This window comes from Magnolia sinica, chromosome 10 (assembly GCF_029962835.1).
Source record: "Magnolia sinica isolate HGM2019 chromosome 10, MsV1, whole genome shotgun sequence".
In the NCBI taxonomy this organism is placed as follows: Eukaryota; Viridiplantae; Streptophyta; class Magnoliopsida; order Magnoliales; family Magnoliaceae; genus Magnolia; species Magnolia sinica.
The window spans coordinates 65721228-65865406 of record NC_080582.1 but is presented as its reverse complement, the minus strand read 5'-3'; the positions used below and the strand labels follow the sequence as shown (position 1 = coordinate 65865406).

Below are 144179 nucleotides of genomic sequence, written 5' to 3'. Positions count from 1 at the left end.
CTCTCTCTCTCTCTCTCTCTCTCTCTCTCTCTCTATGGTGGTGATGATGTGTGTGGCCCACTTGATGTGATCAATAAATCTAGGCTGTCCAGATTTTCTAGACGTCCAGTTAACGAAACCCACCTTGCTTCCCATTTTCAGGCCAGCCTGGAAGAAGGAAAAATACAAATACCAACTTGATCCAAACTCTAGTGGGCCACGTACACATGGGACCCACCAAATGCAAAGGTTTTATCCAGGCCGTCCGTCCAGGGCTTAGATGTGAGGCCGCTTGGATGATGTGTTTCATCCAGGCCGTCTGTCCGCTGGACGTCTAGCAGGCCTGGGCGAAGTGAAAAACACAAATATCAACTTAATACAAGCTGGTAGGCCACACGTGTGGACCCACCAGATGTATGCGTTTCATCCATCCCATCCACCGTCCAACCATGGATGGTGGAGTCTACCTTGATGTATATGTGTATATCCACACCGTCCAGTCCTTGGACGGTGGGAACCCACCACGATGTAAGTGTTCTATTCACACCGTCCATCCATGGACCCCACGTGATATACATGCTTTATCCAAGCCGTCTAGTCCAGCTGGGACGTGGACCCCACCGTGATTTATGTATTACATCCACATCGTCCAGCTTGCTGGACGGTGGGACCCAACTCAATGTATGTATTCTATAGCCACGATGTTCGTCCGTTTACTGGACGTGGGACCCACCCTACACGTGCCGCATGTGTGGGGGTGGGGCCCACCTTGAGGTATGTGTTGTATCTACACCGTCCATCCTTGGACAATGCGACCCACTTGATGACTGTGTTGTATATCCTCGTCGTCAAATCCCTGGACGGTGGGATCCACCATGATGTATGCATTGTACATCCATGTTGTTCATCTAGTGGGGCCCATTTACAAGGTGTAGGCCCACCTGTAACATGTGCGGGGCCATCTGGAATGTGCCTGCCCACCTGCTGGATGTGCAGGGCCCACTTTGCTACATGTATTCCATCCACACTGTCCATTTGTAGGGGCTCATCTACACTGTTCAGGCCCACCTTAATGTGTGTTGTAAACATACTATACATCTGTTTTTTCTAGACTATAAGGCTGGTCTGTGAGGCCCACCTTGATGTATATGTTACACATGTTGCCCATCCATTTTTACTAAATCATGGGCTACCCCATAAGGCCCACTATGATGTATGTGTTACACACACCATCCTCCCATTGTGCCTAGATCATGGGCTGTTTCTTGAGGCCCAATGTGATGTATGTGAGGCCCATGTAATGAGGACCAATATAACGTATGTGAGGCCCATGTGATGAGGCCCAATGTGATATATATCAGGCCCTTATGTGAGGCCCAATGTGATGTATGTGAGGCCCAATATGATGTATGTGAGGCCCATGTGATGAGGTCCAATATGATGTATGTGAGGCCCTAGTGTGAGGCCCATTGTGATGTGTGTGAGGCCCATTGTGATGTACATGAGGCCCTTGTGTGAGTCCTAATATGATGTATGTGAGGCCCATGTGATGAGGCCCAATGTGATGCATGTGAGGCCCTTGTGTGAGGCCCAATTGTGATTTGTGATTCCACCATGATGTATGTGATGATGTTCATGATATCCGTCCATTTTCCTAGTTAGTATAAGGACCATAGACCCCATTATAGGATAGGTTCTAATAGGCCACACTTTGGGAGCAGTGATGGTTAAATGTCCACATTGTAATCCTCCCTAAGGCCCATTGTTAGGCCCATTCTCATCTCCTCTTAGTGGGCTAACCCAAACCGTTGGGCCCCCATTGATGCTAGTAGTACTATCCAACCTTGAAGCCCACCTTGAGTGCTTACCGGGCCTCCATGGGGAAGCCCAATTCATGACATAATAGAATGAATGAGGAAGCTTATCCCTTGTTCTTAGGCACATACTTGATATGAGTTGGCCATCTAGGCCCATCCTTGTTATGAGGAGAGTACATCGTCATCGTATAACATGTTTAGTATGACTTCATGAATCATGCCCATGCGCATCATATGTATGCTTGATATGAAGAGTGATTGATCATAGCATATGCCATTAGGCAGATTGTTTATGGGACTCCTTGATAGACGAAGTTGCCCCACATGAGTGCGCGGTACACATAGGATTGATGCATGACTAGATAGTGTGACTGTAACGACCTTGGAATTTCTGTGCTAATCTTTCCTTAAGTAGTTATTTTGGGGTAATTAGCGCTTTACTCGATTGCTTGTGAAATCTGCATCAATCACTTTAAATTGTATCTGCATGGCTCTAAACGTGTAGATTAGTGAGCGCTACGTTACTCTGAAATCTGGGATCCATCGCTAAATCCAGTTGTTCTGGGGAATTTCTGGAAGATCTGGATCGGATCTGGACCGCGCGTCGAAAGTCCGATAGCGATGATCTTAGGCTATTGCGGTCACCGAGTTGGGCTTGATCTTCACCTCGAAAATCAAGTCGATCTGATGTTCTGGGTCGATTTGGTTGAGCTCGGAGTGAAGAGTGTGAGAACGGTTGGAATTTAATAAGCTTTTATTGAAATCTGAGTCGTGTCGCTTGCGCGACGATTTTAAGCATTCTGACCGTTGGATTCTGACCCAATTTCACCCTCTGATCAGGATAGTTGGCCCAGGCATATCCTAGTGCTTGTGGACCTGATCGAGTTTCCGTGACCGTTGAATTGAGTGTGGTCCGCCACGGCTGATCTGAAGAGCCGGTCGGTATGAAATCTCAGCTTGACCTAGATCCATGGTCAAGGAGCTTAAGTCCGACCTTTCGTGGTTATAGGCCCACCAGAAGTGCTTCGTTGGATCGAGAAATGTGTGCTTTGGTTATAACCTAAGTATACCTTGACCCTGGGGTTATTTCCATCATTTTAAGGCCTATATATAGTCCTTAAACCCTAGCTCTCATTTCCATACGATTTTTCTCTAACCCTAGCTTGGAAAGAGAGTGGAAAAGAGAGAGTTAGTGAGAGAGATTGGTTGGTGATTCATCTTGATTCTTCCTTGTTCTTCTTCACCTTTGAACCTTTACTTTGAATTGTTCCTCTGACGATTCTCAGTTCTTTTGGGGTAAGTTAACCTAACCCTAACCTATGTTAGAGCTTAGATTAGACTTGGTGTTGTTGTATCTCATTTCTATCCTTATTTTAGGGTATTCTAGCGCCGTTGACGAAGACAACTCGTCTAAATCAGCTCGGCGGTTCTTTCTTCGCTTAAGGTGCGGACTTTAAGTGTATAGGTTATGGTTTTCAAGGCTTTCAATCCCAGTTAGTGATTTATTCTTGTTATGGATGAGATTTCACATGTCAAATGTTGTGTTTACATTGCTGTCCTGATATGCATGTGTTATATTGAGATTTGTGTATTCCAAGTGTATTTATAAAGTACCGTATACGTATAAAATACGCACTTGTGTTTGCCATGATTATTTGTCATGTATGTATGCTAGATGCATGTATGACAACTCCTTGGTAAAAGGAATTGTCTAAGTGCATGTATTCCAACATACGTCATGTATGTTGTTCCATGTATGCTAAGTGTTTGTAAAAATGCATGAATGATCTAAGTGTAACTTATTACACTTGTTGCGGGCGTTGAGAAGTGATTCTCAATACTCCTATGGATGTGCATGATTTCCTTTATGCAGTTACATTCCAAGTTATTTAAATTCAAGCATCTCCTATGCTTACATTTATGTTAAGTTGATATTCTTCAGATGTGTATGTAACATGATTTGAGTTATTGATCCATTACTGTTTTACATTCCATATGAGTATCTGTCGTAGTGTAGGATATTTGGGACTATGCCTTAGTCCAGGAGATCGGTAATTGACCCTATATTCGTGGTTGAGATTGCTTTCGCCACGTAGGACGTATTAGACGAACCCGAGCCGTATTAGAGTTGGCGGCAGTGGTTTGGCCACGCGGAGTGTTTGAGCACTCTATGTCGTTCAATTCAACGTGCGCTCGTGCTAGTCGAGTTCGTCAAGTAACCCGATTGTCCGATGTATGTTAACCATGTATGGACGCTACTGCTTGAATCTAGGGTACCGAACTTACCAGTGAAATCCTAATAACCATGGTACCTGATCCACTAAGACTCATGAGCCGGACATGGTGGTATGGGACACCGTGGTCGAGCTGTCGGCCTACGCTGGGGTGACGAGCCTCCCCGTAGTGACCAGTGAGCAACTTAACTCGTGAGCCGATTATGGTGGTATGGGACACTATATTCGTGCTGTCGGCCTACATTGATTGGTGACGAGCCCTTTGTAGTGACCTCGAGCATACCTGGATACCGCAAGGAGGTGACGAGCCGATCTGTGGTAGTAAGGGCATGAAAGGCGTGCATTGATTAGTGACGAGCCCTTTGCTACGACCTTAAATATAAAATCGTATGAGATGTCTAGGATTGACGACCCTAGTATGGATCACTGTTTGGATGGTGACATGAGGAAGGTATCTTAATTTTCCAATCCTGTTGTGTGAAATGGACTAATAACAACTTGGTAATCATATCCATGCACCGCATTTGCATGTGCTTTGTAGATGTGGTGCACTTTGAGGCGATGTCATGCGTAACGTAAGATGAAGACGCTGAGGGTGTACGCGTGAGGGCACGCATCATACCGCATTCATACTTGCATTAATAAGAGTACTTAGGATTTATTTAATTGTCCTGCTTTATCATTACTGTTTGATTGAACGATAACATGTTAACCTAGTGCCTTATTGTTCCACCGAGTTGATCACTCACTCCCACGTTCGGGCGGTGTTACACACCCACCGGACTCGTCTTAGGCCCCGATGTTGCAGATGTGGATGCGACGCCCGAGGCAGAGCAGAGCCGGATGACGACGAGGCTGCTTCTCCTATATGCAGTTTTGAGACGGGTTCTAGCGAGCCTCGGTCGGATGCGCGGTTTTCCTATATATTTTTGGGACTGAAATGATGTAATTTGATACTTATAATTTTGTTAAATAACACTTTTACACGATCTGGTTGTATATGTAATTCAGGGATTTACACTTGTACACATATTTTACTATAAGTCTTCTGCTTGCTTTATTCACTTATCCCTGAATCATATCTGTGTTTTGGCTTAATCTATTCCATGTTTTATGCACTAATACAGTCAACATACATTCATCATTAAATATGTTGCATAAGTGATGTTTTGGAACTCGGGAGCTGAGTTATGCTCGACCCCCGAATTTCAGGGCGTTACAGTGACACATACATCTTGCATTGTGTGTGACATGATTACTGTATGCCCTAGCGATCTTAGGGTTGTGGCCTCCACAGGCATAACGCGGATGACAGGATTAGATACCAGAAATACTTGGTTCTAGCACTGTGGGCACTATGGATGTCCTTAGGTGAAAGTCTCAGAACCCTTATAATACTAGGAGGATGCTCCAACGTCTAGACTGGGTGGATACTTGAGCGTACGAGGGCCATATACTAGTAGGCCGCATCTCTCACTGTGTCGTGGTCGGTTAGAATGGGGTGTGGCCTTATCCACCAGAGTGAGGGGGCTGTAAGCTAGGCTGAGTTTGACCAGCTCGTAAATGGGTCCATTATTGATGAGTCGGGCCCGGTATTGGCAGGCGGATAGTGAGGTCCCTTCTACTTACCCAGTTACATGCTTAGATGGGTCGACAAGCTGGTGTTGAGTGTACTAAACCCCAGTGATATTCTAGAGATGAGTTGTATTGTTATGTGGATTCAGATGAGGACTGACATGCTTACATTACATCTCGCAAATGATATTTGGCTATATAGGCCTCGCATCGCATGGCCTTGGCCTAGTCGATAGCATTCATGCCTTGCATCACATGGCCTTGGTATAACCGATGGCATTCATGCCTTACATCGCATAGCCTTGGTACGACTGATAGCATTCATGGATTTATCAGCATGTTTCTACATTACTCTGATATTGTATTCTTGGCATATACATTGTGCACACACTTACACCACCCTCTAAGCTTTCTATAAGCTTATGCACGATCGTTGCGTGCAGGTGACGCTCGGACACCGCAGCAGCATTGAGATTGGAGCGTGCAGCTATCTTCTGGGGCTTTTGATATTGATATTGTATTTCTCTTATGCGTTGTACTTAAAGTTTTTTTATCATAGTGGATCTTATGATGGTATTTTTGTTATTGTTCATGGGTTATGCTTATGGTTATGCTTCTTATAAAACACATTTATGTTAAAAATTCTCTTTGTAGGATCCCAGGATCGAAACCTGGTATATAAGTGTCAGGAGCCAAGAATGGGGTACTACAGAGGCTGTCGGCGCCGGATTCGGCGATCGAAAATTTTGTGAGCCCGATTTCCGAGTTTGGGGCGTGACACTAGAACTAACAAACTCCCAACATGCTACAAAATAGGGTACATGGCAAGCCAAACAAACCACTTAGGGTATGTAACATGACAAGCATGATTTCATTGTCTACATCTTTTCATCCTAGATAACAGGGTATGTAAGATCATTCAGTTACCGTCATTGACAATTGGATCATCTTACTTCTACTTACATTCGTTTGGATGATTGTCTTTGCTTGCTGTTTAAAATTCCACCTGATTTAGAGAAGCGGTAGGGGTTTGAATCAAATTGGACAATCACTTTAGGAACTCATTCCAAACACAACAATACGACTCTATTTTTTTTTCTTTAATATACCAAATTGTGAAAGGGATTTCTTTGTTATGTGAAACATGGGTTAACTTTTTTAAGCAAAAGCTATTTAGGTTCTACTACTTTGTACAAATTTATACAACAAGCCCATAGTAACTTTTTTATAAAAAAAAAAAAAAAAAGGAGAAAGGGATGTCAATATTTCTTTTCTTTACAAGTATTTCATCAAACACTAAGTAGGCAGCATCAAAATCAAGATACACGGGTAGTTTTATCGTGTAATGTTTTTTCTTTTTAGTGACTTGTTTCATATCCATACCTTCCTCGCCACCAATTGTTCACAACCTCAAGTGTAGGGTCGCGATGTAGTAATAATCTCGGTAAGACAGAGGTCGAATCCATAGGGATTGAACCTTGTATGTATTCTAAAAGTAACTAGAACTAGAACTAGAACTAGAAGATGTAATCTAAATCAAGAAAATTTAAGAGAATAATCATAAATTATGTAATTAAAACTTGTAAAATTCAACGGTGGGAAACTAGGGTTTCCAAGGATCCATTTGTAGAGATCAAGGAGATCTATACTTGATTCACAAACACAATTGGATTTAGAGTCCCATCTTCATCCAGTTAGAAGATATAACCTTAAAAGTCAAATCTGAACTTCCTTTGATCCAGTTTTCAATAGATGAGAGGTATGAGAATTAGAATTGATTCCATCATAACACCATGCCCATAAGACAAAGTAAACAACATAATTTAACCAATCCACATCCAATCTAAGAAAGTTATGAACCTAGGGAAGGATTCTATCATCCAACCATGTCCAGGAGACGATGGTGAGCAATGGGATTTCCTAACTTCACAATCTCAATAATGAAAAGAATACACTTAAAGCTATCACAAATCCATTGTAATTTAAGTCATAACAAACCATTAAAAACTGAAAGTATTTCTATAAACAAACTTAAATCAAAGACAGTTCAATAATATGAATCAAAGCAATCGAAAAACACCCATCACGCTACAAGCTTCACCTCTTAGCCCTAGCTAAGAGGTTTAGCCTATCATCGACATGATGACGCTAAAATCTCAAAAAAACATTAAAGGAAAGAAGAAACTAAAGAAGGAAGAAGGAGACTCGATGCCAGCCACGATCTCTCTCTCTCCCCCCCCCCCCCTCTCTCTCTCTCTCTCTCTTCCTTTTTATAGGCATAGGAGAGTCAGTGTTGTGGCTGCTGGAGTCGTGCATAAGAGGCTAGAGTCAATGGAGAAACTCCTTACGTAGCTCTTTACGCAGAGTGCGTGGTGAAAAATGCAACCGACTTACATTTGGATGGTGTTTGTGGCGGATGCATGGCCTGTCTTTGGGATCCGACGTCATGGTTAGGGTCAGCCCTAGCCTCTGGAGCTTGTGGATGGTTCAGATCAGGCATCCGATCACGGACGGTAGAAACCCTTTGATCTTGCATTCAGGACGACTTTCAGGCCCCTTTAACTTCAATCACTTGATTTTCTCTGATCTTGGGCATGTAAATTCTTCGATCTCGGTCTCCTAGGATCTGTCGCTTGCCTTGGTGATTTGTGAGCATTAAATCCATGCCTTTAGCACCCTTTTTCAGTCCAAGCTCCTAAATTCACCTTACGACACAAACATGATTCAAATAGGATGTTAAACATTATCATGTACATAAAACCAAGTAATAACTGGGGTCTAATATGCAATATTTGACCCTCAACACAATCCCCGACCAGCATTTTGCTAGTCCCGAGCAAAGTATGCGAAAAATATGTTAAGAATTATAGAATAATTTCTATAAACTTGAGTGGTTTTTAAAAAATAATCTAATTAATAGAATTCTAAGATTCATGAATGTTGGGCATTACTTTCTCCTAGACTCAAGAGCATGGTAAACTTCATAGTCAAGTTCAAAGTATTAATCCATCAATTAGAACACTTCTAAACATTGAGTTCCATGGGTGCATAGTGAAACCTAAACTTATCACAATCAAAGGTTCAATTGTCTATTTCATGATACCATTGATAATCAAAAGAACATTCAGGATAACCATAACCTAAACCAAAACTTGCCTTACAGTTCATCTTTTCATTCTTCCAGCTTTTGATTTTTCCATCAATGGCTTTCATGCTATGTTCAATCTTTTCAATGATCTTCAATAGGTAGCCCGTTTTGACGACAACTGTTTTTTTAGCTAGGTATTCCCTTTTTTTGTGAACATGATGGACAAATTCCCCAGGTTGGCTCCTTCCATGCTTAGTGATTACCAAGTTAAAAATTCAATATCGAACTAAAGCTTTAATGTGAAAGCTAGGTGTGACATGTGAAATCATGACTCAATCAATGTTTAAAACTTTTAATCATTGATTAATAATTCGAACTTCACGGTGAAATCTAACAATCAACTGAATCCAAGAGTCATAAATCTCCAACATTACGTATCTTATACTTCTTAAATCAAAACTATCCTTCAAAATCACTCGAATTCACAAGAATTTTCAGAAAATTTTCAAAAATTTTCACAATTTTTGCTCAAGACTGAGAAAACTAATTAGGTAACCTAATCTCCCATCCCCAACCTAAAATTTACATTGTCCTCAATGTAAAAGATATAAGCAGGCAATGCATATGAGACAACGAAAGTAAAGGAGAAGTGATGGAAAGATAGTACCTAACGAGGAAATTGAACGGCTTTTTAGAAACAGATCTCAGTGTAAAGGTGGCTTAGCACAAGAGTTAAACCAAGAAAAGCAAACTATCCTAACGGCATAAAGCCAACTATTTTAAAACGATATAAAGCAAACTACCATACTCCTATGAAAGCAGTAAACCTACTTATACCTCCATCAGACTAGGAGATCAATCCCAGTAAACAAGATCATTCAAAGGTATGGACATGTCTTCTGAATCAAATTTCTTGACAAATGGCTTTAATCGATGTCCATTCACTTTAAACTCATTGTCATTATCTAGATTTCGAATCTCGATAGCCCCATAAGGATAAACATTGATAACAATGAAAGGGTCGGTCCAACGAGATCGAAGCTTACCCAGAAAGAGATGTAATCAAGAATTATACAAAAAGACTTTCTGACCTAGCATGAATGATTTTCATAGAATACGTTGGTTATGAAACGCTTTCATCCCGTCCTTGTAAATTCTCGAATTCTCATACGCATCGTTCCGGATTTCTTCAAGTTCATTTAACTGAAGTTTGTACAGCGAGCCAGCATTGTCCAGATTGAAGTTCAAATTTTTGATCGCCCAGTATGCTCTATGTTCCAACTCCACAGGCAAGTGGCAAGCCTTCCCATAGACAAGTCTAAAGGGAGACATTCTGTAATATTTTGAAAAATTTCGTGCAAAGACCCGAGCACCACCTCAATCAGGTTTCTCTTAGGACTCAATCCTTTAGAAGTTAAATGTGAAGTAACTAGCGCTAAACTCGATTACCTGTGAAATTGGTACCAATCACTTTAAAATCGATCTGTAAGACCCAAAACCTATAGAATCATTAGCGCTACGTTACCCTGAAATCTAGGATTCAACACTAAATCCAGTTGCTCTCGAGAGTACTTGGAAACTTTGTATCGGACCTGGACTGCGCGTCGAAAGTCCGATAGCGATGATCTTAAACAATTATGATCATCTTGTTGGGCTTGACAATCACCTCAAAAATCAAGTCCAGATGATGTCCTGAGACGATTTTCTTGAGTCCGGAGTAAAGAGTGTGAGAAAGGTGAAATTGTTTAGAAATTAAATATGAATTTAAGAAATCTGAGTCGTGTCGCTTGCGCGCCAATTTTAAGCATTATGACCGTTGGATTCTGACCCAAATTTACCTTCAAATCAAGGAAGATGGCACACACATGTCAAAGTGTTTGTGGCCCTGATCGAGTTTCGGTGACCATTGAATTGAAATTGGTCCGCCATGAGCGATCTAGAAACCCGATCGGACTGAAAATTTAACTTGCTTAAGATCCAATATTAGTGAGCTTAAGTCCGACCACACTCAGAAAAAGGACCTCCAGAAATGCTCCAATGGATCGAAATAGACCCGATTTGGTTATAACCTAAGTATACCTTGGTCCTGGGGCTATTTCCATCAATTTTAAGCCTATATAAAGACCTTAAACCCTCACTCTCAAACTCCATACGAATTTTCTAAACCCTAAGTAAGAAAGAGAGAGAAAGAGAGAGAAGTTGGTGAATCATCTTGGCATTCTTTCCAGTTACTTGGCATACTTAACCATTACATCTGAATCGTTATTCTAACGATTCTAATCCCATTATTGGGTAAGTCAATCAAACCCTAATCTGTTTTGGAGCTTAGAATAGTCTAAGTGTTGATGTAGCTAATTTAATTCATGCCTTAGGTTGTCTAGTCGCCGTTGACGAAGGCTTATCGTCTAAATTAGATCTGTTGCACACTTTCTGGTTTAAGGTGCGAACTATATTCGTATAGGTTATGGTTTTCAAGGCTTTCAAAGTCGGTTGATGGTTTATTATTGTTGTGGGTGAAATTTCACATGCCAAATGCGATGTTTATATTGTGTCTCTGATATATATGAACTATATTGAGATTTGTGTATTCCATGTATAGGTAAAAAGTATCGTATACGTATAAAATACGAGCATGTGTTTGCCATGATTAATTATCGTGTGTTCGTGCTAGTTGTATGTGTATCAACTCCTTGGCGAAAGGAATTGTCCAAATGTGTGTTATCACCAACATATGTCATGTATGTTGGAATATATAGTCTAAGTGTTTGTAGAAATGTCTGAATGATCAAGTGTGTAATATATTATCCTATTTATGGGCGTTGAGAAGAGATTCTCAACTATCTTATTGATGTGTATGATTTTCTAAATGCAATTTACATTCTTTGTTTGTTTAAATTCAGGCACTACTTAGGTGTGAATTCATGTTAAGTTGAAATCCATCAAATGCTCACATGCTTGTATGATTGGAATTGTTGTTCTTTTACTGTTCTGAATTGATGGTATGAATATCTGTTATAATTGAAGGTGTTTGGGACTATGAAATAGTCCAAGAAATCGGTAACGAGCTTTGAGTTCGTGGCTGAGGTTGTTTTCACCACGTAAGACGTGTTTGACGAACCCGAGTCGTATTAGGATTGTCGGCAGTGGTTTGGCCACACAGAGTGTTTGCGCACTTCATGTCGTTCAACTCGACATGCGCTCGTGCTAGTCGAGCTCGTCAAGTAACCCGATTGTCCCGGTGGATGTTCACCATGTATGGACGCTACTGATTAAATCTAGGGTACCAAACTTACCGGTGCAATCCCGTTAACCATTGTACCTTGATCCACTAAGACTCATGAGCCGGGCATGGTGGTATGGGACACCGTGGTCGAGCTGTCGGCCTACGCTGGAGCAACGAGCCTCCCCGTAGTGACCAGTGAGCAATTCAGACTCGTGAGCCAATTATGGTGGTATGGGACACTATATTCGTGCAATCGACCTACATTGATTAGTGACGAGCCCTTTGTAGTGACCTCGAGCATACCTTGATACTGCATTGAGGCGACGAGCCTTATTGTAGTAACTAAGGTATGATTAGACATGCATTAATTAGTAACGAGTCCTTTACAGTGATCTAGAACCATAATATCGTATGAGATTGTCTAGGACTGACGACCCTAGAATGGATCACTATTTGGGAACCGATATAAGGAAGGTACCTTAGCTTCCCAATCCTGCTGTATGAAAAGGACTAATAACAACTTAGTAATCATATTCATACACCGCATTGCATGTGCCTTGGCGTCGTGGAGCACTGCGGGAAGTTGTCATGCGTACCGTAAGATGAAGACGCTGAGGGAGTGCAGGCGAGGGCATGCATCATTTCTACATACATCCTTGTATTAACAAGAGTAATTAGGACATGTTTGATTGTATTGCCTTATCATTACTTCTTGATTGAATTGATAATATGTTAACTTTTACTGTATAGTTCCACTAAGTTGATCACTCACTCCCACATTCTGGGATGGTGTTCGACACCAACCAGACTCCGTCTTAGATGCAGATGATGATGCGACCCCCGAGGCAGAGCAAGAGTATGAGGATGATGAGGAGGCGTTCTCCTCTATGCAGTTCTCAGGCGGGTTCATGTGAGCCGTGTCTTGATCTACGGGGATTCAGGGCTTATTTTGTAATGGTTTATTTCATTCTGATACTTGTATTTTGAAACAAACACTTGTAATTACGACCTGGCAGAGCATACATATCTCAGGGACTTATATATATACACATATATTTCTTCAGTCTTCCGCTTGCGTCTTTCACCTATCCCTGGATTATGTTTGCAGTTTGGCTTAATCTACTTCATGTTTTATGCACTATTACAGACAACATATATCCATCATTACATATGTTGTATAAGTGATGTTTTGAAACTCGGGAGCTGAGTTATGCTCGACCTTCGAATTTCAGGGCGTTACACATTCCAATAGGGGTTTTTAATGCAATACGGTAAGCCTATAAAATATTGGTTAATCAAATTGACCAATCCTTACGGTCAGGATTAACCGTCTTTTCCATAATGTGTTTAATTTTCCTATTGGAAATCTCGGCTTACCCACTTGTTTGTGGGTGGTATGGAGTGCTCACCTTATGAGAGATACCATATTTCTTCATTAAATTCTTGAATGGCCTATTACAAAAATGTGAGCCTCCATCACTAATGATGACTAAAGGAGTATCAAACCGGGAATGCATGTTCTCTTTTAAGAATTTAATGACCGTTCGATGGTCATTGTTTTGGCACGGAATCGCTTCGACCCATTTAGTGACATATTATACAGTGAGTAAAATATATAGATTTTCAAAGGATTTGGGGAATGGTCACATGAAATCGATGGCTCAGCAATCAAATGCTTCTATGATAAGGATAGGCTTCAAGGGCATCATATTTTGACGGGACAATGCTCCCAATTTCTGACAACACTCACAAGCTTTGCAAAACTCATGAGTGTCCCTGACACATAGTAGGCCAGTAAAAGGCACACTGCAGAATCTTGGCCGTGGTCTTTTTAGCAGAAAAGTGACCACCACAGGCCTGAGAGTGACAGAAGGAGATGACACTCGGATGTTCATCGTCTGGCACACATCTCCTTAAGATTTGTTCTGGGCAATATTTAAACAAATACGGATCATCCCAGAAGAATTTGTGCACCTTGGTGAAAATTTTCTTCTTATCTTGCCCAGTCCAATGTGTCGGTATGAAACCTGTGGCAAGATAATTGGCAATATCAGCGAACCAAGGTAAATGGGAGACTTTGAACAATTATTCGTTAGGGAACATGTCATTAATATGTGTCGTCTCAAGGGAATCAGAGGAATTAAGACGAGAAAGATGGTCACCCGCTGTGTTCTCTACTCCCTTTTTATCCTTTATTTCTACATCAAATTCTTAGAGTTGGAGGATCCATCTTATTAGGCGGGGCTTAACATCGTTCTTAGAAAGAAGATACTTGAGCGTCGCATGATCTGTGTAAACGATGATCTTGGATCCAATCAAGTAGGACCTAAATTTGTCTAAAGCGAACACTATGGCCAAGAGTTTTTTTTCCGTAGTCAAGTAGTTTACTTGGGCAAAATTTAGAGTTCTACTTATATAATGGATAATGTAGGGCTTCTTTTCTTTTCTCTAGCCTAAAACTGCCTCAAGAACATAATCAGACGCATCGTACATAAGTTCAAATGGAAGGCTCCAGTCGGGTGGTTGCATAATAGGTGCAGTGGTAAACATGCCCTTAAGCTTAGTGAAAGCTTCCCGGCATTGCCCAGTCCACTCGTATGGTGCATCCTTTTGAAGTAGATTATATAAAGGACGAGAGAGGAGACTAGAGTCTTTTATGAATCTTCTGTAAAAACCGGCGTGTCCTAAGAAGGATCGCACGTCACGTATGTTCTTGGGTGGAGGTAGGTTAGAGATAAGATCGATTTTTGCCTTATCTACCTCAATTCCCTTGGACGAGATGATATGTCTAGGGACAATTTCCTTGCGAACCATGAAATGACACTTTTCTCAATGGAGTACCAAATTCTTTTCTTCACATCTTTTCAGCACACATTTAAGATTCTTTAAGTAATCACTGAAAGATAGATCGAAGATAGAGAAGTCATCTATGAAGACCTCTAGATATTACCCCACCATATCAGAAAAAATACTCATCATACATCGCTGAAAGGTGGAAGGAGCATTACATAGTCTGCATTGCATCTTTCGGTAAGCAAAGGTGTCATAGGGACATGTAAACGTGATCTTTTCCTAATCTTTAGGAGCTATCTCTATCTGGTTCTAGCCCGAATACCCGTCAAGGAAACAGTAATAGGAATGACCAGCTAGCCTTTCTAAAATTTGATCGATGAAGGGCAAAGGAAAGTGGTCCTTCCTCATGATGGTATTCAACTTCCTTAGTCAATACACATTCTTCAACCAGTAATAACTCTAGTTAGCACGAGTTCATTATCGGCATTTGCTACGATGGTGATTCCAGACTTCTTAGGAACCACTTGAGTTGGACTCACCCATTAACTATCGGATATAGGGTATATGATACTCATATCCAATAGTTTAAGAACCTCAGCTTTAACCACTTCCTTCATGTTTGGATTTAATTTACGTTGTGATTGCCGAGAGATCTTTGCATTATCCTCAAGATAAATGCAGTGAGTACAAATCGAAGGGTCAATTCCTTTGAGGTCCATAATCGTCCATCCAAGGACTCCCTTATGCTCAATGAGAGTAGATATGAGCATACTCTCCTGTTTTTGCTCAAGGTGGGAAAAAATCACCACTAGGTATGTCTCATCTTGACCTAAGTAGACATATTTCAAATTAGAGGGCAACGGTTTTAGGTCAAGCTTCGGTGCCTTGAGACTAGACGGTAGAAGCACTACATCAATTTGGGGCAATCCTTCAAATTGTGGCCTCCACCAGTTAACTTTAAATACCGGCACAGTGTCAAGCATAACAACTATCTCCCTAATCATCTCATCATCAAAATCATGGGAGTGGGCCAGGCACGTCTCTAGAGGGTCAGAGGATAAGGTCAAATGTGTTCTATCTTCTACGAAAGAATCGATCATGTTAATGTCATGAAAATCGTCGTCATCTTCTAATCGTCTACCTGTGTTGAAAAATATGTTTAACTCCAATGTCATATTCCCGAAGGACATGCTTATTACACCATTCCTGCAATTAATGATTGTGTTTGAAGTGGCAAGGAATGGGCGACCAAGAATAATGGGAATCTGAGTGTTCATGTTATTAATGGGTTCGGTATCCAGGATGATAAAATCTAGAGGGTAGTAGAATCTGTCAACTTGGACCAACACATCCTCAATTATCCCTCTCGGTACACAAACAAAGTGGTCAACAAGTTGTAATGTGGTTAAGGTGGGTTTTAATTCACTTAAACCTAACTGTTTGTACACCGAGTAGGGAATTAGATTTACGCTCGCTCCTAAGTCAAGAAGTGCGTGCTCAATTCGGTAGTTCCCGATTACACAAGGTATAGTTGGGCTGCTGAGATCTTTGAATTTCTGTGGCACATCTTTCTTTAGGATAACACTCACTTTCTCAGTCAAGAAGATTTTCTTTTAAATATTTTACCGTCTTTTGGTCGTACACAAGTCTTTCAGGAATTTGGCATATAAAGGTATTTATTTTACAGTATCAAGTAGAGGAATATTGACATTCACTTGTTTCAACACCTCTAGAATATCCTGAGAGTTGGAGAGAGGTTTTGGTGCAACTAACCATTGGGGAAATGGAGCAACCGGCTTACCTTGAAGTTCCGGTTTCAATTCTTGTGAAGCAGTATTAAGTCTATTATCGTTGTCCTCTTCCCAGTCCTTAAGCTTTTCAGCCCTTACTGGAATAGATTTGTCAATTATCTTCCCACTCCTAAGAGTGGTGGTAGATTTAGCTTGCTCCATTTGATTTGAAGAGCTTGGATCACTTATTTCGTATTATGATTTAGAATTGGGGAAAGGTTGGGCTGGAAGAATCCCTTTTTCCCTAACTTAATTTTTTGTCTCACGCCCTTGTATGGCCTTTGAAATGTCTTAAAGGGTTTGAAATATTCCCTGAGTGATAGGCTCTTGGTTTTGAATATGTTTTAGAACTGGATCCTCTTGAGGTTTTACTTGATTTGAAATTTGATTAAAGTAACCTTGAGGAGTAGTAGTTTGTCCATTCCTCCAACTGAGATTTAGATGATTTCTCCAATTAGGATTGTTTGCATTGGAGGTAGGTCCATTGAAATGTCTTTGGTAATTGTTCACGGCATTAGATTCCTCATTCAGCACCCCTCGAAAGGCAGGTATTGTTGGATAATTTTCAACTGTGTGAATGTTGCAATCACAAATACCGCAAACAGTTTCATTAACCTTATCCTTCTTTAATTTCATGGCCTCGAATTTCCATATGAGATTAGTCACTTTAGAATTGATATCATCGTCTTCTTTCAGGAGATACATTCCACCCCTCTCCTTAGATTGAGTCGGCCTAAACATGGTGCTTGATTTTGGTTATGTGTCCCATGATTGTGCATTTTCAGCAAGTCTATCCAAGTAGTCCTGCACATCATCGATATTTTTATTCATGAATTCCCCATTGCACATTGTCTCAACCAATTGGCGCATGGAAGATATCAGTCCATCATAGAAAAAGTGTGTAATGCGCCACATTTCAAAACCGTGTTGTGGGTATGAACGACAAGATCCTTAAACCACTCCCAATATTGGAAGAATGTTTCATCCTCCATTTGGGTGAAGTTCATGATTGACTTTCTAAGGGTGTTTGTTTTATAATGTGAAAAAAATTTTCTTTATGAACTCCTTTATCATGTCATTCCATGTGCCAATAGATCTAGAACGTAGTGAATGCAACCACGTCTTAGCTTTCTCTTTCAAGGAAAAGGGAAAGAGTTTTAGCCTGACTATGTCCTCAGACACGTTTGGAAAATATAAAGTGGTTATGATCTCATCAAACTCTTTTAAGTGTAAATGTGAATTTTCAGATTCAAGACCTCCCTAGCTTGATATTCATGTGTCCCGTATTCTCTGGAAAAATCATGCATGAGGGCGTGCGCACCCCACCGGTTGTAAATAATCTCGTAAAGTATGAGGCAGGGGTGCTTGATGCACCTCATTCTCATCCTGGATTTCCTCAACCCTAGGTCGAGGTAGTCCTTCAGGTTGATTAGTCAATTGATTTGCAGTCATAACCTCAATTAACTCTGGGGATCTCAAGCGGTGTCTAGCCCTGCAATGAATAGTTAACCCCTCAACCAATCCTCCTTTAGTCAAGAGACATCACGGGTTGTCACGGACCCACTTTGGCATGAAACAGTCGCAACCCTCAATCTCAGATTCTAACCTAAACCTAAATAAGAAAAGAAATAGAAATCTAGAAATAAGGAGAAAGAAGTGTTGGAAAGAGGTTACCAAATCAGAAGTTCATAAATTAAGATCTTGCAAAACAAAACAAAACAAGTCAGTTTCTAAAAATAGAAAGTCTAAAATTAGAAAGTTCCTAAAAAATAGAAAGTAAACTAGTTTCTAAAAAGAAAAAAATTCCTAAAAAAAGAAACTAGAAAGTTTCTAAAAACAAATTAGGAAAGTTCTAAACCTATATTACAAAGTTAGTTTCTAAAAATAAAAGAGATCCTAAAAATAGAAAATAAAACCCTAAGCCTGAAAATAGAAAAATTAGAAAGAGATTACCAATTTAAAAATCCTATATCTGGGTCCTACAGAACAGGAAAGTTCGGTTAGTTTCTAGAAATCAAATAGAAAAACCTAAACCTAGAATTAAAAATTAGAAAAACCATAATCTTAACATAATTCTAAAACTAGTTAATATCAGTAAAACGTAACCGTCAATCCCCAACAACAACGCCAAAAACTTGTTCACAACCTCAAGTGTAGGGTCACGATGTAGTAATAATCCCGGTAAGACCAAGGTCGAATCCACATGGATTGAACCTTGTACGTATTTTAAAAGTAACTAGAACTAGAACTAGAAGAAGATGTAATCTAAATCAAGAAAATTTAAGAGAATAATCATAAACTATGTAATCAAAACTTATAAATTTTAAAGGTGGGAAACTAGGGTTTCCAAGGATCCACTTGTAGAGATTAGGGAGATCTATGCTTAATTCATGAACACAACTGGATTTAGAGTCTAATCTTCATCCAGTTGGAAGATATAATCTTAAAAATCAAATCTGAACTTCCTTTGATCCAGTTTTCAAGAGATAAAAGGTATGAGAATTAGAATTGATTCCATCATAACACTATGCCCATGAGACAAAGTAAACAATAAAATTTAACCAATCCACATCCAATCTGAGAGAGTTATGAACGTAGAGAAGGATTCCATCATCCAACCATGTCCAGGAGACGATGGTGAACAACAGAATTTCCTAACTTCATAATCTCAATAATGAAAAGAATATACTTAAAGCTACCGCAGATCCATTGTAATTTAAGTCACAACAAACCATTAAAAATTAAAAGTATTTCTATAATCAAACTTAAATCGAAGAGAGTTCAATAATATGAATAAAAGCAATCGAAAAACACCCATTACGCTACAAGCTTCACCTCTTAGCCCTAACTAAGAGATTTGGCCTATCATTGACATGATGACGCTAAAATCTCAGCAAAACATTAAAGGAAAGAAGAAACCAAAGAAGGAAGAAGGAGACTCGATGTCGGCCACGATCTCTCTCTCTCTCTCTCTCTCTTCACTTTTATAGGCATAAGAGAGTCAGTGTTGTGGCTGCTGGAGTCGTGCATAAGAGGCTGGAGTCGGTGGAGAAACTCCTTACGCAGCGTGCGAAGTGAAAAACGCAACCAACTTGCGTTTGGATGGTGTTTGCGATGGATGCATGGCCCGTCTTTCGGATCTGACGTCCTGGCTAGGGTCAGCCCTAGCCTCTGGAGCTTGTGGATGGTTCAGATCAGGCATCCGATCACAGACGGTGGGAACCCTTTGATCTTGCATCAGGACGACTTTTAGGCCCCTTTAACTTCAATCACTTGATTTTCTCTGATCTTAGGCGTGTAAATTCTTCGATCTCGATCTCTTAGGATTTGTCCCTTGCCTTGGTAATTTGTGAGCATCAAATCTATGCCTTTAGCACCCTTTTTCAGTCCAAGCTCCTAAATTCACTTTGCAACACAAACATGATTAAATAGCACGTTAAACATTATCATATACGTAAAACCAAGTAATAACTATGGTCTAATATGCAATATTTGACCCTCAACACCAATCGATCCCGCAAAGAATGTATTCACCTGAAACAACACTTCGTTGAGTCATTTTTTCAAACACTTGGTGAGCAACATCAATATCAAAATAACCGAGTCATTGAACTGGTTCGATTCGAGTTGAGGTTCGATCCAAGTCGATTCGAGCTTGGACAAGCTTGAACTTGGCTCGAAAATTTTTCGAGCTCCAAAAATCAGCTTAACTTGGCTCGAACTCAATTTCGAATCGAGCTTTTTTGAGTCGAGTCGAGTGAGTTAACCGAGCTAACTCGGTTCGTGTATAGCTCTAGCCAACGAGTAGCCATTTCATTTCCTTTTCAAGCAATTTTTCTGTTTGTATTTCATTTTATTCAAACCTTCTCTAATCAATCATGCCATCACCCATAGCCAAAACCTCCTTCTTGTCCTCTGGTAGTTCAAGAACAAGTAGAGCTTTGTGAACTCCTTATGCGTTTACAAATTAGCTATTGCACATATGTTGTGACAGATGATTCGGCAATATCCAAGCCACCACCGCGTAGATGTTGTTCCTTTCCATATAGGAAGGTGGTATGTTCAGGATGATGTTCCTACCTAAAGATTTTCATTGTTTTGCACCACAATACCACAAATAATGCATTGAGATGTCTTCAAACAGATAATCTAAGTAATGAATCATTGATGCAACATGCTAATTTCAATTCATTAGAGATGGGTGAAGAATCTTTTCAAACCATGAACATAATGTGTATGAAAAAAATATTTTGCAAAATCAAGCAATGGGGGTTTTACATCTGTATAGGATGTTGCGCACCAAATAATCAAAAGATCCATCTAATGGCCCTCAATATTCTATTTCAATAGTACTCCATTCCCTTGTGCATGATTTTTTTAAACTTTTGGACATACATAAAAACAAAAACGAAAAAAAAAAAGAAAGAAAGGAAAAAAGTCCTCCAAGATGGACAGTTCCACATGCAGGGTCCATTCACATGGGTTGATGACCATCCCAAATAATTTCAACATTTAAAGTATGGATGGCTTAATAGTGGCCTAGCTCTAAGGAGCCATCTCAATTGGTCCGTGCCCATCCACATTTCATTTTATTTTTTTCCTTTCAAATTAAGATCTATGATTCATTGATCCCTAATTCTTTAGAATTAGGTAACCCTAGTTAAATTATGGAATAATCCCTAATTGTTAAATTCTAATCAGATCTGTTAATTGACAATCTCATTCCAGTTTTCTTCTTCTTCTTCTTCTTCAAATTTAGGAATCCTAAATAAAGAAAACTCTAATATCGGAATCCCCCTTAATTCCTTGAAACTAACCAAATGGAATCATATATATTTTTTCTAGATTTAGGAATAAGAAATCCCAAATAAAAACCTAATCTTGGAATAACAAATTTGAGATTGGGGATTATACAACCTGATTAGGGTTTCCACCATTGAGGGATAATGGTGCATGTTTCCTTCAAGTAGGAGCTTCATGGCTGCTGCGATGGAGGGGTTCAAGTATAGAGATGACATGAGAGATAGAAGACATGGTGGGGATCTGTTGGAGAGAGGGAGAGATGTTGATGAGAGAGATGGAGCAGGTGAGCTGGAAAGAGGGAGAGAGATTGAGAGAGGGATGCGAGTGAGAAAGATAGAGGTGCACAAGAAACAGAGAGAGCTTGAGAGAGATTGAGAGGCATTCAGATGAGGGGGTGTGTGAGTGAGAGCTAGTGTAGAGAGGGACTTTGCGCATTGGGAGAGAGAGAGAGAGAGAGAGAGAGAGAGAGAGAGTTTTCTAGTGGGTTTGAGAAGTTAGAGTTAAGAGAGGAGTTTTCAGTTTTTTTAGGGATACAAAGAGCGAGGGAGTGCATAGGGGGGAGAGAGAGAGAGAGTTGGGGAAAGGGTGTGTACGAGTGGGAGAGCGTTTCTCTCTATTGGAAGTGCGGATGACGAAAACTCTCTCTCTCAAACTCGCACCTCATCGTGCCTTCATCTAGGCCATCCATCATGGAAGTGAATTGATGGTGTACCACACACCAACGACCTGGCTAGTATGTTGAGGTCACCAAGTTCTGTAGATATAAACCTAGCAAAAGTGCATGCATCTTCATTTAAATTTATATTCATTTTATACATAAATAATCAGAGTAATGCATTTTGACCTGGTGAAACCAAAGTGAGGTAGAAATAACCAAATCCAAAAAATGTAGGGCTATCACCCAAAAGCTACAGTTCCAAAAGTGGTGACCACTCATATGAGAATTATACTAATCACAATGATTGCAAAAGAAATAGAAGAACAACTACCCAACAGAAAAAAGCTAGAGATCTACTAGGCGCCCTGAGCGCATCACCGACTGGTCCCATTCTTGAGTTATCTGTATATGTCAAATAGGAAACGTCGAACGCTAATATAGTGAAGAAATATCTCCAAGATTGTTACTTGGTATATTTTAGTAAATATCAGGTTCACAATGAATACATATTCATACATGTAGTGCACTTAAGCATGTTACACATGTTATCAACACAACCGAGCATAAGTAATGATGACATAACAAACAAATAGTTTTCTAATCTAGTTGGTAAGTATATTAATGACATGATGAAATGTTGCATACTCCATACAATCCACCACTCTCTCACAAGTGACTTCCATGCCTATTTCGCAAATACCAACACTCCCTCACAAGCGACTCCAATGCTAGATCACAACTTATCCTAGGATATGAATGATTAGCTAAGTGATTATTAGTCCTAGTTCATATAGAAGGTTGGTGAAGCTAGGATACCATCGTTATATCACGAGTCATTATCTGGATCACGTGGCTTTTTGCGGCACGTGGCGGCTCTTCGCTAATGTCCTTTGATCCAAATTAAGAAATCAACACGGTATGAGTCGTCACCCGACACCGAGTATGAACCATCAATTCAGAGGTACAGGATTGTCACACAAAACTAAATCAATATAAATGAAAGGACTCATCACACAATTCCATTCATGCTCGGTCATTCGAACGGTACTTTAGCACGAAACTATCCACGGGGTAATTTGATGGGGGCTGTTTGAACAATATTCTATCACTTCTATTAGTGCTCACTGGTCACTATGGGGAGGCTCGTCAACTTAACATAGGCCGACAGCTCGAATATGGTGTCCCACACCACCATGTTCGGCTTATGAATATTTGTGGGATTATAACGCACTAATGGTTATGAGTAGACTAAATCAATGGTAGTGATGGTATCCCAAATTCTATTGAATGTTATACAATCACCAAGCATAAGAATGATCGAGTCTGCATTAGACTAATGTCATCAACTACGGAGGACCCCAAGCAAACCGACATTAGGTGTAAAGCATCCTGTGTAGCTTTAACTACTCCCAATCATCCGTGTTCACTTCAGTCGGCCATATAAGCCTAGAATAGCCTCCATAAATCGGACTATTCATGTATTTAAATAATTTGTAGAGCTTGATACACCACAACAAGCAACACAATTCAATCATATTAACATTTTTTAGCATTTGACATTAAATAATTATAATATTAAGAGTTTCATGTCATTCAAGCATTTCATTGATCATATTATCAACCGAATAGCAAACAGACACGTTTAGTTATTTTAAAATGCCAGGTAGAAGCTTGAGGTTAGATTTTCACCTTAGAGTTAAAATCTTCGACTTGGATATGGCCCTAGCGTCGGAAATTTGGAAAAAACACTCCAAACCTAAATAAAAGTATATGAGTATCATTAATGATGTGGATTTAAGCCTAATTAAACGTTAAATAACGAATTATGACTTAACTAACTCAATTGAAATGATCCCTCAATTCAATTCGACGAATCGAAACCCGAAATTGACGTACAACCGAAACCCAAATGGAGTCGAGCCCGATTATGGCTCTACAAGAGCATGGATTGCTCCAATCAATAATTTAGACTCAAAACCCTAACATCAAGGTTTGCGAGAAACGATGGAAACGAAAAGGGGTTTCTAATCCCAATGGCTCAAAATGTATGAAATGAAAGAAAGAGATGGAAAGACGACCAGGAAACGTCTTACCTAACAAGGTGTGAATCATCTAATCCGAAATCTTTGGATTTCGGTTGAGGAAGGCGTGAAAATGAGCGTAGAGGTGAGATCTTGCAATATTTAGCAAGCATGAGAATCGGATGGCGATGACCCATGACCGGGCCCACTTTTCTCTCATCCCTCTCTTCTCTCTTTCTCTGGGGCAAAATCGGATGAGAGCAAGGCTTGCCCCTAAAAGCCCTATTTATAGTATCGAAAATGGTGCAAATGACCATAAGGGCAAGGTTTTCATTATACTAGCCCTATGGGAGGGTGTTTCTAACCTTTAGGGTCCACTATGGGGGTGTAAGGGTTGATATACATCATGGGATAGTTGACTCTAGTGATGATCTACATATAGATATGATCTGCTCTCCACTTAGATACGCCGATCATCGAGTATGATTCGAAGTTAGTTTGATGGTCAACAATGGTTGATTGGGGCCACGACTATACAAATATATGCATGGTATTAAATTAGTTTATTGCCCTAAATTCGATCACGATCTAATGGTCCAAAAGCCATAACTTTGGCAAAGACCGGAAACAGATAATTAACTTAAGTTCTTGATTAATTTCAGTAATATTCACATATTTCATGCAATGACATTATGATTCCAAGCTGAGCTTATCGAGACGTGATCTTGACTCGATGTCCTGCGATGGACGTTAAGCTCGTTAAGACGAATGTTTTTCTATATTTTTGTGTTTAGTGGCACACTAATGAGTGGTTTAGAGCTTGTTCGAAAAATTGGCGCATCTTTTGAATTGATTGGATAACGATATTTCTTATGTGCGATGATTAGGGTGGGAATTAGCTAAATTTATAGTGTGCCTTATTTGCAAATAACGAAAATGGTGATTCGGTCCCAATCACTTTAAACCGTTGGTTCTTAGGCCAAAAGAGTAACTGAGTCAGTTTGGTTTGATCTAACCCCTAATTGTCTCGGCTTTTGGCACGTTTTTATTTAGTTACGGTTGTCTTGATTAATTAGTGATAGGTTGACTAAATTTGGGTCCTACATGAATAAATCACGTGGATAAACTCAAGGTTAAAGTAATTTAGCGGATTCATTGGCTTCCTATGATTGATTAATTAGATTTGTGTGGTTCTTTACTGGTACCGCCATGTATAGGTTCACCTTGAGTGTTAAGGATTTGTGAGTGACAACGTAAGCTAATTATATTGAAAAATTTGAAGAGTTTTTAAAAATTGAAATAACGAAAACTTGAGATGCTATATATCCCAACCGTCCTTTCATTTTGTGAGATTGTCATAAGGCTTAAGCCAAAAAATAAGACAAATCCAAAGATCAAGTGGACCACACCACAAAAAGCAATGGGGAGGATTGAATGTCCATCATTGAAACCCTTTTAGGGTCACAGAAGTCTTTGATTAATATGATATTTGCTTTACCTCTTCATATAGGTCTGTGTGACCATATGAATAGATTGGATGGAAAATAAACATTATGGGGGGCCCTATGAATGTTTTAACAGTGAGAATCATTGTCCCACTGCTATTTGTGGTGTGGTCCACTTAAGCTTTGGATATGAATCATTTTTGGGTTCATGCTTTAAAATGATCTCTTAAAATTGATGAACGATGTGTGTATAATAAGTATATCATTTGGGGCCATGTAACTTTGATATCCTTTGAACCATTTGTACAACTCGGAGCTCGAGGAGTGGTAGTGCTCCTCTTCGCAAAGACATGTACTCACACTAGCTAGATTGCAAAATGATGTGCAAAGGATGTGCAGTTGAACTTTCCCCTCTCCCTCTATATATATATATATGTAGAGAGAGAGAGAGAGATTTTGATCGAAGTGGCCTCTAGGTGTTACGAAATGCTTCAAAATTTGAAATGTTAAAAAAAAATCCAAGTGGTAGCCCCGTAACAACTTTTTCAATTTTTTTTTTTGACGAGGGAAGAAGCTACTTTGCACTCATCCCAAGGTACTTGTCATTGGACCCATTTGAAGATGAATCTAATCCGTTCATTTTCTTTGTAACCACTCATTTATATTTAAATTATGATAATCTCATGTTAATCCAATATATATATGGCCTATAAAACCCAATAACTCATAATGATATCTGTTCACTAATAACTATTTTCGTAGTACGTGGTCCATATAATTCATGGATGTTGATCGTGCTTCCAATCACTCAGAGGTTAGGATTGTCCGACCAACCTCAATTTTTGGAAGGAAACTTATTACCGACATTTGGTTACACAATTCAGTATGTGTCATTTGATTTGATTTAATACATGCTTCTTAGTGCTTGCGTATCAAGCGTCATTCGCAGCCGGAGCATCAAACAACCCCACTTTGACGTTCCTCCTGGACGCGGATTGCGTCCTACCGTCGCCGTCTCTAGCCCCGAACAGGCAGTTCAGTGGGTGGGCCCAACGTGATGTGTCTGTACACCCAAGACGTCCTTCCATTTTCTCATATCATTTTAATGCATTATCATAAAAGTGAGGCAGATCCAACACTTAAATGGGCCACACCACAGATAACTCTTGCATTTAATGTTCCGTGCATTTAATGCAACCAAGCTTATTATTTGGTGTGGTCCACTTGAGGGTTGGATTTACTTTATTTTTGTGTCCATGTCTTAAAATGATCTGAGAAAAAGGGTTTGACGGCTTGGATGTACAGATAAATCACGGTGGGCCCGCCCACAGAACTGCCCGTTCGTGGCTAGAGACGGGCGGGGTAGGAGGCAATCCGCGTCCGTTCCTCCTAATCCCTTAATGGAAGAGAACGTTGCAGAAGCTTCTACTACTGAAAACAGCAATCCCTCCAAAACCTCTGTCCAAACCCTCTCTTGCAAAACCCTGAATTCATCCCCAAAACCAAAACATTCACGAAATCCCACTAATTCTCTCCTTCCTCCAATCCAATGGTAAAAATCTCTCTCTATCTACTCACACACGCACACCGAGAATGAAAGAATTGATATTTTCGCTCATCTTTTTTTTTTTAAAAAAAAAAATTAAAATTTCATGCACCCATTTCCTCTTTTTTTGGAACTGAAATTGTTCAAAAGCATACCTTTATTATCTCAGAAAAAAAGAAGTGTACCTTTTCAGTCTCAAATATAATGAAATGGGTGCATCAAGTAAGAGATGTGGGTGTGGGTGTGAAGAAAACCTTTTAATCCCTTTCTTTTTGTTGTTTTTGTATATTGCAGGACCTATCATCATTATCATCACCATCATCATCATCATCACCATCACCATCACCATCGTCATCATCAGCAGCAGCACCACTACCACTACCTTCATCTTCATTGGGTCCGGGCTTAGAAGCTTGTTTGAATCTGCTTAAAGGCGAAAGGGACGAGCAACGTCTTGCTGGCCTCCTCTTAGCGACTAAACTCTGCCAAAGCAATGACACTGCTTCTGTCCTAAAGATATATGATGCTGTCGGGACCCGCTTCCTTGACCGTCTTCTCATGACTGGTAATTCTCTAGTTTCTCCCATTCCTCGACTCCCTTCTAATGGCTAAGGTATTGCACATGAGGCACGTGGGTTACTTAAATTAAAGGGTCCAAGCTGTCGGCCCTGATTTTGATGGCTTCTAAGATGGGTTAAGAACTTAAGATCATTCTATCAATCTGGGTTACGGATGGTGATCTACTGTCAGTGGGTTCTGCATTTTTGATGGTTTAATTTGAGTTTGTGTATGCCACCTTTACAGCGTCTTGTGTCTGCATATCAACCATCACACTCTGCTAGAGTATCAAATAACTCCCCTTATAATTTCACATCTACCTTTAGAAATACATGCCCTTTTCTCCTTTTGTCAATGCAACAACATAATAGTATAAGCAAACAAGAAGAAATGGTATGCATCTATCAAAATGGTAGTGTGAATAGCGGATCCCGATGCTTGGTTTCTTGACTGCATTCTAATTACCAGTAATTTCTTAATTTCCTTGCTTTTGTGATAATCTTCTAGTTGGTGGTGATTTCATCACTTTGTTGATTTTTGCTTCTAAATGCTGGGTAATTTTGTGATGGGAGCTGATATCTACAGTTCTACACCCACCCCGTTTGATGAATATATCGAGGTAATCAATAACGGCAATGGTGGCTGTAACCGCCAGCTTTGTGGCCATTATAATACGGGCTGTAATGGTCAAATTTTTTTCTTAGAGCAAGAAAATGCATTGGATTCGGCCCCATGCTGGATTGTTACGGGTCAGTAACGACTTTTTTTTATAAAAAAAAGGTAACAACAGTGTTTTAAATATCGACGATATCAGCCGATATATCCCATGATATTTCTTGTATCCCACCTGTGCGATACGAAACGCACAAGTAGTGCAATATATCCCACATGTTTGATCCAGTGAGCGTTTTCAATTTTCGACCCTTTCTTTTTCTTCTGTAAATCATGTTAAATTAGTCTCAAATTGTTACAAATCCATGATTTTTTATGTTTTTGAATTGGGAGCTTCAATTTCGAGATTTGGAGGAGATGGGCCGGGTTGCAGAAAATTGAAAAAAAATAATCAATTTCTCATAAATCAGTTGCAATCTATGTCCAAACATAAAATCAAACATGTATCTAACTTGATCTAGTGATTCTTCTTTTGCTTTTGAATGTATTTCTCGTGTTCCCACACTTCTTACATTTATAAATTATATGAATAGACTTTGAATATGCTTGCATAAATTTAGTTAGACAACGCATAGATTAGTACCCCATTCAAAGAAAACCTATTATATGCACTTATTTTTTGTAATGTTTTGATATATAAGTGTGTATTGATGTCTTTTTTAACAATCACTGAAATTTTATTGAAAAATTCGACCAATTTCCCAATGTCTCCCCATGTTTCCAACAACAATGATACATTACACGATTAAACCGATATATCCCGTGTGATAACCGATATGTATTGGTGTGATATGCAACGCGATACCGATATTTCGAACACTGGGTAACAATAATTTTATTGAAAAGAAAGTGTCAAGATGGCGCAAAAGCTACAACCCAAGATATCAGCTCCCATCACAAAATTACCTAGCATTTAGAAGCAAAAATCAACAAAGTGATGAAATCACCACCAACTAGAAGATTATCACAAAAGTAAGGACATTAAGAAATTACTGGTAATTAGAATGCATTTAAGAAACCAAGCATTGGGATTTGCTATTCACACTGCCATTTTGATAGATGCATACCATTTCTTCTTGTTTTGCTTATACTATTGTGTTGTTGCATTGACAAAAGTAGATCCAAGCAAGTAGCTTATCAACGCTTTCTACTCCCATCCAATCAAGTTCAAACCTAAAAGGTTTCGGGCCCAAATCATTGTCGCAAACCTCCAAGCTTATCGGGCAGTGATCTAAGACTGTTCTTGGATGTCCTTTCTCATGCAGTAGCGGAAACTTTTCTAACCAGTCACCAGAACCAAGAAATTTGTCTAGACGTGCTACCACAGCCTGATCTTGCCTGTTTGACCATGTAAGTTTGGCACCTTCCAATGGAAGGTCCACAAGCTCACTCCTACTGACCCAACAAGCAAAGTCACGCATATTGCGTGACACCCTCCCTCTTGGCTATTTTTCGTGCGTGAACCGAATGACATTGAAGTCACCCTTGAAATAGTAAGGGAAGCCCCACTCCATGTTAGGCCATAAAAGACCTTCAACTGAGATTGGCATTAACCAAGACATATTGAAGGCTCCTTAGAAGGCCATGCCACAATTGCCGCACAAATGGGTAGTGAACAAAAAGATAATCGAATGATTCAACACTCATCATGCAGATGAGAGACGTTAGGAATAACCATTGATTGTTTTTTAAGATTTTCAATTGACTATTTTTTAAGATTTTCATCGGTTAAGACCCTTTCCCTTCCTACTAACCACCCAATGGGTGCGACCTTTGGGAGGCCACCATAATTCCACACATGCCATTGCCCTTTCACACCACTTTGCATCTCAAGTCAGATAACGGGAGCAAACTGAGAAGCATCCTGACTTACCTATCTGCCAGACAATTCTATTCTGGTCAAGGTGTCCTGTATTGGTATCGGTTGGCGTAAGGGTGACCTCCAAAACCGATACGGATACGGGGCGTAACGGCGATACAGGGGCATAACGGCCCGTAAAGGCGCAAATTTTTTTTTTTTTGCCAAAAAAATATGAAAAAATATGGATTAAATCCGGAATATTCTAAGCATTCCAAATATGCATTCATTTATAAATTGGAACATGTTTATGGTGGTGTAACGGTCCACTCTTTGGTGAGAAGTTGTATCGGATCGTCTGATGAATTTATGAACCAGATAACCTGAATTTGACTACAAAATTCATATATTTAATTTTCTAACTATCTACTATCAATGATAGATATATTAGAATGAATGATAGATATAAATAGGAACATGTTTATGGTGGTGTAACGGTCCACTCTTTGGTGAGAAGTTGTATCGGACTGTCTGATGAATTTATGAACCAGATAACCTGAATTTGATTACAAAATTTATATATTTAATTTTCTAACTATATACTATCAATGATAAATATTTTAGAATGAATGTAATATGAAAATATCTTACATTAGGTGTTTGCAATTATTTTTGAGGAATTTCTCGAACATACCTGTGCACGTGACTGTGATTCCTGTCTATGACCTGTCATCCTCAAGTCAAGAATATTAAAAAAAATAAAATTAGTAGTGTCTGATATACTCCCCTGCTACTTGATTAAGGATTACTTGATTGGTTGTCAGGGGAGCTATTTTAAATACAAGTTCGGCAGTGTCAAGTGTGTGCATGGCTTCTTGCAATAATACTGCTGTGAGCTGTCTGCTGCAAATACTTACATTAATACAAATATATACTCACAATCACAAGTCACCACCAAAATGAAAATCTGCTTTTTTGTGGTTGCTCGACCTCCACATCATCGTCATCGTCACCATCAGGCTGAGGCTGTCCAATAGGTGTAGGTGCTGCATATCCATAATATCCAGTGCCAGAAGGAAATACTAGATCAACGAAACCAGAGGATGACTGATCCTGACTAGGCAACAACTCTGACCCCGAGTAAGGATATCCACTAGTGCTCGTCGAATAGCCATACTGGTGCCCATACTTAGGCTGTTGAGAATCTTGAGATTGAGAGTGCGTCTGCTGTGATAAGTAACTTGGATTTGGATCTGGATATCTATAATCATATGGATATTGATCGGGAGGGCTACTCCAACATGAATGTGATGGAATAGTCTTAGTATAACCATCATAATCATAATCCAATTAACTATAAGAATATTCATCATAATAACCAAGACCATAAGCCTGCTGATGTTCCGAACCTCCCGGACCCGGTGCACCACTAGATGTACCCTCATCCTGCTGGCTGTATCGTGACTCGGTACACTCATAAGTCTGACCTCGTGTACCACCTCGTCTATGTTCATTGGCATCGTGATCTGTAGATGGCTGTATAGGGCGCTGAGCAACACCGGAAGTGCCATCACCAGGGGCAGGGGGGTCATCGTCACCATTATCCGACATGGTCACGCTACCACTGCTCGTACTCTTTTGTTGATCTTGAGCCGTACCTGTACTTGGCATAAACGTTGCCCCTCTTACTGGGTCCAACACATCTGCACGACTCTCTTGTTGCGCTCTACGTATTTCTGGGTCATCAATTTCCCATTCTTCACTATCCTCTTTAATTTGCTTTTCCATTGTTTCCAACCAAGGTAGAAGTGGGTCATCCTCATCATAAATATTGTCTAAGTTTATTGGACAGTAGTCTCCGTCATCGACAGCTGTAATGCTCCTATGATGTCGTCGCATTCTTAGTTTTATATTGTAGTGCATGAAGACAAGTCTATCTAATGTTCTAGTCTGCAATCTATTCTTATTCTTTGAATGAATAAGCGCAAAACAACTTCAATTCCTTTCGCAGCTAGATGAAGATGTTGTCTGGCTTAAAACTTTTACTGCAATTTTTTGGAGAGTCTTCGTACTCTCTTCGAAATTAATCCACCATTCGGCCGGTTGCAACTTAGATACTGCATGTTGTGCAAGAACATCTCCAAAGCTACCAAGGCGATTTCCAAATGTATCTAATTTATTCAACGCCTTTATTTGCAGATCTATGTTAGGCTCTAATCTCTTTATCACATTTTTTAGCCCGACACGAACTTCATCATCCTCAACAAATGATTGAGCATATCTATACCTAGGATTTAGATAGTAACCTGCTGCATGAAGATCATGATGGAGTTGTTTTGTCCATCTCTTGTCGATCATCCTCCAATAAGACTCCCATCTTCTACAATCATGTTGAATTGCCAACTTTGCCTTATCCATGACATCGTATAGGAAGCCCATGGTAGGTGCTTCGTCGGTTTCAGTAAGATGGAGTACCCTCATTAGTGGCTCCATCACCTTTAGGATTGACTTGACCTTCTTCCAATATTTGTTGTCCCATATGGTGTTCACAACTTCAACCGGTGTCTCTGATGTCTTGTTCCCATGTTTTGTGTTGAGTCATTCTCGGGAAGCGAACATCTCACTCAACTCTCCCCTATGCTGGAATAAACTCTCTAATGCTATAAAGTTTGTTGCGAATCTAGTCGCCGCAGGCCTCAACAACTCTCGTTCTTTCGTGAACTTTCTCATTATTGCGACTACTTGATTATGGTTGTAAATAAACGTCATCACTTCTCTTGCCCTTTCGACTATTTCCTTAACATTCTTCTTCTTCTCAATATCTTCCAATATAAGATCAATACAATGGGCAGCACATGGTGACCAAAAAAGATGTTTTCTCTTATCCATCAACATATGTCCTGCAAGCTTATATGATGTTTCATTATCTGTCAGAATCTGTACTATATTCTCCTCTCCAATCTCTTCTACAACTTTATCCATTAGTTTAGTAATATAATTAGTATCTTTTGTTACTTCTGAGGCATCAATTGACTTGTGGTATATAATTCCTAAGTGGCAGTACACTATGAAGTTGATCATACGTTTGCTTGGGCCAGTCCAACCATCACATATGATCGTGCATCCTCTGGTTTGCCATACAGATTTAAAGGTAGCCACGTATGCTTTCACATCCGCATACTCTGCATCTGTCCATTTCCCCCTAATCTACTTAGCCGTGGGAGCTTTTATTCCTTCACCTGCTTCTGCTGCTGCATCAATTACCACCTGCCAATATAGAGAATTGGCCGCGTTAGGAGGCATGTTGGCATGTATAAATAACTTTGCTGCTGCTCTACCTAATTTCTCAATGAAAGTTCTACTCCACATTTGTTTTATCTTTTTTTGTTTAGTTGATTCTTTCCTAAACAGGATTGGATCAATAGAGGGTCTCCTAGGCTCATTTACTTCTTCATCCAAATGTATAGGGGCATTACGTGAAGATGTCTGTCGTCGGTTCCAAACACACGTTGTAACCCACCAAACCTATCCCCCCACCTGCAGAAGCAGTTGCACTTCCAGTTGCACTCCCACTTCCACTGCCCCCCTGTATCACGCACTGACTCATGCGTGCCAAACATGCGGTGACGTTCTTCCTCTTTACGAGCTAGACGCAAGCTCTCTCTCCTAACTATAGTTACTTTCCAATCTGAATCTTTATCAGAATCAATAATATCTTCATCACGAACGCCCATATATTTAGGACCAAACACCCCCTGTCGAGCTGCATCCAAAACATTATTTTTCTTCTTTTGTACAACAGCACGTTTACCCTTCGACTCATCGAGATTAGCTTGCATTAAATGCATTATCTCTTTTGGTACTCTAGTACATGTCGCAATTGACCCTTTCGATGTGCCAAATGTTGTTTGAGACGGGTAATTCCACCAGTCACTATTCTATCACAATACTTGCACCTCATTTGGTGCCTAGTACCACCAACCCTCTCATAATGTTGCCATCTAATAGCCTCACTTACTTGTTGTTGGCTAGACCCAGACATTTCTTTAGGTTTAGGTAGATACTAGATAATTAAATATAGATTAGAGTATGAGTGTATGACCTATGTCAATAAAGATGATTTTATGCTTTAACTAAACTGTAAGAAGCTCCAAAACCTGTCCAATATAAGCAAATAAAAACATAAAGTCACTAATGCGTAAATAGAAAAAAATATAAAAAATATAAAATGACACCCCAAATCTGTAAAATGCACATTAACATGTTCTACTATGATTAACACATCATATGGCATAATTAAAACAGCAAAACAATCATTAAAAATTGATTTTTCGAATTTTTAAAAAAAGAGCCAAAATTAATGCGTAAATAAAAAAAATAAATAAAAAATATAAAATGGCACCCCAAATCTGTAAAATGCACATTAACATATTCTACTATGATTAACACATCATATGACATGAAGAAAACAGCAAAACAATCATTAAAAATTGATTTTTCGAATTTAAAAAAAAAGGCCAAAATTAATGCGTAAATAGAAAAATAATATAAAAAAATATAAAATGGCACCCCAAATCTGTAAAATGCACATTAACATGTTCTACCATGATTAACACATCATTTGGCATAATTAAAACAACAAAACAATTATTAAAAATTGATTTTTCGAATTTTTTAAAAAAGGGCCAAAATTAATGCATAAATAGAAAAAAATATAAAATGGCACTCCAAATCTGTAAAATGCACATTAACATGTTCTACTATGATTAGCACATCATATGATATGATTAAAACAACAAAACAATCATTAAAAATTGATTTTTCGAATTTAAAAAAAAAAGGGCCAAAATTAATGCGTAAATAGAAAAAAATAAATAAAAAAATATAAAATGACACCCCAAATCTGTAAAATGCACATTAACATGTTCTACTATGATTAACACATCATATGGCATGATTAAAACAACAAAACAATCATTAAAAATTGATTTTTCGAATTTTAAAAAAAGGGCCAAAATTAATGCGTAAATTGAAAAAAATATAAAAAAATATAAAATGGCACCCCAAATCTGTAAAATGCACATTAATATATTCTACTATGATTAATACATCATATGGCATAATTAAAATAGCAAAACATATTAAAAAAATATAAATACCTATTTTTGACGAATTTCTGAAAATGGCCCACCGAGCTTCGATTCAAGAAAATCCGTAATATAATGTGTTTTTATCTCAAATACCAAGCCAAGATTGGTCGAAATTAGTAGTATAAGGATTGAGTGAGAGTTTGGAAGCAAATGGTTTCAAAAAAAAAAAAAGAAAAAAAGAAAAAACGGAGCTTAAAAAGGCAAAAAAAAAGTTACCGTTATATGATCGTTACGGGCTAGCCGTTACGGGTCAGTAACGGCCATTACTCCCGTAACGGGCCCTTAACGGCCGTTACGGGTACAAAAATGGACATCGGCCGATACGACCCCGAAATGCGTAATGGTTCCCATCGTTACCGATACGTATCGGCCGTTATGGCCGATACGTATCCGATCTGGGATACCTTGATTCTGGCACACTCACCAGACATCATAATTGGAGATGATCTAATTGGGAGATATACTCCTCCAGCTCATCATCTAGGAGGAATATTCTCCATAGGGCAACCATACTACTGCATCTCCACACAAGGAGACATAATTAACAATTAGAATACTATGATGCAGAGAGAGTCATGCTATTCTCAAAAACCTGATTTGCAAGGAGGTTCCCCCGAGCTAAACATCTTCCTAAAATCTGATCTTCTCCCCATTACCCAGAGAGAAACCAGTGCCTTTCATGAACTTCGACTTTGTGAAGTTGACCCCTTACCAAATTACAAATTCCCTATAAGAGGATGAGTCCCTAGTCTGCTAACCCCCATCTTGGCACTCGTACTTGCTAGCTATTATTTCTCTCTACAAGGCACCCTCCGACCAAAATCTCCAAAGCCACTTTACCAACAATGTGAGGTTCATAGACTCTAGTTCTTGATATGTGCTCCTCCCTCTTCAGAAGATTTCCACGCCTCGCCCCATTCCAATAGGTGGAATTTCTTGTTATCTTTCGACCACTGTTTGAAGAAGTCTGCCTTGGCCTCTCTAATTTAACTAGCATTGAATACAACCATCTAAATAAAGACATGAAGTATAGGGGCAAATTTGACAATACTGCTTTGATTTGAGTGACCCAACTGTCAAGAGACAACTACTGGCTCTTCCACCTTGATAGCTTCCTTTAAAAAAAATCTTTCCACCACTTTGTCCTACAAGTGTTTAACCGACTTCAAAATGCAAAGGAGCAATCTAAGGTATGTTGAGAGAATGAGCTTGCCACCCACCCAAAGATCCTTGCCAACTGCTCCGCGTTACACATAGGCATAAGAACTCCAAACATCTCCCTCTTGATGATGTTGACTTTCAGACCCGACAACACTTTAAAGCACCTGATAAGCATTTTCAACTTGTCCACCATAACTACATTGGCCTTGCAAGAAGCATCATGTCGTCATCGAACTAGATGTGGGATATTGGGGGAGTCAACCCTCCCACATTAAAACCATGGAAAATGCCCACCTCCTACCCTCTATTCAACATTTTTCTCAACACTTCTGCCACCACCATGAAGAGAAAGGGGAAAAGTGGATCACCTGTTCTTAAGCCTCTCAAACTTTTGAAGAAGCCTTGAGGGAGTCATTGACTAGAATCGAGAACCTACTTGAGCTGATGCACTCCCTAATCCATCCTCTCCATTTCCTTCCACACTCAATCCAACCCAACATATAGTCCAAAAAGCTCTAGTCAACATGGTCATAAGCCTTTTCTATGTCCAGCTTGTAGACAACTCATTTTAGACTCTCTTTGTATCTCGAGTTAATGCACTCATGAAGGTACTCATCAATGCACTATCCAAAATTTTCCGCCCAACAATGAAGGCACTTTGGTTGTTGGAGATGACGCTTGCTAGAATTGAAAGATATCTAGAAGCCAGGACTTTGGCAGGAATCTTATGTAGGCCTCCTATCAAGCTAATTGGTATGAAGTTCCTTAAACTTTCCACACTTGTAGTGATAAAGGATGCCTTGATCTCTTCTGTAAGATGCCCCCTTTTGAAGAATTTTGTCATGAAGCTGATAATATCACCTTCAATGACTTCCCAAAACACTTGGAAGAACGCCATTGGGAACCCATCAGGACCCGGGGCTCTGCCTCTTCCCAGGGAGACCACAACAACCTTCACTTCATCCTCAGTGAAGGGTCCCTTGAATGAGTCAGCTTCCTCCCTTAAAAAACCGCTGCAATTTAAATCGTCCAAACTTAGTCTCATCCACCCTTCCCCTAACAACAACTCTTTATAAAACTGGACCACTGCACCACACACTAGATCTTTCTCCTTAAGTCATTCACCTTCCACAACAATGCTACTGATCTTATTGCTTTTAGTCAAGCACTTGCATCACTGTGAAAAAACCTTGTGTTTCTATCACTCTCCTTATGCCACATGGCTCTCGATCGTTGCCTCCACTTATCTCCTCCTCTAGATGACTCGAGTAGTCTTGAGCTAGCTTCACCTGTAGGGGTCTTCTCATCCTTTGACAAATCGGTCTCTTGCCACTCAATTTTTCAAGGGAAAATCTAGTGATGTTAAAATCAACCCAATGCACCAAGGGCAATTGACCTTTTCGTGAACCAAACCTAGCTCTCCAAAATTCTTCTTCCCCTTTTGTTGCTAAATTTGGCCCATATACTACTGTGAGCGTTTAAAGGAAACCTGATGAGACATTATTAAACCCCCCCCCCCCCCCCCCCCCCCCCCCAAAAAAAAAAAAAAAGAAAAAAAAGAAAAAAAAAGAAGAAAACACACACATACACACGCAAGAACTCCCTTAGCCCACAAATTAGAGTCCTACATGACCACAGCTCCCCTTGCACGACCAATAACGTCAATGGCTACCCAATCTTTAACATTGACGGTGACATCCACAAAGAGTCCACCAATTTCCTAGCTCACAACAAACCACTAGGGCTTTCGATCTTTTGCAAACTTTAATTTGCCTCCCTACACCCTTCCAGCTCATTGTCTTTAGTTGGGCACCGATATTCCCCTTTGACCCTTCCTCATCCCCATTGACACAACATTAGAGTCATAATTGACTTTTGAGGCAAGACATACCAATTCTCTGCTTCTTTTAAGAGGTCGCTGTATCTTCCTTTGTGAGGCAGTTTGCTGCTTCGGACTACCATGATCCTCGACGAATTGGAATAGTGTGGTCATCTTCATTGCAATCCCCAAATGTGACACTTATCAGCCTTCACACGTGATTCAAGGCTTCCCTAATACAACATTTCCCCCTAACCACTGCCACTTGATTAGCCCTCCCATCATCCACCTTCCCAAATGATTGCTCTTGCAATTTGTGGATGAATTTCACACCTTCCCCATCAACAGCTGCCGCCTGTAGCCATTATGGTCCTTTTTTTTTTATTTTTTTTTATTTTTATAGGAATTGCTATTATAGCCTTGTATTGCGTAACAACTCCCATTATTACCTTTGCGTAACCATTTTTTTATACCATGCTTTATTCGGAAGATCAACATAGATTTTATTACTTCCAAAAGGCCAAAGGCCCAAAAATTACAAGGAGTAGGGCTCAAAAGAATCTTAAAAGAGACTTGTAGGAGGGCCTCCCACATCCCGGGCCAAGAGAAAAGAAAAGGAAAAGAAAAAAACAATGGGAGCCTGCATCTTGGTCCAAGAAAAAAAACCAAAAAAGCCCACATCCTAGGTCTGGAAGCAAAAAGGAAAAATGCCCACTCCCAAATGAAGAAACAAAAGTAGCCAAGCCTACCCACTAATGATCGAGGCAATCTCCATACTTGATAAGAGCCGGGCATCCAAGGAGAGAGGGGAGAGGTTGCGGAGCTTAGAGATGGTCCTCCGATGCCTAGATGAGATAATAACAATGTCGGCATTGACATGAGAGACCATGGCATATATAGATCTGGCAAAGAGGTGCATAGTCAAAGATGAAGAAAGTGGATCCTTAACAACCAATACAAATTGGCTATTGTGAACCTCCAGCACAAACTCCATAAGATTTTCCCTACAAAACTCGGATAGACCAATGAGAGCAAGCTTAAGGCATCTATCAGGCGGGTTCAAAATAGGATCATTAAGAATATAGCTCCAACATGCATAATGACAATTTGGAGGGAAGCAAAGTAGCCCTAGCATGGAGTTAGTTATTTGAGCACAAGCAATGCTCCACCTCCCCAATGACAGAAAAGGGGTGGGGGATTGGAGGAAGGGCGTCAACTACCAACAATGTTGGAAAGTCCCAACGGACAGAGAAACTACTAGGTGCTTCCACAAGGAGCGAGGGTCCCAAATAAAAAATGGCCGTAGAGCGCATGCTATCAAGAATAGAGCAAAGGATGCCTTCTTTAGGGGAGGTCCTAGCTGTAAAGATTCTAGAGTTCCTTTCCTTCCAAATATGCCAAGCAAGCGCAGGAAACAAAAGCCGGGCAAGTAGGCTGCAAACTGGAGAGTCAGGCACGGAGCTCACAGGATGCATAACCGACTCCATCAGGGGCATAACAGGCGGAGAGCCAATCTCAAATTTGGTACACAGCTAGGCCCAAATCCGTAAAACAAAGGACCATTGTAAGAATCGGTGCTCAACAGATTCATAGCTATTATTGCAAAGAGCACAAGAGGTATCCAAGGGAATTCTAGCTATTTTTAATAACATGTTGGTAATGCAATTGCACAAATTTTTGCACTATTGTATCACCTTAAGTATTTAAAAAAGTATCTACCAATAAGGATGGGTGTAGGTTGCTCTCCCTTGTAGTTTGCTAGGCTTTTTGATTTCCCTCTTGTGGCCGGTAAATTTCGTAATTTCAATTTTCAATTGCCTTCTAACGATTGGTTATTTATGCCGATAAAAAAAGATGGGGTTTTTTTTTTTTCCTTTGTGATTTCTTCGGTTTCTTGATTGTTTCCTAAGGACTGGTTTTTTCGTAATTCCTTCAGTTTCTCAACTGGCTTCTAACAACTGGTAATTTTGCAATTTCCTGACAAAAGTTGGTAGTTTCTTTTGATAACTTTATGGTTATTTTGTTAGGGATGGGTAAAGGAACGGTTGGTGCTAAGGACGGGGATGACCGGGAAGTGTATTTGCGGCTCTCGGTTACAGTTCTTGCTGCATTCTGCCGGGTCCCGGAGATTGCGTCGTCGAAGGAGATGGTAAAGAAGATCCCAGCTATACTGGAAGTGATGTTGAAAAGGTAAGGCTTTTTGAGTGAGTGTGGATATATTACCAAATTGGAACTGCAATTACTTGTAATGACCAAATTGTAATTTCCGTGGTATTCATCAACAGGCTGGACTCCAAATTGCAATAAAATTACTTTCAAGTTGGACTTGAACGAAATGTAGCTGTAATTTGTGGGCCACTTCCCTGTTATAAATACTAGGAAACATCATTTAATTTTCTGTTTTGCTCTTGATTCAATTGAATGTTTTCAATTCATTCACTAGTTTGTCCAAACACATCCTTGATGTCATTTTGGGGGAGAGTAAACCAATGAATTTCATGGATTTTCATGCTTTATATAGAAATTTGAGGGGAATCATACCATATTCATGGCCTTTTAAAAAAAGAAAAAAAGAAAAAAGAAAAAAGGAACATATTCGTGCACTCCTCCACCTTACTTGTGGCATATCACGTGCATGTTAATCCTGATTGTCGGTGGCTTGAAAATTACAAGTGGGTAGTTCTCGGATTCTAATCTGTCACTATACAATGGATGGTTGAAGAGATGCTCAATGGTCCAAATTTGATTGGAAAAAATTAGCGATCACATCATCCGATCATTTTGCTTTTTGAATCAGGGCCAAACCATAGTGAGCCCCACAATTTTATGGTCTAGATTGACATAAATTTATGCAACATGTACAGTGGATGAGTGCATCACTATGATCCTCAGTACTCCGCCATGTTGTGGTATAATTCTTCTTATTTTCTGTTGCATTGTTTATGCATCGTGTAATGCCCTATACAAAACTGTTGAGTTGAGCTGTTGAATTGAGCAGGTTACTGATATAACTTTCTGCAATCACCCATCATGCCACTGTATAAATGTTTGATTGAACCCTTGTAGAGAATTGAAAATGAGTGCTATTTCCTCACACGTCGAAGTTTTATCTGAAAAGCAACTTGGATTTTATTAAAGAAAAGCAAAACAGGCATACAGCATGGGCTAAGAGGTCTGATGCTGAGTAATGATCGCCCTTGCTACAAAGAAAGCTTACCTTCCCAAAATTCTACGATGTAATCATGGCAAAACCCCATAAAAGCTTATTGTTCCCCTGCCCTGCTACCCTATCTCCCGCTGGCCTTTTAGGAAGTATCAATGAAAGTTTTTACTTAATTGTAGAGCATCATATTGTTGTGTACCTTTGAAATCGACCAAAACTTATAAAGCATGGCTGGGCATCATAGGATTTCATGCCATATCTTAATCGTCCCCCTACCAATGCGATATCTGGACAAAAGCCTCAATTGTTGCTTGCATCAACATCCCAAAATTTTCAAGGAGCCTATTCCAAACTGCCCTTGAATTCACAGTGCATAAGCAGATGATCCCATGGTTCCCACTTTGAAGACAGAATACAAAATATTTCCACACATTTGGATTGGAATGAACTATTCCAAAGTGTTTCTTGTTGAAGTTCAGAAATAAGGTTTCCAACTTCATTATTGTGTTGATAGGTATGTTGATAGGTATGCTGGGCTCGAACCTAGACCTTAATGTAAATGCACTGCCCCTTTAATCTCAGATATTACTTTTCATGATTGTGTCTCCACCTTTTCCTAGCATCATGTGGGACTATCAATTTCTTGTACTATTCAAGGCTAAATTTCTGGTACATGGAGTTGCTGTTAATTTTTTAGGTTGAATTGTCAATCCAGAATGTGAAATTGTGTTGGACAAAAGTACAGTTATAGGCGGCATGGTTGTTTCTTTTGATTGGTTCATAAAACGCAGCTCACTTGTATGAGGAAAAATTGTCCAAACACAGCTTACCTATTATTATTATTATTATTATTTTAAAAGGAAAAAAAGAGAGGGTCAATTGTCTTTCATATACTGCCTATCAGAATGCTCTTTGTGAAACAGGCATGCATTGCCACACCTGCTTCAAGGTAACTACTATCTTTTGTTTCATTGTAGGTTTGGTAGAAGCCCCTTGTGTAAGGCACAGTTTGCTTGCTGTATGCCTTTGCTACTTTGTAGCTTGTTCAATTAAATGAAAGTTACATTGTCTAGCGTACCCGTTGGGGGTATTACCCATATTGTGCCACCTTGTTGGTATCAAAATATAGAAACAAGGAAATGCTTATGACTCTCTCAATTGTTTGTTTATGTGGTTCATGCTTTTATATTTGGATTTGCATTAATTGGTTTCTATTGCTTGACATGACTTTCTGGTCAGTGAAACTTGTTGCTTGATGTCTCCTCTTTGAAGTACATATAATGTAGGGGCATTTTCACACCGGGCTCGAGTGGGGTTGCCTGTGGGATGCAGGGGCACACTTGGGGTGAGCGGCCCGTGTGAGGCCGTACCCATGTGATTTGGGGCCCACGAGGGGGGTTCGGTCGAGGTCCTAACCCATGAGATGTGGGGCCTGGGCTATGAGATAAAGGGATTGATTCGCCATACTCTAATAGTTCAAGCTTTTAGAGTAAGTGGTTAATTGTCCTGCATCAAAGTGGTATTAGAGCGGGAGGTCTCGTGTTTGAGACTCTTCACCGGGGGTGATTAATACATGGACATTTTCACACCGGGCTCGAGTGGGGTTGCCTATGGGATGTAGGGGCACACTCGGGGTGGGCGGCCCGTGTGAGGCAGGCCCCACCCGTGTGAGGCAGGTGGCTCGTGTGAGGCCGTACCCATATGATTTGGGGCCCATGAGGGGGGTTCGGCCGAGGTCCTAACACATGAGATGTGGGGCTTGGGCTATGAGATAAAGGGATTAATTCGCCATGCTCTAAGAGTTCGAGCTTTTAGAGCAAGTGGTTAATTGTCTTGCATCAACATAACTTCCAGTTTCTGGTCAATGCGATTTATTGCTTGATGTGCTCCTCTTTGTTGAAGTGATATTCAGTGTCTTACTTGTGACTATTTCTATATTAATTGCTTGTGTTGATATGAAGCTTCCTTGCTCAAATCTCGGTTTTTTAATAACATCATCAGCAGCCTTCATGCCTGATTTTAATTCACTGGGAGCTCAAATCTTGATTCTTAATGAAATTATGTGATTCTATTGTAGATAATATATAGAATGGATTCACTAATATTTTTCAGGTACATTTTTGAAAGATGTTTATTTGATTGTACGTTTAGTGACTACTCTTATTTATATGCACGTACACAGATCAGGTCCGTCTATTTCCGAAGAGTGCTATGAATTTTTGTTGTTGGTGGCTACTGCTTCCGAAGATGGACTTACAACATTGTATGAGTCTGGAGCGATGAATGTGCTCACTGCTTGCATTTCCACTCTGCCTGATGGTATTTATGTAACTTGATCAGAAAATGTCTGATGATTATTATTATTATTATTATTATTATTTGCAGTTTAGTTGTGCCATATTCATGTCCAAGTCATTATCATTTCATTTAGATGAACTGCTTTTAATGTTTACTTCTGATGTTTTTCTTTGGCAGGTAAGCTAGGCTCAAAACTGAGACCTCGATAGTTACTTGTGATTTTATTCTCAAGATGAATAAATTTTAATTGTTCACTTGCATTTTAAGTGAGTTATGCTGAAATATAGGCCCGGATAAAGAAGGGTTGGGTCAGGATGGCAGTTGGCTGGAAACTTTTGCCACAATTTTTATCACAACTCCTAACAATGGTACATTACACATGTAGCTGAACCCAATTAGCTGGGATGAGGCTTAGATGACGATGATAATGACGACGAGACTGGACTATAAGTTCATTCATATTTTGTGACATGTTAATTTGTGGTGCTTCAAAGTAGGCGCCAACTGTTCTCAAGGCCCTATCCTCAGTAAGTGAAGGCTGCATATCTTCTCATCATCTCGAGCCAAATCCTTTTGGGTCTTCCTCTCATCTTCTTTCCCAGCCTGAACTCTAAGCAAGGTTCCCCTTCTTACCAAGCTATCTCCTCATTAGAACCAAACCGCAGAGATACAATATTAATAATAGTGATTGCTTGATTATGAGATTGAGTTTGTTACTCTTAGAATTCAAGATGGGTGGAAGAAGTGGACATGTGCCTCTAGAGTTTTGTGTGACTGTCGCGTATCAATTAACTAAAGGGGAAATTTTGTAGGATAGCTATACGACCAGCCATGCTTTATGGGACAGAATGTTGGGCAGTTAAAGAACATGTTCATAGGTGGAGTTAGTGTTTTTAGTATCAGTATTGACACATGTATTACACCCTTAGGATTCAGAAACATATTGGGTATCACATGGGAAATATCGCATGTATTGCAGTTTTTGAGAAATATTGGGAAATTGGTCGAAACTGTAGGGGATGCTAAAAAAGACATCTTTATACACTTGGTACTCAAAAGATCACAAAAAAAGTACAGATAATAAGTTACCTCTGTATAGGGTCCTAAACTATGCGTTGTCAGACAAAAATGATGCAATTGTATTAAAAATTCCAAAAAGTACCATCAATTTTTAGATCAGCCTCCAACCACTCTTAACACCACTTTTCCACACTCTAATTGCAAGTTGAATGGGTGAAATTAGGGAATTTTAGATTTTTTCAATTTCCTTTATTTTCCCCAAATTCGCAAATCAGAGGTCGAAATCCACGATTGAACATGCAAAATCATGGATTATCATCTTTGTAAAAGCAGCTGTTCAAATTCAATAAAAACTTACCGAGTTCATTTCCCGCCCACCCACTCTTTGATCTCAATTTCTTCACTCAAATTCTTTTTCTCTTTAGACAATTGAAAATGAGCATTTGAAATCAGCCTAGGAAGGTAATGAAAGCAAAAAAATCAGAGAAATAGCAATTTTATAGGATTTTTGGCGATGTTCTTTTTTTTTTTTTCTTCTGATTTTCCAAGAGAGGCTAACGACTAGTATCTACTGTATTATTGATGCTTTGTAATTTATAATTGCAATATTTTGAAAGCATTGTATATGTATCAATACATTGTAATATTTTACAAAACATTGCATGATATTGGGAAATATTATAACTTCTGGGATGTTTCGTATCGGGGAGCTGTGATTCTGATAGTATCGGCTGATAATGTCAATACTACAATCAATGGGAGGAGTGTAGCTGAAATGAGGATGTTGAGATGGATGAGACCCAAGGCAAGGAAGGATAGAATTACAAATGAATGCATTAGAGAAAACTTAGGAGTAATGCCAATAGGTAATAAGATGAGGGAAAGTAGACTTAGATGCAAAGTGTGCCGAAACGATTACATAATGGCTTGACCCATTATGTGTTAAGCGGTCATAATGGCTCCCCTGAAAAAAAGAATCGTGACAAAGCCATGTAAGCCATTATAGACCCGTAATGGTCTATTATTAAGGGGCAGCAAAGGCAAATCATAATTCTCTCTTGTTCTTATGGCTTAATGCCCATTTTTGAACTATTTTGGAAATCACTATTTTGCATTTATGCATTGGAGCTTATGAATGCAGTTTTTGTGAAGGTTCTCCATCGTTGGAGCACATTGTAAGACTTCTGCAGTTGATGCTGAGTAAACTGCCCTTGGACATCTTGAATACCGAATATCCAACAGAGTTGTCATGCTTGGCAAGTGTAGTGTTTTTTTTTTTTGCTCTTAATGTGTGTGACCCTTTTTTATCCATTATATATTGCATATAATTTCTTCATTAGCCATACTTGGTGATTTGGTCTTTATTTAACCGTTTCATATCATTTCAGGTGGCCACAATAGCTAGACAGTTCGCCATGCTGCACAATGCCCTCAAATTTGATGCATTTCACCTACTAACTGCCGTTCTCTCCTCAAAATATGCTGTACGTGAACTTCCTTTATCATTGTTCAGACTAACAATTTTGTCATAATGCAAAATTGCATAGTGACTACTGAGAACATATTGGCATTTTCTTCAAAATGTAATAATTTGTCTTTCAATTTCCTTAGAGATTGGATGATTAGAACTTGGAAAATGCAACCATTTCTCTCTTGGTATTGAAATTATTGGTTTGAGTTCTTTAGAACTAAAATTCCTTCACAGGATATGAAGAGTTGTATACTGGAAATTGCATTAGCATTCGATCAAAACAAGTTATTGTTTCTCTTTCCATTTTGGGAAGATATCACTAGAATGGTTGGTGTAACTCATTATTTAGGCTTAAATTGTAGCAATCATCTACTTTTGGTCCCACTCCAATGTTGGAATTTCACTGTTCCCGGGCACTTTGAGTTCTAAAATAGCTTACTTTCTACTTTTTCAAGACGGTTCTGTTTCAGCACAAGCTCCTTATGATACCAGGATTCTTCAAAATCACATAGGGAACCCTTGTCGGACACAAATGGGTATGGCATCCGTGTAGGATATGGCTCATCAATACCTGAATTTTTATTTTTAACATAATTCAAAAACATAAATATATCTTTAGGAATGAAACAAATGTGTAGAAACTTATATTTTGAGGTTAAATGTATTAAATATTAGTTGCATAGGTCTTTCCTCATGCCTCGAGATTTGGGGCCTAGCCACTCAAACATGCAGTTGTACGGTTGTACCCAGGCAACATAGCTCTTGCTTCCTACCATGGTTCAAAATATTGGTTGATGCATATCATGTTGGCCAAAATGTATTGGTATTTTTGGAAAACCAATTTAATGCAATTTTTTGTGTGTATTGCTGATGTGGTGCTAATAGGCCAAAATTCACACAGATACAGTGGGTATGTAGTGCTTATGGTCTGTTATGTTTTTGTTTTAATATACCATTAGAATCTTATCATTTCTCACAAGCTTCACTGACCGATGCAAGAAGACATGGTTGGGCATGTAAGACATGTGGCCTAGAATGACAACAACCTCTGTGAACAGCCTGGCCACCGCTGTTGCTGTTATGATACGGATTGTAACGGCCGTTCTGATATGGACCGTAACGGCCGTTCCAGCCTTTTTTTTCTTCAAAAGAAAAACTATTTCGAGGCCATTAAGGGCCATTTTCTGTAACAGCCGTTTCAGCCCTCTAATGCGTAACGGTTACCACCGTTACCATTACGTATCTGTTTTGGCATACCATGGCTTCTACCTGTCAGTTTGTATGGAGATGTGCAATTCCTTCATGATTTAGAAGGTCATGGGGATTTTTTTTTTCCCTTTTGTTTTCTTTTTCTTTTTATTTCCCTTGGGGTGGAACACAAATTCTTAATGGATGATAAAAATCCTACCTTTGGTCCGTTTAAGAACCTATGTCCTCTGCAGGATTTTGTACACTTCGAGGTTACAACTTACCAAGATTGTCTGCCTCTTCCATCGATGCTTACTCAAACTGGGGAAATGTTTTTATGTAGGTGGTGTAGGTGTGAGCATGACCATAGTGGGAACATTGTACTATGTGGTAGTAAGAACCATTATATTTATGTACTAGCACTTAATGTCTACAAGTGTTCTTCCCTAATATATTATTATCAGCTGTAAAGCCTAAAGGAGGCTGCAATCCTCACCCCCTCCCACATCATACTGGCCCTTTCCTTGAAAACCCCAACCCATATTTCCTTCCCTGCATTCTTCTTTTCCTTCTCCAGGTGGTATGTATGCCTGTATAATTTGTTTGTCCTTATAACCTTCAATATGTAAATGTGGTGGTATGCCATGACTAGGTGAAGAAAACATGAAAAAAAGGAGAGGATCTAGTTCATGATCTTTGATCTTTTTGCTTTCAAGCTAGTGATCAGGTTTGTTGTTAGACTTTATGGCCTAGAATGGCATTTTCTGTCGTCATTGGTTGGATGGAAAGAATGCTAGATTTCAATGATAATTGGATTGTGTTTTTAATAATGATGGAGCTAGTGCATAGTACCTCAGGTACTGTTGGGTGTTTGTGGTTGTTCAGCTGGCCATGGTTTGTCTCCCTTCATAATCTTGAGCTGTTACTTTGTATGCCTGTGATGCCAGGTGCATCCTTACCCTTAGTTTATGAAGGACGGATCACGCAGCATGTGTTACTCACTGACACATGCAGTTGTCTCAAGGAGTTTCCCTATTACAGGCTTCTCGGTGCATGAGGTGCTTTTCGCACTTTCTTTTTCAGTCTTTAGATTCTGTGTCTAGGAATAGGACAAGAAATGTGTAGCTTTGATTCAATGCACAGGCTACGCAGTTGGCACGCACACAGTAGTTGGTTGTTTTGGATAATAATGAGCATGTACTGCTATAATCTAATGCAGGAGCATTTTCACATCGGGCTCGAGTGGGGTGGCCTGTGGGATGCAGGGACATACTTGGGGCGGGTGGCTCATGTGAGGCGGTACCCATGTGATGTGGGGCCCACGAGGGGGGTTTGGCCGAGGTCCTAACCCATGGGATGTGGGGCCTGGGCTATGAGATAAATGATTAATTCACTATGCTTTATCAGTTCGAGCTTTTAGAACAAGTAGTTAATTGTCCTGCATCAAAGTGGATCAGAGTGGGAGGTCTCGTGCTCGAGTGGGGTGGCTTGTGGGATGCAGGGGCAGACTCGGGGTGAATGGCTCGTGTGAGGCAGCACCCATGTGATGTGGGGCCCAAAAGGGGGGGTTGGTTTGGCCGAGGTCCTAACCCATGGGATGTGGGGCCTGGGCTTTGAGATAAAGGGATTAATTCACCATGCTCTATCAGTTCGAGCTTTTAGAGCAAGTGGTTAAGGGGCTGTTTGATTTTTAATTTCCCTAGTAAATGCAAGGAAATACATCCCTTTTACTTACTCCACCTTGTTTCAAATTAGCAGGGAATTACGATTCGAAAAGCCGTCCATATATTACTGATTTAAATATGTGGCCCCCACCATGATATATGTGAGTTATCCACACCATCCATCCTTTTAAAAACATATATTTTAAGGCATGAACCCAAAAATGAGGAAAATCAAAAGCTCAAGTGGACCACACCTTAGGGAACAATGATTATTAAGACGTCAATGGTTGAAAGCTGTTTTCTCCCTAGGGCCCACATTGATGTTTATTTGTCATCCAACCTCATAAGGTCACACAGTCATGGATAAAGGGAAAACAAAAATATTAGTTAGATCCAAAACTTTTGGAGTCCTCGAGAAGCTTTCAATGGTAGGAGTTCAATTTCCATTGTTTCCTGTATTGTGGTCCACTTGATCTTTGGATCTGCCTCATTTTTTGGCGCATGCCATAAAATGAGTTGGTTAAAGGGATGGACGGTGTGGATAAGACACGCACATTATGGTGGGCCTCATAATTTAATATTTTTCTCCTTGATTGACGTGAGGAGTGCTATAAATGAAAGTCGGCGGTCAACGTCACCTTGGAAATCTAGCCATAAATACATAGGTAAATAATTATTACCCATTTACCTTGAATTACCTGTGTAATTAGAAAATCAAACAGGCCCTAATTGTCTTGCATCATAATCACTAGATTGCGACTGGAGGAGTTCACAATGCCACTTGCTGCAATGCGTTTTTATGTGTGGCTTGACCTTGGCTAGGATTGTTTATGTTTTGACTTGCATAGCAATACTATTCAAGTTTCCTTCATGGTTACTAGATGCCGATGTTGTCAAATTGCATATGTGATCGCATGCGATCAGCATATGTTGTTCGCATATGCGATTGCTTTTTTTTTTTTTTCTAAAAAATAAAAAAATGAAAAAAAGGGAAAAATTGAAAAAATTTCTAAAAAATTAGGGGAAAATTTCCTAATTAGTAAAAGTGATTGGATAGCTTATTTTACTTATTTCATTGTAATTTGAGTGTTTCATTAAGTTATATAGTTAATTACTTATATTATATTTACATAAATTTTAACAAAACAATTTACAAGCTACATTAAGAGTGAATTAATTATTAAAAACTTCAAACAGAGAGAGAGAGAGAGAGAGAGAGAGAGAGAGAGAGAGAGAGAGAGAGAGAGAGAGAGAGAGAGAGAGAGAGAGGATAGTGAATATTGAGGGGATTTGAGTGCCTATTTATAGGCAGAAGAGATTGAAATTGCAAAAAAAGAAAAAGAAAAGGAGTCTCGTTGGGCAGTATGTGATCACGCAGTCGCATATTCATTGCATGATAAAGCATGCCATGGCATACTTGTCAGGATCGCATATGCCATGATGGCATATGCGATCTCTTCACATATATGCACATATGTGATCTCCTATGCCCATATGCAATCGCATTTAACAATGTTGCTAGATGCAAGACAATGATTCCCCATGACTTTCTGTTTGTTTAAGAACCATCTGATTTGTAGAATCATGTATAAAAGTGATTTCCATATTTAATGATAGTTTGGGATTACTTTTTTTTTTTGAATTATTTTTAACAAAAATTTCAGGCCTATGTTATAGTGATGTTTATGTTTTAAGGGTGTTGTTGTTCGGCAACACTCAGAAGCACTTCTTTTAACTTCGTCTTTGGGGAAGTAATTCTCTGTAACTAGTTGCTTGGGAATCAATCTGTCCCTGAATTCCGTTTTGAACTCCATAAAATGGCCCCATTCTTCTGTGGAGCAGTTTCTCTCCTCTCCCCCCCCCCCTCCCCTTTTTTGCTTTTTCCTTTTCTTCTAGATGTGTGCCCAATCTCCATCTCTGTAACTAGAGATGAAGGCTGTTTAATTCTGGTATGATGCCAGTTCCTTTGTTGATCCTCATGACATCAATCTTCTGTTGGGATGCTGCATTTTTTTTTTTAAAAAATGCTCAGATCTTTTACTTGGACCTGAAAATCTCTAGTTAAATCTCTCTGATGAAGTGTGCTGGTGCTGCTAGGAGTCATGAGATCATTAGGGTATTAGGGCAGTTGAATCCTTGGGTAGTCTGTTGGGGGTACCAGATTGTTCCTTTTTGTGTGCGTGCGTGTGTGTGTGTGTGTGTGTGTGTGTGTGTGTGTGTGTGTGTGTGTGTGTGTGGATCTGAGCTCTAATTAAGTGTATTCTGGGCTCTTTTAAGTTCATGGAATGTTGTCTGTGGTACATTTTCAGTTTTGATATGATTTTGTGAGATATTTGTTGACTAGGAATCTCATTTTTATATTTTACTATATAATAATTATTTTTTCAATACTAATTGCTTGAGGTGCATTACAAATTGATTTTAAGCAGCTAAAACATTATCTTTGGAAAGTCCCTAGTAGAGATAGTTTAGAATTTCTAATATTTATTGCTAGATATGCTTTTTGTGAATGTGGATGTCTTTTTCTATCTATCAGCCAATGCTCACAATCAAATGTTTGGTCTCTATAGAAATTGAACCTTTGATTTGCAAGGGTAAAATCAAAATATTACTTGTAGGATTTATCAAATTGAAAGGAAATTGTCTTGCAAATGTCATTATCCTCTATCTACAATTGTAACGGTTGTGCTTCACTGAAGCAAATGTGAGATGTCAGTTATTATTAAGTTTCTTCTGGCTAAGTATCGTTTCTTTTTGTCCTGGAGTCCAGAAAACTCCTCCTTGGAATCTGTGATCAGTGATGCAGGTTTTACATATCTTAGAACCTGAATTCTTTATAGAATTGATCTTTTGTCTTGTTGAAAGTTGAAGCTGAGACTGCTTTCTTTTCTAAATAGTATATATGTTCTATTGATGTTATTGTTCTCTTGCTCCTGGTCATATAAATGCTATTTTTTAAATAGCGCTTGGCTAAATGCAACTTTTTACATTATATTTCTGTTCATGTTCTGGTTTTATATGTTGCCTTCGTGGTATTTCCAGGGACCCCTTCATGATGCTCTAAGGTCAATGTCTGGTGATATTTGGGCAACTTATATACGCGTTGGTATAGTGGCAATTTTGCAGAATCGTGTTGGTATGAAATGTTGCTGTTCTTTGATATTCTCAATAATCACACCATCTTTAATAGTTACATTTTCGTAATTACTTTACACTTCAAGCTTCCATAACTTGTTTATTTTTAGGGGTTTATGAAATGTGCTTAATGAAGAATGTTCCCAATGCTCTTAGTTCATTTAAGTTTTCAAGTGGGGCTCTCTTATTCTAGTCTTTGTGATTAGGATTAATATGATTTTCTCTTATGGATACCTTAGACCTTTAGAATATTGTATGAAAGTAATTCAAGTTGAGTATCCGTTTGTGATTTAGGACCGATGCATGAACCAAATATCATATGAGATCAAGTAACAAAATTAAAATAATTAACAAAAAAACACAAACTTTGCAATAGTCATCATAAATACCACAAAAACCAAAGGAAGATCATGCATAATCCTAGCCTAGGTTACCAACATCGCCGCATAAGATTATTAAATAAAAGGAGACTATGATATAATGGATGTAGAGACATCCAATTAGCATAGGGTAAAATCTATTTCAAAGTAAAAGACCTAATACAACCTAGGGTAAAATTAGGGTTAAGGGAAGTAGGGAAATATAAGAATTAGGGTTTATGGGATTAAATTGGGTGAGGGGATTAAAGTGTTTATAGGTTAGGATGTGGGAATTGGGTTTTTGGATAGAAGGGGTGTAAGTATTTTGGTTGAATTGAAGAATTGGAAAAGTTAGGGTTTGGGTAATTTGGGAAAGTAAGAAAGTTATGGATTTTAGGTTTGGGGTTAGGGTTTTGAGAATAGAAAAAGAGGGTTTTGATCTAAGGATGATGGGAATCCCAAAGGGACAAGGTATGGCCGTACGGCCAACCCGAGGTACGGCCACACGTGTGGCTTGGTTGGATGGGTTTAGGTCTTTTAGGCTTTGGATTGTGGATGAGTATGAGAAAGTTAGGTTTAAGAGAAGATGAAGATTTGGGATGGGAGAATCGAAGAACTTTGAAGAAAATACTTTGATGGTGGAAAAATGGATGATGATGTGGGGATAGATGGAGACCTCGCACCTCTGTTGATGAATATTAGCCTCACACCAATCCCCCTTCCAAATCACATGAAAGTATTTTCAAATCTTATGATGGATGGGTATGAGAGAGTTAGGTTTAAGAGAAGATGAAGATTTGGTATGGGAGAATCGAAGAACCTTGAAGAAAATACTTTGATAGAGGAAAAATGGATGATGATGTGGGGATAGATGGAGACCTTGCACCTCTGTTGATGAATATTAGCCTTACACCAATCTCCCTTTCAAATCACATGGAAGTATTTTCAAATCTCATGAAGATGGAAGAAGAAGAGGAAAAGGAGCAAAGCTTATTTGTTTTTTCTCACAAAATCCAATGAGGGAGAGAGTTACACCCCACCCTCTTTTATAGCTTCAAGAAGTTTCAATAATTACAATAACCACCCTGTCTTGTGAACTTTAATGAAAATAGCTCTAGTCTAAATAAAATCAACTAAAAACACTCATAAAAATGTCTAAACATAACATAAACAAAACTAAATCCTATAAGCTGATAAAGTTTAAGAAAAAACTAGTGTGGACAATTCACGATCAATGGCCCGATCATCACGTCCCTCCAATCCAACGGTTTGGATTACTTCATAAAGCAGCCCATGTGCATCTTCCCAGTGTGGGGTCTTCTAGATGCTTGCACATGCACATGGGGTCTTCAACACGATCACGGGTACTCGCCTAGCCACAGGGAAATCGGTGCGGCTTGCCTCCTCCTCTGATACGTACGCAAAGGTGTATGTGAAGTGATGTCCTCATTAGTTTGCAGCACCAAACTTGTCTAATCTCCGTCTCATTGTTGGTCATGTGTCTAGAAGGATTGTGCAACTAGGGGGCATCTTTCTTATTAAGTTAATAATGGGGACATGGGGTCTATGAACTGTTGTTCATAATAAAATCAGTCTGTAGCTGGGGGCTAGATTTGATTGGTTGAGATGATTGTTAGACTGCATGAATGACAGGAAAAAGGCCATTAACCATTGACAGGGAAGCCTCATTCTGTCACTTGAAATTTCATGGTCAGACGTCCAATGATTGATCCAAGTTTTCTTAACCAATAATTGCTTTTTCTCATGAATCTGTCACTTCAAGCTTTTGGTCACGTAACTACGGATTTATATGATCATGCCTCTTCCTGTTCCTAAATCTGCTCGTCTCCATGGTCACTCCTTCCTTCTAATACTCACATAAGTTTAATCTGCTTGCGATTTTGTCATTAGCTACAATGCACTAGCATTACATTCATTTTCAGATTCTTCTCTAAATGATGTTTAAACTTATTGTAGAAACAAAGTTATTCATGAAAATCACTAATGGAACCAAACTATCAACTGCTCTCTGGTTATAGCTTCTGATTGAGATATCCATGTAGATGCAGTTGCTGTTCTTTGTTTGTGGGTTTGATAGTTCATACACAATAACTTGGCCACACTTTTGGCCTCATTTAGTTTTGGAATTGACCTCCTTGGTTAACTCTTTCCTTCTTTTTGTTAAACTCTTTTGTTTTGTTGGCCCGTAAATTGTTGGTGACATTTCATTTCTCTAGTCAATTTGAACAATCATTTTGAAGAAGGGAAGCTAAAGTATTTCTGTTATTGATATTTTCTCTCAATTGCATAAGAACTTCACTGAGTGTAGATAGTTGATGGGAATGCCATGATTAGAGACATAAGGAGATTAGAATCACAACACACGTTCTCGTGTGTGTGTGTGTGTGTGTGTGTGTGTGTGTGTGTGAGAGTTAAGGACTTCCCTCTTGCAAGCACTACTTCTGAATGCAGAGACATGGCAATCCCAATGGCCCAACTCCATATGCTATAGGGAAAGAGTATAAACCAGCTCGATGGTTCAATCACTCTGGAACATCTTCTTAGGATCCTACTCCACCTTATAAACACAGCTAAGATTGAGTTGATGATAATTTTTCTTTAAGAACTCCCATGTATCCTTCATATGACTAAACTGTGTCAGAATCAATCTTGGTCTGAATGTCAACAAATCTTCTGGTTGAGTATGTTGTACCTGATATTAGCAAGTGTGGGATTTCACTTTTTAAAAATCCTTACAAGCCTTTTGGATGCTGCACTGCTGGCCTTCTCACTTGGATCTTGAATGTAAGTTCGAAGGTACACAGAACTCATGGTCTTCAGTTTAAGTTCATGCCCTACTTTGACTACTCAAAATAGTAGGATCTTGATTCCTACTTATCCAAATGAATGCCAGATCTAGGACATTCATCACATGGCCCAGTGTGTATGTGCTGTGGCCCAAAAAATCAGGCCTGTCATTATGGTTGGGTGGGTCACTTGCACAAATGCTACATTGGTGCATTTAAAGAGAAGGATTTTTTTATTTTATTTATTATTTATTATTTATTATTATTATTTTTTTAAAGATAGAGATTTAGAGAATAGGATCTAGAATCCTGCTCCCGTGAGTAGTCATTAGATTTTTCTCATCATCATCATCATCGTCCAAGCCTTATCCCAACTGAGTTTGGCTACATGAGTCCCGTGTATCAAGGACCATATCCTCAGTTAAACCATAAGTCAGCAAGTCATTTCTTACTACCTCCACCAATGTACTTTCGGGCCTTCGCCTTACCCTTTTAGAGCCTTCAATGTGAACCCACTCACTTCTAACTAGCATATTCCTAACTTTAGGATTTTCTCTTGACTTTGAATGCAATAGTAATGTCCTACCTGTGCTATATATCTATTGCATACCCTTGTAACACAGGATCATGCATTTTCCATTGCTTGTTTCTTTTTACGATGTTCTTCAAGAGCAGAAGTGGTCTTTGTCTTCCATATTTTGGGCCTGTTTTGGTGACGCTTAAAAAATGAGTCAATCTGATTTTAGTTAATGGTAATTATGTATTAGATATCATGATCATCTTAGTTAATTGTAATTATGTATTAGAAATCATATATGATCTCTAATACACAGTTAAAAATAACTATAATGAGATTGACTCATTTTTGAGTGGCACCTAAACAGGCCCTTGGTTCAAGTTCAACCACATCACTTATATTCCATTTCATAAATGCACAGCTTCTGCTGAAAAGCTTCAGGCTCTTATTTTGGCTGAGGCCATGGTGTCTATACTTGGGGAAGGTTGGCTGCTTGATCAGACAAATATACCAGGTGAAGACCCAATCCCAGTTGACAGGTAAGCCATGATTGCTTCCAATAGTAATGATATTTTTAAACGGTTAATGGGATTGATTTATTTGTTGACTTGTTTGCAGGTGTCTATTGCTTGTACTGGAGTCTTCAAGGGTTGAAGTTGCTGTTCTTCTCAATGAGCTTGCCTACTTGAAATATGAATCATCCAAGAGCTCTACTACTGTCGAAACCATTCATTTGAAGCAGCAGAACCTGGCCATAGCATTTTCCTTGATAGAGAAGATAATTAAGCTGATTTCCGATGTCTGTGGATCCGAAGGTACACTTATCCTCCCAGTTTAGCTGGCATGGAAGTCATGAGAAATTATAGCAATCCCTAGCTGAGGATGTGTGCCATTTGGGTTTTCAGTTTTTGCAAGTGGAGCCCTTGTCTGGTGATTGAGACCATTGGTCCATTGGGATTCACGGTGGATGGACCATGCCCTTTAAATCTTTCAGTTTGGAAGAAAATCTTGGTCCATCCCTTAATTTGACCGTGTACCATTGCTGCATTTCTCTTCTTAATCATTCGCTTCCAGCCCCCCAAACTCAAAGGTTAGATTTTTCTATTGAAGAAATATTTGGGACATGCTATCATGGTGGTGCCCAGCATACCAATATCTGGAATCATTGGACCATGGTCCATGGCCCTATGTGTATACACTTGAAGCTCGAGTATAATGTGCATATCCTTGAGGCGTGTGAACGCTGGTAATCAGGGTCCACGCTGATTTATCTTTGGTTTGAGGCTATATGGGCTGATTTGGATTGGCGATGCAATAGACTTGGAGTCGCCACTAGCCAATTAGCTCAAAATACCACAGTCGGCTAGAATCTGCAGAATCTGTAAAAGCCAGAGAACCTGAAGATCCTCTTATTTTTAGTCGACTCCTGATCTGCGGCCTGGTACTCCGAGTAAGGGACCTCAGTTGCAAAGAGAGAAGGTGTTAGGCACCCTGTCTGCTCGTACAGGTGTACATTCTCTACTTCGTGTGGTCAATTGATCTTAGGGGATAAGATGATAGGATGTAAAGCATTAAAATGAGACTAGACAGACTTAGATTTTTGATGTAGTAGGGTCCAGAATTCCGGCAAGCCACAGAGCATATGTCTAAAGAATGTCTAGAGGAGAAAGGAGGTTAAGAGGAGATGTGATGATACTTAAATGTTATGTAAGAGGACTAGGCTACCATGAGTTTCTGATGTGACAGGGTTCGGAGTTCTGGCAAGTCACAAAGCATACACTCGATGGTAACTTCGAGAAGCGGGGGGTTGAGAAGGGAAGTAATGATGCAATTGATGAAATATGAAAGCTAATGATGACGGCGTAATCTTTTGCTTGCACTGGAAATGGCTTGGATGTTTGGGTGTGCTATGGTCGGGAATGGTTGATTTAAGTAGGACTGGGAGGCTAAGAGATGGCTGGAGGAGGCTAGAAGGGGCTGAAAAGGATGAGAGCTTGAGGATTCAAGCACTCCCTCTTACTCTCTCTCTCTCTCTCTCTCTCTCTCTCTCTCTCTCTCTCCTTCTATTGGTGAGACTTCTTTGGTTGTTGGTTGGTTTGAAATGAAGAGAGGAGGGAGGTATTTATAGCCCCTTGGGATGGTAGTTAGGTAATTTTAGGGACTATGAATGGTAAATGATGATGTGGCAGCCTAGGATTGGTGGATGGAAGGGATATTCCACATGACACTTCCTTATGAGTTAAAAGGCTTGGTAAAATGGTAAATAGTGAGAATTCTAGGGGTTAAGTGGGTCTCAGGATAGTTGTCTTCCAGGGGAGCAACAACTGTGACTCCAGGAACATTTGTCGGGAGGGGGCGGTAATCCAATTACCGCCTCTTCTGTTTACTTATGCGGTTTGGCCAGAGGGCTTGTCCGGGCTTGGAAGGTGGCTAAAGGCCCGGGGTTTGGAGATTTGGCTTTGAAATGGCTTGGGTGTGGCTCGGCTTGGGTATGACTTGGCTTGGGTAATGGCTTGGGTTTGGATTAGGCCTAGAAACGGTTGGGGTTTTAGGTGAGGTGTAGGGTTTAGGTTTAGTTTCTAAGGATCATGCATGCTTCATCAAGTTGCTAGCCTGGGTGGGGTGTCTACAGATGCCCCTCTTTGGCAGAGGTCGCATGCAACTGAATGCCAAAGCAAGTGGACAACCCACCCCTCTGGTTAGAAAAGATTATGGTTTGGACCTGTTGCCTGCTATAGTATCACTGTCAGCTTACTGTCTCGAAAAGAGCTAACTTGTACATATCACGAGGGTTTGAGGAAAACGTTGTGATTGTTCCTGCGCTTTCTGCGGCATTACGGGCCACGAATCTTTTCACATCGAATCAGTAATAGCATCGGAGGATAAATCTGAACAGTAGTGCCCCAGCACTTCGCGGCCTTACAAGGATCACCTTACTGTTTGGATATGTGATGTTCCTTTGCTATGTGATCACCCTATGAGTACTTATTCCATTTGATCGTCAAAGTGATTAGCTGCCCTGCGCTTTTTGCGGCCTTACTGGGAAATCACTACGCTGACTTGGACTCGATCATACTTTCCAAGCATCCCGAACTAGTTATGTGCGGGTAACCTTTTTTCCATGCAATCTTCTGATTTTGATACGTTGGTTATAACTAATCTTTTCCACTCCTTTGAAATGATCACTCTGACCAAAGTTGGATCGAGTTCACCATCACTTCCATTAAACTTCATTGTTGCACGACTGTTCACAACCCCAAGTGTAGGGTTGTGATGTAGTAATAATCTCGGTAAGACCGAGGTCGAATCAACATGGACTAATCTCGTACGTTTCTGAAAGTAACTAGAATTAGAACTAGAAGAAGATCTATATCTAAATCTGAAATAACAGCGAGAGAGTAATTGTGAGTTTTGTGCAACTTGTGAATTTAAAGGCGGGAACTAGGGTGCCAAGGATACACTTGTAGCTATTGAGATGCTACCTTACTTGATTCAAGAGATCCAATTGGAATTAGAGTCCTATCTTATCCAGTTGGAGAAAGAGATGGTCAAATCTCTGAACTTCTCATTGATCCAGCCTCAATGGAGGAGAATTGTGGAGATTAGAAGGGATTCCGTCACCCAATCATGCCCAGGAGGCAATGGCAAACAACAGGATTTACCAAACCAACAATCTCGAATAAGAAAAGAAGATATTCAAAGCTATTGCAACGTCTACTATAATTTGAGTCACAATAAACCATTGAAAACTGAAAATATTCTTTAAAATCAACTAGAAATCAATGAAGTTTAACATAAACATGAATCAAAGCAAGGTAAACATCCCAATCACGCTACAAGCTTCCCCTCTTAGCCCTAGCTAAGAGGTTTAGCCAACCATAGACATGATTGAACTAAGAACTCTTAAATAAAATATAAAAAACAACTAAGGAAGAAGAAGAAAGACTCTTGGCGGCGGCTCTCTACCCTTTTGCTCCACTCCTTAAACCCTAGAAGATGCCTAAGAACGTCTTAGGGACTCCTATTTATACTTGTGAAGCTCCACCTTACGCACCGACTTGGAATTTCCGCAAACCGACGTGAATTACGCGATCCACAACTTTTCCGCGCTACGCTTCGGTCGGACCGAAGTCAAATCTGAAGTCAAGTCCAGATTTGGAAAGGATTCTATTTCAGCAGTTGCTCGATTTCGGTCGGACTGAACCTAAGTTGTCGGTTGGACCAAATTAATCTTCGGTCGAACCGAATTAACTCCTTTTAGCGCTGAAGCAATTTGTGCAATTTCGGTCTCATCGAATCCTCCCTTCGGTCCTGTCTGTTTTCTGCTCCAAATTCTACGATCTTTCAAGTCATTTCTTCAGGTTTTGTACTTGGTTTCCTTGGATCTTTGGCACGTGAACTCTTCATTATTGGTATTCTAAGATCCATCCTATGCCTTGGTGATTCTCGAGCATTAAATCTATGCTTTTAACATCCTTTTCAATCCAAGCTCTCAGATCCACCTTGCAACATAAACATGTATAAAATATACCATTAAGCATTATCATGTTCATAAAACCAAGATATAATTAGGGGAGAATATACAATATTTGACACTCAACACACTCCCCAACTAGCATTTTGCTAGTCCTGAGCAAAACATGTGTGAAGCGAACCTCCATTCTTAATGTTCAAACCTTATTCGGAAAACAATCTTTTGTACAGTCGAGTATGAGTAGAATCAAGACAAGAGAATGGGACTTTGAAAACCTAGAGCCGAATCATACAAGCAGTCAATCAAGTCAGTTCTTTATTAATTTCTTCAAAGCATAAGTTCGTATATCGTGTTTCTTGATGTGCTCAATGAAAATCAATTACTTCCCATGAGAATACTATCATTTCATAACGTTAGCCATGTTCATCACATCGAGAGTAGTTAAAAACTCAAGTACTGATTCCGAACTTATCCCCTTCTCCTTTTTTTTCCAGTTTTTGATTTTATATTTATTTATTTATTTATTTTTCAGATTCCTTTTAGAACTTTTTCATTCTTTTTCAAACTTTTTCCAGTCTTTTCATCATACATGACCTTTTTGTCGATCTCCTGTTTTTTCACTGGTTCTTTTCATCTCTTAAGGTGGATAAAATTCTACAGACTGAATTCTCAACATCTATCAATGATTCACACACTAACCATTAGAAATTCTAGCGTATTTCGCGGAAAGTAGCTTGAACGTGTCTTGTGAATTAGATTGACATGATATTAACTTCCTCTTAATCAATTAAGTGCAAGAACTGTAAGTGATGAACTACTTGGTTGATTAAACTTCAACAATTCAAAATTCAATCTCTCCCTTATTATCACACTCAAAGCATTCTTCAGTACACAAACTTTTGTTTTCCAAATAGGTATTTACTTGAAAAATCGAAAAATTTCAACAATTTTTGTTACTGTTTTTTTTTTTTTTTTTGTTAAAAAAATAAATTCCTATGTTGTTGAAAAGATCCGTCTGATCTCGTCGAAGGGTGTCGTCGTTCGGATTTTATTTTAACCTTCAATTTTTTGAAAATTTGAATAAGTTTGGCCCTTCTCCACTAGTGACAGTGGGGATGATCAGGGCCAGTTTTTATTGGGAACAACTTTTTTAGGATTTTCTAAAAAAGGTCCCTACCTGTATATCAATGATCTGTAGGGTTTTTATTGCAAAGCTTTCTTTAAAATATGTCCAGACAATTTTGTTGCCTCCACTGGGGGTTCCGTGGGACTTCTGACTGATCTGGGTTTTTTTTTTTTTCAAACTGTACAAAAGATTGATTTTATTGAAAAATATATTTTTGTGATTTTTTTTTTAAAGAATCCGATTCGTCGTTTCACACTTTATCAGTTGCGATTGAGATCGGCTCTGCTGGGGATACGTATTTTGCTTTTCCAAGATGATCCGATTTGTCGTTTCGCAATCCAATGGTTGTGGTAGAGATCGATTTTTATTGAATTATTTTTGCATTTTTATCTAGTTTTCTTGAATTTTTTCTCTTTTCTTTTTCTTGAATTTCCTCGTCTTTTTCTCATTGTCTTTAATTTTTTTATAGATTCCCAATTTCTCACAAGATTTTTTCATCTCATTAAAATCTTACATTTCCTCTCCCTTTTTCCCATTACCTGCTGGTCATTCCTTTTCCGTCAAAGCACCAAGAGCAACAGAAGAATTTCTTTTTATGACATACTATATACTGAACTCTTTTTCATGAAATCTTCCATTGCTTGTATTGCCCTTGTGTTTAGTTTCGACTTTGTTTCTTCTAATGAGCCTTTGATGGGCCCATGATGATCACACCACTCAACAAGTCTTTTCTTCTCACACATAATTTTTTCAGCTTTCGATGGTCAATGGAGGATTGTGGCAAATTTTTGCTTAAATTGGTGTCGGAGCGGTAATTGGATTACCGCCTACCACGTCATCTAGTTTACCATTGACTTTTCGACAGCATTTTCATGTGCAGGGAGATGGGGAATATATGTCTAAATGGGGCGGTGATCAGATTACCGTCCCTGATCGCGTTTAGCGACATGGGCTTTCTTCCTCACTCTCCGAAATTGCTCCGTCTCCTCTGTGCTCTGCTGTGCTCTTCGAACACTCTTTTGTCTCATTTTTCCATTATTCTCCAATTTCTCTTGTTTTCCTCTTTCCTTGTCTTCTTTCTCTTGTCTTCTTCTATGGCTGATGATGAATGTAGCCCTTGTGGGCCCCCCGAATGTGGAGTTTTTGAGATCTACTATTACGGGCAATGAAGGATCTCGTGGCCCTTTTGATAGAGAGATTGTTGGAAGGGAAAGTCTCTTTACAGGTGAAGTCATTAATGGAGGTTTGGTGGAGCCCCTTGATGAAGTGAATGCTATTAATGATGGCATTCCAACCACCATTAATGGAGGATGGATGGGTATTGAAGATGTGTCGGGGGATGGATTTGGGGATGAGCGGGTGGTTGATGGTTTGCGTGGGTTCATACTCAGTGGGCCATCGGGCAATGAACTTTGGGATCTTGGAGGGTATAGTTGGTGGCTGCCAGTGTTTGAAATATGGGTATCGTGCAATGTATCGCACCCTTGGGATACAAATACATATCGGTTATCGCACGGGATATATCGTTTGTATCGCATAATTTATTGCACTTTTTGGGAAACATGGGGAAACATTGGGAAAATGATTGAATTTTTCAATAAAACTTCTGGTATTCTTTAAAAAGATATTAATACACACTTTTAAATCATAACATTTAAAAACAAGTGCACACAATATGTTTCCTTTGTATAGGATCTTAAGTTTGCGTTGTCTGATAGAACTAAGGCAAATATATTCAAATATAATGATGTATTAAGACATGTATGTCCACACCGTCCATCTATTTTGCCACCTTAATATACGGAACCATCCCAAAAATGAAGCAGATCCAATTATCTAGTGGACCATACCATAAGAAAGAGTATTGATTGAAGTCCCTACCATTAAAACCTTCTTACAGCTCACCTTAATGTTTTTGTAGTGTTATTTCTCATCCAATATGTTGATTAGTTCACATAAGCCTGAATGAAAGGAAAAAACAAATATATGATCGATCCAAAACTTTTGTGGCCCATTAATAGTCAATCACCACCTTTTCCTTTAGTATGGTTCACTCAATAATTGGATGTACTTTGTTTTTTTTTTTTTTGGATAATACACTCAAATGATTTGGAAAAACGGTTGAATAACGATGATAAAGAATACATGCATTAAGGTGGGCCGCATTAAGGGTTGCATTGTCTTGGGTGAGTCCGGATCTCACCTGCACGTCATTACTTTTTTATTGGTCTTAGCTCAAAAAAAGAGGTAGATTGTGTGGGCCCCATCCATTGTATCCATGCCATCCATTCATTTTTTCGGATAATTTTATAGCATGAGCCAAAAAATTGGGTAGATCCAGAGATCAAGTGGACCACATCACGGCAAAACAGTGGGAATAATGACGCCACCATTGAAACCACTGTTTTCTTTGCTGTGGTCCATTTGAGCCTCATATCTAGCTACGTTTTGGGATCGTGCCCTAAAATGACCTATAAAAATGGATGGACGATGTAGATAAAACACATATATCATGGCAGGCCATATAGAGCCCCTGACAGGACCACCATCCATCTCCATCTCCCAATCCGTGTCGGATGCGGATTTCCTGCCAACCCAAATGCTCAGTTGCGCATGAGTTATCATGAGAACTTTTTGATAATTCATTATGCGTGATATTATTCCAAAATCTGAATGGTCCACGTGATTCAGCACCCCATGAAACCCCTATGTCCCAACTTTTACTTTGATCCAAAACTTTGGTTGGCCATGGAAAAAGAAAACAGTTTACTCCCTTGATTTGCATCTTTCTTTTCTATGGCCCACCAAAGTTTTATATCAAGGTGAAATTGGTCCTTGTGAGTTTCATGAGATGCCGCATCACATGGACCGTTCAGATTGGAGGCCCATGACATGTGTGCAAAGGTGCGCACGTACATAAATGCATAGGCGAGGATGCCTCTTCCTGCGAAAGGCTTTTGCAAGAAGTTCCTCCACTGGGATACTAGATGGGGCCCATTGTGATGTTTGTCAGAAATCCACCCCGCCCATCCATTCTGCAAGCTCATTTTAGGATATGCGACCGAAAATGAGGTGGATCCAAAAATCAAGTGGGCCATCTGAGAGGGAAACTAGGGAAAGAGTTTCCTACCGTTGAAACTTTCCTGGGATCCACATTGATGTTTATATGCCATCCAAACCGTTTATAAGGTCATTCCCATTGGGATGAAGTGAAAACATGAAAAAATTATCTTGATATGAAACTGTTGTGGCCATAAAAATGTTTCAACGGTGGTCACCGAATCCCTATTGTTTCCTCTCGTGTGGCCCACCTAAGCTTTTGATCAACCTCATTTTCAGTCACATGTCTTAAAATGAGCTCGCAAAACAGATGGACGTGGCGGATTTCTCACAAACAACACGGTGGGCCCCACCTATCATCCCAACGTAGAAACTTTATGCACGCGCGTTTAGCCCAATAAAAAGGGGCTCGGAAGCCATTTTTTATTGCAGAGGGTTTCGGCCCGGAACCCCAAAATTCTCTCCCTAGATCTCTGGATTTCTCTGATTTTTTTTATTTTTTATTTTTATTATTATCATTTTTTTTTGAGATTTTCTTCCAAAATCACTTCCGTTTTCAAGCAAAAATCAATTCGAAGAAAGAACAAAAGGGAATTGGAGATTTTCTTTATCCTAACCTACAAATGGCGAGCTTCGATTCGAATGGCCCACCAAACGCAGCTTCCAATCAGGGAAATCTCTTCTACAGGTACAGAAATCCACCTTAAGTTTCCTTATATATATAACATTTACGCACAATAAAAAATTTCTTAGTTTCTTCCGACGAGTTTCATATCGTTGGACTGCGATACCGATAATATCGGCCGATAGTATCGATATTGCGAACACTGCTGGCGGCAATAGTAGGAGAGGTAACCACAATCCTTTGGTTGTCAATTATATCTTAGACCGCATGCTTCAAGGTGAAACAACAGTCTGTTGTGTCGCCTTGGGATTGATAGTATGTACAGTACTCATTCTCATTATAGTTTGGTGGTAAGAGGGTTTGGTGGGGGCCTAGGTAGTTGCGGGGTAACTGTTTGCCTTTGGACTAACGTGGCTAGTATCTCGCTATAAGTTTGGGCTATTGGTGTGAACTGCCTAGGCTCCCGGGCCATCCTCATCTGCTGACCCTGGTTGGGGTATTGAGGAATAGCGCTTTGCTGCCGTTGTTGCCATTGCCTCTCTTGAGGGGTGAATGGAGCGCATTGGGTAGAGGCGACAAGATTGTCTTCTTCTGTTGCATGGAGGTCAGAAGCACTTTCGTTACCGTTCTCATATCCGGTGGTCCTTACTTCCACTATCCACTGTACCAGAGAGGCCTGATGAGGCCACCAAGGGGAGATTGTCCCAACCCTTATTTCGGCTTCGACTTGTTCCTTGGTGCGGATGAGTTGGGTAAAGTTGGCATATAGATATGAGACAAGGTACCTAGAGATACTCGGGTTTGCCGAGTGAATGATTATGGAGATTTGCTCCTTGTCATCGATGGGTGTTTTCATTTTGGCAGCTATGGCCCACCACCATCCAACGTAAGTTGATAATGACTCATCATTCTTCTGCCTTAAGGCTGCAAGATCCACCCTTCTAGGCGTTAAATTAATATTGTACACAAAACGATTGATGAATACTTGAGAAAGTTGTTCCCTAGTTTTGATTCGATGGTAGTCTAATGACATGTACTAATCTAACGCATCGCCTTTCAAGGATTTCTGAAATAGATGGATCAATACTCCGTCATTACCTGCCACAATATTAAGCTCTCCACAGAATGCTCTTAAGTGGTCCATAGTTGCATTAGGGAAGGGACAAAGATCCTTGAACTTAGTGGATGGGAGATCCACCCCCTGTTGCTTCCGTAGCTTCCTTTGCATCTCTTGTAATTGCTCTTGGAGCTCTTCGATTTCAAAGGGATCAGATGAGAGAGGTCTTACCCCTTGGAATTTACCGGATCTCCTATTAGGAAGAGGATGTTGGAATTGGCTAGGATTCCTGGTTGTGAGAGGTTGATTTGGTAGCGGTTCTCATTAGTGACGGGTTGCTGGAAAGGACTCTCAGTTGCGAAAAATTAGCCTTGAAGGTGACTCCCATTGTGGGGAGGATGCTGGAAAGTTGAGATGATTGGGGCACTAGGCGATGATACCTGTATAGTTTGGGCAGCCCCTCTTTGAATACATTGGGCAAGAAGGTCCTGCAAAGCCTTGAGATTTTGGGCCACATCGGCCATGGATGCGGTGGTTGCTGTATTACTAGCCATGAGGCACTTCATACAAATTTATCGATCTTTGGCTTGCACCGATCCAATCTCCATGGAACCCAATGGCTCGCCCATGCCAAAGCTCCCAAAAATCAGCCCTCCAAGATCCCAAAACTCATCGCCCGATGGCCCACCGAGTATCGACCCATCTAAACTGTCAACCACCCACTCATCCCCAAATCCATTCCCCAACACCTCTTCAATACCCATCCCTCCTCCATTAATGGTGGTTGGAGTGCCCTCATTCATAACATTTACTTCATCAAGGGGCTCCACCAAACCTCCATTCATGGCTTCACATGTAAGGAAACTTTCCCTTCTAGCAATCTCTCCATGAAAAGGACTACGAGATGCTTCATTGCCTCCAATAGTGGATCTCAAAAACTCCACATTCGGGGGCCCATAAGAGCTACCTTCATCATCAGCCATAGAAGAAGACAATAAGAAGAAGACAAGGAAAAATGAAGACGAGAAATGTGAGAATAATGGAGAAAGGAGACAAGAGAATGTTCGGAGAGCAACACAGAGCACGGAGGAGACACCAATTTCAAAGAATATGGAAGAAAGCTTGTCGCTAAACGCGATCAGGGGTGGTAATCCGATTATCACCTCATCTCGACATATGTGCCCCGTCTATCTGCACATGAAAATGCTATTGAAAAGTCAATGGTCAATTAGATGACGTGGTAGGCAGTAATCCAATTACCACACCGACACCAATTTAAGCCAAAATTTGCCACAACCCTCCATTGACCATTAAAAGCTGAAAAAACTATTTGTGTGAGAAGAAAAGACCTGTTGAGCGGTGTGATCATCATGGGCCCACCAAAGGCCAATTAGAAGAAACAAAGTCGAAACTAAACACAAGGGCAATATAAGCAAATGAAGATTTCATGAAAAAGAGTTCAATATATAGTATGTTACAAAAAGAAAGGACATAAGAGAGCAAGACTACCCCTAGTCTATTATGTACTCGTCTAAGTTCTTCGGTTGCGCTTGGTAATCTGATGGAAGAGGAATGACCAGCAGGTAATGGGAAAAAAAGGAGAGAAAATGTGAGATTTTAATGAGATGAAAAAATCTTGTGAGAAATTGGGAATCTGCAAAAAATTGAAGAAGACAAAATGAGAAAAAGACAAAAAAGAGGAGGAAATTCAAGAAAAAAATAGAAAAAGGGGGGAGGAGAGAAAATTCAAGAAAAATAAAAGCAAAAATTCAAGGAAAATAGAGAAAAATGCAAAAATATTTCAATAAAAACCGATCTCTATCAAAATTGTTGGATTGCGAAATGACATATCGGATCATCTTGGAAAAGCAAAATACATATCCCTAGCAGAGCTGATCTCGATCGCAACTGATAGAGTGTGAAACGACGGATCAGATCCTTTTAAAAAAATCACAAAATTATATTTTTCAATAAAATCGATCTTTTTTACAGTTCCAATAAAACCAGGTCAGTTGGAAGTCCCATGGAACCCCCAGTAGAGGCAACATAATTGTCTGGACATATTTCAGAAAAAGCTTTGCAAGAAAAACCCTACGGATCATTTATCTACATGTAGGGACCTTTTTTAGAAAATCCCAAAAAAGTTGTTCCCAATAAAAACTGGCCTTGATCATCCCCACTCTCACTAGTGGAGAAGTGCCAAACTTATTCAAAATTTCAAAAAAATTGAAGGTTAAAATAAAAACAGAACGACGACGCCCTCCAGCGAGATCTGACGAATCTTTTTAACGGCCTAGGATTATTAAAAAAAAAAAAAAAAACCGTGGCAATAAAATCCCCAGGGAGTGTAGCCCCTCACGTGGGATAGTTTTCAAAACAAAATTTCAAAAAATAGCGCTCATTATCTAAGGCACTATGAAGTCTTCTATTCCCTCGGTGGCATCTAGCGGAACAACAAAATAAGATTCGATCTCTTCCGGTTTCCCCAGGAGTTGTCAAATCCATATGCGATACAAGCATAGTCGACTTGGATTTCAATGTCAGGACGGTCATGCAACGATGAAGTTTAATGCAAGTGATGGTGAACTCGATCCAACTCTGGCCAGAGTGATCATTTTCAACGCTTGGTAAAATGGTAAATAGTGATAATTCTTGGGGTTGAGTGGGTCCCAGGATGATCGTCCTCCAGGGGAGCAACAATTGTGGCTCCGGGCACATTTGTCGAGAGGGGGCGGCAATCCAATTACCGCCTCCTTCTGTTTTCTTCCGTGGTTTGGCCAGAGGGCTTATCTGGGCCTGGAAGGTGGCTAAAGGCCCGGGGTTTGGAGATTTGGATTCGAAAGGGCTTGGGTGTGGCTCGGCTTAGGTATGACTCGGCTTGGGTAATGGCTTGGGTTTGGCTAGGGTTTGGCTTGGGCCTAGAAACGGCTGAGGTTTTAGGTAGGGTGTAGGGTTTAGGTTTAGTGCCTAAGGATCATGCATGCTTCATCAAGTTGCTAGCCTGGGTGGGGTGTCTACAAGGCGTGGATCATATTATTCCTCATTCAATCAAATGCCAAGCTCTATATCGAACATATACTCTTCATCTTATAGTTGGGTTGCTTGGGTAACTGATCACAACATCACTCGAGATCACTGGTTTATTGGCTACTTTCCTGCCTGCGTCCTGCATTCCAGTCTATACTCATCCATTTTACTTTCTCGCAAGCATCCTGCATTCCAGTATATTGGTCCATTTACTTTCCTGCCTGCATCCTGCATTCCAGTCTATATTGGTCCCTTTTACTTTCTCGCAAGCATCCTGCATTCCAGTCTACACTGGTCCACTTTATTTTCCTACCTGCCTCAAGCATTCCAGTTGTCACTGGTCCGTTTATTTTCTTGCAATCCAGTTCTCATTGGTCCATTTACCTTTTTGTTAATCCAGTTTGCACTGGTCCTCCTGAATTTTCCTGACATTTACGTTCCATTGTACGTTTGCCTTTTATAAAAAGAAAAGAAAAGAAAATAATACACAAAAAAAATAAAAAAATAAAAAAATAATTAAAAAAAAAGACAAAAAAAAGAGAAAAAGAAAATACCAAAAAAAAAGTGATCACAAGGTATACCCATTGCGAGGAGGTAGCGGGCCATTCTGCAACCATTGTGCCCAGAAATCAGTTGCGGGTTTGTCGCCCTGCACAATCATCACGTACCTACCAAAGAATCATCCGAACCTGTGCACAAGCAACAATGTTAGCCCAAGACGACAATCCTCCAACTCCTCTAGATTCACCAAGGCCACTGGCCTCTCAACCGGTCGCATCCACTCCCTCGATGACTGATCTCGCCCGCATATTGAAGAGGTTAGAGAACATTGTGAACCGCATTCACGCGCAAATTGCACCACTCATTCACAACATGCGCCTACCAAGCATCCATGTAGGTTTGTCAGACCCAACTGTCAATCAATTTCAACCCACTCCCCTTAACGAAAATCGGGTTCACTTTCAAAACCCACCAGTCACAGCAATTCAAACTCCAGCACACCCTGCCTTTGACGGGAGTCAACCAGCACATTCCGGTCAATCACAGTCTAGTCAATTCCAATAACCTTCTCCTAGTAGGAATTTGTTTCAATTTCCACCTGGTCAACCACAACAAATATCTATTGTTCATGGATATCCATCCAACCAAGCTCGCCCTCCCGGCGGTAACATATTGCAATTCCCTCACCCCACCATGCACTCAATCTCTCTAACCGAGGAACATAGGGACATCGAAGAAGTCAACCATTATAAGGAAGAGGCTAACCGAATGCCAGAAGGGGCACAACCTCCTTTGGCCCAACCAAATGAATTCGATCGACTTCGGGAACACTTCGAGAACCAGTTAAGGGCCATGCGAAATGAACTTCAGAAACAACACGGTGTAGAATTCCTGTCCACAAAATTTAGGGATCTTTGCCCATTCCCCGATGCTAAGGTACCTGCAAACTTTGAGGTACCCCAGTTTCAGCGATACGATGACACGGGGTGCCCAACTGCACATTTAAAAGCTTTCTGTGGTGAACTTGATACTATGGCAAAAGATAATGGGGCATTGATCCGTCTGTTCCAAAAATCCCTAAGGGGTGATACATTAGATTGGTACACGTCTCTGGACTATCATAAGATTAGAACATGGGAACAATTGTCCCAAGCCTTTATAGATCGTTTCACATACAATCTAAATGCAGCACCCCGAAGGTCGGACTTAGCAGCCCTTAGGCAAAGGAGCGACGAAACATTATTTGCATAAGTGGGGCGATGAAGAGCCATGGCTGCACGAATGAAAACATCCATCGACGAAGAAATACAAATCTCTATGATTGTCCATTCGGTCAATCCAAATATATTGGGATATCTGATTTCATACCCGTATGCCAATTTTACTCAGCTCATCCATGCGGGGGAACAGGTGGAGGCCGGAATAAGAACTGTCACAATTGCACCATGGCCCCACTTGTCTACCTTGGTACAAAAAACAAAACTTGAAGAAAAGACAGATAAATACGGAGTAAGAAATAGAGATGTGGTCGTTCCTCGCCCAACGGAAAATAACAGTGTCGTTGCCTCCGCACAAGGAATTCCAAGATCTCCTCTGCAGGAACAACAATACCAACCTCAGCAGCAACAACCTAGGTAGAATCCGCGATACACAAACCAGAATAGAAAAACGGGTGCGGCGTAGGTGTCTAGGCAATTTACACAATTGGCCCAATCATACATGGACATTCTAGCCACACTCATCCAAAGGCAGCTCTTGGCACCACTCCAGCCTAGACCACCGGCAAACCCGTTACTTACAAATTACAAAGAAAGTGAGTATTGTGCATTCCATCAGGGGCGGGGTCATGCCACAGAATGTTGTTTCTCAAAGAAAAGTTCTACAATGTCATCCTTTACTCTCATCACAAGGGTCATGAATCCCATTGATTGTTACTGTAATTATCCTTATCCTGGATGGTGTCAATATGCCAAATAATGTATTCTCAATATATAAACATTAAACCATGTGAATTTTGAGAGGGCGTGACTGATGAACATATTGTACAGTTGCAAATTTATGTACTCAGGCTTTTAGATGCTCTATAACCAATTTTGGCATTCTTTTGAGAAAGAAAGTCCGTAGTTAAGTCGTCATCATCATCATCATATAAGCCTTATCCCAACTAAATGGGGTCGACTACATGAATCCTATTCCGCCATCCCACTCTATCAAGGACCATATCCTTGGTTAAGGCAGGCCATCAAATCTTCTTACTACCTCCACACCTATCCTTTGGGCCTTCACATTGCCCTTTGTAGCCTTCTACTTGAACCGACTCACTCCTAACCCTTCTAGTTCTTATCTTGGTTGCACATGGCCAAACCATCTAGCTTTACTTTCCTCGTCTTATTACGTATCGGTGCTACTCCTAAATTCCCTTGAATGCACTCATTTCTAGTTCTATCCTTCCTCATCTCGCCAATTATCCATCTCAACATCCTCATTTCAGCTACACTCAGCCTATGAACATGCTATTCCTTGATGGCCCAACATTTTGTCCCATAAAGCATGGATGGTTTTCTGTCTGCCCTATAAAATCTTCCCTTTAGTTTAATTAGTGTGCAGTGATCACATAGAATTCCAGACTCACAAAGTTGGCAGTGGTCTATCAAGAAAGTCAGCAGTTTTTTTTTCCCCTTCTCATTAGTAGTAACTTGTAAAGTTTGTAATTAAGACCTAATTTATAGCTATGTCCACCTTATGCATATCACTAAGGGCCTGTTTGGGAGCGTGGATTCGGAACCCCCAGGATTGGAAACCCCTTGGATTGGCAATCCTCCCAGTGTGTTTGGTACCCTGGAGTGTGAATCAACTTTAATTCAAAAATACCTGTACATGGTATATTTACAAGGGTTTGAATTTAATTACTAAATCAACTTTAATATCCCTAATTATTGAGATATATAATTTTTGACACTATGGTTGTGATAAGCCTGCTGAAATATATGCTTTGCCTGAAAATGATGAAATTCCAAGTCTCGGATGGACTGCAAGCACAAGATCATGTCTGAGTGACTAACCAACGATTTTTAATCGTTGATGAATATGGACAATGTTTGGATGGTGCTGATTTACATGGACAATGTTTGGATGGTGCTGATCATCATTAGTGGGTCATGTGCCCAATAGAATGATAGTGTGCAGTGACACACATGTTACACCTGCAACTATTGAAATGATTTTAGGTGTAATCCAAGCTCTCACCGTGGATTGCAAACCTCCTCAAAGAGGGGATTAGAAACCCCTTGGATTTGAAACCCCCAGTTACTTTATGTTGCCAAACAACCAAGGGGATTTGAAACCCCCTCCAATCCCCTCCAATCCATGGTGCCAAACGACCCCTAAATCTATTAGCGTAAACATTCACACATTTTTATGAATGACTAAAAAGATATCATCAAGCAGCAGTTTGCTAGGCCCAAAGGCACCCTCTCTACACGCATCTTTACATGCAGCACATGTGACTGTTTGGCATATGTGTGACATATCTGAGTCATGGATAGGGTAGACCTAGAATGCAGATGACCTCGCACAACATTCTGGCCAGTTCATGCATCAAGCAGGCTCACCCTGTACCATAGCAATGGATGGTTTAGAAAAAAAAGAAAGAAAGTTGCCAATGGTCCACATGTGACATACACTTGTCCTGACTCAGCCTATTTTTGCACCATGTCATCTTAATGGTGAGGATCACATTCTTCTTGGGTTAGATGCCCGACAAACATGCTAGGTTGTTGGTATGTGTTCCATGTCTTAAGGTGTGTGCGGGGCCAGGAAACCTCTCATGAAACATATAGTTGTTGACTTTCTCCTTCAGCATTTTAATCAATTAGATGAAAACACATATGCAGAAAATCCTATCAGTGAAAGCACTTCAACTAAGGTGATATCTGGGCTTGATGAGACGATTGGTTTAGTTTTGGATTATTTACAAGATGCCAAGGTAATGGTTTTGACCATTCAAATATAGACAAATCCCCTGTAGTTGTGTGTATATTTACCATCATGTTTGTATAGGATCATGGAATAAAGAAAGGAGATGATCTTCTGGCTTCAGTACGGATCATTGGCAGGTATGCTTGGTCTTCTCCTCTTTCTTTAGCTACTTGGTTTGTGACTTCTTCACTGTGTATGTGGTTTGCTGCATGTCATGTTATTATTTTATCTTTTATATTGTTTATAGCCTCATTGCAAGTAGGATCCATGTATCTTACTTAATGCCACGGTCTATTACCAAATCTCACCAATGCAAACACTAGTTTATACACTTCCATTGTTTTAAATATTGACGATATCGGCTGATATATCCTACGATATATCTTGTATCCCACCTGTGCGATACGAAACGCAGTAGTGGAATATATCCCACATGTTTGATCTGGTGAGCTTTTTTTAACATTTTTTTTATTTAAATTTTCGATCATTTTTTTCCTATAAACTATGTTAAATCAGTGGGAAATTGTTACAAATCAATGATTTTTCATGTTTTGCATGAAAAAGCATGGATTGGGAGCTTCGATTTCAAGATTTGGAGGAAAATGACTGAGTTGTGGAAAATTGTAAAAAAATCAAATTTTTCGCAATTTCTCGCAAATCGATTGCAATCATTATGTCCAAACATAAAATCAAACATGCATGTAAGCTGATCTAGTGATTCTTCTTTTGCTTTTGAATGTATTGCTTGTGTTTCCACACGTCTTCTTACATTTATAAATTATATGAGTAAACTTTGAATATGCTTGCATCAATTCAGTTAGACAACGCATAGATTAGGACCCCATATAAAGAAAACCTATTATGTGTACTCATTTTTTTGTAATGTTTTGATTTGTAAGTGTGTATTGATGTCTTTTTTAACAATCCTCGAAATTTCATTGAAAAATTCCACAATTTCCAATGTTTTCCCATGTTTCCATCAACAACGATACATTATGCAATACAACTGATATATCCCATGCGATAACCGATACGTATCTGTATCCCAAGGGTGCGATACGTAACACGATACCGATATTTCGAACACTGTACACTTCAGATGTCATGAAGGGATTGCATGGACATCATTTTGATTGATTCTATTGTCTAATAGCCCTGTGCCGACCATAATGTTTGGAGAGAGGCAAATGAGTTTTTATTATTAATTACTTTTATTATTTGATGGGCAAATGAACTTAAGCGGGAGGGCCAACAACCCAAAAGAATATAACAAAGAAAAGGAAAAAAAAAGAGAGACGACAACAGCCCATCCAAAACTCAAAATAGCTACCCCCTGCATATGCTCGTGCTCTGGACTGTTACACAACTCCAACACGACAAACTCACCCCTCGTTCCCACTTCCTTAGCTAACTGGTTTGTCTTCTCAATTGCTTCTCTGGGGATGTCACAAAAGAAATCAGATGCCTACTATACAAATCAATAGCTTCCTCAATTTAAGTTAGAACTCCACCAAGGGAAAACACCCCCTTTGCCCTAAGGAATAACATTTTTTTAAGTCTTCTTCAATGATAGTTGGAAAGTGATGAAACTGCACCACAATCTTGACGACTTTGAGCATGGCAGTAGAGGCAAACTGGCAATTCCTCCATCCCTCCATCCCTCAGGTCCCTCCTAAATGTGGGGCTCCACACAACCTTTGTAACACTCTGATTCACATGGCTCGAGGATGATCACTCCTCGTTGAGAACTCGAGTATTACATTAAGAAGCCTACTATGAATAAACCTTCAATACTATAGATCCCATGATATAATATGAATCAACCACCATATAAGCCATAAATGTCAAGAGTATTAACGAGAGAAATTTAAAATATGTAAATGTCAACAAAATGAAATCCCTTAGCAAGGTAGTTTAATTACAAACTGTGGAACCAAAAGCATAAAAGCCTAATGACAAAAGTAAGTAAATCATAAACTACTGGTTGAGCTCAAGCGGCTCAGCTGCACCGGCATAGTACCCCTCGCCAAACTCCTTTATGCCTTCCTCTGGGATCCCGACCGGGGGTTCTTCCTCACACTCTAACCCTGTATTTGTTTGGTGCAACTGCACTGTAAAATGAGTGATAACTCAGTGGAAGTTACCCTCCAAGATTTCACACATGTCATAATATTCCAAGATAGTCTTCAAATTAACTTAGCAATTTATAACGAGGCTAATATTTTTTGAATATGCTCTCTATCACAGACCTGGGGATGCACATCCAGCTGACAAAAAGGGTCACCTTAGGTAGATTCGCTACCTGGAAAAGACCATGTGGTGAGAGTGCCCAAGGTAATTTAGTCTCCTGGAAAAGCATTCGGGATACACCTGAGGAGCTCCTAAATACCCGGAAAAGCCTCATGCAACGAGAGCGACCCATAGTGGTATGAATGCACTCAAACCTGAAGGTTACATTAGAATGATTTTTCCAAATAAAGTTCTTAGTAGACCTAACAGGATGTCTTACATTAAGCACCTGGTAAAGCTCAAATGTTATGTATGAATGTTATCCGTAATGACCCATACATGTAGAAGTCTTAGATGATTCTTAACTAGTGGTCACTATCCAATCCTCCACAATTCTAAGGTCCTTGGGTAAGGCCTCCATCATCTCATCATAGATTTCGATCTTACTTAAATGTAAATGGTTGTATTTCTTCCATTATCAGATTGGATAGGGACACACAAGTATAGAGTACGAATATGCCTATACAATCTGGTAGTACAAGTTTCCTAATAAGACAAGATTATCACAAGCATGATCCTATTCACAAGATTCATCAAATGAAGTAAGATATTATAAAGATAAACCTGTTCCCAAGATCTGTCATTAAGAAGGCTATAAGTACATCTATGTTTACAGGGTTCATCAATATGAAACAAGCATAGTATAAGTGTAAACATGTTCATAAGATCTTACAGTTCACAAATTTAGAGTATTTACATTCCTAAAATTTATTCACTAGTTAGATCAAACTATAATGGAATTCAATGAATGTGGAAAGCAAAGAGGGTGACTCCTCACCTTTTATGTATACGTATTTGTCTTGAATATCCCTATGGTGCGAGCTCAAGTATCCTATGATCAAGTTAATAATAGTTCAATACAATTCCAAAATCAAACTTGGACCATCCGATAGTAGGGCCTTGCTAGCTAGCTACTTGGAAGTAATTTAATTCATGCTTAGTTGAGGGAGGGGTTTGTTCTTCACGGTAAGTGGTTGAAGGTGCTACCTGGAAGAGTTATTTCAGCGAGTTACTACTAAGTCAACTCAGTTAAGATTTCTATTCAATAGATTGATTGAGTTAGAGTTGGGAAAATACTTGTCGTGGTCATAAGATCACTCGACTCTTGAATTTGGTGAGGCTTCCAAGAATCTTCGTAGGTAGTCCTTGACATTAGAATTTGGAGATAAATCAGGCCTGACTCAGTTGGGTATCTACTGAGTCAACTCAATAGTGAGTTGAGTGCAGTATTAACTTGGACAAGCAGGGTTTCGATGCAATACCTGAATAGGGTTTCTTCTTCATCACTAATGGAGGTAGGAGATTCGAGTAAAACCTCCACCAAACCTGATTTAATCAGGGAGTTCCCTTCTTGACTCAGTAACCGACCGAGTCAATCTTAGATGACTCAGATCGAGTCCAATCCCAATCTCAGTTGGAGTGGCGACCTGGTTGCATCGAACTAGAGGGTTTGGTGGAGGTTCCCGCTAGCAAGCTTTCCGGACTTAGCTCGAACGGTGGCGTCCCGGTGACTCAATTGAGTATTACGGCGACTCGGTTCAGCTACGCCGTGACTCGGTCGCAGAATGGTGGTGTGATGGCAGCCTGAAAAGCTCGGGTTCATTGGAGTTTTGACATTGCTGGGAAGATTGAGTCAGTGCGGTACTAACTCGATCTTTACCTCTAAAACTGGAATTGAGCTGAACCGAACTCGGTTGATTCGGACTAAGTTGAGTGCATGACTCCGGTCTGTTGTAGTTAGAAGAGCTCTTTCTCCTCCTAACCTTCTTCTTCTCAGCAAGTGAACAGGTCAGACTCAACCCCTGACTCACTCCACTCAGTGGCTTGGGTTGATTCGCGATATAGGCATACTCTCCGCGAATGCCGCTCTCTCTCTTTCTCTCTCTCTCTCTCTCTTTCTTTTCTTGCTATTTTTTTCTCGAATGTTGCCCTAACATTCGGGCTATTTAAGGGCTCCGATCTATTTCTAGAAATTTCCATACTAATCATGGGATTAGTTGCATCGTTAGCAGTGGGAGAATAGAAAATTCTTGCTCAAGGGCTCCTAAGCTCGGTTTAACGATTGCACGGGTTCGAGCGGCCATTCGTGATATGTTTTTGATGAGGTAGGCCACACATTGAATGACTTAGATCGGTAAATGGGGCCGGATTAAAGAAGATGGGTTTTCTTAGCCGGCCGAGGAGGACGACCCATCTATCATGGCGATTTTTTGTTGATCGGTTGATCTGATGATCTAAAGCTTCTAATTGGTTTGGATGGTGTTTAGGAGGCTTGTGGGGTCCTTTTCATGGTGAAGTACGGACCGTTGATCGTAACACTCCTTCTGTAATGGGAATGACCCGCGCCATGGCAAAATCTCGCCAACTTCTCGGTTCCCTACGAGATTTTCTGGTAGCCCTAGTCTCAGTGTTCCGGATTGCTTGTGAGAGGCTTCTAGAAGGTGGTGGATGGCTAGGATTTTGCTAGCTCTTGGAATGGAAAGATTCTTTTCGTATTCCGGCTGAGGGTGGAGATATTTACTAAAAATGGGGTGGTGATTTGGACTTTACGATGCATGAGGCTGGAATTTCGAAAATTCCTGGCCGTTCGGATAGCCGGCGAAGCAGGGTGTGTGGAGTCTTCCGACTTTGGACGTAGATTCAAGCCACATGGGTCTCTTCCTAGCTCGTCTGCATGCACATGTGGTCCTTTGGGATATCCAACCGTGGTTTTGATCGGTGATCACTATTGATCGTGATAGACGGTTTGGATTTCTTGGGATGGTCACCAGTGGTGGGCCACGCCATCACAGTGGACCCCCGTTCATTTGAACTACCGGGCGGGAAAACAACAGTGGAAGGAGGGCTTCCGCTCGGGTCAAATCGTTTTGACCCGACTTAAGGTCTTGGTGCTCCGCGGTTGTACACAATCCCGTGTACACTTGGGTCTCCTGTGGGGTCCACTGTTGGTGTCTATGAAGATCTGGACCGTTTGTCAGTTGTACATTTCCTAGGAGATTTTATCTTGAGGGATTGGTAGATCTAAAGACTAGGTGGGTCACACTCCAGCGGTTGGTATGACTAACTCTCGATTTCAGATGTTTTAACGATCAGATTGGGCCATAATCCGACTTCTACGGCCCTAAGGTTTTCAAGTAGGTCTGGGTACTAATTATTTCTAGGAGTTTAGTCTAATATTATTATTAAGTGGGGAAATTTTCAAGTGACTCGTTCTAGGTGGTACACCATTGTTGGTGGCTTGTTTGATAATGGCTTCCCAAGTGTTGGTGAGTCTGAATAAAGATTTTTGGGGTTTTATCATGCTTTGTTTAATTTCTAGGCTTATTTGGGGAGTTATAATCAATGATGATAATGGGAAAAAGAAAATGTAAATTTCATTTGTAAGTTTAAATTTGGGGTTGTATTGACGAGGTGTTACAGCCTTATTCCCCTTTTGATTTGACCCTCTGATTAACCAGTGCTGCTCTATTTTCAGCAATCCAGAGTAGGTTTTCAAGCAATTCAGCCAGGGAAACGGATGAACACCATGTGTCAAGCCAAAAGCGAATCTTCTCCATAGAATCCACTCTAAAATGGAAGTGGCAAGAGCAGAAGAGCTTTTTCCAAGAAATGCCATGCCAAATGGTTGTCCCCCACCTTGGGATGTGGGATTCATATCCCAAACATTAGTCAACACCCCATATCTAGCTAACAGAATCTGTCTCCACAAAGACACATTGCAGTTCTCAACCTCCAATGCCATTTTCCTAATAAAGTCAAATTAGCCATTCTGATATTTCTCAGCCTAATCCTCACCATCTGATAGGTTTGCAGACTTACTTACGTGCCCCCACATGGAACTTATTGGCACCGTCGTAGTTGTTCTGTAAAAATGATTCCTGCATCACTTCAATCTTTGAGGCCACCTTCACTCGACATCTGAATATTGACATGAGATAAACAGTTACGGATGCTAGCACCTGATTTAACAAGGATAGTCTACCACTGGGTGATATTAGTGTGGTTTTCCAAGTTGCAAGTCTCCTTGTGCATTCTTTGTTTACCCGTCCCACACTTTTGCTTACACTTGCTGCTAAAAACAGGAATGCCCAAGTGAATCAGCGGGAGGTCAGCCACACTGCAACCAATTTCCTAAGCAATGGAGGATACAAAGATGCTGTCCGTATTAATTGCCACCATACTGCTCTTCTCCATGCTGGCTATCAGACCCAAAACCACATCAAAGATCAACGAGTGCCCTGAAGATACACACATCACTGATAGATTGTCCTTGAATTGGAGGGTATCATCAACATATTGAATATGTTTGACCCTAATGCTGGGGGTCCCCATAGACTTGCGGATGATAAGATCATCTTGAACCATCAAGTGAAGCAATCTAGTTAGGGCCTCAGCCACTATTGAGAAGAAAGGTAGTGAGAGGGGATCCCCTTGGCTTCGAATATAACTGCTTTAATCTCCTCCATTTTGAACTCCAATTTCAGCTCCCTCACTTGGCTGAACAAGCCTGAATCAAATTGAACCTGCTCAACCCAGGTGTGGTGCAAACTTCTACAGAGAAAGAACTACGGAAGTAAGAGACAAAGCAATGCAAATTTTCTCTTTCCTGTACACCACTTGGTTCTCAATATTAATCGCAGAGATCTGGTTAGCTCTTCTCCTTGCATTTGCAATCTTTTGGAAATAAGAGGGGTTAAATCCACTTGTCATGTGAAGGTTGATTCTAGCGAATCTCTTCCCTCCAAATAGCTGCACCCGATTCTTTAGGCACGACCTCTCTTTTGGATAGTGGTTCAGGAGATCACAAACCAGACTCCTCTTCCTCATCAATCTCTGACAATTCTTGCTGAAGACGCATTTTAGTTTCTTGCAGATCCCCAAGGACCCTCTCGCTCCACCCTCTCAACTTTTCTTTCAGCCCCCCTGAGCGTAATGCTGAACTAGATATCTGCATTATCTTCAACTGAGAACAAGGCAAACGAACCTTAAAAAATTGACAGAAAACTCGGTCGCTCCAGCCACATGGCTTCAAAGCAAAAGGGCTTGGGGCCCCACAACTCACAAACTGTTGATAAACAGATCAGTTATGATCCGAGACTGCATTTGGAAGGGCCTTGTGATGAACCTCGGGGAATGCTGCATCCCAAAATTTCGTAATTAGGAAATGGTCAATTTACATATTCCTTTGTTATCTTATTTATTCAACCAAGTAAACTTTGCCCCTTGAAGCAGAAGGTCAATCAAACCCTCTCTGTCTATGAAATCGCTAGTCACACATGTTCGTCAGCACAATGTTATTCTGGGCCCTCCCTTTTTATGGGCCCAAATCCAATGACCTTAAAGTCACCCCGGACACACCACGGGGCATCCCAACTATTTTACCCCCACCTCCTCCCAGAAACCCTGCCTCTACCTCAGGTCAGTGGATCGTGTATGAAGGAAAGAACCCACAGTCCACCCCCTGGTAGCGATTGGAACAGGATCGAAATTGATCACCTTCCTTTCAACGAGTCCACCTTTTTCAGAGAGGAAGGGTCCATACTACTGCAATCGTCCCGGACCTCCCAATTGCATCCACTCTCGCCCATCCCACGGTATGCTTCTCCCAAATCTTTCAGATATAAAAAATCTCAAGGTCTGCTATCTTTGTTTCTTGCAGGAGCATAGCATCAACTTTGTTAGATCTGATGAGCTCCTTAAGTGCCTAAAGCTTATCCCAACTACCCTCTTATGTTTCATGATAGTATCTTCATTTAGGAACAATTGCAAGAATGCACTCTGCTTCATAGCCCCCCACCTGCCTATTGTAGTAATTGACTAAGGATTTGAGACAAACAATGCCCGCCAATTGTGCAGCTAAGGACAGAATAATAAGAGGGTTACTCATGGTACACAATGTGTTGTCAGCTTTGGATCTTTGTTCCTTTTAATAAGTTTGTTACTCATAATTCATAAATACAATAATAATTTCCTTATCCCAGCAATTTGGGTTCGGCTTTGAATCCTATTTTGCCAATCACATGTTCGAAACAGAAGTTTATTGCTGGGCAGAAGTTCTATGACCAGCAACATTCCTGACATCAACTGTACTCCTTTCCTGGGCTTGGGACCCGCTGACCCATTGCTTCCTGGCAGATTTTCTGTATAACAAGTCTGGAAAAAAATGAAATGCATCAACACAAAATGAAGAGAAATGAAGAAAACCTGAGCTGGGCAGCATCAGTGATAACAACAATAGATGGTGTCATTACCCCTCAATAGTCGAATGGTGTGATAGTAGTAGTTGCAATAGAGAATGGCCATTCCCATTATAACAACCTTTACAACAGGTGTTATGATGTTTCTCTAAACCTTGACTAATGATTATGCTTATTTCCAGTGAGAAGAACATTATTTTAAGAAATCAAACAATCTACTATTTGGCAAGCCAGGGATTCTTGGTAAACAAGCAGATCTTCAAATTCAACCAATACTAATTGGTTCATCCTACAATTTAATTTGAATTATGCATGGCAAATGACAATAAGTGGTGATGGTTGAGAGGCAAAGCCATGCACCCTGCAACAGGGTGTAAACATGTTAACTGCAAGTACGGACCTATACTTCACCAAAATGTACCAGGATATGGCACTATACTTGCACTAATCGTGACACAGCAGCAACATATTCGGATGTGCGAAATGTTTGTTTCAACATGTCAGCAACCACAAACAGTTAGAAGTGGGAGCAGGAACATGATTCAGAAGTGTGATTCGAGGTGGGAGCAACACATATTCTCAAGGATTGTGAAACTGAGAATGTAATTGATATAGTAGAGAGAAACATACAACATTCCTATGTTGCCAAAACTATAAAAATGCTCGTACTATGAAAATGGAAACACACAAAATGGAATAAATGGAGGAAAATGACAAGCATGTTTCGAAGATTTTCTATTTTCCTAAGCCTATTTTCTGTTGAATGTGGATTGCTGCCAATATATATATATATATATATATTCTTAACCATCTATTTGTAGGACAGAAAATTGAAGGGTGGGGTATCTACTAATCCAGGAGACTTTTGGGGGATCCCAAAGTAGGGACCACCAAATAAACGATATGGATACCAAAACATGGGCATCAATGCATGGATTAGTGTACCAAAAAGACTGCTTGGAGGCTCAAACCACTGGATAGGCTGTTGATCATGTTTTTTTCCAGCTATCTTGCAGAAACACCCTTTGCATGCAAGGAGAAGGTTCAAGGACTTATGGAATATATTCTCTCAGTTGAAGGTGAAGATGAAGTAAGGTGTTTGTCTACCTCTCTAAGTCTTGTTTGTTTGAGGGATTTGTGATTGTGACAGTTCCTTTATATATCATACTATGACATGTTGAATTTTTATTTGCTGGATGGTAGTCCTTTCTATTCTACTTGCTTTATGCTTCCAATGCTGTGCCAAACAACCATGGAGATCGAAGGCTGTAGGACCTTGATTTCATTCGGAGGACATAAAGTGGTGAGTCGGTTTTGGAGTAGTTGTAAATTTGTTTTCTTTCTTTTCAACTTTATATACTACCGCATTTCTTATGATGTCTTAGCTTATCGGAACGGTTATATGTCCTTGCATTATTTTTGTAAATTTTGTTGTTGTTGTTGTTGGTATTTTACAAGATCCACATGTAAGCTAATGTTGGTCATTGGCCGAGATGGAGTGCTTTTAATGGTGCAATTGATCTCCACTATGGCCAATCGACTTGGGAAGATTCATAACACCATAGAATATGTCTAACATAATCATTTTAGTGAAACTGAAGCATATTACATTTATTTAAGTTACCAGGTAGTGGAATGCCTCGTGAGATTGATTGGTACAAGCAATCAGATGCTTGAGGATGATGCTACCATATTCTTAGCATGTGACACTGTAATGAATATTCTTTTGATGGTAAGTCACTATTCAATGCTACATTGCTACCATTTTAATTTTTGGTTTCCAATGACTTGATCATGCATCACTTATCAAATTACTAAAGCTTCCCTTCTCTCCCTTGTTAGAGAAAGGGAATTCAAGCTCAGTTGGACAATTCTAGTTCTGTTAATCTTTTGCAAGCGCTGGCCAATTGGACGGGTATTTTTTCTTAACCTTCCTCAAACTGTTAGTTTTGTATTACTTACTGCCATTCTTAGTGAAAAACACAAAATAATTGTACTTGTACTAATGCATATTTCAATTCATCATGCATTGTGTTGTGAATACTTAGTTGAATATTCAAATTTTTAGTAGTTTTGTTTGACAAAACTGCATAAATGTCCCAGAGTACACTTCTCTGAAGAAACAATTATTCTTTTGCCTTGTCAAGATTGTTTATTTTTGTTGAGTGGTTCAGGCATTTGTTACAGTAGCTCACAACATGGTTTAGTTCTTTGAAGTCCTGTTTGAGAATGAAAGCTCTTTGATTCTTTAAAAAGAAAACAAGAACCTGCGAATCATTTGGGGCTCACAGCAGCAGCTTAATGAGTCGTTGCTGCAGTCTCTTTTTTTTTTTTTTTTCTCTTTTTCTCTTGAATCAAAGTTTCTTGTCCAAAGTGGTCCCATGATCCTGATTCAACTTCAACTTTGATGTGGGGCATCCGTCGTGTGGGGCCCACCTTTGATGTGACCGTGCATTATGTGAGCCCACCTTGATGTGGACCATTCTGTCAAACAACCATTCACTCCAAAAGCTTAAGCTGTCAGAGTGTGGTGTATCAATGTATATCAAGGGACTTTATCACTTCAACACCCCCCCGTACGTGCGAGGTGGGAACTTGGGACACTCACACCATAAATAGGCCGGGCTTAATTTCCCGGTCCCTGGGCCGGGCCTGATTTTCCTGATCCCCCGTGGGAGAATAATATATTAGCGAGGCATAATTGCTGCTCTCGAGATTCGAACATAGGACCTTCCGCTTTGATACCATGTCAAACAACCATTCACTCTAAAAGCTGAAGCTGTCAGAGTGTGGTGTACCAATGTATATCAAGGGACTTTATCACTTCAACACATTCATCATGTGGAGCCCCACCTTCAATATGGGTCGTTCATCATGCAACTTGATGTGGACCATTCATTAAGTGGGGCCCCACCTTCAATATGGGTCATTCATCATGTGAGGCCACCTTAGAGAGATTGTAAAGAGAAGAGGGCAAGATGGGAATTACTTAAAAAGTTTTAGGACAAACTTGTCCAAAAATTAGCCAAAAATGTCTAATGGCTTAAGCCAAATAAGCTCTTAAAGAAAAAGTGACCTCCCCATCACTTATTTTTCAAGAGCTTTTTTGCTAGTTTCTAGAAAAATAAGTGGTAAAATTAAAGCTTTATCGAACACTCTATTTCCAATATAACTATATAAGAGCTTATTTATTTATTTAGATTAAGCAAATTAGCTCTTATTGCTAGACATGCCAAACGGCCCCTAAAATTGATGAGGACATCGTGCACACGCACGCCCGCACGTCATCCACACGTGCAGGCACACCACCCCCTACGCACGTACGTACGAAGGAGGGCCCCACCGTCGATCTAGCTCGATGACGACATCCGGGGAGGGCCTCGTGGTTAGAAGACGAAGTTTTGATTCAAAAGAGTGGGCCCGATAGTCAAGAAACGCCCATCATGGGATCTCATGATCGTAGCCCACTAGTCGGATTGATTTCATATTTTAGGTTTCGCTTATCATTATTATTATTTAGAACATCATGAACGCTTTGGATTTCTTTGTTTGGTTTTTATTCTAGTTTACTTCATCACCAAGTAAGAGGTTGCACACATGGCGAGAGTTTAGGGGTATAGGATTTTCCCTATAAATAGACACCCTTTGTAGTTCTTTTGATTCATTGAAGTTGAATAAAAATTCCTGCGTGGTTTTTCTGCTATCTGAGTTTCTGAGTTGTGGAAAAATTAAAGTGGGTGCGAAGCCCTCCCTTTTAGAAGGGCTGTGATTAAAGTAGGGGCGAAGCCCTCCCTTTTCGAAGGGTTAATTACCGTGGTACGAAGCCACGTTTATCGCCATCTGCCTCTCCATCTTATTTCATTCTTCCCACAACCATCTTCGCGCCCAATCCGTTTGTTTTATAGCTGTTCATCCCTCCATAGCCAGTTTTCAGAATCTGGCCCTGCAGGAGGGCTGAAACTTCGACGGAGCACCACGCCTAGACCACAGCCCGGATCAACGTGAAATTTGGAAGTTTTGCAGCCCTAGCTTAGCCGACCAGGGCCAAGAAGCTAATTTGGGAAGGCGGGCCTTCATCGCACGTGTGGCCAGCCTATCTACGCACGTGCATCAGCCCCGGGGCACCGTCTGCACGCCAGAGATATTTTTGGGTCAGGTTTTTCTCTTGTTTTCCTCTTTTCATCCTTAATTTTATAAACCCTAACCCTAGATTGCCATAAATCCCCAATTTCCATCTCTTTTCTCACTCTAGGGTTCCTTGAATTGAAATTGGTGAATTCCTTAGATTAGGTACTGATTGCTGTGCATGTGTGGATGACTACTGCTTATCTTTGAGCATCGTTTGGTTTATAATTTTAACAAATCCAGCCCTAACTTGTGTAGGCCTGGACCCGCATAGATTCCCCTTAATTGAATGGTTTAGACTTTTGTGTGGGATATGAAATTTGTGTAATTGTCTCTGAACTAATGTGATCTTAAGCCTGAAATCTCGCACATCATATTTGAATTTTATGTCCTGCATCGAAAACTGAACAAGTGAGGATGGGAACAAAATAGTTCGGAGCATCATTTCGTTGATGAAATTGGTGTTATTTTGGCTTTACTAGGATTTGATTATATATTTCCTATTCTTTTGATTGTGGATTCAGCACGACCCTTTTACATAGAATTAATTGTGTTTCACGCAAATCATTAAATTAACAAATAAGCACTGAGGATGCCTGATGGACATAATGGAATCACACAAATAACGAAGGCATTTGATGGGACAATTAACGTTGTAGGTTAGAAAGCCAAAACAAAAGAAGCCACCATAGAAGGAAAAAAAAACATTGTATTGATAGACGAAATCTCAATTGTCAAAGTGCAGATTTTTTTTTTTTTTTTTTTCTATTTATTTATTTTTTTTTTTTTTTGGGGGGGGGGTGCTAAACCATGGTTCTGAAAATTGGTTATGATGTGACCATATCAGTTGTAATTATGACCTTATTGGTCCCATTGTTTGAATTATCTTTGATATTATCGTTATCTCCAGCTTGGCGATACCGATAACACTGGTAGCGATACCGATAACACCAATGGTATTAGAAATTCTTGGTGTCAACAATGTATCGATATCGCCAATATTTTCAATTGTGTAAATTCTAGGCGTCGCTTATATTACTAATGTATCAATATTGTCAATATTTTCGATTGCGTAAATTCTAGGCAATGCTTGCATGACAAGTGTATTGGCGATATTTCAATAATATTGCCAACATAAATATATCACAAAAACTTTGTTTATTAAAAAAATAAAAATAATTCTATTTCATTTTTTTATGAGCACATTGTTGTATGCAGTTTTCAATTTGTCGTTGCTAATATTGATAATATCTCAATATTATCGTTATCGCAACATGTGCGATATCAAGACCACAATCTATCGTTTCCTTTCTAGTTGTTGATGATTTTTTGGCAACATATTGATGGATGATTGAATGGAAGGTTGGATGGATGATTGGATGGGTAGATGGGATGGATGGGATGGTTAGATTGTTTCTTACGACGACGCATGCTTTTAAGCCCCCATTAAATGGAAGCTTACTGTGTATACATTATTTTTTGCAAACTTTTTATTCATAACTATGCAAATATGTGTATTTTAACATCTTCTGAAGTTTCACTGAAAATTCTACCATTTTCCCCATGTTTTCCCACATTTCCAGTTATCAGCGATATTATCGTTGATATCGATATTGTTTCTGTATCCCTGGCTAGCGAAACTTGTAGCAATACTGATACTTCAAACACTGATTGGTCCCCATTGTTACACGATACCAGAGTGAATCAGTCGATTGGAAAAGAAAGAGGCTATATCATCTAGTTTTGATTAAAACAGTGCTGACATGCTTGATACAAGCGCCATAAAGGTGCTCTGTTTTTTTTTTTTTCTTCATGTTTTTCTTCTTATCAACCCTAAATGAAGCTTATTAACTTATTTTGAACTAGATTTAGTCGTCTATTGGTAATCAAAACACAAGATTTGAGTGGGATTCGACGATTCAAAGTGGCATGGACCATTTTGGGGAAGATCAAGAAAAAGGGTAAACCATCACCATTTTATTTATTTATTTTTCATATTTAATTCAATCGCATGGCCATGATCCTCCAAATCATGCTTGTTTTTTGTTCGATTAGTGCCTAATGGGTCGACTTTCAGCAAGTCGTGCCGATAGACAATATTAATATTGTTAAGGACATGTTAAAAACATAAAAAAGTGATACATTCTGTTGTTTTGCGATTTTCTCTATTTTTCTGATAATTTGTTAAAAAAAAATTTGCCCCCCAAAAAGAAATTTCAGCCAATACAGGTCCATATTGTCCATATGGTCCGATATGCCCTGTTTCATATTGTCGTTTTGGGCCTGGCTGATACTGATATTCAAAACCTTGGGAGGAACTAAAAACAATGGAAAGGGATTTGGCTACACACCAATTAGTTGATGAAGATCCACTTCACCATTGGTCTTTGAACGGTCTGCTCCAATCATTGTAAGGATATAGCTATCATGTTCACACTGACTTTACTCTTGAGGTCTTGCCAATTGACCACTGAGCTGTCTATTATTTTTCTATCGATCTTGCTGCTTATTCTTCCTTTGATTTGCATCCTATGCAAATCCCCACACCCTACACCATAGATCCTTCCATTGATTTTTCATATAATCCATTTACTCAATTCATTGTTAGAATCTTGAATGGAATCATTGGTGGTTTCAAGAATCAACCCATCATTAGATCCACTGATGGACTTGTCAGTTTTCCATTTGTAGAATCATCAATTGGTCCATCCGTGGATCCATCTATCAATCCATCCATGGATCCATCAATTGATCCAACTTCGATTGTGATGGTTTATAGATAGAGAATACTTTCAAAAGCAGTGTTCCAGGTGTCGATCTTGTTACATGTATCATTGACTTGGGATATGGAAACATCGATGATATCTCAAAATACCGGGTAAAATATTGTAGTTTGTGGGAAACATTGTGGAAACATTGGGAAAAAGGTGGAATTTTTCAATTGAACTTTAAGGAGACGTTGAAAGACAGATGTTTACACACTTGGAACTCAAAATGTTACAAAAAGAAGTAAAACATAATCGATTTTCATTTTAGAGGGACCTAAACCATGGAATGTATACAAAAGCAGTGCTTTATATCCAAAATGAGTTCATGCCATTCAAATATCAAACTATAAAAGTAATGAAACATAAATAATACATCCAGAAAGCTAAAGAGAACAAAAAAATACCTTTTCTTCAAACCCATTTAGAGTTATGCAACAGCTCAAAGTTGTCGTCTTTGTAGGGACATGCATACATACATATATCCATCCATCCATCCATCCATCCAATCATACTTACAATACATATATCTGTACATGCATGGCACATCCATCCATCCATCCATACATGTAAGAAATAACTACTAAAATAACTTAATTATTCTTTTCAAAATAATAGTTTTTTCATCCATTTTCTTAAATTTTAAAATTAACAAACATACTATTTCTTTTTTAAGAAAAAAAGGAAAATTTGTAGTCAATCGACATATGATAAATTGGCCAACACTCATGAATATATAAAATTTCCAAATTAATTAACACTCAACAACATATATTTTCAAATTAAATAGATTTTATATATTTTATATTTTTAAATAATAATTTTTTTCTTTTCCAAATTCTCCAACCCTAATTTTTTTTTTTTTCCAGAAAAAAAGAAAGAAAAGTTTTGGCTAGTTGATGATAGATCTGTCCTCGCTAATATTTCCACACTTAAAATCTCATTTCGAGGGGTAAAATGGAGGAAATTAGGATTTTCCCAATTTCCTCCATTTTCTACTACTCAAATGCAATGTTTTAAATGTTGACTATATCGGCTAATATATTCCATGATATATCTTGTATCCCACCTATGCGATGCAAAACACACAGGTATCGTTGATATATCCTACATGTTCGATTTGGTGAGCATTTTCAATTTTTGATCCTTTTTTTTTGTTGTTGTTGAAATTAGGTCAAATCAATGTCGAATGGTTATAAATCCATTAGTTCTTCATGTTTTGCATGAAAAATCATGGAGTTGGAGCTTTGATTTCGATATCTATTGGTTCTTCATGTTCTCCATTTATTATTATTATTATTTTTTTTGAATTTTTCCTTCAACCAACTGTTAATTGAGACTAATTTCAAAGTTTTTAGGAGTATTTGATGAAATGATCATAACATACACTCTAATTTCGAAATTTGAGTTCTATTTGGGGAAATTTCGAAAGTTCCTCAATTTCTCCCAAATTACTTGCAATGTTGAACTCCAAACATAAAATCAAGCATGTATGAGGGCAGATATACTGATTTGTTAAGTCATTGTCAATTTTTGGAAAATAAAAATCATTTTTTAAATAAAAATTATTAAAATATTTTTCTTTTCCCGAAGTTTCCCTTCAACCAGCTGTCAATGGAGACTAATTTCTAGGTTTTTAGGAGTGTTTGATGAAATGATCATACATACACCCTAAATATTATATATTCAATTTGAATATAATTGCACTAGTTTAGTTAAACAACGCATAGCTTAGGACCCTATACAAAAGAAACCTATTATATACACTTCTTTTTTGAGATGTTATGATTTAAAAGTGTGTATTAAGGTCTTTTTTAACAATCCTTAAAGTTTCATTGGGAAATTCAACCATTTTCCTAATATTTCTTCATGTTTCCCAAAATGTGTGATAAACCCAATACAAACGATATATCCTGTGTGATAACTGATGTGTATCTGCAATGTTCGCTATATCGATAATATCGGCCGATATTACCGTTATCGCTAGCCAGCGAGACGAAACCCATCAATAGTCCCCGATTTTTTAATTTTTTTTAAAAAAAGATTTTTTATTTATTTTTTATTTTTTTTGTATCATGCGATATATCACGAAATCCCCAATATTAGCAATACTATCGCACATTACAGAGCCAATAACCATTTGAGGAGAGAATTCCGATGATAAAAGGCCAGGAATGTCGGGTTTGCAATATTCTCAAAAAATTGAAAAAAAAAATCCAAACAAAAAGAGGGAAAATCCATGTAAGAGAGGGGATCTCGGTACCTGCAGAAGATGTGAGCGTGAATGGAAGCTGAATCTGGTGGGCCACTCGATTGAGAGGTAGTGGTGCGCCATAAGTGCAAAAAAACCGCTGATTTTCCTATTTTTTCATTGAACAGGGGAGAGATTTTCTGCAAAATGGAGATTTTGGCCAAAAATTTGCCAAAATCATAGGGATTTTGGATTTTGGATATGAGATTTAGAGTTTCGGAAGGACCAGAATCCTTTCTTGCCGTGAAAATGGCTTTTGATGCCATTTATGGAAGCGGATCGGGTGGTGTACCGCACACCAGCGACTTGGCTGGTGAGTCGACGAGTTTTGTGGTCCCTACCATGAAGTAAATGTCATATCCAAACCGTTCGTCCATTTCGTGAGATCGTTCCAAGGGCTGAGCCCAAAAATAAGATAGATCCAAAGATCAAGTGGACCACACCACAAAAAGTAGTGGGATATTAAACGTATACCCAGTGTTCGAAATATCGGTATCGTGCAATGTATCGCACCCTTGGTATACAGATACGTATCGGTTATCGCACGGGATATATCGTTTGTGTCGCGTAATTTATCGCAAATTTTGAGAAACATGGGGAAACATTGGAAAATTTGTTGATTTTTTCAATGAAACTTCAAGGACTAATAAAAAAAACCCTAATACACTTTCAAATCATAAAATCTCAAAAAAGAAGTGAATATAATAGGTTTCCTTTGTATAGGGTCCTAAGCTATGCATTGTTCGATTGAACTAAGACAACTATATTCAGTATCCACTCCGTCCATCCTTTTTTTCATATTATTTTAGCACATTATCCAAAAAATGAAGCAGATCCAATAATCAGGTAGACCATACCATAGGAAACAATGGTGATTAACCATTAGTGGGCCACAAAAGTTTGGATCAAGCTGAGAGTTGTTTTTTCTCTTCATTCAAACTTATGTGAAGTTATCAACATATTGGGTGCATAATAAAATATAGGGAAAATCAAGGTACACCCTAAGAAGTTTTTAAAGGTACCGTGTTCAACCACCACCGTTTCCTTGAGTATAGTCCACCTAATAATTGGATTTTCTTAATTGTTGGGATAGTGCTATAAGATGATTTGAAAAAATGGAAGGACGAAGTGGATATGGAAATCACACATCAAGTTGGGCCCCATGGTAGGGGTTGTACGTTCATAGGTGAGGATGGGTCTCACCTAATCCGCTCCCAGCACCACATTGGATCTTATCATACTAAGTAAACTTTGTGGCCCACCATAAATGTACGTGGTTTATACACGCCCTCCATCTGTTTTTTCAGCTCATTTTAGGTGTCGAGCACAAATTTGAAACATATCCAAAGTTTAAATGGACCATGCAAACAGTAGGAATACTAATTTCCATCATTGAAACCTTCTCAAGGCCTAAAGTGATGTTTATTTTTCATCCAACCTGTTCATAAATTCACAAAGACATGGATGAAAGAAAAGAACAAATATCAGCTTAATCTAAAACTTCTTTGGCCCCCAAAGATTTTTCAACGGTTGACGTTCTGGTGTGGTCCACTTGAGCTTTGGTTACGCTTCATCTTATATTTATATGCTATCCAAACCATTTATAAGGTCTTTACAAATGTGATGAAGTGAAAACACCCAAAAGATAACCTAATACAAAACTTTTTTGGCCATAAGAATGCTTCAACGGTGCTCACTAAATGCCCACTTTTTCCTCTCGTGTGGCCAACTGGAATGTTGTATACGCCTCATTTTTGTTCGCATGTCCTAAAATGAGCTCGCAAAACTTATGGATGGGTTGGATTTCTCATAAACATCTCATTGGGCCCCACCCAACATCCTTGCGCAGGAAGTGCCTGCAAAAGGCTTTCGCAGGAAATTCACGTTCGAAGACAAGCGCTGACACTCCCGAGCTCAAGTTGCATGGACGGTTCAAAGTTATATGGGCCCTGCAATAATGTATTTATTATATCCACACCGTTCAACCATTTGGAGAGATCATTTTAGATCATGATCCCAAAAATGAGTCATATCCAAAGCTCAAGTGGACCACAACATAGATAACAGTGGGACAATGATTCTCACCATTAAAACATTCGTGGGGCCCAGCATAACTTTTATTTTCCATCCAATCTGTTCATGAGGTCACACAGACTTAGATGAAGAGGAAAAACAAATTTCATATTGATCCAAACTTCTGTGACCTCAAAATGTTTTCAATGGTAGACGTTCTATCTCTGGTTGTTGTTTGCAGTGTGGTCCACTTGATCTTTGGATCTGTCTTATTTTTTTGGTCAAGCCTTACAACGAGCCCGACAAATGGACGAACGGTTTGGATATAACACATACCTTATGATGGGACTCACAAAACTTGGTGATGTCAACGCGCCAGTAAGCTCGGTGGTGTGCAGTACACCAGCTAACGCGTATACCAATAAAAAAGGCTCAGACGCCCTTTTTTTCGACACAGATAGGGTTCCGGCATTTCGGAACCCTAAAATCTCTCCCAAATCGATGATTTCTCAAATCTCGAGGATTTCTCTGGATTTCAGAGAGGATTTCTATGGATTTCGCCCAAATCCAGTCGAAATCTACCCTCTTAGGCAGATTGAACAGGTAAGTGATTTTTATTTTTATTTTTTCGGAATTTCTGGATGGGATGTGGATGAGATGTCGCCGCATGTTGCACGGCTACAGTCCTATGCAAAAATCTACAATATCAGGCCTTATCGTGCGATATATCGGCGATATCTCACGATATTTTGTGATATATCGCACGATAAATGGAAGTTTGGCATTTTTTTCAGAATTTTTCAGTATTTTCTGGGGGTTTCGTATCGCTGACTGCCGATACCGATATTATCGGCTGATATTATCGATATTATGAACACCGCGTATACCATTGAAACCTTTCTGGGGTCGCAGAAGTTTTCGATCAATCTGATATTTGTTTTTTCTTTGCATCCATGTTTGTGTGGCGTTATGAATAGATTGGATGGAGAAGAAACATTACGGTGGGCCCTACGAATGTTTTAACGGTGGGAATCATTGTCTCGTTGCTATTTGTGATGTGGTCCACTTGACCTTTGGATATGACTCATTTTTTGTTACATGTCCTAAAATGATCTCGCCAAATAGATGGTCAGTATAGATATAATAAATACATCATGATGGGGCCCACAGAGCTTTAATCCTCTTTTCATAGTTAATACGCACGTAGACATACACCAGCGAGGCCGCTGATGTGTGGTACAACAACTAGTTGGCTTACTTTACAAATGGGCTGTGGGGTCCACCTTGATGTATATGTTTTATCCATGCCATCAATCCGATTTTTCATATCATTTAAGGACGTTAGGCCAAAACTTCAACAGATCCCAATCTCAGGTGAACCACAACATAAAAAGTGGTGAATAATCATTAAAAGCATTTTATAGGCCACAAAAGTTTTGGGTTAAGGTCATCTTTGTATATTCCCTTCATTCACTTCTGGTTGACATTATCAACAGGTTGGATGACAAAGAAACATGATGGATCTACTTAAAGTGGGCCTTCATATGTTTTTAATGGTGAACGTTTAATCATCACTGTTTCATGTGGTGTGGTCCACCTAAAATTTGGACGTACTTCATGTTTGGGACAACATCCAAAAATGAGTTGAAAAATTGAATGGACGGAGTGGATATACAACATATCATCATGGTGGGCCCTACAGTAGCACTGTTTTTTGTGGTAGGTTCCACTTGAGTATTGGATCGGCCTCATTCTTTGGCTCAAGCCCTAAAATGGTCTCTCCAAATGGATGGACGGTGTGGATACAACACATACATAATGGGTGGGGCCACAGTTAGGGTTCCACGCACATCGTTCTCTGGTTCATGCTCTAAAATGATCTCTTAAAATGGATGGATGGTGTGGATAGAATCTATACATCATGGTGGGCCCATAGTCAAGGTTCACCCTCAGTGTGGCCCTGAGTCGTTCAAGAATCACTGTTTCCTGTGGTGTGTTCCACATGAAATTTGAATCTACCTCATGGTCCTATCAGGCTTGTGGTGTGGCCCACCATGATATTTGTGAGAAATCCACTATGTCCATCCCTTTTTTTTTTTCATGGCATATTAGTTGTCCGTTATGCATCATATTTGAATATAGTTAGTTGTCTTAATTCAATCAGAAAATGCATAGCTTAAGACCCTATACAAAGGAAACCTATTATGTGCACTTCTTTTTTGAGATTTTATAATTTAAAAGTGTGTATTGAGGTATTTTTTTAATAATTCCTGAAGTTTCATTGAAAAATTCAACCAATTTCCCAATGTTTCCCCATGTTTCCCAAAAGGTGCGATAAATTACGTGATACAAACGATATATCCTGTTTGATATCCGATATGTATCTGTATCCCAAGGGTGGGATACATTGTGTGATACCGATATTTCAAACACTGTGTATTTGTATCCTAAGGATGCAATATGTAACGCGATATCGATATTTCGAACACTGCTCAAATGTTGATTTTTTGCTCAAATCCATGATAGTGCATGAGAATTATGCATAGACATGTATTTCTAGTGCAATCCATGCTAAGATGTCTAAGAAAATAGCATTTTTTTTTTTCAAAATTTCCCTACATCCGAGTTTCATCCATTTCCACTCTCATGTTGCTTTCTTCTTCTTCTTCTTCTTCTTCTTCTTCTTATTCTTCTTCTTTTTTTTTTTTTTTTTTTTTTTTGAACAATGATAATTTTATTTTGAAGAGGCTAAAAAGCCTAAGAATTACAAAGAAGGGAATCAAAAAGCCTAAGAATATAACATTTTTTAATTCTTTTTTTTTTTAAATTCCTTTTTAATGATGATAAATTTTTTTATTCAATCGCCCATACCTTGACCTGCTATTTTGCCACTTTCCAAGACCTCTGAAAAAGATTTTAAACGATTCCTAAAACATTGATTGTTTCTTTCCTGCTATAGTACCCAAACCTAGCCAAAAGAGAGCTGCCAATCTTCTTTCTTGTCTTTCCTTTACCCCCACCATGCCATGACAAAAATGAAATAACAATAGAGCTCGGCATGATCCATTGAGTTCTCTTAAGTTGCTATTGCTCTCGTAAATCCAAAATTTTATCAACTCAAGAGGACTGTCCAAATCACCCTAGGAAGATAATCCCCCAAAAATATTTTTCAAAAAATGGGTTTTTTTTTTTTTTTTTTTTTTTTGAACAATGATAATTTTATTTTGAAGAGGCTAAAAAGCCTAAGAATTACAAAGAAGGGAATCAAAAAGCCTAAGAATATAACATTTTTTAATTCTTTTTTTTTTTTAATTTTTTTTTAATGATGATAAATTTTTTTATTCAATCGCCCATACCTTGACCTGCTATTTTGCCACTTTCCAAGACCTCTGAAAAAGATTTTAAACGATTCCTAAAACATTGATTGTTTCTTTCCTGCTATAGTACCCAAACCTAGCCAAAAGAGAGCTGCCAATCTTCTTTCTTGTCTTTCCTTTACCCCCACCATGCCATGACAAAAATGAAATAACAATAGAGCTCGGCATGATCCATTGAGTTCTCTTAAGTTGCTATTGCTCTCGTAAATCCAAAATTTTATTAACTCAAGAGGACTGTCCAAATCACCCTAGGAAGATAATCCCCCAAAAATATTTTTCAAAAAATGGGTTTTTTTTTTTTTTTTTTGAACAATGATAATTTTATTTTGAAGAGGCTAAAAAGCCTAAGAATTACAAAGAAGGGAACCAAAAAGCCTAAGAATATAACATTTTTTAATTCTTTTTTTTTTTTAATTTTTTTTTTAATGATGATAAATTTTTTTATTCAATCGCCCATACCTTGACCTGCTATTTTGCCACTTTCCAAGACCTCTGAAAAAGATTTTAAACGATTCCTAAAACATTGATTGTTTCTTTCCTGCTATAGTACCCAAACCTAGCCAAAAGAGAGCTGCCAATCTTCTTTCTTGTCTTTCCTTTACCCCCACCATGCCATGACAAAAATGAAATAACAATAGAGCTCGGCATGATCCATTGAGTTCTCTTAAGTTGCTATTGCTCTCGTAAATCCAAAATTTTATTAACTCAAGAGGACTGTCCAAATCACCCTAGGAAGATAATCCCCCAAAAATATTTTTCAAAAAATGGGTTTTTTTTTTTATTTTTTTATTTTTTTTATTTTTTTTATTTTTGGATTTATTATTATTATTATTTTTTTGAAATTTCTCTTGATTTTTCTCCCATTTTATGCAAATACACCTAGTGTCAACAATAAATTAAGGTACATCCTGTGAAACCCTTTTAAAAAATCAATGGTAATATTGAAATTACCATCGATACCAAGAATTTATACAAAGGGCTTTTAACTAATATCTCACAATATCGATATTATCGTGAAATATCAGAGATATTTTTTTAAAAAAAAAATTCACCAATACATCGTAAATTTTTTTAAATTTTTTTTAATCACATGTTGCTTATATATTGTTGACCTAGCAATACTAATAATATCGGCAATATTGCCGCAAGGTATCCCGTATCGGTATCGGTTGGTGTCCTTCGATACCGATACGGCTAGGGGGGTGTAACAGCCCGTAACGGTACTTTTTTTTTTTGCCAAAAAAATATTAAAAAAAATATGGATTAAATCCGGAATATTCTAAGCATTCCAAATATGCATTCATTTATAAATTGGAACATGTTTATGGTGGTGTAACGGTCCACTCTTTGGTGAGAAGTTATATCGGATTGTCTGATGAATTTATGAACCAGACAACCTGGATTTGACTGCAAAACTCATATATTTAATTTTCTAACTATCTACTATCAATGATAGATATATTATAAAAAATGTTAATATATTCGAATAAAAACAAAAGGCCAAAAATAGTGCGTAAATAGAAAAAAATATAAAATGACAACAACAATCTGTAAAATGGACATTAACATGTTCTACTATGATTAATACATCATATTCTACCATTAAAACAACAAAACATTTAATAAAAAATGATTTTTTGAATTTTTTTAAAAAAGGGCCGAAAATAGTGCGTAAATAGAAAAAATTATAAAAAAAATATAAAATGACAACAACAATTTGTAAAATGCATATTAATATCTTCTACTATGATTAAAACATCATATTCTACCATTAAAATAACAAAACATTGAATAAAAAATGATTTTTCGAAATTAAAAAAAAAGGGGTTGAAAATAGTTCGTAAATAGAAAAAAATTATAAAAAAAATATAAAATGACAACAACAATCTGTAAAATGGATATTAACATGTTCTACTATGATTAACACATCATATTCTACCATTAAAACAACAAAACATTCAATAAAAAAAGTATTTTCGAATTTAAAAAAAAAGGACCGAAAATAATGCGTAAATAGAAAAAAATTATAAAAAAATATAAAGTGACAACAACAATCTGTAAAATGGACATTAATATCTTCTATTATGATTAACACATCATATTCTACCATTCAAATAGCAAAACATTGAATAAAAAATATAAATACCTATTTTTGAGGAATTTCTAGAAAATGGCCAATGGAGCTTTGTATCAAGAAAATCCTTAGTATAAGTTATTTTTATCTGTAATATCAAGCTAAGAGTGGTCGAAAATAGCAATAGAATGATTTAGGAAGAGTTTGGAAGAAAGAAGTGTAAAAAAAAAGTGAAAAAAGACCTTAAAAAGCACAAAAAAGGCCTTGTTTGACCGTTACGGGGTGTAACGGCTGTTACGGCTACAGAATCGGGGGGTACCCCGTTATAGCCCCGTATCGCGTACCGGCCACTGCCGTTACCGATACGTATCGGCCAATATGGCCGTATCGTAATGGATACGGGATACCCTGTATTGTCGTTAATATCACCGTTACCAGGAACACTTTTCAGAAGCATGGGACCGCCCACATCTTGCGACCAAATTTTGGCTGAATTGGGTCAGGTTGCGGCTGTTGTATAAGCAGAATTAAGAGACTCTCGTAACAGCTTGTGGACAAGTCTAGGCTGGATGTTGAGCCTGAAAGTGGGCAGATTTGTGGGACAATCGCTGGGCAGATTACAGAATGGATTAAGAATTGGAAGTGGATAGGTTCTCAGACAGTTTGGGACAGACTGTTTTAGAGTCATTTTAAGATAGATTTAGGGGTTTGTTGGTAAGGGGCAGGGTGTATATTTGAAGTTGTGGACTGTAATTGGACAGGGTTTGATGGCTGTCTGGGGTGCAATTTGGTTACAAGATGGATGTGATGGGTCAGTTTTTGGGATTATCTGGGTTGATTGGTGGAGAGATTTGAAGCTGAGTTGGGGCCCACTTGGGACAGATTATTGGCTGGCTCCAGGTGCAGATTGGGAGAGTTTTGGGTGCAGGATTAACCCAAGGTTTGGATGGAAAAAGGGGGGCTAGACCGAGGGCTGTTGGGATTTAGTTGCAGCGTGTATTTGGGATAGTCATGGGCCTGTTTGGAGCTGGGTATTCAATTGGATAAGGGCCAGGTTAGCTTTTATGGACTATACATGATTGTGGTAGATTTAGGGAATGTCTGATGGTTCAAAGCTGGAGTTTAAGGGACTAGGGCTTGAAACTAGGGTGTATTTAAAGGCTTAAGTTAGGATCTGGGACAAGACGGGCTGTGGTTGGACCTTTTAGGTTCACAAAAGCTATCGGTTTTCAGTAATTGGTGCATAGAAGTTACAGTTAGGTTGAGTGGAAATAGGTGATGGAATTGTAAATATTTTGGATTGAATGTCCTCATTGTGAGGTTCTTTTGTTTATATAGAAACTCTAGGTACAAGGCTGAATTGCAGCCATTAACATCAATCTAGGCTAACAAACAAGGAAACAATAACTGTACAAGATATATACAATCAATAACTGTATAAGATATATGCAATCAATAACTGTACAAGATATATACGATCTTGCCATAAATAGATGACCTAATTATGGCTAACTATATGTTGTCCCGATTGACACAATCATGCCATAATTAGATGACCTAATTATGGCTAAATATATTCTGTCCCGATTGACATCCCCCCTCAAATTGATGTTGGTCGATCAAGAAACATCAATTTGCCCACAAGGAACTGATGGCGCTGTCGTGTCATGGCCTTGGTAAACACGTCAGCTATCTGAAGGTCAGTGGAAACATGAGGAAGAGAAATGATATGAGTGTCTAAGTCTTCCTGAATAGAATGACAGTCCACCTCAATGTGCTTCTTTCGTTCATGGAAAGCGGGATTAGCAGCAATCTAAATGGCACTAGTATTATCAGCGTGGAGAGGTGTAGGATTAGACTGGGAAAAACCAAGCTCAACCAGAAGCCTACAAAGCTAGACAATCTCAGAACAAGCAGCAGACATGGCACGGTATTCGGATTCAGTAGAAGATTTAGAAACACGAGGTTGTTTCTTACTCTTCCAAGAGATCAAGGAATCACCAAGAAACATGCACCAGCTTGTGACAGACCGTCGAGTATAAGGACATCTGGCCCAATCCGCATCACCATATGCAACAAAGCAAAGAGGAGAGCTCTTTGGGAAGAACAACCTACGGCTAGGGGACCCTCGAAGGTATTGGATGATACGACGAACGGCAGCCAAATGTAGATGGTGTGGAGTCTGCATGAACTGGCTAACCTGCTGGACAGCGAAGGAAATATCAGGCCGCGTAATAGTCAAATAGTTCAAACTACCTACCAGCTGTCGAAACATAGTAGGATTAGACAGGAGATCACCCTCCTCACGACGATACTTCATGTTTACTTCTAGAGGAGTATCAACAGAAGAAGTATCCTGAAGACCAGCTAAAGCAATCAAATCCTATGTGTACTTACGTTGATTCAGAATGATACGAGAAGGATCCGTGTGAACTTCCAACCCTGAGAAGTATGTAAGAGGACCAAGATCCTTTATATGAAACGAGGCCTGAAGGTGCTGCTGTAGACGAGTGATCAAGTATGAATCCGTCCCGGTGATAACAATATCATCAACGTAAACAAGAAGAAGAACAACACCAACAGAGGTCTTACGAAGAAACAAAGAGGAGTCATATTGACTCAGCTCAAAGGAAAACTGAAGCAAGGTAGACTGGAACTTATCAAACCATGCCCGGGGAGCCTGTTTCAACCCATACAGAGATCACTTCAATTTACATACATCAGAATAAGAGGAGGAGGTCAAGCCAGGCGGCAGAGCCATGTAAATTTCCTCTTTGAGATCGCCATGGAGAAATGCGTTTTTAATGTCCATTTGATGAAGTGGCCAACCCTGAGTTGTTGCAATAGAAATAACCATCCGCACCGTAGTCATCCTGGCGACTGGAGCAAATGTCTCCTCATAGTCCACCCCATATTCTTGTCTGTTACCAAGTGCAACCAACCGGGCCTTATAGTGATCCAGAGTACCATCAGAATGCAGCTTAATCGAGTAAACCCATTTACAACCAATGGCTTTAACATTCGCTGGACAAGGAACAACATCCCATGTGTGATTGTCCTGAAGAGCCCGAAGTTCTTCGGCCATTGCCTCACGCCAACATTCATGCTTAACAGCCTCGGAATAACATGATGAAATTGAAATAAAGGACAGTAGCATGAAGAGATGTATGAGAAAAGCCATACCGATTATGAGGATGAGAGACTTTAGTAGACCGGCGAGGAACAATGTCAGAACCCGGATCAGCCGCAGAAGGAACAGTCTAAGCAGGCTTAGATGTCGGGTCAGGCTCAGGAAGGGGCAAAGTCGATCGTCGGCGTTCATACACAAATCCAGGTTTGAATCGCTCAGGAATAGGAGTCAAGTCATCAAAATGAGGAAGAACATTGATCTCAGGCAAGGATGCAACATGAGTAGAAAAGAATGATTTTCAAAGAAAACAACATGACGAGAAATATGAAATCTGTTAGAGCATGAATCATAACAAACATAACCTTTGTGTGAATTACTATAACCCATAAAAACACATTTAACAGATTGGGCAAAAAGTTTGTATCGTTCATGTGATGGCAAATGAACAAAACAAACACAACTAAAGGTATGCATATCAAGATAGTTGGGATGCTGATGATGAAGACGATAATAGGGAGTTTCAAAATGCAAGACACTTGAAGGCAATCTATTAATTAAATAAACTGCCGTGGATAAGGCTTCCACCCAAAATTTAGTAGGAACTGAAGATTCAAGCAATAATGTTCGAACAACCTCCAACAGGTGGCGATTCTTACGTTCAACAACACCATTCTGCTGAGGTGTATAAGGACAAGAACACTCAGAAACAATTCCTTTCTGCTTGAGAAGGGCATGAAATTCATGAGACATATATTCACCACCCGAATCGGACCTTAACACTTTAATGCTTGAAGAGAATTGAGTTTCAATATAAGCCACAAATTGTTGAAACACAGAAAATACCTCAGATTTAGAACGAAGAAAATAAATCTAGGTATACCTACTATAATCATCAATGAACGTGACAAAATATTTATAATTTGCATGAGATATAACAGGAGTAATACCCCATACATCACTATGGATCAAATCAAAACAGCTTTCAACATGACTACCATGAGCAGGAAAGGAAAGAGACTTACTCTTACCTAATTTACATGTTGAGCAATCAAAAGAGAGATGAGAGGAAAATTGATCTTTATTACCCAACAAACCAGAGTTTACTAAATGAGATAGAACAATAGAGTTAGGATGACCCAAACGTTTGTGCCATACTTCACCCTTATTGTTTACAGTAGTATAAGCCAATGAAATGCAAGAAGGAATGTAAAAATGTAGAGGAAACAATCGTCCAACTTTAGGCCCCTTCATGAGTATCTTCCCCGACACTTGATCCTGCACAGTACAACCATCACGAGAAAATCCAACATTACAGTTGTTATCAACCAATTGTTCGACGGAAATGAGACTAGTAGAAAGCTCAGGAGATATAAAAACTTCTTTAACTAATGAATTAATATCCCCAACAGCATGAATAGGTAATTGACTATCTTCAGCAATCTGAATGTACGATAAGCCATGATAATTCCGAACATTGGTAAGAATGTTGGAGGAACTAGTCATTTGATTAGACGCAGCAGAATCAACAAGCCAAGGTAAAGATGGTAGTGTACTGTTACCTTGAAGCCCTAAGGCTGAAAAGGCTGAAATAATCATCTGCTGAACTATTTCGGGAGTAAGAACAAAGGGATCACCAGCTGTAGAGGAATTAGCGGAAGCAGAAGTACCCACCGTAGCTTGATAGGCGTTAGTTTGGCGATTCTGGGGACGAGTCGGACAGTCTTTGATAATATGTCCTGGCTTCTTGCAATAATTGCAAGATTTTTTGGCACAGTGAGTAGTAATATGCCCATATTCCTTGCAGTTGAAGCATTGGACCTTCCGCATATCCCTACCCTTGCCTTTCCCGTGAGCTGCATAAGCAACGTCATTGGAAGTCATGCGGTTCTGCTGAAAAGTAGCCTGTGTTGCAAGACGCTGCTTTTCACGAAGTAATTCCCCAAAGCACACATCCAAAGAGGGAGGAGGATCACGATTCATCAAATTGGAGTGAGTTGCCTCAAATTCTAGCCGTAACTTCATTAAAAACTGATCTCTCTTGCTCTGTTCATGAACCTCCTGAACAGCAGCGAGAGATGCGGCTAGTATCTTAGCATAAATAATGTCAGCAAATTCACCCCACAAGTTCTGAAACCCAGAAAAATAATCTTGTATGGAGAGATCGCCCTGAGTGTAATTGGCGATCTCATATTCCAACTGAAAGCGTTTGGCTGTGTGGTCCTGATTGTAAACCTTCTTTAAATACTCTCCATATCTTGCAGTCTTGTACGGCCTCAGATTTAGGACAATCAGAGGATCAACAGATCCTAAAATCCATGTCATGACTCTAGCATCTTTCACTTTCCACTTAGCCAATTTAGACAGTTCAGTAGGAGCTGGATCACTTCCATCTATGTGACCCCATAAATCTTTCCGAAATTCCTAGGCAGAATAATTCTTGCCTGTGAAGCGCACACCAAAAGAATCCGAGTTGCTAGTAGATATGGTGCCCGGAACACAGTAATAAAGATAGATAATACTAAATCCACCTCACCTCTAGTCCAAAAACAAGCCTACAACCAGCAGGCCCAAAACAAAAGGAGACCAAAATGAGAGTTTCCAACAAGAACTGGACACGCCGACGGCCACTAATCACCACAAAATGAGAGTTTCCGGCAAGAAAAACTTCCTACCCTCAACAGAAACTGCCGAACAACAGTTTATAACCAACCAGAATTGTCTACACCTTCCTTTGCAGGTATTGACAGCCAAGGATACCAACAGATTAGTCCCAACCCAACCTATAAATCTCAGAACAGGTAATAGAATGCTTCGATACCATGTAAATATTTTGGATTGAATGTCCTCATTGTGAGGTTCTTCTGTTTATATAGAAACTCTAGGCTAATTACAAGGTTGAATTGTAGCCATTAACATCAATCTAGGCTAACAAACAAGGAAACAATAACTGTACAAGATACATACAATCATGCCATAAATAGATGACCTAATTATGGCCAAATATATGCTGTCCCGATTGACAGGTATGTGTACAGTTGGAGAGATTTAGGGAAAGATTGGACATTTGGGTAGTTCTAAGAAAGAGTTTATCCTGTCTAGCATTTTAAATAGTAGTAACGTGTTGCATAGTGTTCAACCCTCTATAGCATGTAGCATAAGTAGCGTAATCTACATGATACTTCTATTTTTTAATTTTAAAATAGAAAAAATATGATAAATTGTAAGAAAAAAAAAAGTGCCAAAAAGATGATTCGTTTTTTTTTTTTTTTCTCTAGTATAAGCTTCAAACAAGTTATTAATTATCATTTATCAAAAGCCAATCCACATATATAAACTAAATTAAATCATTATTACATTAACAACTTTCTAAGCAAACCATTTTAATTAATAATGTCTAATTGAAACCACAAGTTATAAGTATGAAAAGGAATTAAAATCCCACAGGTAAAGAGCAGTGTTTTAAGTATCGACAATATTGGCCAATATATCCCATGATATGTCTTGTATCCCACATGTGCGATACAAAATGCACAAGTAGTGCGATATATCCCACATGTTCGATTGGGTGAACATTTTCGATTTTCGCTCCTTTTTTTTTATTCTTATGTAAATCATGTTAAATCAGTGTTAAATTGTTACAAATTCATGATTTTTCATGAAGCATGAAAAATCATGGATTGAGAGTTTCGATTTTGAGGAGACGGGCTGAGTTGTGCACAATTGAAAAAAAAAATCAAAATTTCTTAAAGTCTCACATATCAGTTGCAATCTATGTCCAAATATAAAATAAAACATGTATGTAATCTGATCTAGTGATTCTTCTTTTGCTTTTGAATGTATTGCTTGTGTTTCCACACGTCTTCTTGCATTTATAAATTATATGAATATATACTTGCATCAATTCAATTACATAGCGCAGAGATTAGGACCCATACAAAGAAAACCTATTATGTGCACTTATGTTTTGTAATGTTTTGATTTAATGTGTATTGATGTCTTGTTTTTAATAATTGCATAAGTTTCATTGAAAAATTCGACCAATTTCCCAATGTTTCCCCTATGTTTCCAACAACAACGATTCATTACGCGATACAACCAATATATCCCATATGATAATCGATATGTATCCATATCTCAAGGGTGCGATACGTAATGCGATACCGATATTTTGAACACTGGTAGAGAGTACTAAGTACAAAATACAAAAAACAAATATCATTTATAAAAAAAATGTAGCGGACACCACATACGCTATGTGTATGCTACATATGCCACGCATATGCTACGAACCCTATAGTGTATGTTACAAGGGACTATACGCTATTTGCTAACACTACGTAATGTCGTACCTACGCTACATTATGCAACAGATGCTAACTCTACCCTACAGACGCTATTCAAAACATCGATCCTGTCATCTCTAAGCTTTCTTATAAAGAGAAGGCTCCACGCTACTAGCTCTCCTACCCTACTACACTACCGACCCCTTTCTGCACTCCTCTTTCCTCCACGAACTGGAACAATGCAATAATGTCTTCAGCTCAATCCCCAAACATTACCCCCACCATCCTTCCAACATGACCGAGTGCATCCTGAATCCACTTCATGGCTCTGGCCATGGCTATAGGGCCCCTGTTCTTCCTAGCAAGCATAAGCTTGTCATTCACTTGAGATCTCGATAATAACTCTTCCTCCTCCTTAACCCCTCTCACCTGTTGCACAAAGGTGAGATATCTAATGCCTCCTTCAGAGTCTCCACAACCTCGACTACCCCCCGTCCATCCCTGTCACTACTAGTACCTTCAAGAACTTTTTCTTCAAGGAGAGCCATAACCAAAGATTATTCCATCAGCTCTTCATTGCTTGACCACCCACACTATGGATCACCATATGAATTGGATCCGATCTCCATCAGATGGGAAGAGGCAAGACTCCACCCTCCAGAAAAGAAAATTGATATAGAATTAAGTAATGCAAGAGCTAGTGGGAGCAGCCCCCCCCGGAAGGAGTTTAAAAGTCATTGAGGAGCTGCAAGTGAGGCTGTGTAAGTTAAAAGACACGACGGGAGGGCCCTAGAGAATCAGACACTCGTGGAAGACTACACAAACCACCTGCTCGATCTGATCTCTCCTGGGTGCATTTAAGCTCAACTAGCTTTGATGCTAAAATTGTCAGCTCCAAACCTGATACTTTCCTAGGCCTATCCTCTTCATGCTCCACCAAGCCGCCATGGCTCCCCTCCAATTCACTAGCTAGACTTCGAGCCTCTACAGTTCTATCACTTGCCTCCATGCTCTCTACCCGTTCGTTACATGTATCTTGATACTTGCTGACATCTAGATCCAAACTTGCTCTAAACCGGTCCATTTGGCAACCTCAGATCGCCACACCTTTTCCTTAAGGCCACCACCTGACAGCACGTCAGGCCACCCATCACCCCCTTATTGTCTTATAGCATACCCCCACCCCCCCCCCCCCCAAAAAAAAAAAAAAAAAAACACCTAACTACGTGGCTATGCTACTCTCCACTCTCCTGACCCACCTTTACAACTCCAGCGATCATCATAACCTCCTGAATCTCTCCCCAATCTTCCCTTACCACTTCCAGAAAAGCTCTCACTTCCCCAACCACAATAGAGATCTGATTGGGAATCGATGCCGCCACCTTCTTCTAAACATGTCTTGTCCGCCCTCTGCTCCGACTAGACTCCGAGCTGGATTAACAGCGATCGCCCCACCTCCATAAGGTCTTCCTTGAACCAGAGCTCTAGCAAAAGGTCCCACAGCTGGATCCACACCACCTCCTCATCGAGCACCGATCTTTCAGACCATCTTTCAATGGACCCTGCAGGTCTATCTTAGAATAAGGCTCCTACAAAGATGATCTTATCTTACTTCTTAGTCAATTTTAGGGAAACCCAAACCTCACTCGAGCTTAGACATCTAAGTATCCAATCTTCTTCTTAAATATCACAATAAGAGGAGAGCCATTCTCTAAGGTTTGACATTGAGGAACCTCTCTTCAACGTAGCCAGTAGGCTCCATTGAAGAGCCTTCTATGCATGTTACATTACCCTCAGATGGACTCCTATTGCTGGCTTCTCACCCAAAGTCTCCTTCCATACCCACTTTTCAACCTTCGATGGCACTTATTCTGCATCCCTAGTGGCGTAACTGCTTCCCTTCATCCCCCCTCTGCCACTACATCCCAAAAGGATTGATGTCCGCCATCTCCAATAGCCTACTAATGGTTACCTTCCCATCCTCCTTTTGAGCCTCTTTCTTACCTTGCTCCATAGCCCTTCTTTTCTTCTTTCTACCTTTCTATGATTTGCCATGTTCACTACCTTTGGACCATTCTAAACTAAACTTTACAAACAGTGTCTCTTCCTACCAAAGCTTACCCTGCTCAAAGTTGTTGCAATGTTGCTCACATCTCCATGGCCTTACATCCTCACAAAGGCAAAACCACAGGATTAAGAACCTCAGAAGCGCGACAACACCACCTCCTTCCCCTCCCATATTTCCCCAAATGCCTCCGAGAAATGCCCCTCATTCCAATTCTCCGGATAATCCACATCAAGTAACGCTGGCAACTCCACTAGAGGACCACCCGTGGCACCCCCTTCTCCCCTCTTGCCTGAGCTTCTTTTCTTTCCCACAACCTTCTAAACCCCTTGATCACCAGTGGCTTTATTCTCATCTCCTTTGCAAAATCCAGCCTTTCCCCTTTCGATTATCACATACAAGTTACCACATCCCTCACATGGCTACCAGTAAAATTTTCCTCCAACCCTCGTCCTATCCCTTACGCCACGCCCGACTACCTTAGCTACCACCTTTGTTTGAAGAATCCTTGATATTATCAAAATATCCTTGATATCCTTTGTATCTCTAGCTCAGCGATAATGATAACACTGGTAGTATCATAAATCCTAGGTATTGGCAATGTATCGCTAAGTATGGCAATGTATCGATATCGCCAATGTATCGCCAATATTTTCGATTGTGTAAATTCCAAGCGTCACTTGTATTTTCAATGATTGATATTGCCAATGCATCGCCAATATTTTTTATTGTGTAAATTCTAATTGTCAATTGTATCGCCAATGTATCAGCAATATTTCGATAATATTGCCCATGTATCAATATCGCCAAAATATGCTTATTAAAAAAAAATGTCCATTTCATTTTTTTTTTAATGGGCGCATGGTTGCGTGCAATGTTCAATTTGTCAACGATAATATCGATAATATCTTGATATTATCGCTATCGCAACATGGGCAATATCGAGTTCAATATCCTTCATTTCCTTTCCAGTTGTCGACGATTTCTCAATGAACTATAGTGTGTTGTCGATATTTTGAAACATCGATTGATGTTTGGATGGTTTGATGGATGGATGGGATGGTTGGACTCATTTCTTACGACATCACGCGCTTCTAGCCCCCCATCAAATGGAAACTTATTATGTATGCATTCTTTTTGCAATTTTTTATTCGTAAATATGCAAATATGTATATTTTAGCATCTTCTGAAGTTTCACTAAAAAATTCTTTTGTTTTACCTATGTTTCCCCAATGTTTCTCTGTATTTCCGATTTATGACGATATCAATATTGTTTCTGTATCCCCGACCGGCAAAACTTGTAGCTATACCAATACTTCAAACACTGGCTGCTACGCTTTGGTTAGCGAAGCGGCCTCTTGATGCAGGACATGAAAATTAAATATGATATGCAAGATTTCAGGCTTTAGATCATACTAATTTTAAAACAATCACAGAAGTTCCATATCCCACATAAAGTCAAGCATTCAACAAGGGGAATCTACGAGGATCCAAGCCCACACATGTTAGGGCTGAATCAATTAAAATTATAGACCAAACAATGCTCAAAGGAGAGTAGATTCATTCACACATGCAAATGATTATTTCCCAATCCAAGGGGTTCACATGTTTCAAATCAGGAAAGCCTAGGATTTGCAAAAGTAGAATAGAACTTGGGATTTATGATTATCTAGGGTTAGGGTTAGGGAAATACGGCGAGAGGGTAGTGAAATAGAGGAGAGAAAAACCCGAGATGATCCACACGTGTGGACAGCGACCGGGTCCAGACGCATGTGCGTGGGATCCTGCCCGCACATGTGTGGGGCCCATGAACCCAAAAGGGCAAGCTTGGGTCTAGTCGGCTTGGGGTGAGCCACACACACACACACACCAAATTTTAGGTTGATTTGACGTCCAGGCTATGCATAGTGCTCCGCCGAAGTTTCAACCCCCCTGCAGGGCCTGATTTTGCAAATCTATTGTAGAGGAAGGATCGGCTGCAAAAGGGGGTGGATTTGATGATTGGATGGCTATAGGAGATGATGAATATTGAGGGTAGAAGGTGGGTCGATTTAGGATGGGTGTGGCTTCGCACCATGGTAATTAGCCCTTCGAAGAAGGGAGGGTTTTGCACCCAATTAGATTTCCACAACTTAGAAAATTAGAGAGGCAGGAAAACGCGGAATTTTATTAATAATCTTCAATGAGAAAAAACCTACAAAGGGTTGCCTATTTATAAGAAAATCATATACCCCAAAAGTCGCGCCATTTGCGTATACTATTACTAAGAGACGAAGTAACAAAAATAACAACTAATCAAAGCAATCTAAACTGTTTATGATGTTCTTAATAACGATAATTAGCAAAACTCAGTCCTAGATCATCTAGGGTAGTGGGCCACGATCATGAGATCCAATGGTGGGATCTACATGATGATCGGGTCCACTCCAAGAACCATAGCACAGCCCTCTAATTAGGAGGCTCTCCATGGATGTCGTCATCAATCCAGATCGATGGTGGGGCCCTCCTTGGATACGTGCGTGAGGAGGGCGTGCGTGTGCGCGAGATGTCCCCATCAACTCTCTCCGGCTACGTAGATTTTGCCATTGGTGAAACAAAACTCTCGAACCACTCCAAGATGTCAGGATCAACTCGTTGAAGCTCCTCAGTGAGCCACGTACTATATGAAGTTGGGCGTGACTTCCACTTAACCAGGTACTTTTGAAATCCGCCGTTCGATGTTGATACTATCTGATGGTCCAGGATATCCTCTATCTCCTCTCTAGGTGTGGGAAGGGTAGGTATGTGAGGTAGAGGCTGAGAAGAAGGGTCGGGAAGAGGCCATGGATCAAGAAAAAGGTTTAGGGAATCAGGATGGTTAGGTGAGAGGCTGGACAATGTATCAGAGGTCCCATGAAATGCAATTAGATCATCCACAATGAATGCGGAACTAATTCCTATGGAAGGTGGAAGATCTACTACATACGCATTGAGACCGTTTCGTTTTATAATTTCGAATGGTCCAGCACTACGCGTGTGAAATTTACCAACAGATCCCTAATGGTACCACTCTGGCCTGATGTAGACCATCACAGAGTGCCCTACATTAAATTCCTTGAAACGTTTATGTTGATTTGCAGAAAGTTTGTAATGTTCATTACTAGTAGTGATCTTTCGCTTGATTTCTTGATGCAATGAATTAATGTGATGCGCAAAGGACTCCGCAGACTCTGATGGCCTATGAGACAGTGACAAGATCAATATGTTTCCTAGGTTTATAACTAGTAACAACTTCAAAAGGACTTAAACCTGTGAATCTATTGACAAAACTATTAAATGTAAACTTGGCTATAGGTGGTGCGGTGTCCCACTTCTTAGTGTGCTCCCCCACTAAACATCTGAGCAAACTCCTTAGGCTCCTATTGACCACCTCAGTTTGACCATCGGTTTGAGAGTGGTTGGCAGAAGAAAATTAGATCCTAGTATTCATCATGTGCCATAGTGTCTTCTAAAAATAACTCATGAATCACACGTCATGGTCAGACACTATGGTTTTTGGTAACCCATGAATTTTGACGACCTCACTAAAGAACAGCTTGGCAACTTGAGATGCATCGGAGGTCTTAGAACAAGGAATGAAGTGGGCCATTTTAGAAAAACGGTCCATGACAACAAATATGAAATCGTGTTTCCGAATAGTCTTGGGGAGCCTAAGCACAAAGTCCATACTGATGCCCTACCAAGGGATGAATGGAATTGGCAAAGGTGGGTATAGTCCCGTATTTTGCTTTTTCTGCTTTGCTAGTTGACAAGTACGACATTGCCCTATAAGCTTGGCCACATCTCGCTTGAGGCTTGGCCAATAAAACCTATCCTCCACTAGGGCAATGGTCTTGTCTCTACCAAAATGACTCACGACCCCTCCCGAATGTAACTCACAGACAAGAAAGTCGCAGAGGGAGGTGCGCAGTATGCACAAGCGATCTCTCCTATAGAAATATCCGTCTAAAATCAAGTACTCACTGCTAGCTCCTGACAGACTCTCTAACAACGACGCATACATAACTCCAAAATCTGGGCACTCAGAATAGTCCTCTCTGACATGCTCGAGGTCCGTGACTTCAACACTTGTGGAATTAAGTAACGCAACTCGACGACTCAATGCGTTAGTAAGCTTATTCTCTACACCGACATTGTGCTTAAGCACAAAAGTGTACCATTGAAGGAATTGAATCCACTTGGTACGTAGGGTTTAATTTCTTCTGAGAGTTCAGATATCTCAAGGCCTTGTGATCTGAGAACAAGACGAATTCTTGCAGCAATAGATAGTGACACCAGTGGCGCAATGATTGCACTATCTCATAGAATTCTTTGTCATAGGTGAAGTATTTTTGCTTCGCCTCATTCAGTTTCTCACTAAAAAAGGCGACAAGGTGTCTTTCCTGACTAAGTACTCTTATGCCGACTCCTGACGCGTCGCATGCGACTTCAAAAACTTTCGAAAAGTCCGGAAGTTGCGTGACTGGAGCTTCGGTCATCCTGACCTTTATCTCCTTGAAGGCTTTTGAGGCTGCCTTCGTCCATTGAAACTCTCCTTTTTTAATGCAATCCGTGATGGGAGCCATAATGGAGCTGAAGCCTCGAATGAACCGCTTATAGAAGGTGGCTAAGCCGTGAAAGCTGCGCACCTCGTGAATATTGCAGGGTTCAGGCCAATTGACAATGACTTTGACCTTCTCGGGATCCGCCGACACACCCTCAGTTGACGCAACAAAACCTAAGAAGATAACACTACTAGACATAAATGCACACTTCTTTAGGTTAGCGTACAATTTCTCGGCTCTAAGAATCCCACAAACTTGCCTTAAATGGTTGAGGTGTCGTTCATTGGTCATGCTATAAACCAAGATATCGTCAAAGTAGACGACCAGGAACTTCCCTATGAAAGGTCTCAACACTTGGGTCATCACACGCATGAAAGTACTTGGGGCATTAGTCAGCCCAAAATGCGAGCATCTTGGTGCCCTCTTTCGGGCTACACTGGTGGGCAAAGTGACCAAACACTTGACATCTAAAACACCCGGTTACATCACTTCTGCGCGAACTAGACCCGACAATTCCTTTACCATTATCATCCTTGGGCCTAGACTGAGAACTACTGGAAGGCTTGTTTTGGTATCCAGTGCTAGGCTTAGCCCCAGAAGGGTTAGCCTTAGCGCCAGTATTGCGAAACTCAAACTGCCTTACCACAGATGCTTTGAGGTATTGCTCAACCTCCAACACTACTTGATACAACTGTTCAAAAGTGTCCATGTCCTTGGCGAGCAACTCTCTCCTAATGTCAGAACGGAGACCCGTCTTAAATTGAGCAAGAGTGAGTACGGGATCCTCATCAACTTCACACCTGGTCAAGTACTCTTCAAACTTCTCGATGTAGTCCGCCACACTCATGAAACCTTGTCGAAGAGATTACTATTCCTCAACCAACCTCAAGTGATAAGAGAAAGGGAGGTACTTCTCCTTAAGAGTTTCTTTCATTTCTCCCCAATGGACTATTGGGGGCTCCCTCGACCTTTCCTTCTTTCGCTCAATAGTAGCCCCAAACTTCTTTGCTTGGCTCACAAGCTTCATCTTGGCAAATCGGACCCGACGAGCATCCGACATGTCATACCACTCAAAATAGTGGTCCATATCCGCTAACCAATCTAGAAAAGCTTTAGGGTCCAAGTGGCTATCAAACGTAGGGGCATCTACTCTAATTCCCTTGAGGAGTTGCGCATCTAGGTCATAATGATCATAATGTCCCTCGCTGGGTGGGTGCACGCCTATGACTGTTTCTTTGGCCACTTTCATTCCTTGGTTTATCTTCTTGACCACCTGCTTACGATTGGGCATCTTCCTCGATGGCGGTCTCTAGTTGGGTAACGTACACATTAAGCTAATCCAAGTGTTGCTCAATACGTTGTTCCAAGTGCCTACCCAAAGACTCAAATTGTCGGGTTGGGTCGTTCATGGATTCTTGCAATTGCTCCATGTTTACTGTAGGGTACAAACCAAAACCACGACCAGTACGCGTGGGCATACAACCACTCACTCAAAGATCCTCTAATGCAATTATATGCGCCTAAATGGGACTAAATGATCCTATAGGACTCTATATGAGGGAAACTACATAACACTATTAAAATTCCAGCAACATAACTGCTCAAATAGTTTGTTAACAGAAAATTCAGCCATGAAAATTGGGGATTTTCTTACAACAGAAAATTCAGCAGTCCATGTGTTGAATGATGGGTCCTAAACAGCCATATATGATGTAATTTAATGCAAAATAGACGTGAGTAGACTAAACCCTAAACATGCAATGATATCCCCTATGAAAAACCTAAGCTCTGATACCAAATTTGATGCAGGACATGAAAATTAAATATGATATACAAGATTTCAGGCTTTAGATCATACTAATTTTAAAACAATCACAAAAGTTTCATATCCCACATAAAGTCAAGCATTCAACAAGGGTCCAAGCCCACACATGTTAGGGCTGAATCAATTAAAATTATAGACCAAACAATGCTCAAATGAGACTAGATTCATCCACACATGTAAAGGATTATTTCTCAATCCAAGGGGTTCACATATGTCAAATCAGGAAAGCCTAGGGTTTGCAAAAGTGGAATAGAACTTGGGATTTAAGATTATCTAGGATTATGGTTAGGGAAATAAGGCGAGAGGGGAGTGAAATAGAGAAGAGACACAAACCCGAGATGATTCACACATGTGGACAGCGACCAGGTCCAGATGCACGTGCGTGGGATCCTGCCCGCACATTTGTGGGGCCCACGAACCCAAAAAGGGCAAGCTTGGGTCTGGTCGGCCAGGGGTGGGCCACACACGCACCAAATTTCAGGCTGATCCGACGTCCGGGCTGTGCACGATGCTCCGCTGAAGTTTTAGCCCTCCTGTAGGGCCTGATTCTGCAAATCTGTTATAGAGGAAGGATCAGCTGCAAAAGGGGGTGGATTTAATGATTAGATGGCTGTAGGAGATGATGAATATTGAGGGTAGGAGGTGGGGCGATTTGGGATGGGTGCGGCTTCGTACCACGGTATTTAGCCCTTCGAAGAAGGGAGGGTTTCGCACTCAATTAGATTTCCACAACTCAGAGAATTAGAGAAGCAGGAAAGCGCATAATTTCATTAATAATCTTCAATGAGAAAAAACTTACAAGTGGTTGCCTATTTATAAGAAAACCCTATACCCCAAAAGCCACGCTATGTGCCACACTATTACTTAGAGACGAAGTAACAAAAATAACAACTAATCAAAGCAATCTAAACCGTTCATGATGTTCCTAATAACGATAATAAGCAAAACTCAAAGTCCTAGATCATCTAGGGTAGTGGGCCACGATCATGAGATCCAATGGTGGGATCCACATGATGATCGGGTCCACTCCAAGGAGCCATAACACAGCCCTCTAACTAGGAGGCCCTCCATGGATGTTGTCATCGATCCAGATCGATGGTGGGGCCCTCCTCCTCCTTACGTATGTGCGTGTGCATGAGATGTCCCCATCACCTCTCGTTGTCCACCAATCTTCTCTCCAATTCCTTTTCAACATTCATTGACCTCCTCTCCAAGTCGTATCTCGGATTGTGCCTGCAAGACTCTACACCTCCGCTTCTGATGCACCTCCTTTCTTTCCCTCTCCGAAACTCTGATACATATCTCCTCTCCCTCGCATTAAAGCTTCAACTCCTCTCGCAACTAAGCTTCACATACCTTGCGAACCAAAGCTCTGCCCCTCTCATCACAACCCCTATGGAAGCAATTGGTCATTGCATGAGATGGAACTAATACTCATCTTCCAAACCTTTCCGTACGTATTCCCTTTTAATCATCACCAATCTACTTCGAACATTCATTGGGCATTGAAAGAGGGAGATGAAATACGAAGGCATATTGGTCATACATACATTCCAGCTAGAAAGCTTCCTTTTGATCCTCTCAACCACCTTATCCGTAAGTGTTTTACATGTTTACCAATGCATAGTGGGAGACCCAAATGCAAGGGAAGATTTCCTGCCTGACAGCCGAAAACTCCTGCTAAAGACTTTACTTCCACTGGGCTCAAAGTTCAACCTGATGCCCAATATCTAACTTCATGAACATTGATCTTGAGACCGACTTCAAAACACTGCATTATTTTCCAAAGATAATTAACTTGTGACGGCTCAGCATTACAAAACAGGAGCGTTCATTAGCAACTTATGGGTGAGAAATCTTGAATGAAGCATTTGCAACATAAACCCATAACCAAGCCAACTGAGGCCACTTCTCTAGCATTTGAGAGCCTCAGCCACTGCCACAAACAGGAACTGGGAAAGCAGGTCACCCTGATGAAGACATCTCAAGCCCCTAAAGAATCCTTTAGGTGATCAATCACTAGAACGGTGTATCTGGCCAAACTTGCACATTCCTAAATCTGTTTTCTCCATCTCTCTCTGCATCCATATGGCACAACATATATTTGAGGAACTTCCAATCATAGGCCTTCTCCAGATCAAAGAAAACTGTCTTTTCTACCTACCCTATACCGTGAATCGATGCACTAGGCAATAAAGGTTCACCAACAGAATATTTAAAGGTCGTTAAAAACACCAACTATCATCCCAATAACGAATTCTTGAATCTGGATCTGTTCCCAAGAGCAAATACAATTCCCTTGGTTAAAACTACTTTCCACTATCTGCATAGCCTTCTAAGCCCCTGATAGTCTATCAGTGGGAATGATAATGTTTCCACTAAGTACTCTTTTCTGGAGAAACTCTTACTCCTGTGAGAAACACCAAAACCACATCTCCGACAATGCCTTACAAGCTTTAGGCTTCTAATGCCCATGCCTCCCATCTTCTTCGGTTTACAAATCCATTTCCATACAACTAAATGATACTCCCCTTCTTGCCCTTCCACAAGAAATCCCTTTGAAGCTTCTCCATTCTCTCCACCACAACTGCTAGTTGGTGGAACAAAGTCATGAAATAGATTAGAATCAAGGTATTCTGTAACAGTAATGGTGATTGTTACCTTTATGATACGGATCGTAATGGCTGTTACGCCATTATGGTTATGGGGCCATTATGGCCTTTACGGCGGGCTGTAACGGCTGTTATGAGTCATTTTTTCCGTAACGGCTGTTACGACCCCGTAACGTGTAACGGTTGCCACCTTTACCTTTACATAACGACCGTTACAGCACACCCTGATCAGAATACTCTATTGAGGAGTGTAATTCTACCACCAAAAGGCAAGTACTTCCTTGTCTATGTGATAGCCTTTTTACTCTTTCCACTAATGGACCTATATTCTTATGAGGATTTCTGAAGCAAAGAGGAAGGCCCAGGTAAGTCGGACGGAAGGGTACCCAGGGCGGAGACCAAACTTACAAAATTACCCTAGAACATCTAATCCCCAGCACTACAATCTTGGACCAAATCACTTTCTGTTGGGGTTACAATCCCCCTTACCCTCAGTATTTTGTTTTGCTATTTGAACACAAAAGTCATTGTTTATAAAGAAGGTAAAGAAAAGTAAGTTTTTTGGCGAAGTTGCAAAAGAGTGGGAAAAATGTTATTTGGTACAACAGGCATCGTGTTTCCTTTCTTCCTTGAAAATTTCCTACCTTTTTTTTTTTTTTTTCCTTCCTTCGTTTTCAACTTTTATTCCTTAACAATTCAGATTTAATTGTATACATTATATGTGCACTACACTTCAAGATAACGTATAAAATTTATCAACATGATTGCAGAGGAAACCAATGATCCATCAATCATCATGATGGCTTCATGCTTATGTGCATTGGTCTTTGACTTCACATCAGAGGAAGCTCTTTCAAATCATCCTGACTTCAACCCCAGAACACTAAATAGTCTATCTCTGCTCATTGTGAGAAGTTTGGTTACCCATGCACAGGTAATTCTCCTGATGTATTTCAGTCTTGTTTTGAGGTTGATATCTCTGTTTACTTCCACTTATCTCAATTGTTGATATGCACTTACACCTAATTCAACATAGGAGGAGATGAGTGATGATATGAAAACAGAACAGGATCTTCACCAAATCATCACTGCAGGTTTGTGAATGCATTGGGTTCTTTGTTTTTTCATTTTTATGTTATTTACATACCTCTTTTTTTATTTGCATGCGCCCATTTTCCACTGTAGAAACTGTACCCAAGTGGAAAATGGGTGCATGCAAAAAAAAAAGTCGGGCTGAAATATTATCTCCCTTTTACCATTTGGTGATTAAGTTGGTCTGGTAAAACCCAGAGCCTTCAGAAGTTGAACTGAGTAGATTCAAGTCCTAAAATGGGGCATAGAATCAGACAGCAGCATTAGCCATGTACAATCTACATCACATGGCCACATGGGTCTAGCTCAGGTACAGCATTTACACTTGAAATCCAGTGCTATTCATGGGCACTACATCCATTTTGAGGGTGTTAGTGTATGTGAAAATGGGCACTAGACTAAGGTTATAGTTCACCATTTTTTAAGTTGTCCCATACAGTGTACATGTGGCAATCATGTCTTCTAATCCGGACTGTCTAAATCATGTGACAAACAATATTCAAACTCCGGATGGGGCATAGACTGAGACAAGCATTAGCCAGTCTCTACATCATATAGGTGGGCTGGGTGCAACATTTACACTTAAAAATGCGATGAACATGGTGTGAGACTAGTTATGTGAGAATGCGCTATACTGCAATTCACCGCTGTTTATAAAGTCGGAATATACAAATGGCATTCATGTCTTGCATTTCACATTCAAGTTGTGGGCCCATTTAGGATGGATGATGGTTTCAAATTCACACTGATCGAAGGATCTTTAACATCAGATTCACTTGTTGAAGTTGGATAATTTTATTTTCCACTTCCATTTGCCTGCCACCAATGGGATAGGATCATTTGATCGGTCTACTTTTCATGCTCCGTCCACAATGGCCCATATGATTGGGATGTGGCTTGGATTGACTTGCATGCCACGTGAACGGTTGATGAGATGCCAGACTATTCTTGTAATCTTCGAGAGTGTAGAATATATTTCTACTCAGATCTTGGGAACATTATGGGCTCTCAAGTTGGTGTGGCTTCACCGTCGTGCAGGATATGCTCGTTGGGCAGATCGGTTTCCTCATATCAAACAAGCCGTTGAAAGAACAAGTGGTCCTCAACACTAATGGTTTAGTTTCTGCTCCATTTTGAATCAATCAGCATCCATGAATGGCATGTGCCTGTTTGGAACAGAGTAAAATCCTTACCTTTTCAGATTTTTCTTTCAAAAGGGTTGGAATCCACAAAGGTTGGACATTTGGTTTCCTCTGGTACATACTATGCTGGAAGCAGAAACTGCGGATGGGAAGGCAAAAGGCGGACATGGGACCCAGCAGTCGGACCAACCAATCACATGTGGTGAATGCAAGAGCAAGATCAGCCGTAGTGATGCTCGATCAGTCAAGAACCCGAGATATGTGAATCCTCTAGCTGGGAAATGTGACATTCTCAAGCGTTTAAATTGATGGGAGTTTTGAATGAAACAAGCCTTTCAGTCCACTGCACTTCTAACATGGATTTCACCATCCTGTTTGTACAGAGTACTCTGTTTTAGTCCAATGATCCAAGTTGTTGATTAGGCCAGAAGTAGCCTGTATGAGAATGGAAAATCGATGGCGTTTTCTGCTTTTTCCCTTTTTAGTATCTAACCTACTTATCTGGTGGGCCCTACTGTGGATGGATCATTGCATGAAGATCATATTAACTGGACAATCCAAGCCTTAAATTTGTATGTTCCCTATAAACAAAAATTGGACGGTCCATGGAAGAATGGGTAACTTTTTTTTATGAAAGGTCTGCATTACTAACTCCAAAATCCTTGAATTGAATGTGTGGGATGGTACCATCAGAGTAATTTTGTGCTATAGCTCACCCTTGATAGTCACTGGAATGTGTATGGGATCACCACCCTCTCCAGGTGAGGTCCCTTGAATTTTCTGTTAGCCATTTAATGCAAGGTATAGGCTATTGGTAAGGTGGGTTCTGCTGTGTAAAGAGGCCCATAAATTAGGCTGTGCCATAGTTGGAATTGAATGTGGCCCGTCTGTCAGCTCTTCATCGGCCATTTTTCATTGTACATGATCATCCAAACTATGAGTGGCCTAAATCTCGCCCATAACATTTGGTCCACCATTTATTTTGAAACCTAATCAAAATGAGAATGTTCTTCAATTCTCTTAATATTTGTTTCTTACCTATTCGTTTTGAACTGGCCGTGTGCTTGCACCTCCAACCGCAATTAAACTGATGAAGTGCATGCTTGTGGAACCAAAGGAAGAGACCAAGTTCCAATTTGGTGCCTAATTTGTACAGGTGGGGCCATGGTTTATTGAATCCATTGATCTGATGGACCCCATCATGGATGAACCATGCCCAAGAAATCTCTAACCTTTCCATTGTTTGTATAATGAATACATGGTTGAGAAGAAATGCACCAACATTCCACATTCAATGGAGAAAGGATGGATCTTGTATGCATATAGGTTTTTTTTTTTTTCTTTGTCATGGTTCATCCATGATGGGGAGCATCAAATCAATTGGTCGGATAAACAAAAGGATGGGAATTGGGAATTTAAGGATGAGTCTCTCAAGTCCACCTGGATGAACTATAAATTACAGTCCACCCAGTAGATAACTTCTAACCTGTAATGTGTATGCAGCGTCCAACTCGTCTATGCAAAAATCAGCTACATCCACTTTTCAAGTGGACCACACTTGTAATTTGCTATTTATCAACAGCTATAAATTGCTTCCTATGAGGTCCACCCATTGAGCGGAGGAGCTGATTTTTTTAATTTTTTTTTTCACTTACGCGATCCTCTTGGTTGGGCCAGCCTTTTTTTTTTTTAGGTTGAGCCAGCCTATTCAAGGGGTTGAATGTCATATGGTCTTAATTGGTTGGAAGTTATCGATTGGGTGGACTGTAACATGTGGTCGAACCGATTGGACTTGAGAGCTACTCTTTAAAGAGAGATGTTCCATTCCTTGCTTTAGTGCTCTTAGTTGCATTTGGACACTTAGTCCAATACATCGGTCTAGAAGGTTCATTAGACGCAAAGCACATTTATGTGCTACCATGCAAATATCAGATGAATTTGGCAAAAATTCAACATCAGATGGATGGCCTTATATATGGACTTAAAAATAGGTCCAATCAACAATTTGATCCACTATTTGTGAGGGCCCATGATGTATTACTTGTGAATATAAATAATCTCCTTTTCTATGGCAAAAAAAGAAAAAAATAAAAATAAAAAGCCCAAAAAAGAACTAGGAAAACCAAATCCCATCTATGGCTCAGAAAAGGGTGGCCAGAGAACACAAATCTATTGCAACCATGGGAACAGATGGGGGGTTGGGCCCAGTGTTTTCAATATCAATGATATTGGTAGATATATCTTATATTATACCCGTGTGATACGAAATGCATAGGTAGTGCAGATATATTCCATCTGTTTAATTCAATGGGCTTTTCTGTCGATCTTTTATTTTTTATTTTTTAAAGCTGTAAATCATATTAAATCGGTGTCAAATGATTACAAATCCATTATTTCCTATGTTTTGCATGAAAACTCATGGATATGAAGCTTTGATTTGGAGATTTGGGAAAGATGGGTCAAGTTGTGGAAAATTAAGAAAAAAAAAAAAAAAAAAATCAATTTTTCACAAATCAGTTACAATCAGTATCCAAACACAGTCAAACATGTATGTAATCTCGCGATTCTTCTTTTGCTTTTGAATGTAGTATTGCTTGTGTCACAATGTCTTTTTATATTTATAAATTATATGAATACACTTTGAATATTCTTGCATTAGTTTAGTCAGACAACAAATTATGACCCATTACAAAGGAAACTTACTATGTGCATGTTTTGATTTCTAAAGTATGTATTGATGTAATTTTTACTAATCCTTGAAATTTCATTGAAAAATTCTACCAATTCCCAATGTTTTCCCATGTTTCCCAATAACAGCAATACATTATGCGATATGACCAATATATCCCACACAATATCCGATATGATATGCATCCATATTCAAAGGGTGCGATACAGTACACAATAATGATACGGAAAACATTGATTGGGCCTGACAGTTTTGGTCCACAATGGGCTACGCACTAATTACTAAACCGTACCTGATGGATAAGTTCAGCTTTTGCATTATAGGCCAGACTCAGCCTAACCCGTCGACAGCCCTGTATCCATATCAACTTCCGCTGGCTGTTATTGAGGTGGGTGTTAAACCCAGAGTAGATAGTAGCAGCCCAAGCAGATGACTGGAAGAATAGATGAATTTCTTTAGCCTCCATTCTGTTGCTTGAAGAGATGAGAAACATCAAGAGTAGAAAACGGATAGCTCACGCAACTTGGGACACAGCTTAATGATCTAGACTGTTCATCTGCAAGTTCACTGCATTTACGAGACATGACAAAAATCTCACCAGTTGGAGACTTACATAAAAAGTAAGTTAGAAACAACAGTCCTGGAGAGCAATTTCTAACTCACCTGCCTATGCACAGCGAGGATATCCTCTAAAGTGAAAATCCAGCCATCTAGGGATAGAGACTAATGCAGGAAATGAAAATTAAATATGATATGTAAGATTTCGGGCTTTAGATCATACTAATTTAGAAACAATCACATTAAAATTTCACATCCCACAAAGCCAAGCATTCAATTAGGGGAATCTACAAGGGTCCAAGCCTACACATGTTAGGGTTGGATCAATCGAAAATTATAGACCAAACAATGATTAAAGGAAAGTAAATTCATTCACACATGTAAAAGATTATTTCTCAATTCAAGGAATTCACATGTTTTAAATCGGAAAAACCTATGGTTTGCAAAAGTGGAATAGAACTTGGGATTTACAATTATTTAAGGTTAAGGTTATGGAAATAAGGCGAGATATAAGTGAAATAGAGGAGAGATACAAACCCGAAATTATCTACACGTGTAGACGACAGCAGGGTCCAGACGCACATGCATGGGATCCTGCCAGCATGTGTGTGGGGCCCACGGATCTGAAATCGGCCAGCTAGGGGCTGGTTGGCCGGGGGAGGTCCACCTTCACGCCAAGTTTTACACTGATCGGATGTCCTATTTGTGCACGGTGCTCCGCCAAAGTTTCAACCCTCCTGCAAGGCTTGATTCTGCAAATCTGCTATAAGGGAAGAATTGACTGCAAAAGGGGATGGATTTGGAAAGGGGATGGCTGTGAGAGATGATGAATATAGAGGGTAGGAGGTGGGGGCGATTTAGGATGGGTGTCGCTTCTCACCACGGTAGTTAGAAAAAGGGAGGGTTTCGCACCCAATTAGATTTATACAACTTAGAGAATTAGAGAAGCAGGAAAACGTAAAATTTTATTAATAATCTTCAATGACAAAAACCCTACAAGGGGTTTCCTATTTATAAGAAAAACATATACCCCAAAAGTCACACCATGTGCATACCTTATTACTTAGACACGAAGTAACAAAAATAACAACTAATCAAAGCAAACTAAACCGTCCATGATATTCTTAATAACAATAATAAGCAAAACTCAAAGTACTAGATCATTTATAGTAGTGGGCCATGATCATGAGATCCAATGGTAGGATTCACATGACGATCGGGTCCACTCCAAGGAACCAAAACACAGTCCTCTAACTAGGAGACCCTCCCTAGACGTCGTCATCGATCTAGATCGATGGTGGGGCCCTCCTCCTTGCGTAGGTGCGTTGGGAGGGCGTGCGTGTGCGCGAGATGTCCCCATCAACTCTCTGTGGCTGCGAAGATTTCGCCACTGGCGAAACAAAACTCCTTAACCGCTTCAAGATGTCAGGATCAACTCGTTGAAGCTCCTCCTTAGTGAGCTACATACTATCTGAAGCTGTGAGAGACTTCTACTTAACCAGGTACTTTTGAAACCCACCATCTGACGTTGATACTATCTGATGGTACAGAATATCCTCTATCTCCTCTCTGGGTATGGGAAGGGAATGTATGGGAGGTAGAGGCTGAGAAGAATGGTCAGGAAGAGGCCATGGATCAAGTAAAAGGTCCGGGGAATCAGGATGGTTATGCGAGAAGCTGGACAATGTATCAGAGGTCTCCTGAAATGTAACTAGATCTTCCACATTGAATGTTGAACTAATTCCCATGGAAGGTGGAAGATCTACCACATACATATTGAGACCGTTTCGTTTTATAATTTTAAATGGTCCAACGCTACGCGCGTGTAATTTACAAACGGCTCCTTGAGGGTATCACTCTGGCCTGATGCGGATCATCATAGAGTCCCCTACATTAAATTCCTTGAATCGTTTATATTAATTTGCAGAAATTTTGTAATGTTCATTACTAGTATTGATCTTTTGTCTGATTTCTTATTGCAATGAATGAATGTGATGTGTAAAGGACTCTGCAAACTCTGATGGCCAATGGGACGGGGACAAGATCAATAGGCTTCCTAGGTTTATATGTCCCAAACTGAATAGGAATAACATCATACCAAAATGTGTCTTTATATGATCTAAACTGAATAGGAACAAGACAACGGTGTGAGACTAGAATGAAAGTTTCATCAACCCAAGACACTCTATAGGGTTGGGGACAGGCTTGAAGCTTCAAGCCCAGACGGATCACAGTACCAGTTGATGCCACATTGGCACAACTATCGCTATCCACGATCATCTTGCAGCTATTATCACCACATGTTGTGTAAGTATCGGAGATTGTGTTGCGACGCCAATCGTCGGTATTCTTTGCCTGTGCAAAGGCACAAGGCACAACGCACAACTGCAAGGGTCGCGGACTCTTGCGCTCCCTCTTTCTCATCACTAGGGGTTTTTGCTAGCTCATATTCTTCCTCCTCACCGTTACTTTCTAGGGGCACTACTTTCACTTGCCCCTCAATAAGGAATACCTTGGGACCATCTTTCGTGCTACACTGGTGGGCAAAGTGATCAAACCTCTGACATCTAAAACACCTAGTCGCATCGCTTCTGCGCGAGTTAGATCTGATAACTTCTTTACCCTTATCATTATTGGGCCTAAACTGAGAACTACTGGAAGGCTTATACTGATATCCAGTGCCACATTTATCCCCAGAGGGGTTGGCCTTAGCGCCAGAATCACGAGACTCAAATCACCTTTCCACAGATGCTTTGAGGCATTGCTCGATCTCCAACACTACTTGATACATCTATTCAAGAGTGTCTATGTTATTGGCAAGCAATTATCTCCTAATGTCAAATGGAGGCCTGTCTTAAATCGAGCAAGAGTGAGTACGAGATCCTCATCAACTTCAGACCTAGTCAAGTACTTTTCGAACTTTTCAATGTATTCCGCCACACTCATGAAACCTTGTCGAAGAGATTGTCATTCCTCAACTAACCTCAAGTGATAAGAGAAAGGGAAGTACTTCTCCTTAAGAGTTTCTTTCATTTCTTCTCAATGGACTATTGAGAGCTCTCTCAACCTTTCTTTCTTTTGCTCAACAGTAGCCCAAAACATCTATGCTTGGCCCACAAGCTTCATCTTGGCGAATCGGACCCGACGAGCATCTGATATGTCATACCACTCAAAATAACGATCCATGTCCGCCAACTAATTTAGAAAAGCTTTAGGATCCAAGTGGCCATCAAACGTAAGGGCATCTACTCTAACTCCTTTGAGGAGTTGCACATCTGGGTCATAATGATCATGATGTCCCTCACGGGGTGGGTGCACGGGTACGTGCCCATGACCAATTCCTTCGTCACCTTCATTCTTTAGTTTATCTTCCTGACCACCTGCCTGAGATTGAGCATCTTCCCCAATGGTGGGGTTTGCCTGGGCGGAGGTCTCTAATTGAGTAATGCGCACATTAAGATGATCAAAGCATTGGTCCATACATTGTTCTAAGCGCCTACCTAAAGACTCAAACTGTCGGGTTATATTGTTCATTGATTCTTGCAATTGCTTCATGTTTGATGTAGGATTTAAGCCAAAACCACGACCAATACGTGTGGGCATACAACTGCTCACTCAACTCAAAGACCCTCTAACACAACTATATGTACCTAAATGGGACTAAGTGATCCTATTGGACTCTATATGAGGGAAGCTGCACAATACTACTAAAATTCTAGCAACTTAACTGCCCAAAAAGTCTGTCAACAGAAAATTCAGCAGCCCCTAATATGAATGATGGGTCCTAAACAACCCTATATGATGAGAGTTAATGCAAATTAAACGAGAGTAGACTAAACCCTAAACACGCAATACAATCCCCTATGAAAAACCTGGCTTTAATACCAAATTTGGTGTAGGACATAAAAATTAAATATGATATGCAAGATTTTAGGCTTTAGATCATACTAATTTAGAAACAATCACATAAAAATTTCACATCCCACATAAAGTCAAGCATTTAATAAGGGAAATCTACAAGGGTCCAAGCCTATACATGTTAGGGCTGGATCAATTGAAAATTATATACCAAACAATGCTCAAAGGAGAGTAAGTTCATCCACACATGCAAATGATTATTTCCAAATCCAAGGGATTCACATGTTTCAAATCGGGAAAACCTAAGGTTTGCAAAAGTGGAATAGAACTTGAGATTTACGATTATCTAGGGTTAGAGGTATGGAAATAAGGTGAGAGAGGAGTGAAATAGAGGAGAGAGACAAACCCGGAATGATCCACACGTGTGGACAGCAGCAGGGTTCAGACGCACGTGTGGGGCCCACGGATCTGAAATCGGCCAGCTAGGGGTTGGTCGGCCAGGGGAGGTTCACCTTCACGCCAAGTTTCATGCTGATCAGATGTCCCATTTGTGTACGATGCTTTGCTGAAGTTTCAGCCCTCCTATAGGGCCTGATTATGCAAATCTGCTGTAGGAGAAGAATTGGCTGCAAAAAGGGGTGGATTTGGAGAAGGGATGGCTATGGGAGATGATGAATATAGAGGGTAAGAGGTGGGGGCGATTTGAGATGGGTGTGGCTTCGCACCACGGTAGTAAGCCTTTCAAAGAAAGGAGAGTTTCACACCCAATTGAATTTCTACTACTCAGAGAATTAGAAAAGTAGGAAAACGCGGAATTTTATTAATAATCTTCAATGACAAAAACCCTACAAGGGGTTTCCTATTTATAAGAAAAACCTATACCCCAAAAGCCGCACCATGTGTGCACCCTATTACTTAAAGACGAAGTAACAAAAATAACAATTAATCAAAGCAATCCAAACCATCCATGATATTCCTAATAATAATAATAAGCAAAACTCAAAGTATTAGATCATCTAAAGTAGTGAGCCATGATCATGAGATCCAATGGTGGGATTCACATGATGATCGGGTCCACTCCAAAGAACTAAAACACAGTCCTCTAACTAGGAGGCCCTCCCTAGATGTTGTCATCGAACCAGATCGATGGTGGGGCCTTTCTCCTCCTTGCGTACATGCGTAGGGAGAGCGTGTGTGTGCGCGAGATGTCCCCATCAAAGACCCTTCTTCAGATCATCACGTGATGGGCAGAAGGGCGCAAGCAGATTAGTTGAAATGCCTTCTTGCCAAAATAATATTGCACTCCAAGCAGTTCTTCAAAGTGGAAACAAACAACTATTTGAAAGAAAAAAAAATATATATTATTTTGGGTGGGGAAAAAGAAGAGAAGCAACTTGGAAGTACTTCTAAACTTCCTCAAAACAAATTCTATAAAGGAGGTGACAGGAAAACTTGGGGCCGTTTGAGAGGTAGTAATGGAATCCATTTCATATAATGCACAACTAAACTTGTAGCATCCACATGTCAAAGCCTGATCGAGGAAAGAAAGAAAAAATGTACATCTATGTATCTTACGACTCATGACATACCTGGAAAAGATGCAACATAGACCATGAAGGTCTCTGTCTTTCCACTATATATGATAAATATATAAAACCACCCACATATTCAGGCTAGAATACACACCACTGAAATCCTTGCAAGCTGATAGTGTAAGAGCGACGATGTTGACATGAATATATTAAACCATGATGGTCTCTATCGTTCCAATTTATATGATAAATACATAAATCACACATATATTTGGACTATACTATACACCACTGCAAACCTGGCAAACTGACAATAAACACTGGAACTTCATCTGTTGGTATCTTCAAGAAGCAGTCTTTAGTAAAATCAAACCTACAAGAACACATGATCGAGCATCAAGTTCAATACATCCATGATAAGTCTTGTCTATATGATACAGACTTTGCAGCCCCTTGAGTGCCTTTCTCGGAGATCTGCGGACAATCTTCCACCGTCAGCAATTCCAATTTCTGCGAACCCACTAGTGGCTTCAACCCGGCATCTGTCACACCCAGACACTTAGATAGCCTCAGAATACTCAAACGAGGTAAATGCCTGACAAGCTGCAGACCATCATCACTGATCTCTTGACATTTCACAAGCTCTAGTGTTTCAAGAGAATGAGCCGAACATAGAGCCTCCATTCCAAGGTCATTGAATGAGTAAACATGGTCGAGCGCCAAAACACGAATTGGACATGCTTGGATCAAAGCAAGGATGCCATGCAAGGTGAAAGAGGAGAATGATGGGAACTCTCCATCACAGAAAGATATCTTGACTGATTCCAGCATAGGACAGTTTTGAGAAATTGCCCTTAAACTCTCATCAGTCAATCTCAACGGATTGTTCATCAACATGGGAAGCGAGAAATCCGACGGTACTCGCAGAGAGATGGATCGAAGGTTGCTTGAATTTTGGGCTAAACTCATGATGTCGCTGTCCCGAACCCCAACACACATGTCTAAATGAAGCTTCTCCAGTGCCTTGCATTTTCCTAATACGCACAGAAGCCCTCTGCCAGGACTGATGAGGCAATTCACCAAGCTGAGCTCCTTCATTGACTCGCAAGGAATCCACTGCTTCTGCCATCGGTCCACTGCTAAGCGATCATATACCTTCATGTACCTATAATTGGCATCCACCTCGAACTGCAAGCATTTAAGCTTCCTCCAACCAGGCCCCAACTTAACAAGATCACCTTCTCCGATAGCCCTACAGTTCTTGATCGAGAGGTCCTCTAGAGTCTCAAGCTTACCGAGATACTCCAGCCACTCAACGCTGCTAACGTTCAAGCATCGGATCAGATGGAGTGTGGATAGGTTCTTACACCCAACGGCCAGAGACAAAATCCCACAACCACTGATGCCTGGGGTGAAATTCAACTTCAGAGCTCTAAGCTTTGTGCAAGAAGCCAAATGGCCTAGACCAACATCAGTGATGAAGGTGCAAAAGCTCAGTGTCAGGTCAATCAAAGAAGGGCAGTGATTGGATAGTATCAGAAGCCCTCCATCATCCAACTGTTTTCCCAACTTGGACATCCATCCAGAGTAAATGATTTCTACTTTTGTCAAGTTTGGAAATCGAACGCAGAGGGAAGTTAAAGCTTCATTAGCGGGATCTAATCCACACCCAACCCTTAGAAATTCTCTTTGTTCTTTATCCAATTCATGTATGCGTTTACATGCTAAAGATGCGGCATTTCTATCAATAGTCTTCTTAATTCTCCCCAAAATCTCCCAAACTAACTGATCAGGCAGACCCTCCATCGGGACCCAATTTCTTGCGTCCTGAAACAAACAAACAAAAATGAAACGATATCAACCGCAAAACAAAGCAAATAAAAACCATGATCCATTCTTCATTGAATATCATGGTCAGGAACCAAGTCAAATAGTATCACTAAATTCAAGTCCAAAAAATGAAAAGAGTAATGACATCAACAGCAGTCATTTTCAATTCACTCACAAAAAAAAAAAAAAAAAAACTGTTTCTTTTCAATTACACCAACAGAAATCCCTAAAGAAAAAAAAATTCCTTTTATACAAAAACAAATCACAATAATATCTAAATGAAGATGAGCAAGGACCCAAACAATCTGTTCCAAATCAAGATCTACACAAGCTAAATACCAAAGACCATAGGCAATATCCGATGCTCAGCCTCAATATCCACCTTTTAGTTCATGCTATTATCTAATGACAGAGAAAAGGAAGTAGAAAAAGTAAAAAAGGTAACTTTATTACAGTGGCTTACTTTGCTTTTGGAAAAAGAATGTTCACGTGTTTTTCCTTAAAAGTTCCTTCTACACCTCAGTCTATGCACGCATTAGCCATGGCCTAGGGTGCAAACCTGGTGCAATCGACTCCAGCATCGCATCTTATATCAAAAGGGGAAGAGGGATCTCCCCCCAGGCCAGCAAGATCAGATTGGTGGGCCTTCATAGTGAATTCGAACAGGTAATGGGCCCCGCATGTGCACTGTCCACAGATGCGCATACATGCAAGTGGATTGGATAGTTAGCTAGTGAGTTCATAGTTTCAGTTACTTTCTTAATTCATTCGATTTAAAGAAGTTTATTTAGCAAGCAACAGTTAGACCTTTGGGCCTGTTTGGATAGTAGGAAAAGAGAAGAAATCAAAAGAAAATTGTAATGATTATCCAATTGATGATTTCCGTAAGCACTATTGCAACAAGGATTCTCATGGATTTCATTTTGCGGGGTCTCGTTTGGATAGCAAGTGGAAATTTCATAAAGTTCTCACAACGGTCAACCTTGTGTCTTGTGGGTGAGAATTTGACTATAGTGTCTGGGTAATGATTGCTTTTCAAGTCCAATATTTCCTTTACCATCTATAGCAAAGCGTCCCATCATGGGAAGCTCTTTCATTTTCTTTTCCCTCTATCCAAACAGACCCTTTATTCGAATTAGGAAAGTGTGTGCCATGTCTATGTAGTCTAGTCCATATGTATGGTGTAGAGACATGGTTATACGATCAAAGATTTTTTTATTTTTTTTAAAGATGGTGATCGGTTTTTTTATAGGGTGGGATGCCCTAGTTTTATCCTTTAATCTAGCAGTGTGATGCCCCGGTTTTCTCTTTTAATCTAGCAGTGTGATGCCTTTGATATGGCAGGTCAGAGGATGCACGATTATGTGCGATGGTTGGACTGGCCCAACCAGACGCAGCATGATCAATTTCATGGTGTATTGCCACTTGGGAACTGTGTACCATAAGTCAATTGATGCCTCAGCCGAAAAAAAAAAAATTGCTTATATTTGATCCCTAATGGATAAAGTGGTGGATGAGATTGGAGATGAGAATTTGGTGCAGATTGTGACAGATAACGAAGCATCATATAAGCTTACAGGACATAAGTTGATGAAAAAGAGACCACATATTTTTTTGTCACCATATGCTACCCATTGTATTGATCTTATATTGGAAGATATTGGGAAGAATAAGTGTGTTAAATGGTCGAAAGGGCAAAAAAAGTAACGACGTTTATTTACAACCATAATTAAGTAGTCGTAATAATGAGGAAGTTCACAAAGGGACAAGAGTTGCTGAGGCCTGCGGCGACTAGATTCGCAACAAACTTTATAGCATTGGAGAGTTTACATTAGCATAAGGGAGAGTTGAGTGAGATGTTCGCTTCTTGAGATTGGCTCAATACAAAAACATAGGAAGAAGACATCAGGGACACCGATTGAAGTTGTGAACACCATACAGGACAACAAATATTGGAAGAAGGTCAAGAGGATCCTAAAGGTGATGAAGTCACTAATGAGGGTACTCTGTCTTGTTGAAACTGACGAAGCACTTACCATAGGCTTCCTTTACGATGTCATGGATAAGGCGAAGTTGGCAATTTAACGTGATTGTACAAGATGGGAGTCTTATTGGAAGATGATCGACAAGAGATGGACAACACAACTCCATCACGATCTTCATGCAGCAGGTTACTACCTAAATCCTAGGTACAGATATGCCTAATCATTTGTTGCGAATAATAAAGTCTGTGTCGGGCTAAAGAATATAATAAAGAGATTAAAGTCTAACTTAGATATGTAAATAAAGATGTTGAATGAATTAGATACATTTAAAAATCGCCTAGGTAGCTTTGGAGATGCTCTTGCACACCATGCAGTATCTAGGTTGCAATTAGCCAAATGGTGGACGAATCTCGAAGAAAGTACGAAGGCTCTCCAAAAAATTGCGGTAAAAGTTTTGAGCTAGACAACATCTTTTTCTAGTTGCAAAAGAAATTGGAGTTGTTTTGCACTTATTTATTTAAAGAATAAGAATAGATATCAGACTAGGATGTTGGATGAACTTGTCTTCATGCACTACAATATAAGGTTAAGAATGTGACGACATCATAGGATCATTATAGGCGCCGGTGACGCGAACTACTGTCCAATAAACTTGGACAATATTTATGATGAGGACGACCCGCTTCTACCATGGTTGGAAATAATAGAAAAGCAAATTGAAGAGGATAGTAAAGAATTGAAAATTGATGATCCATTAATACGCACAATGCAACAAGAGAATCGTGCAGCTGTGTTGGATCCAGAAAGAGGGGCAACTTTCATACAAAGTACGGCTCAAGATCAACGGAAGAGTACGAGCAGTAGTAGCAGCCTGACCAAATCGGATGATGGTGATGACGCCTTTGATGCTGGCACTTCTGGTGTTGCTCAGCACACCATACAACCTGTCCATAGATCGCGAGGCCGATGAATATCGACAAGGTAGTACACGAGGTTTGACTTATGGGTATACTGAGCCACGATACAGCCAGCAGGAGGAGGGTAGGTCTAGTGGAGCACTGAGTCCAAGACCTCAAAAAGGTCCGAAACATCAACGGGCCTATGATCCTGGGCATTATAATGGATATTCTTATGGCTATTATATAGCTAATTGGATTATGATGGTCATACTTATACTGAGCCTGTTCCATCACATTCATGTTGGAGTAGTCCTCCTGATCCATATCCATATGATTATAGATATCCAGATCCAAATCTAAGTTACTCATCACAGACATACTCTCAATCTCAAGATTCTCAACAGCCTGAATACGGGCACCAGCACAGCTATTCGATGGGCACTGGTGGATATCCTTACTCGGAGTTGGAGTTGTTGCCTAGTTAGGATCAGTCATCCTCTAGTTTTGTTGACCTGGTATTTCCTTCTGGCACTAGATATGCAGCACCTTCACCTATTGGATAACCACAACCTGATGATGACGATGATAATGATGTGGAGATCGAGCAACCACAAAAAAAAAGAGCATATTTTTATTTTGGTGGTGACTTGTGAATTTTATTATGGTAATTGTAAGTATATATTTTTATTAAGGTAAGTCTTGCATTATACCCATTAGTCCATTATTCACACATTCACCAAGCAAGCACACACTTGACACTGCCGAACTTGTACTTAAAATAACTCCCCTGACAGCTAATCAAGTAATCTTTAATCAAGTTGTCGGGGAGTATATCAAATATATATATATATATATATATATATATATATATATATATATATATATATATATATATCCTTGAGGATGACAGGACATGAATCACAGGATAGGAGTAGAAGTCTCTAACATGTTGAAGACTTTAAAATATAATGAACATTGTAATTTATGCAAATCTAGAGACTCTGGACTTTAGAGACCTCACTCCTCAGGTATGTTAATAACTTAATATAGAATAAATCATGAAAAATAATTACAAACACCTACACATGTAAGATATTTTGATATTACATTAATATAATATATCTATCATTGATATTAGATAGTTAGAAAATTAAATATATGAGTTGTGCAGTCAATTTCAGGTTGTCAGGTTTATAAATTCATCAGACAGTCCGATACAATTTCTCACCAAAGAGTGGACCGTTACACCACCATAAACATGTTCAAAATTATAAATGAATGCATAATTTGGAATATTTAGAATATTCCGGATTTAGTGGATATTTTTCGGAATTTTTTAACCAAAAAATAAAATAAAAATGGACCATTACACACCTCGTATCGGCTGATACGGAGCGTATCCATATCAGTAACGGTGGGGACCATTATGCCCACCGTCACCGCTATGGAATACCTTGAATAATATTAAGCTTCTACAGTTTTAGATTTATGATCCAAAACCCTTGCGATTTTACGATTTGGATCAATTTTCAAAACATTAATTGTGTTGCCATTTGTGGGTTATAATTTTTGCCATTTTGAACCTTTTGTCTTGTGTAAATTATCATTATCAACAATTTGATATTTGTTGCAGTGAATGCCTTAAATTTACTGAATCATTACAAAAAAATGGATGCCTTCTCTCTAGGCTCATTTGCATTGAATAGGTGGAGTCCTTTTTTTTTTGTTTTGAAGAGGGTCGGTCCTTTCAATAGACCAAAAAAAAAAAAAAAAAAGCACAAACAACATGGATCTTAGAGCTATTTTTCTTCTTTCCCTCTCCATCTTTTCAGCAGACACAGGTGTTTTCCGGGATTTGTGCTAGGCGAGTCTGCAATTTGTGCATGAGTTGGACAGCCATTTGTTTGGTTGTGGTATCTGGGAAGTTAGTGGACCATAGGAGGTTGTTGCACTAGACAATTTATGAAGGGGCAAAAACTATATTAAAGAGAATCATACAGTTCATGCCTCAAACCAACAAGAAATCCAATTGATTGTTATTGTCAACCACATCATGAGCACACTTTCTAATTTGGCAACTTGCAGGTGTTGTTTCTCAATTTATTATTCTTCTATTACTTCATGAACCACAAAACAAACAAGTTCATGAATTGACTCCACATGAATGGATGATGTTGCAAAAAGAAAACGAAAAAGAAAAAGAAAAAACCGTTAGAGAAACCTAGGGATCTAATTGTTGGCTGCAAATAGATAAAGACAACAGTCCACAAGCAATGGAAAATATTCCAATGATTGGATGGCAGTCACTATTTGATGGAGGGGACTTTTGGTCCAACCCCACTGCATTTGGATGCATCACATGAACAGTGTGAATAACTGAAAGGTGTCCCTGACATGGATGGAGTGCTAGCCTAGTGAAAGATATTGGTTCAGTGACCATATAATATCCATTCGTTTCATATCTATGAAAGGAATTTAAATAGTCCGAAAAAACCCAAAAAAAGAAAGAAAGAAGAAGAAGAATGTTTCTCTTCTAATCCCATCAAAGAACGCAACCCCACTCTAAGGTGGGCCCCACATGGAATGATTTGGGGGAAAATCATTGTAAAATATCTCAGTTTCACACCACAAATCATACCCAGGACTAGAAATTTAATGAGAGAGAGAGAGAGGCATTGCAAATTGTCTTCTATATAGAGCTTGGGAAAGAAACGTGCGTCTCCTTCCCACGCACCAAATTCAAAATAAAAAATAGAAAATGACCATTATGGTGTAAGTAAGTTTACCTGTAAAAGTGAAAACAGGTCTCCTCATGTTTTCAAGTGGAAGTTTTGTAATTCACTTACAGGTGAAATTTCACACCCAAATGCTACCTGTAAGTGAGTTACAGGTAAGCCACTCACAACTAATAAAAGTCACAGACATCCAAACGATGCCTTGCCATTTCCAAACAAAATCCAAAGACATAATCAAAATGAAAATTACAAAAAAAAAAAAGAAAAAAAAGAAAAAAGAAAAAAAAAGAAAAGAAAACTAAATGATGCTTCCTTCTCCAATCCCATTCAAAGAATCCCTTACCATTTCCAAACAAAATCCAAAGACATAGTGAAAATGAAAATTACAAATAAAAAATAGAAAACCAAATGATGCTTCCTTCTCCAATCCCATTCAAAGCCCACCCCCCCCCCCCCATCCAGAAACCATACACATAAGTGAAAATTCAGATATCCCAAAGGAAATCAAGAACATGGGTCTTTCTCAATTCACCCACAAAAACCCAATCCAATAATAATAATAATAAAAGAACAAAAAATCCAGATTCTTTAATATAGAATCTAGAAATCAGAACTCCATGTATGAGTTAGAAAGAAATAAATTTAAAAAAGAAACCCAACATTCTTTCCATGGTAATGAAATCTTTAAGCTTTTGAGGATGAAAGGAAACAAACCCAATATCTAAATCAGATTGATTTCATGACCAGACCATTACTAATAGTGATTAGAAGTAATGAATTAAAGGAATAGAAATGGGATGTAATTTCACCTGAAATTGTTGACAAAACAAGGAATGGGTTGGATTGTGCGAGAATAGAGCCAGCAAGAAGGCTGATCATCAATAAATAAATAAATAACGAATTGAAGGCCGTCAACTGGGGTGTGCGTTTTCCACCATTGACTCAAATACTGTCCAGCCGCTCGTAGGACCGTACAAAGATTAGCATTGAGCGGTTGCTACGAAGAGCCGTGACCGTTCAGATTTTGTGGTTAAAGGCCTGTTTGACCTCAACCTAGATAATTATTACTTTTTTACCCTGTTTGATAATTCCATTGTATTTCTTCTTTGAAAAAGAGTCCAAAAAAATTGATTTAAATTTGTGGACCGCACCGTGATGTATGTGACATATCGGTGCTGTCCATCCGTTTTAGTAGAACATTATGGGGGATGAATTGAAAAAAGAGACATATTCAACACTCAGGTGGCCCACACCAAAGGAAACAGTATCCTTAAAATATCCACCCTTTATAGCTGTTTCTTTCACGGGCCCACATTGAATTTTTTTGTCATCTAAACTGTTCATAAAGTCACACAGGCATGGATAAGGGGAAAACACAAATATCAACTTGATCCAAAACCTCAACGGGCCTCAAGAAGTATTTAACTATAGGCGAATGATTTATCATAGTTTCCTATGGCGTGGTCCACTTGAGCTTTGGATCTAGCCTTAAAATCGGCTGACATAATGGATAAACGGTGTGAATAAGACCACATACATCACATTGGTCCCTATATTCATTTGATAGTTGTCTTTCATTTTAGCACTTAAAAGGTAAGCGGTAGGAATGATATTTAATTACTTAGATAAATAATTATTACTCATTTATAAGGTAATTAATTACCTTTTAGATGGGTAGGGAAAAGATAAAGAAGATGCTAATAAGGAGATAATTACGTATAGTTTAATTAAGGATATTGAGTGATGAAGATGATTCAATGGTCAAGATCAAATGATTATGAATATTGTCATCTTATTATTAGAATATTTTATTATAATTCATTAACAATGGGGCTATTATTTTGATGGTGTGGATTTGACCACTATACACTTGTCATAACCAGCTCTAGCAAATAGGATGCAGCCTCGTGTCGGCACGCTCGAATGTTAGCAAAAAAGAAAACTCTGCCAAAAGAGATATCCCTGGAATCCGAAATATGTTTCTAGCTTACTATTACTAACTTGTCAATGCTAGCTCTAGTAAATTGGATGCCGCCTTGTGCTGGCGCACTCATATGGAAGCCAAAAAAAGAACTTGTAGAGCTAGAAGAGATATCTTGAAAATATGAAATACACCTCTTGTCACAAATTTCGTCTTTCATATCTTTTCATCTTTGTTCAGCAGTAAGTTATATACATTTAAAAAAAAACCTAAAACCTATTCTTTGCTATACAATTCCGTCTCCTATACTCACGCTAAACTCCCTTATTCACGGGATGTTACAAATTTCAAATGCCTAAAATATCTCTTGGTTGTTTACAATGATAGCTTACGCCAACAGTCCCCCTCAAGTTGATGCATAGAGGTCTCGCATGCCCAACTTGTCAAGTGAGTTGTAGAAGTCCTTGCTAGATACAACTTTTGTAAGGATGTCCGCCAACTAATCTTCGGATTTCACAAATGGAAACCTAATTATTTTTGCTTCAAGATTCTCTTTGATGAAGTGTCGATCTACCTCCACATGTTTTGTACGATCATGTTGAATAAGATTGTGAGAAATGACAATTGCAGCTTTATTGTCACACAAGAGATCCATCTTGGAAGTGGGGGCAAACCCGATTTCAGTGACTAGCGTTCTTAGCCAAAGGAGTTCACAAAGACCCTTAGCCATTCCCCTAAACTCAGCTTCAGCACTTGAAGCTACCACTTTTTGTTTCTTGCTTCTCCAGGTTACAAGATTTCCCCCAACAAATGTAAAATATCCTGAGGTGGACTTTCTGTCAGTGATATTACTTGCCCAATCCACATCCGTATATCCATAAACCTCGACTGACTATTATGTTTTGAGAACATAAGCCCCTTGTCCCGGGGATGACTTCAAGTATCAAAGTATTCAAATCACTACTTCCATATGACTCTTACTTGGATTATGCATAAATTGACTTACAACACTTACAACGTATGCAATATCTGGACGAGTATGAGAGAGATAAATGAGTTTACCAACTAACCTTTGGTATCTTCTTTTATCTGTTGGTACTTGGTCTAGGTATTCTCCAAGCTTGTGATTCTGAACCATGGGGGTGCCTACAGGTCTACACTCCAACATCCCTACTTCGGTTAGCAAATCTAATATATATTTTCATTGGGAGAGAAATATACCTTGCTTAGACCTGACAACTTCAATTCCCAAGAAATACTTGAGTCCTCCCGGATTTTTCATCTCAAATTCAGTTGCTAATTACTTTTGAAGCAGAGAGATTTCTTCTTCATCATCTCCTGTAATAATCATGTTATCTACATAAACTATCAAAGCAGTTACCTTGCCCAAATGATGCTTTAAGAACAAAGTATGGTCAGAGTTACTTTGTTGGAAACCATATTTCTTCATTACCAAGCTAAACCTTCCAAACCATGCTCGTGGTGATTGCTTCAGTCCGTACAACGCTCGCTGCAATTTACACACCACTCCATTCTTTGAAGATGTTGTATAACCTGGTGGAACATCCATATAAACCTCTTCTTGTAGATCACCATTGAGAAAAGCATTCTTTACATCAAGTTGATGTAAAGGCCAATCAAGATTTGCTGCAAGAGACAATAACACCCTAATTGTATTCAACTTGGCTAGTGGTGAGAAAGTCTCCTAATAATCGACACCATACATTTGCGTATATTCCTTCACTACCAGTCTTGCTTTGTACCGTTCAATGGATCTATCTGCTTTGTGTTTAAAGGAGAACACCCATTTGCACCCCACGGTTTGTTTTCCTTCAGGTAATGGAACAAGAGTCCATGTATCATTTTTAAGTAGTGCCTCCATTTCTTTTTCTATAGCTCGGGTCCATCTTGGATTTGCCAATGCCTCATGAACATTGTCAGGAAACTGACATATGGAGAGTTCCTGTGCAAATTTCTTGAGAGGTTTAGAGAGTTCCTTGGTGGATACATAGTTAACAATTGGATACCTCGACCTTTGTTCTTCAATATCTGGAGAGTATCTATTAGGTGGCTTGCCACGATTGTACCTGTGAGGTAAGACATATCCCATAGAAGCATCTATATCATCGGTATGTAAGGGTGTGATAACAGTACTTACCTCAGGAATATTCTTAGGAGATGATTAGGCTGACAGTTCAAAGGGAGGGGATATAGGTTCAGTCTCAGATGTTGCATGCTCTACATTAGGATATATCTCGGCTTCACAGTTCACAACGCCTGAGTTATCATTCGGCCCATCATGCTCCTGTAGCTTCTCATGATTCTGCCCCTCATGTTCATGTGGCCCCTCATGTCTGAACTGATCAAACTCATTCGGCATCTCATGTTGGAACCAATTTAACTCTTCATTATGTATCTACCCCTGAAGAGGAGAAGTAGGTGCCGAAGAGGAAAAAAAACATATCAGGGTCCAAGAATTGGACATCCATTGTCACATAGAGTCTGCGAGTGGTAGGATCATAGCACCCGTACCCTTTTTGGTGGACGTCATAGCCCAAAAACAAACACTGACGTGTACACAGATCAATTTTAGTGCGCTGGTTCTTGTGGAGATACACATAAACGACACACCCAAAGACTCAAGGAGAAAGCATCAGTGCGGTAGGTAGTGACACATAAGTAGAAAGACATTGGAGTGGTGTCTGAAAGGATAAAACCTTGGAAGGTATTCGGTTGAGGAGATGGACAGCAGTTGAGACGTCATCGGACCAAAACCGTTTAGGCATATGAGCACCGAGAAGCAAAGCACGAGCAGCCTCAAGAACATGTCTATTCTTCCTCTTGGCGACACCGTTCTATTGAAGTGTTTGTGAGCATGAAGTTTCATGAATTAAACCATGTTAAGTAAAGTAAGCTTTAAGGTGCTTATTGACATATTCACTACCATTATCAGAGCGGAGAACCTTCATGGTGGCACCGTACTGGGTACCAACCATAGCATGGAATGTTTCAAAGGCATTAAGAACCTCATCTTTGTGTTTCATCAAGTAGAGTCATGTCATACGAGTACAATCATCCACAAAAATAATAAACCAACGAAAGCCAGACATATTAGTAATAGGTGAGGGCCCCCATACATCAGAATGAATTAACGTAAATGGAGTGTCACTTTTATTCATACGTAATGGATAAGTAGCATGATGGCTCTTAGCCAAAATACAAGTGTCACATTTCAAATCAGAAGTCTGTAAATGCTTAAACAGATCAGGAAGAACATGCTTTAAATAAGGAAAAGATGGGTGTCTCAAGTGTCGATGCCACAACCAAAGTAGTGTCTCTTTATTAGCATGTGGATGGTTCATGTTATTGGCCTGGCCGATACTGATGTCTTCCACATAATATAATCCTCCTTCTTAGTACCACGTTCAATTATCTCCTTGGTGAGAATATCCTGAATAAGACAGAAGTTTGTATAAATAAGTACAACACACCCAAGGTTTGCAGTAAGCTGACTTACAGACAATAATTTATGAGATAGAGATGGAATAAGTAAAGTATTAGATAAATACAAGGATGGAAATAAGGTCACAGAGCCAGCTCCAGTGACTGGTGAGATAACACCATTTGTATTGGCTATGCTGGTGCGTCACGGAAGAGAGGTCTGAGAGAAGTCCGAGGCAACAAAGTTCATATGGTCAGTGGCCCCTGAGTCGAGAAGCCATGCACTATAGTCCGCATCTCTGTGGGAGGTAAGAAGAACAAGACCAGGGATACCTGAGTTCAAGTTGGGAGGAGCATCTGTGGACGTTACAACTGGTTGTATAAGAGAAAGATGGGGCTCTGCAGCAGCAACAACAGCTATGCCTGAACTTCCATTGGTTCCGGTTCCATCAGGACGTTTACGGGCTTGAAGATCATGCCACCAATCAGGGTACCCATGCAACTTAAAACAATTTTCACATGCGTGTTTCTGGTTTCCACAATGAGAACGTTTTTTCGCATCAGTAGAATTTTGAGTTTTGGAAGATTTACCAGGGGCAGAGGTGTTTAACGTAAGGGCTTTGGAGGCCAAGACAGCCCCTTGGAGCCCATCGGTGTCATGGGAAGTCATAACCTGCTATCGAATAGCCTCCCATCTAATATGCGCATATGCTTGTTCGACAGTAGGAAACAGTTTCATCTGTAAAACATCAGCCCGTATTTTGTCTAGCCGATCATCAAGACCATCCAAAAACACATAAACACGGTCTTCCTGGATGATCCGATTATAGTGTTGAATATCAACAGAGCATTCCATAGGATTTGGCTGGCGAAAATCAATTTCACGCCATAAACCCTGTAACTCAGTGTAAAGATTTTTCCAACGAGCCAGCAACTTGCTTCAGTCGTGTCACACGCTGTCGAAGATCATACACTTGTGAGGTATCATTACCATCAAAGAAGGTAGTTGCAATGGAATCCCAAACCGCTTTTACCGTAGGAAACCGAATAAAATTGCCAATTAAGGACGAATCCATGAAAGAAATTAACCAACCTTTAACAATGGCGTTATCGGTGCGCCACTTGCGAAAGGAGGGATCAGTTGGTAGCGGCTGGGAAAAGTCACTGTTAATGTACCCCAGTTTGTCCTTGCTAGAGATATACATCTCGACAACTTGGGACCAGAGTGCATAGTTGGAACCATCCAACTTAATGCCGATTGGAGCAGCGGATGTTTCAGTGGTGATGGTCGGGGTCCGAGCGCTGTTCAAAACCTCAGTCATCCTTATAGTCAATTCAAGGATAGAGTCAGAGAGATTGGACGTGTCGCCAGAGGAGTTTGGAGCATCAGAGTCCACCATGAACGGAGGTATGGTTAGGGTGCAATACAGGAAGTCAGAACTCGTTTGGCTCTGATACCATATCACAAATTCTGTCTTTCTTATCTTTTCATCTTTGTTCAGTCGTAGGTTATATACATTTTAAAAAAACCTAAAACCTATTCTTTGCTATACAATTCCGTTTCCTAGACTCACGCTAAACTCCCTTATTCACGGGATGTTACAAATTTCAAATGCCTAAAATCTCTCTTGGTTGTTTACAATGACAGCTCACGCAAACACCTCTGCTAGAGATGTGTGTATGTCATGTTAGAAATGCTATAACACCTATTGAAGTACACGCAACTAATGCCCTTGAGGTAGACATCCTCTTGATGACATGTTGTTGAAAATTAGTGGTTTTTGAAAAAAAAAAAAAAAAAAAAGAAAATTCGAATTTTTCAAAAGCCAAAACATCTTTTGAAATTTTGAATTAAAAAGTGCGGTATGTGTGCTTTATCCCACATCGTAAATGTGAAGAAAAGTTGTGTGGTTTATATGAGATCTTATAAATAGTATTCTTACTTGGAATTTTTAGAGGAGGTGATACTCGGGTTGCGTGGAACATACGCATGCGCGTGCGCTCGGGCTTGGGCACGGGCACGGGCGTGGGCAGTGAGACTGTAGTGGCGCTAGATGGTGCACTTTGCACTTACGCGAGACGGTGCAACCTCGGTGCAATCGTGGTGCAATAGGTGTGACCTCGTTGCGATCGCGGTGCGATAGGTCTGGTCAGAGCCTTAGGGCAGTGGATCTGAAAATCCGAAATGAGCTTAGGTTTTATAAGTGATTGAGAACGATTGGATCTTAAATTCGAAACGTCCAGCCATTTCTAAAAATGGATAGCCACCTTGAAAGCCACAACGGTCTGAAAACGGACGGGCCAGGATGATCCAATAGTCAGATCTTCTAATCTGACGACCAGAAATGTCTGGGATTAATTGACAACGGCCAGAAACATCTTCAAACATTCTGGACCATTAAATACCACACAGCAACGGTGATATACCTAATGCCTATATAAACTGGACCATTCCAGTCCGATTTCATCATCTCAACAGACCATCTCTCCCATCAGATTAGATACAATCTAAATCTCCATTATAGAATACTGTGAAGGTCTCTGCTGTCTGAGTTTGCCAGAATAAATCTGCTGTATTAAAACTGTTCCATAGTGGACCCATCGTGATTGTTGCATGCTGGATCCAGATAAAGCTTGTCTTATCCTGGAAGCAATTCGCCTGTAACCCATCAACAGTTAATAAGGGGGTGAATCACGCTTTAAAGACAGCATATTTTATACGTGATTCAGCTTAGTGAAATAATTTTTTCATACATTTGTTTTTTATATCTTTTGGTGTATCCAAACATCAATTTCTAACACATGTGGCAAGAAGATACAGGTTGCACATATGCACAATGCTCAGAGAGCGCACATAATTCTGCATAATACTAAGGTCATGTCATTTTGTGATACATAGCTAAATTTAATTGAACATGCATAAGGGTGTACATCGAGTCAAACCAAGTTGAGCTAGCCTCAGCTTGACTCGGCTTGGCCACTAGTTGACCTCAGCTTGAACTCGGCTCGGCTCAGTCCTCAAGCCTGACCGGCCAGCTCGACTCAGTTCGGTTAGCCGCTCGGGCCAATTCAAGTCGAGTTCGAGCTAAGATTGAGCCGAGCTTGCTTGTGCAGCATTTTCACAAACACCTGGACTGCACCTTCGAAATCTCATTGTATTTAAGACAACATCAATGGTTTTATAGGTATTTTATAAAACACTTCTAAGCAACGTAAAAATCAAGAGAAAAAAGGGTATTGGTTTCATATACATACCTTCCTTGCCACCAGCCACACTTCGTTGGGTCATTTCATCAAACACTTGGTGA

The 144179-nt window shown here is 39.7% G+C and overlaps 2 protein-coding genes across 6 annotated transcripts; one reads left to right on the top strand and one right to left on the bottom strand.

The window, feature by feature from the left end:
* Positions 1–26837: 26837 nt before the first annotated feature.
* LOC131216895 (uncharacterized) lies at positions 26838–120082 on the top strand. Of its 4 annotated transcripts, none has more exons than XM_058211502.1 (18): positions 26838–26978; positions 27267–27537; positions 40170–40320; positions 43476–43612; positions 45764–45867; positions 46000–46095; positions 51977–52070; positions 56174–56291; positions 56371–56567; positions 73516–73607; positions 73682–73737; positions 83092–83181; positions 83290–83389; positions 83714–83818; positions 83929–84001; positions 117960–118123; positions 118226–118283; positions 119320–120082. In XM_058211502.1, the coding sequence occupies exons 1-18, from the start codon at positions 26976–26978 to the stop codon at positions 119391–119393; spliced, it is 1983 nt and encodes a 660-aa protein (XP_058067485.1). In that variant the 5' UTR covers positions 26838–26975; the 3' UTR covers positions 119394–120082. The 4 variants fall into 4 exon arrangements, 3 of the variants coding, with proteins under 3 accessions (XP_058067485.1, XP_058067484.1, XP_058067486.1); XM_058211501.1 differs by having other exon boundaries at positions 40158–40320; XM_058211503.1 differs by lacking the exon at positions 119320–120082 and adding an exon at positions 118480–118925 and having other exon boundaries at positions 40158–40320.
* Positions 120083–128233: 8151 nt separating this feature from the next.
* LOC131216894 (F-box/LRR-repeat protein 14) lies at positions 128234–136459 on the bottom strand. Of its 2 annotated transcripts, none has more exons than XM_058211498.1 (2): positions 136319–136459; positions 128234–129887 (listed from the first exon to the last, which is right to left on the bottom strand). In XM_058211498.1, the coding sequence occupies exon 2, from the start codon at positions 129864–129866 to the stop codon at positions 128463–128465; it is 1404 nt and encodes a 467-aa protein (XP_058067481.1). In that variant the 5' UTR covers positions 129867–129887; positions 136319–136459; the 3' UTR covers positions 128234–128462. The 2 variants fall into 2 exon arrangements, with proteins under 2 accessions (XP_058067481.1, XP_058067482.1); XM_058211499.1 differs by lacking the exon at positions 136319–136459 and adding an exon at positions 135561–135621.
* Between the last annotated feature and the right edge of the window lie 7720 nt (positions 136460–144179).

Coding starts and splice junctions, on each gene's coding strand:
- LOC131216895 (XM_058211501.1), top strand. Junction 56,292..56,370: donor GACCCAATCCCAGTTGACAG/GTAAGCCATGAT, acceptor ACTTGTTTGCAG/GTGTCTATTGCTTGTACTGG. Junction 84,002..117,959: donor AGCGCTGGCCAATTGGACGG/GTATTTTTTCTT, acceptor ACATGATTGCAG/AGGAAACCAATGATCCATCA.
- LOC131216894 (XM_058211498.1), bottom strand. CDS start 129,866: ATGGAGGGTCTGCCTGATCAGTTAGTTTGGGAGATTTTGGGGAGAATT.